The sequence below is a fragment of the Suncus etruscus genome, chromosome 3 (genome assembly GCF_024139225.1).
Source record: "Suncus etruscus isolate mSunEtr1 chromosome 3, mSunEtr1.pri.cur, whole genome shotgun sequence".
NCBI classification, from domain to species: domain Eukaryota; kingdom Metazoa; phylum Chordata; class Mammalia; order Eulipotyphla; family Soricidae; genus Suncus; species Suncus etruscus.
In genome coordinates, this window is record NC_064850.1 from 74115434 (window position 1) to 74259612 (window position 144179).

The window sequence follows — 144179 nt, forward strand, 5'->3', positions numbered from 1 at the left end:
ATAACTATATTAGGAGTTATTATATATATAATATAATTATTAGGAATATAAATTAATGTTTGGCATTCCCAAGTCTTTTTTATCTTCCCCCCATTAACTTCATTAATTACATGGAGTAAGACTATTATTGACCTTGCAAAACAGAATGAACTTGCCTTCCCTAAGGTATTTTGCAATTATAGGGTTATTAGTTGAAACTTATTTATCTCTTAATGACATTTGCCACTATAAGCAAACTAAATTGTATGCCTCCATTGAGAGAAAAAAATCAATCTCTACTGCTTGGCCTAAAGCAGGTAAGTATTATAATAAACTATAATCTAAGCTGTAACCTATATCTACAGATAGCATTATAGAAACATTTAGGTAAAAGATAAAATCAAAGAGGGATAACTGAATATAAGTCATAGGACCAATACCCATTTTACCTTATATTTCTTGGTTTCAATGTTGCATGTTGAACAATAAATTACTTTAAAAACTCTTTAAATATTCCTCACTTGTGATTTATATGAACTCAAAATTTGTGGGGGGATCACACCCAACAATGCTCAGGGATTACTCCTGGCTCTGTGCTCAGAAATCGCTACTGGCAGGCTTAGGGGACCATATGGGATGCTGGGATTCGAACCACCGTCCTTCTGCAGGAAAGGCAAATACCCTACCTCCATGCTATCTCTCCAGCCCCTATCAACTCTACTTTATATCAGTGATTAAGTGGCTTAATTATTATGAAGTATAGTGGGCATTAGATATAAAAGGAAAGAGTGTGTAGGGAGGTATAGATGTAGCTTTACCTTCTAAGTTGAACTACAAATATGTGACATGCAACAAGAATAAATTCCTATCAACATTTACAGATGTAATTTTATGTACAGAACTCTTTAGTTGGCATAAATGAAAACTTAAATGTGTATAAGGTGCTTTCAGGGCAAATTGAGTCCATCTTTGAATTTGTCCTCTGTAGTGCCTCCATTCTCCTTCAAAATATTTCACATGTATTCAAAGTTTTTAAGCTTCCATTTTCATTGTTGCAGCTGCTCCAAAAAGAGAAATTTTTTCCCTAACAATTCCTTAAAAGTTCCATTTGTTTTCATCTTATCACACAAGTGTCCAACAATCACCGTTTAATAGAAAGGAAACTTTATGATGAGTTTGTAGCCAATTGTTAATATCTGAATGCTACAACATAATCAATTCTATGTTATTTGATCAGCCTTACTACACTAAGTCAAAGTTTCTAAAGCATATTATTTAGGAAAAGAGTCCGCCATTACTGCCTCCCAATTCTTAAACAACTCATGGCAATAGTTATGTATAGGTGAAGGGGGATAGGTAGAGATTTTTCCGTAAAGGCAGGAGGTATGCTACTGAAAGAAGAGGAAGGAATATACAGAGAAGAAACTACCATGAAAACCAGATGACTTACCAGAAACTCATGTACGAACTTCCCTTGCTCTAAGATAGATAGTTTATGATACAACTCAGTAAAGTGGGGTTAAACAAATCTTTTTAAATTTATTTATTTGCTTTTTTGGGGGGGGGGTTTGGGGGGGTCACACCCAACAGTGCTCAGGGATTGCTCCTGCTCCACACTCAGAAATAGCTCCTAGCAGGCTTGAGGGACCATATGGGATGCCAGGATTCGAACCAATGATCTTCTGCAGTAAAGGCAAACGCCTTACCTCCATACTATCTCTCCGCCCCCTTATTTTTTTATTTTAAGCACCATGGTTACAAAATTCTTCATGGTTGAGATTCAGTTATACAATGTACAACGTACATCACCAATCACCAGTGCCCAATTTCCACCATCAAAGTCACCAGTTTCCCTTCCAACCTCACACTGACTTCCTCTGAGGCACTTTATTTCTGTCTCTCTCACTGTCTCTCCTTCTCTCTCAATTCCACCTACTCACCCACATTCTAGACACTGTGCACTCTGCTTTACATTATTGTTACTAAGGGGTATCAAGCCTATCACTTTAACCCCTTTTCAACACCCTATTCAGGTTCAGGTGTTCCCGATAATCTGGTTCAACATTGAGAGATTATAGGAGTCTAAGAATTCATTCATTTCTTCTAGGTATCCTTGTTTTGTGATATAAAGATTTTGAAAGTAATTTCTAATTACTCTTGAATTTCTATAATATATAGTGATATCCCCACTTTAATTTTTCATTCAGTTGATTAAGTTTCTTTGTCAATCTTATTAGAGGCTTATTGACCTTGTTTATTTTTTCAAAGAACTAATTCTTGCTTTCATTGATTTTTTTTTAACTTTGGAGGGTTATACAATTTATTATTTTCTCTTCTAACATTTACTATTTTCTCCCTTCTGCCTATGTTTGGCTCACTTTGTTGGTCATTTTTCAATGATTTTATTTTTGCCATTAAGTTATTTACAGGTCCTTTCTTAATGCTTGGAGAGCTATAAAATTTCCTCTTGATACAGCTTTAGCTATGTCCCACAAATTTTGATCATTTGTGTCATCATTCTCAGTTGATTCCAAGAAACTTTTGATTTGATCTCTGAATAACCATTGTTCAGTAGTGAGCTGTTTAATTTCCAGGTGTTAAAATTTATTTCTACATGTCTGTTTGTAATTCACTAATATTTTTAGTGTGTCATAAACTGAGAAGATAATTGATACAGTTTCTACCTTCTTGATTTTATGTGGGTATGTTTTATGACCTACTCTGTTATCTCTTTTGAAGAATTTCCTATGTGCATAGGAAAATAATGTGTTTGGCTCTATGGGGATAAAACATCCCTATATATCCTACTACATATATATGTATATATACATACATACATACTTACATACATACATACATACATACATACTAGTCACTTTGTTACATTTCTTCCTTCAAAGCCAGTATCTTTGTGAAGTTTAAGTCTGGTTGATCTATCAAGATGTGGTAGGGCAATATTGAAGTCATACACTACAACTGTGTTTCTATTGATATTTTTTTCAAGTTTCTAAGCAGTTATTTTAAGTTGTTTTTTTGTTCCCTCTTTAATTGCTGCATATTAGTTTAGGATTGTAATTTATTCCTGATATTAACACCCCTTGTTTATTAAGATATGTCTGTCTGTCTCTCTTATAACCATTTTAAGCCTATCTCTGTGTCTTGTGAGAATAGTATGGCCCATCTTAGCCTTTTTAAGGAAGTAATTTTGCTTGAAGGAATTTTCCTCCAACCTTTGACTTGAGTCTGCATTTGCTCTGAATATTCAACTTGTTCATGGAGATAACAAAATGTTAGATTCAATTTTCATTTTGCAACCCTGTATCTTGTAACTGGTGCATTTAGTCCATTAACACAGAGGGAAATTATTGTCATGGGATTTTGTGTTCTTTTTGTTTAATTTTAGTATGTTTGGGGATCTTTCTTGCCTTAAGTTCTTTTTATGTTGGTTTATTAAGATATGTCTGTCTCTCTTATAACCATTTTAAGCCCAAAACTTTTGTATGGATGTGATATGTAATTCATATTTCATCTCAATGATTCATTACTCAGCACCTGTTACTCTACTGGTGAGGCCTTCCAGTGAGTTTTTCATTTTGTCTACCAAGATTTTCAGTCATGTTAGTTCTGTTTAAAATTTTCTCATTTATACTCTTATATCCTCTTGAGTGCTATTGATTTTGTTTGTTCCATGATTTCTTTAAGTTTTTTAAACATCCTCCACATTTCCTCTCTAATGTCCTTATAATAAAGACTACATAGGTGACTGGTACTAGTTGGTTCTTCTGAACTACCATCTTCATTAACTGAGCATGATGATGTTCTCATTGTTTTCTCATAGTGACCTTTGCAATATGGTGATGATTTTATATATTGTGCTGGGGTTCATTTTTCTATATTAAATGTCCCACCACTTCTGTGTTATGGGCCAAGCTACTCTTTGACCTCACAGCTTTTTGAAAAAAAGTTTTAGTCAATAAATAAATTGCCTTGAATCGTGGGGAAAGATTTTTTTAACCTCTAAAAGTTCTTGGGTATTAAAAAGATATTAAAATGTTAGTAGATTAACTGGACAAAAGAAAGTGGTAATTTTGTGCCTATAGTGTCTATGATTAATTCTTAAGAAACTGAGAAGTTAACTTTCCAAATTATCCAAAAGATCATGTTATGCCCCACCTTAGATACTAAAGTGTAAATACCTGACATACTAGGTTTTATGGTACAACAACTGGATCACTATATCCTCTGATATTATTATTACAAAACCTCCAAACTATCCATATAAGCTCATGATACCCTACATAGGTACAGCAGAAAGGTCAGAGACCAAGTAAAGGCTTCAAGCATAGTCATAAAAGCTGGGATAGGGACATGATAATTGGTGGCAATGGTTATTTCACCAGCTATTGATAAAAGAAAAACAAGAATGATTACCAGAGTACAGAGCAGTAAAGATAAAGTATAATGAATCTATGTAAGCCTATAACTATTTCACTACCTACCTTTCTTACTGCCTGAGAGTAAGTTAGAAAGTTGACAGAGGGGTCAGAGCAATAGCACAGTGGTAGTGTATTTACCTTGCACATGGCTGACCTAGGAAGAACCTGGGTTCAATCCCCGGCATCACATATGGTCCCCTGAGCCAGGAGCAATTTCTGAGAGCAGAGCCATTAGTAACCTCTGAGCATGACTGGGTGTGCCCCCCCCCCCAAATAAGTTGACAGAGAATATCTCTCATGGAGAAAAAAAGAACATCACACTATCATTCAACTTGTTGAATACCTAGATGATTTTGATGGGTTTTTTTTTAATGAAGCATACAGCCACTGTCCCTTCCAGAGAATTCCTTTCTTCATCCACAAAATCTTTTGGACAGTGTAGTACCAGATGTCCAGTGAGTTGTCACAAAAGCTACAATATACATTCTCAAATAAAAGCAAGTCAAGTCCTTTATGATTCATCAACTAGAGCTAGAAGCTGGATTTCAGAAAAAGGAGGAATTTTCTGGAAAATTAGATTTATTTAATAATGTTCTGAAATCATTTTGAGTTTTGAGTGTATAAGTGTGTTTGGAAAAAATGCAGAGACAACAGAGCAGGCTTATAAAAAGCAGAAAGGACTGGAGAAATGGGAAGAGGTACAGTTCTAAAAGCGTTTTTCTTAAAGAAAATCATGGAGTTACATTGAAGAAACTATCAGAAGTAGAAAGCAAGAGAACAGTGAAGGTGTTTTAAAGACCAGAAAGGTGAAAAGAGAGAGTGAACAGGATGGTAGAGGAAAATTAAAGCAAAACTTAATAACAGCTGGAATACTAATAGTGCAAGATTGGGGAAAATACCAAAAGCTCCAATGGGAAAAAGTATAAACAAAAAGAAATAATTTTATTTGTTTTCAAAATATTCTTTTTAAATAAAATATTTTATACTAAGAGTATCATGCATCTTATGAATTAATATACAGATATCACACTCCCATAAGACTTTAAAACCATTTATTATCATGAACTAACTGTCAAGGTCACCTTTCTTAAGCAGTTGTGAAGATGGTTGGTTTGGTGTTTTGGATATTGGGTTTAGCCTTCACTGTTAAGGTTTAAATTTTAAATTAACCATAAAAATAGCCATCTTTTTCAGGGAAACATACATTGAAGCCACAGAATTTACTTTTAAAGATACCTTTTAACAGTTTGTTTGAGTGCTTACAAAGCATTATCAGTTCCTGTTAGCAAACTGCTTTAGAAAAGACCCTTTCCTATTTATCTTTCCCAAAAGTATTTTTTGAAAATGTAACCATCTATTAATGTGTATGTGCTCACTTCACTTATTCTATGTTTAATCAATGTCAAGTGCAAGATCTATGTTAAAGATTTTAGAGAATCTGCAATGATGTTTGGATGACATTGATCACCTATCCCCACAAATTCTCCATAGTCAATTACTAGCTTATACAGTGTTCATGAAAGCAAATCTTCCATATAAACAGTAATATATCTGTAAATACATGAGATAAGCATAAATTTCATAATAATAGAGAAATAATATATAAACATAAGTAAGGTTTGCGTCAAATCAGCAGAAAAACTAAGAATTTTCAGTTTATTTTAAAAGCATTGTGGAATAATGAGGAGTGATATGATGAGCACTGTAGGAGAGAAATCTTCAAATAACCAAGCTATTCTGGGACAAGCATCAATTTCACTGAGAAACAGAATATAATGGAAGTCATGATTACCTAAAAGATATGTTTCAAATCTACTCTACTGGTCTCCAGTTGGGCTCCCTCTGAAATAACAGAAAGTAAAATTATTTGGTAAGTCAATAACTAAAATTAAATTTGAATGATTTTTATGTGTGGTATTCAAGTTCACCCACAATCTCTACATTCCAAAATTGCCATAAAAATAGGAAGATAAAATACACTCCTGTTAGGCGTTAAAGTCATTTGTGTTTAAGAGAACATTTCAAATAGGTACATTCTGTTTTATCCTGTGTTTCTTTTTAGTTTTCCTGAGGAATAAACAGTTTGTTTTTATCTATAACTGATTTACTAAAATTTTGCAATGCATACTTGTGAGGTTTATTTAATACAGTTTGGTTTGGTTGCCCCTGAGTACATATTCTTTGCAAAAAATAATTCCTATAAAACATAAAATAGGCCCAGGTGAGAAAGGAGAGCCAAGACAGTAACCAAGAGCTGCTGAACCTGCACAAGAACAATAAGGCTGCAGGAGGCAGACCTGGAGGCTTTTGGACCTGGAAGTATTGTCTGCAGCATCCAGGTGAGAAATGGAAACCCAGGTGGGGAAACAAGAGTGGAGAGTGGCTGAATTTGCACAGGACAACAAGGCTGCTGGAGGCAGACTCTAAGCTTTTGAACCCAAAGGCTTTGAACCTAGAGGCTTTGGAACTCAAAAGTCACTTCAGCAGCCCCCAGGTGAGAGATGGAAGCCTAAACGGGGAACCAAGAGTGACTGAACCTGCGCAATAACAACAAGGCTGCAAAAGGCAGACCCACAGACATTTGGACCTAGAGGCTTTTGGACCCAGAAATCACGTGAGTAGTGCTTGGCGAGAAATAGATCCAAGTCAAAGACAGTGGATCTTTGCTCTGTGGCTGTGCATTCCTCCCAGTCAAGTAACACCTGCTCTGCACATAGAAAACATCACACTACAACCGTGACTATGGGGAAACAATGCATGGCTCCACCATGCTTAGAGATCAAAGATGATAGCACTGATAACCTGAAAACTACCAACCACTTATTTACTCTCTCAGATAAGGACTTTAGAGTAGAAATATGGAAGATGTTCATAGAACTCAAGGAAAGCATGGAACGAATGGAAGATGCCACAAATAATAATCACGAGGTCCTGGGATTAGAAGTAAGAAAACTTCAAATTGAAATAGTATGGATGAAAAACTTGGTAGGCTAAATGAAAACCTCACTAGAAAGCCTCTCAAACAAAGTAACAGCAGAGGAAGACAGAATCAGTGACATGGAAGGTGATATGCATAAAAACTCTATACAACAGAAGAGGCTGATAAAGAGTTTCAAAATAGATGATTAGACAATAGAAAAAGTCCTCAAAATGGGAAAAGATAAAAATAGAAGTCTTTGATAAATTCAATAGAAAAAAAACATAAAATATATACCCAAAACAATTACAATAATTGAGATATCAGTACATTAAATGTTTTTCAATACTTATTGCTAAAGAAAAACTGTAAACTATCAACAATAACTTTACAACTTTAAAGTGCAGAAAACCATAGCTTAATAAGTAATCAGGCTAAATCACAAAGCTAAAATCCTTCAAAACTGGATCCGTCCTTTCTCCTCATCTGTATGTCCAAACAAAGCTTCAGCTGTAATCTGATGTGAGGGTCTCAGCACAGACATTGTTATCATCACTGAGTTCACAGATATCATCTTCACTGCTGTCGGTCTCATACAAAGTGTAGAATATTGTGAGTTAAAATGTTCAGTGGTGTGGCCAGAGTGGTGTTCTGCCTTGTGTGTGCTAGGCTAGGACAAACTGCAGTTCAATCCCCAGGCATCCCATATGATCTCCCAAGCCAGGAGCTATTTTTGAGCACATACCAGGGAGTAACCCCTGAGCATCACCAGGTGTGGCTAAAAAACAAAACAAAACAAAATTTTCAGTGGCATACAGTTCATTTCAGGTACTGAACTACCTACCTCTTTAGCTCAACCACAACTTGTGGACTGAGCTGAAGCACTGCCCACTCCAGCAGACTGCAGAAGATGACTGGAGACTATGTACATTTGATTGGTGCGTGTGCACCAATAAGTCAAATAATCTGTATGACCCACATATAAGCCGAGTTAGGATTTTTCAGCACAAATTTTGTGCCAGAAAACTTGGCTTATACTTAAGTATATATGGTATATACTTTAAGATAAGACAGACCACAAGACATACCAAACACCAAAAGATAACACTAACTCCCATGCCAATCATCTCTCAATGTCAATTAACTAACTGTCCTATTAAGAGACACAGAGTGATAAATGGAGCTAAAAGTTGAATCTAATGTTTTGCTGCCTACAAGAAACACATCCAAATAGTCAGAATAAACATAGCCTGAATTTCAAAGATTGGAGGACAGTCATTCAAGCAAACAACTCATGTAAAATAAAAATAAAAGTCTGGAGTAGCTATACTAATTTCAGATGACACAGACTTTAAATTTGAATAAATTATAAGGGACAAAGATGGACATTTTCAAATAATTAAGGGCTTTGTAAAACAGGAAGCAATAACACTCCTCAACATATATGTACTCAATGAATAAACAGCAAAATATTTAAAACAACTATGAAAAAACTTAAAGGAATATATCAATAACTCCCACAATAGTGGGAGACTTTAACATCGCTTTGTCAGTCATTGATAGTTCAACCAAGGTGAAATTTAACAAGTATATACTAGCACTTAATGGAGAAATGGAAGAAATTGTCCTAGTTTATATATATATATATAGCATTACACCCCCAGAAATATGGATACACATTCTTTTTCAACAGACACTCCCACAAAGCTTCTAGAAACAATAGAATCATATAAAAAAATGGCAGACTACAAAATTAATGCACAAAATCAATGACCTTCTTAAACAAAAAAAATAGTGATAGAGAAGAAATAGATATTTAAATAACAATCCCAATTCCAATAACACCGCAAAATTCAAATACCTTGGAGTCAACCTAACTAAAGAAGTGAAGGAAATATACAAAGGAAACTAGAAAACACTGCTTCAGGAAATAAAGATCCAGGAAATGTAGACATATATGCTGTTCATGGATTGGAGGGTTAACATAATTAAAATGTCATACTCTTCAAATCATTGTACAGACTTAATACAAACCCTCTAAAAGTACCCATGACATTCTTCAAATAAGTAGATCTAACACTCCAAAATAGACCACATGCTAGCTTATAAAACATAACTACCTAAAATAAAAATGATAGAAATTTTACAGAATCATGATGAACTGACATTAGAAGTAAATAATAAGCAAATATAGAGGGAAAATCTCTGGAAATTAAACAGACAGTACTAAACAACCAGTAGGTCAGAGAAGAAAACAAAAAGGAAATCAAAAGATTCCAGGGAAAAAATGGGAATGAAGACACAAATTAACAAAATCTGTGGGACACAGCAAAATCTATACTAAGAGGAAAATTTATAGCTTTGCATGCATTCATCAGGAAGGAAGAAGGGGATTACTTAAATAAACTTAAAAATTGAAAAGTGAACAACAAAATGAACAAAAATGGAGATATGGTAGGAAATAATGAAGCTTCAAGCAGAAATCAATGAATGGGAAATTCATAAAACAACCTGAAAGATCAATGAAAGCAAGAGTTGGTTCTTTGAAAAAAAAATAAACAAAATCAATAAACCATTAGCAAAACTAAAAGAAAGGAAGAGTGAAAATTTAACTAAACAAATCAAAATAAATATGGGTATTTTACTACAAATATTACAAAATTCAAAAGGTAATAGGAGTCTATTTTGAGAAACTCTATGCAACAAAAATGGGAACCTGGGAGAAATGGATAGATTGTTGGAATTTTATAATCTCTCAAGGTCGAATCCAGATGATTTAGCATATCTAAACAGACCCATCAGTATTGAAGAAATTAAAATGGTCTTTTAAAAGTCTTCCCCAAAACAAAAGCTCAAGCCCAGATGGATTCACTATGAATTGTTTCAAACTTTCCAAGAGGATATACTGCCTATATTTTTCAGGCTTTTCCAGGAAATGAAGAAACATAAAAATTCTCAAATAGTTTTTATAATGCTAACATCACCCTGATAGCAAAACCAGACAGAGATGTCACCAAAAATAGAACTACAAAACAATATCCCTGATGAACACTGATGCAAAGATCCTTAACAAAATCCTAGCTAATAGGATCCAATGCCTCATCACAAAAGTCATATATCATGACCAAGTAGGATTCATTCCAGAGATGTAAGTATGGTTCAACATATGCAACAGAAGAAAAATGAAAAGTAATATGATCATATCAATAAATGCAAAAAAAGCATTTGATAAGGTCAACACCCACTCATAATAAAAATCTCAACAAGATGGGAATAGAAGAAACTTTGTTCAACTTAGTCAAGGCCATTTATTACAAGCCCATGGCAAATATTTACTCAATGGGAAAATCTGATATCCTTTCTCTTAAGAACTGGCAAAGGTAAGGCTGCCCTTTCTCCCCATTCCTATTCAATATGGTACTAGAAGCACTTGCAAAAGCAATTAGTCAAGAAAAAGGTATCAGGGACTAGAGTGGTGGCACAGAGCAGCAAGGCATCTGCCTTGCCAGCGCTAGCTATTCCTCAGCATCCCATATGGTCTCCCAAGCCAGGAGCAATTTCTGAGCATATAGCCAAGAGTAACCCCTGAGTGTCACCAGGTGTGGCCCCCCAAAAGCAAAACAAAAAAAAATATCAAGGGAATCCATATAGGAAAGAAAGAATTCAAGCTCTTACTTTTTCAGATGACATGATACTAAGAAAATCCAAAAGACTCTCCCACAAAGCTTCTAGAAACAATAGCAGTGACAATTGAGATCAAGCAGAACTTCTGGAACCATAATGAAAGACTCTATCCTAGGCTTCGGCCTATGCTCTGAGCAAAAACTAAGACTACTTATTATAGAAGATTGATTGCAATAACAAGGATGGAACAGAACTTCTAAAACCATAAAGAAAGACTCTATTGGGGCCGGGAAGGTGGCGCTAGAGGTAAGGTGTCTGCCTTGCAAGCGCTAGCGTAGGATGGACCGCGGTTCGATCCCCCGGCGTCCCATATGGTCCCCCCAAGCCAGGGGCTATTTCTGAGCACATAGCCAGGAGTAACCCCTGAGCGTCAAACGGGTGTGCCCAAAAACCAAAAAAAAAAAAAAAGAAAAAAAAAGAAAGACTCTATCTTAAACATTGTCCTAAGACTTTTGCAAATACCAAGATCTCTAGCTACCGAGGCCTGATTTTATAGTCTACAACTGAGTGGAAAGATTTCTAGCACCATAATAAAGACTTGGGGTGTGAAAAAGAGCATATATAGAGCCAGTGTTTCCATGACAGTATGCTTCAAGGGCGGAGAAACCCTGAATCTCTTAGGTCAAGGGAATTTCCTTTCTTATTTTCCCAATACTTACTGTGTGTATACAAATAACAACAAAAAAGCAAAGAACAAAACCTTGCCACACCAGCACTCCTTCCTTTGTTTTTTTTCTTTTTATTTCTTTTTTTTTCTTTCTTCTTTTTTCTCCTTTTCTTTCTTTTTAACTCTTATGGTTATTATTTGTGATTTTTTTGTTGCTGGGTGCTTTTTCTTGTAGTTACTCTCTTTTGTTAAATTTGTTGTTTTTCTTTTTTTTTTTTTCTTTTTTTTTTTTGTCTTCATCCAAAAGAACCACACAACTTGAACCATCTTGTTCTGCCTCATGAATTAAGGGGGGGGGGAATAAAAATCAATGGCACCAGGACAAAACAGCCATATGAATATTGAGTGGAAATAAAATATGATCAGACTTAAACACCAAATCCAAAGTCAACAACAGAATCGTTACCCTATCTACAACAAGAAATACACAGAAGGGAATAGTTACACTAGCACTTCAGGTGGCAAAGAAGTAAGATATGGAATACATGCTGAAAACAAGGTGGAGGGAGGACAATCCTGGTGGTGGAAATGGCTCTGATTCATTGTCACTATGTACCTTAAATATTACCATGAAAGATTTGTTATTCACTTTTGTCACAATAAAAATCATTTAAAGGGACCGGGAAGGTGGTGCTAGAGGTAAGGTGTCTGCCTTGCAAGCACTAGCATAGGACGGACCGTGGTTTGATCCCCTGACGTCCCATATGTTCCCCCCAAGCCAGGAGTGATTTCTGAGTGCATAGCCAGGAGTAACCCCTGAGCGTCAAACAGGTGTGCCCCCCCCAAAAAAAACAAAAAAAATCATTTAAAAATAAAATAAATATAAAAATAAAATTAAAAAAGACTATTATATTGAGTGAAATAAGTCAGAATGATAGAGACAAGCACAGACTAGTCTTACTAATATGTGGGATTTAAGAAAAATAAGACACTATAATAACAACATTTAGAGACAACAGAGATGAGGGCTGGAAGGACCAGCCCATGATAACAAACTTATCACTAAGTGTGGCAAGTGCAGTTAGTAAAATAGCTATACTTACAACTACCACAACAACAATAGAGAGAGAAATACAATACCTGTCTTGATTATAGGTGGAGGGATAGGAAATGGGGGGACAATAGTGTCAGGAAAGTTGCACTGGTGAGAATGGAGGTGTGCATTTTATGACTGAAAAACAATTACAAGCATGTTTGTTACCTTTGTGATTAAATAAATTATTTTTTAAAAAATATATAAAATAGGTGATAATATGACCATAAATAGAGTTGTTGTAGATATTTTATATCCCATATTGAAGTATTTAAAAATAATAATTTATCTAAGATTTTTCATTCAGGAAATAAATATAATATAGCAATTCTACATTTTGATAATTATATACAGCGAGATACTGGTGAAGGAAACAATTTCATTCTGTCATAAAATGTGTGATCTCAAGAAATATTTTCTGTATAACAAATTTAATGAGCATAGGTCCATGAATAGCAATATAAATAGAAAGAGATTTAGAGTATCCCTAATGTGTTGAGAACTCCTTAGTAGCAGCTGGATTTTCACCCTTACTAGTAGTGGTCCCATGGGCCTAAGCTCTGTAGACATAAAGGCAGATGACTGATGAAACACTCCCCTACTACTATAGTTCAGGCATCTGAGGTCAAGCAGGGGAAAAGCCTGTGGTTCAGGCCTGCATTGATACTCCAACTGAAATGACCATAATGGAAACCTTCTACTGCCTTAAATAACTATTGAGCTCTTAAATATGTTCAGCATTTATTTTTCTTTTCCTGGACTTATGACAATTGTTTGGTTTTTGAGGCTGGCTGGCTGCCATTTTCTTTGGCAAAACACTGCTTAGAGAAAGCTCAACATTAAATTTTTTCTGGGTGGGCCCAGGACTGTTGCCTATACAGGCCAAGACTTTTCCAAGATAAAGGGCATTTTGAAGTCCTGTGAGGACTTTAATTGTGAGCTGAAAGGAAATGGCCAAGTCTTAGTAGTGAAACTTGCAGCTGGCCCACTGAATGACAAGGAACCAAAAAAAAATTAGAAATAAAGTCCTTAAGCAATTAGGGAATGTGATCTGTCAAATCTTACACAAACTTATCACCAGTAGGCTTAATATTAAAACTGAATATTTTTTAATCACTTGTTTAGATTAAAAAGGGAGCAGGGCATGATAAAATAAAATGGCACAATTCGGAACAGTGAAGTGGTAGGTTACCTGAAATCTCATGAGTTTGAAGGAGATACTGACCCTTTTTCACCTTGTCTTCATATTTTAATTTCCCAGACAGAAGTCTTTAGTAATGATTTCCAAGACCACTTAGAAACCCCTTTTAGCCTCCCCACCAGTTCTATTTTATCAGTACTAAATGAACTCTGCTCCTCACAGCTGGTCTCCAGCCATGCCCTTCATATTCACACACACTTTTATCAGGGTATGTTCAAATCTAGGATCAAGCTGGACTTTTCCTTGGAGTGAGAGTGTATCAGAGACAAATGACATTTACTTAGTGGGTCATGGGGAACCATGAACTTTGTACACTTTTGAAGGGAGGTCAACAGGGACCTATATCTCAAGTAGATGGCCTTCTTTGAGTATCATCAGTTTATTCTAAAGATAAAGAGCTTTAATTATCTCAAATCTCTGTAGGTTTAGTTGTTGTAATTTTCCCAAAGGCATTAATCTCCTCTATTATATTTCTGAGTAGGTAAACTCAGTGCCCACCCACTCTTATTAAAAGCTGGTCATGGAATATTTGTCCTAAATCCTAAGTGTACATTTGCCAGTTTGATCTCAGCATTTTCTTACATGTCTTTTTGCCCCTAAGAACAGTCACTATTCTCTGAGCAGTAGTTGGAATAACAAAGGAATAGTAGGAATACTACTGGAAATTAACATTAAATTTGTTTAGTGATTTAAATAACGGAGAACTCACATATGAAAAGAACCAAGAAAAGCATTGTGCTTAGTAAGCACTCAAGCAGTACTATCTGCTAGATATGGTGTAGATAGTGTGAAGAAGGGTATCTATACTAAAAAGCAAGTAAATGACATGTGTTTTTAAAAAGAAATGAGATTGATGGTCTCGGCAAATTTTCTAGGCATTTTGGAAAGCTGCTGGAGCTATGACCCTGAATCAAAGGCTTTATAAGAAAATGTGAATTACTTCTTTCTGTCAAGAAGGTGACAAAAGGTCACCAACCAGATCACTGTACAAGTAAAGTTTGCAGACAGATTAAATGAGCCAGAAAGGAAGGACCAAGACAGCCCAAGAGATTTAGGCAGAAGAAATGAGGCCATGTCCTAGATTCAGTCAGAGAGGTAATACACAGTGAATGAAAACAAAAAAGACTAAGACAGTGAGTAACCTTGGATAAGTCTGAATATCTTCTGATTTCTACCATACAGAGGAGTAGAATGAGCACTGTTCAATAATGCAGGTCAATAATATTTTACACAATCATGATGGTTTATTTATAAAAAAAAAGTGTTTCTATGAGTATAGCCATGAAACAAAGACTACAATTTTACTGTTCTATGAGGTATTACCTGATTATGGCAGACCTTAGTATTATATGGATAATAGGTGAGGATTTCTATAATCAGTTAATAATTAGTACCTTTGCCTTAATCATTACAAAATTAGAATATATTAAATTTTAGTAATAAGAAAATAAATATAAATGATAATGAGATATAATTTTATTTATAAATTTCTAAATATATAAATGACTCTTTAGATTTTAATATCAGTAAGAGCATTAGAAAACAGGAACTCTTAAAATGTATGGCAGGAATATAAATTAGCATAACCTTTTAGTAGGGCACTTTAGCAATGTACATTATAATCAGAAAAGTGCATACCATTGACCTATAATTTAAACTTTAAGATTAGCAAGAAATACTTGAAGAGGTATACTTATATTGATTCACATAAAATATATACAAAGGTGTCCATCACACCACAAATTTTTTAAATAATTTTATTTTGACCAAAGTGGATTAAAAATCTTTCACAGTAATATTTTAGGTACATAGTGACATTGAATCAGGGGCATTCCCAATACCAATGTTGTCCTCCCTTCATGCCTGTTCCCAGCATGCATCCCATTACTTCTTCCTTTTCCCTCTGGGCTGCTAGTATAAATGGTCCCCTCTGTGTCCAGCTTGTTGATGATTGGATATTGATTCAATTGTCGTTGGCTTTGGATTTGGTGTTTAAGTCTGATCATTTTTTATTTCTACTCAATGTTTATATGACTGTTTACACTCCACAAAATTTTAATTGTAAAGTAAATAAATGCTCACACAAAATACATTTACTAGCTAAGTCAATATTGGCATATCCATACCTTGCAACATACACCATATCATAAATTATTGAAGGAGATCTCACCAAGTGTTAAAAGGAAAGACAATGAAAATACAAATGAAAAATGGAAAACATCGTGAAGACATATATTCTCCCTTTATTTTAAAAGAAAAATATAGATGTAAAAAAAAGAGAGAAAGAAGATGTGGAGAGAGAATATAGAATTTGGTCTACATAGAAAACCTTTGGATGAAAACATCAGATTTTTTAAATCTTATCCTGGGACAGGAGAGATAGCACAGCGGTAGGGCGTTTGCCTTGCACACAGCTAACCCAGAACAGGCATCCCATATACTTCCCCAAGCCTGCCATGAGAGATTTCTTGAGAACCGCCAGGTATGAACAACACCCCCCCAAAGAAATATTTTACTGCCAGTGTTTTATATTTTTTCAGTCTTTTATAATATTGATGTGACAATTTTCTTAACATATGATACTGCATACTTACTCTTTTTGGAAAAGCCTATCTATTTCCAGACTCTTACATACCTGCTTAACTTCTTGAAGTCCCTGCTCCACTATACTTTTTCTTAGCAAAATAATCTCACCACACTAAATCAAAGTATCTTTTCTTCAGTTTCTACCCCTCCTATTTCATTCTTCTCTGACATTTATCGATAACTTTACAATTCAATAACATATATTTATGTTTGCTTAAATTGTCCTACTTGCTGAGAGGTCTGTCTGAGGTCAGTTACATTTCTGTGTGACTATTACACAGCCTTGGGGCTTTAAAGTTCCCACATTGCATGTACAAATCCCTATAGAGTTGCAAACCATGGTACCTCAAATAAAATTTTAAAGTAATTATTACAGAAAAATTAAAGATAATGGAGTCCATACAGTGACATAAGGCATAAGTGTTACTTATTGGGAATTGCCAATCCCCAGTAGCTAATTAGGAATTCATAGCCAAAGCTTGGTCAATGAAGATTCCATGAAGAGGGTAGTTAAATAATGAAAATTACCACTCTCCAGAGGTGTCACCACAAATTCAGCTATTATATACCACTACAACAGTCAAGGCTTTGCTGTTTATAGAATGCTAGAAATGGATTTCAGTTGTTTTTAGACTAACAATATAAGTTGCCAAATTATGCTATTTATATGAATAAGAAAAAATACATTCAAATCAACTTCTTGACAAAAAAGAGAAGTTCAAGTATTAGTGCAGTTGATCTGTAAAAACATGTCAAGATCAATATACAAGCTTGAAACCTCATACTGGTTACCATAATTTGTTGATATTTTCTAGATGATAGGCCTTAATAAGACCAGTTCTATTTAAAAAGAACCTTTCATATGAGAAATCTTCTTTGACCTCATTAAAGAGTCTACATACAACAACTTGGGGGTTGAAGCTAAAGAAGAATCAAGTAATGTTTCTGTCTTTAAACATTTTTAAAATTTTGTTCAAGATGAAAATAGTATATATAGTATTAATATGAAAAATAATGAACAATTTTATCTAAATGTGTCTTTGGGCACTCTTAATTTTTTTTACAAAGGGCTTTATTTACCCTTGCTAGTATTTCTCTGCATCATCTTTTCTTCATTTTATTTTCCCCACTGGGTGTGAATTTCTTTTTTTTATTTTTAATTAAATCTCTATTTAAAAACCTTAATTAAAATATGATTGTAGTTGGGTTTCAGTCATAAAAACAACACCCCCTTCACCAGTGCAACATTCTCATCACCAATGTCCCAAATTTCCCTCCTCCCCACCCCAACCCTGCCTGTACTCTAGACAGGCTTTCTACTTCCCTTATTCAATCACATTCTTAGGATAGTTTTCAATATAGTTATTTCTCTAACTGCACTCATCACTCTGTGGTGAGCTTCATGTTCTGACCTGGACCTTCCAGCCTTCTTCTCTTTTGTCTCTGAGAATTATGGCAAAAATGTCTTTCATTTTTCTTAAAATCCATAGATGAGTGAGACTATTCTCCATCTATCTCTCTTCCTCTGGCTTATTTCACTCAGCATAATAGATTCCATGTACAACAATATATAGGAAAAATGCATGACTTCATTTCTCCTGACGGCTGCATAATACTCCATTGTGTATGTTTCTTTAGCCATTCATTGTTGAAAGGCATCTCGGTTGTTTCCAGAGTCTGGCTATTGTAAATAAAGCTGCAATGAATATAGGTGTGAGGAAGAAATTTTTGAATTTTATTTTTACGTTCCTAGGGTATATCCCTAGGAGTGGTACAGCTAGAATGTATGGGAGCTCAATTTCAAGGTTTTGGAGGAATCACCATATCACTTTCTATAAAGGTTGGACTAGACAGCATTCCCACCAGCAATGAATAAGAATTCCTTTCTGTCCATATCTCTGCCAGCCCTGCTTGTTCTCATTCTTTGTGATGTGCGCCAATCTCTGTGGTGTGAGATGGTACCTCATAGTTGTTTTGATTTGCATCTCGCTGATGATTAGTGATGTGGAGCATTTTTTCATGTGCCTTTTGGACATTTGTATTTCTTCTTTGAAAAAGTGTCTGTTCATTTCTTCTCCCCATTTTTTGATGGGATTAGATGTTTTTTTTTTTCTTGTAAAATTCTGACAGTGCCTTGTATATTTTGAATATTAGCCCCTTATCTCATGGGTGTTGGGTGAATAGTTTCTCCCACTCAGTGGGTGGCTCTTGTATCCTGGACACTATTTCCTTTTATGTGTAGAAGCTTCTCAGCTTAAAATATTCCCATCAGTTTATCTCTGCTTCTACTTGTTTGGAGAGTGCTGTTTCCTCTTTAAAGATGCCTTTACTCTCAATGTCATGGAGTGTTTTACCTACATGTTGTTCTATATACTTTATGGTTTCAGGTCTGATATCAAGGTCTTTAATCCATTTGGATGTTATCTTCATGACTGGTGTTAGTTGGGGGGGGTCTAAGTTTGCTTTTTTGCAAGTGGCAAACCAGTTGTGCCAACACCACATTTGAAGAGGCTTCCCTTGCTCCATTTAGAATTTCTTGCTCCTTTATCAAAAACCAGGTCATTGTATGTCTGGGGAACATTCTCTGAGTACTCAAGCCTATTCTACTGATCTGAGGATCTGTCTTTATTCCAATACCATGCTTTTTTTTGATAACTATTATTTTGTAATAGTTTAAAGTTGGGGAAAGTAATGCCTCCCATATTTCTTTTCCCAAGGATTACTGTAGCTATTCGAGAGTGTTTAATATTCTAAATGAATTTTAGAAGTGTTTGATCCACTTCTTTAAAAAATGTCATGGCTATCTTTAGAGGGATCACTTTAAATCTGTACAATGCTTTGGAAGTATTGACATTTTAATTAAGTTAATCCTGCCAATTCATGAGTAGGGTATGTGTTTTCATTTTCTAGTGTCCTCTCTTATTTCTTGGAGCAGGGTGTTAAAGTTTTCTTTGTATAGATCCTTCACATCTTTAGTCAAGTTGACTTCAAGATATTTGAGTTTGTGTGACACTAATGTGAATGAGGTTGTTTTCATTTTTCTCTTTTGTTTTTTGTTTTGTTTTGTTTTTTGTTTTTTTATTTGTTTGTTGTTGTTGTTTTTGGTCACACCAGGAAGCTCTCAGCAGTTACTCCTGGCTCAAGGCTCAGAAATTGCTCCTGGCAGGCTCGGGGCACTATATGGGATGCCTGGATTTGAACCAATGACCTTCTGCATGAAAGGCAAATGCCTTACCTCCATGCTATTTCTCTGGCCCAGGAGTTGTTTTTTTAATGTCCATTTCTTCCTCATCATTATTGGTGTATAAAAAGGCCATTGATTTTTGTGTCTTAATTTTGTAGTTTTCACATTGCTATATCAATCTATTGTTTCTAGAAGCGTTTTGGTAGTCTTTAGGATTTTTATAATATAGTATCATCATCTGCATACAGTGAGAGCTTGACTTCTTCCTTTCCTATGTGGATGACCTTGATACCTTTTTCTTGCCTAATTGTTATAGCACATACTGTCATTACTATGTTGTATAGGAGTAGTGATTGCGGACAGCCTTGTCTTGTACCAGAATTTAAAGGAAAGGCTTTTAGTTTTTCTCCAATGAGGATATTATGTGCCATTGGCTTGTGGTAGATGGACTTAACTATATTGAAAAAGGTTTCTTTGATTCCCATATTGCTGAGAGTTTTTATCAAGAATGGGTGTTGGACCTCATCAAATGCTTTCTCTGCGTCTATTGATATGATCATGTAGTTTTTATTTTTTTGCTGTTGTTATGTTGTGTATTATGTTGATAGATTTACAGATGTTAAACCATCCTTGCATTACTGGGATGAAACCTATTTGATCATAGTGAATGATCTTCTTGATGGGGCATTGAATCCTACTTGCCAGGTTTTCGTTGAGGATCTTTGCATCTGTGTTCATCAGGGATATTGGTCTGTAATTTTCTTTTTAGGCAGCATCTGTCTGGTTTTGGTATCGATGTGATGTTGGCTTTATAAAAGCTATTTGGAAGTGTTCTCAATTTTTCAAGCTGCTTTTGCCTTGCATGTAGAAGGATGGTGGTTTGAATCCTGGTATCCCATATGGTTCTCCGAGCCTGCCAGGAGCATTTTCTGAGTGCAGAGTCAGGAATAACCCCTGAGCACTGCCAGGTGTCACCCCCACCCCAAAAAAAAAAACAGTGTACATTAATCTCTTCACTTTTTTAATGGGGCTATCTTATTTTGGAAAGACTTGGGGAATTTAAGCCACAGCTAGCAACACTCAAGGTTTACTTCTGGCTCTGTACTCAGACAGCTATAACTCTTGCTGAATATTTTCTTATACACTGACGATTTCCCCCTTTTTTTTTATCTTTTCTTATCTTTGTTAACTGTTCAATAGGGAATTTGGTGAAAGAGTCCCTCAGTTTAATGCTTATGTTTGAACCAAGTCATGGGTATTGTTGGACGTGTTCTTACACCCCCATATACTCTGATAATGCCATATAGCTTTATTTCTTGTTTGCTTAGGCACATTAAAACAGGAAAATACTATACATACAAATAAGTTCTTATCTAATAGAGATGGGAACACACAAATCTTGTAGTGCAATGGGACCTTACACCCTGAACATTGACATAATGACCTGGCACAGGCCTCAGAAAAATGGGCATTCTCCATTCACCCCTGATCTAGGGAAGACATCTACGAAACATCCAAGGTTGTCTATAACATCACCTGGAGGCAATCTTTTACCAGGGAAGACCCTACCGCTGCTCTGACATCGACCTACTCAAAAGAGACTTCCCTTAACACTGAGAAGACCTAACAACAACAATGACCTGCTTACTGGAATGCACTTTCTGTACTGCCCCTTAATTGTGAGGTGAAACTAGAGGATACTCCACACCAGCCTGACTTCAATGTAGGATATGCAGATTCCAGGATCTTTAATACAGAAACCTGATGCCAACAATAGAGGCTGAGTAAAAAATAAAACTGTATTGGCACTACAGACAATGACTTGGATTGAACAAACTAGTTTGCCTGGAGCCTAGAGTTGGTCTTATGCCAGGAAACTTCAGAGGTAGGGTCTCCTTGTATTTAGACCAAGGCTTTTCCTTTCTATGGCCCCCATATTTTGGTGGGCCTATGCAAACAATATTTGCCACTCTAACACCGTTTTTACTATGCTCCTTTGACTCTAACCCTTAAAAAAAACTTCTTAAACTTTTGATGTTAACTTAAACCAATATGCATGTGCATGAAAATATAAAAAAATACTATGCCTTTAATGTTTAAGGAGTCACATAAATATCATGGCTTTAGATTGCTTTGTGTACTGCTAAGAAATGTTATAATGTACTACAATCTGGAGACTTGTGGACAAAGTAATTGTATATGGGTTCTGCCTTATTTTTCTTAATGTTTTTTGACTGTAAGTTCAATATTTAGGCGTTATCAAGGGGATTTCTTCTGAGAACTCTGTTTATAGGTGATTGTCCTTCCACTGTAACTTTACATTGTCCTCTTTGCATCATTGTTCTCATAATTAAAAATAAAAAAATTAAAAAAAAGAAATTACTCATGGAAGGCTCTAGGGAGCATATAGGATGCTGCAGATCTAATTCTGGGTCTGCCACATGCAAGGCACATGCCCTACCCACTATAATATTGCTCTGGTCTCAGATGGCACTGTCTTCTTATTGTATTATGATTTGTTATATGTTAATAAGGCTTATTTATTTTTCTATGTTTATAATATATTCTATACTCTTGGAATATAACCTCTCAGAACTGTCATGAAATATGAACTTCTAGTCTAGAATATCTTTTGATTCTATTGATTTATTTTGCAGTAAAGATGTTTCCTGAGTTGATGTAATTACTTTTGTATACTTTTGTTTCTGTTTTGCTGGCAATGGCATTACGTAATTGAAGATACATCCATATGTTCCCCTTATTTTATGTTCCCTTTATTGATGTGGTATAAAATGCTAATTTCTTAGCATATATTGAATCATATTTTTATCTCTCCAATGAATCAAACTTGATTATGGTGATAGTATCTAATCTTTTTGATATGCTATTGGATATGGTTCATGAAGATTTTGTTGAAGATTACTGTGTTACTTTTCATCAGGAAAGTTGTTCTGAAAAGGTTGAATAGACCTCATCAGTTAACATATCTGGACTGAGCTTTTGCTCTTGGGAAGATTCTTAACTACAATTTTTGTTTCCTTGCCTGTAATTGAATTGTTCATGTATTTTTGTTTTTATCACTTGTTTTGAGAAGTTACTGATTTGACAGTTGTTCATAGTAACATCCCATAATGTCTTGGTTTTTTGTTTGTTTGTTCTTGAGTTACTTCCAGCTGTGCTCAGAAATTACGGCTGGCTCTGTGCTCAAGTAAAACTCCTGGCAGATTCAAGTGACCATGTGAGGTGCTGGGTCTCAAATTCAGGTCTGTGAGTGAAAATCAAGTGCCCTATCCACTGTGCTATTTCTCTGGCTCCAATATCTTGAATTTCTGAGAGCCTTGTTGTAATTTCTCTTCTTTCATCTCCCATCTGATTTATTTGATCATTTCTTCTTTCATTCCTTTTCAGTCTAGCTGAAGTTCTGTCTATTTGGTTCTTTAAAAAAAAAACTTATGTTTCATTTATTTTGTATTGCTTTTTTGATATCTATATAGACATATATATATATAATTTTTCTCCAGTTTTTATTATTTCTTCTTTCAGTTTTGGGTTTTTATTTATTTTCTTTTTGCAAGTATTTAAGATGTGTTTCAGTTGTTGATTTAAGGTTTTTCTTTCTTGATGTAGATATGTATAGCTCTGAATTTATCCTTTAACTCATCTTTTGTTGTGTCTCATAGATTCTATCTAGTATTTTGCTTCATTATTTCTTTTCAAGAAATATTTTATTTGTTCCTTTTTTTTGGTCTTAGTTTGCTTTGGGTTTATTTTGAGCTTCACCTTGAAGTGTTCAGGGGTGCTCCTGAACAAGAAAATACTTGTAATGATGCTTGGAGGACCATATGGGATGTTGGGATAGCATACAGATTAGCCATGTGCAAGATAAATGCCTTACCTCTGTACTATCTCTCTGGACCCATGATTTCTTTTTTGATTCTGTTATTTAGCTAAATTTTGTTCAGCTTCCAAGTGAAGAGTTTTTCTTCCTTTTTTTTCTGAGGGGTTGAATAATACTTGGGTGTTACTCAGGGCTCCATACTCAGGTATCAGTCCTGGAAGTACTCAGGAACTATGGGGATTAATTCTGATCAATTATATGCAATGCAAGCACCTTATCTGCTGTATTATATTTTTGCCACCAGTACCCATCTTTCTTTAATATTTACTTTTTATCTTTATGCCATTGTGGTCTGAGAAGGTGCTTGGTATGATTTCTTTGTTTTTAAATATTGTATATTATATGCTCCAGAATGTGATATATGCTGCAAAATATTCCTTACACACTAGAGAAGAACGTGTATTTAGATTTTTGAGGATGGAGGGTCATTAATATGTCAATCAAAAGTCTTTTCAATTCTCACTTAGGGTTCTTGTACATTTAATATTACTATATTTGGTTGATTTGTCTAATAGAAAAAGTGTAGTTCTGAAGTCTCAACTATTATTGTGTTTCATTTTTATCTTTATGTTTCTTAGATATGTCAGCAGCTTTATTCACCTTGTTGTCAGTTAATTTGATGTATGCATATTGCAAAGTTAGTATTTCTTCTATTCTTAGGCAATAAGGAAGAAAATATAAATTAATAGAATGACATAAACTAAAAATGTTTCTACATTGTGAAAGATACATGCTCTGAAATTAAAAATTACCCAATTAAGCAGAAGAAAATATTTTAACTGTTTACCTCAGATTTAGGGTTAGTATTCAAAATACATAAAACATGTAGAAAGAGTAACATAAAATATACAAATATGCTATCAAAAATTGGGAGAGGAAGCTAGATAATCACTTAATGAATGAAAAAGTGCTCATCAAGTGAATCCAAATCAATATGACAATTATGTATAATATCATACCAGTGTAAATGGTGCATATAAAAGAAACTGGGAATACAGAGAGGAGGAACTCTTATTCGGTTCTGGTGGGAATATTATCTAGTTCAGTTCCTGTGGAAAACAGTATAAAACGTTCTCAGATAAATAAGAATATGGCTGCCATCTAATACAGCAGTTACCCTTTTGCTCTCTACCTCCAATACACAAAATAATTTATTCAAATGACATGTGGATATCATGATTAATTGCAGTACTTAGCACAATATATAGGATAGAAAATCAATTTTTCAGTCAAATGACAGATGAAAGGATATTAAGATGTGCTCTAAATATGGAATAGCATATGATACAACTGCAAGGTATGATGAAATCATGTGATTTGCTACATCTTAAATGGAATTGATCATATCATGTAAATTAAATCAGAAGAGGAAAAAATGATCTCACTTATTTGTGGTTTATAGGAAAATAGGACAAGAGAAGGCAAGGAATCAAAAGGGGAATATCTGAGTTACTCTGGACACTATATTAATGAAAGCAAAGAAACAGGAAAGTTAAGAAATGGAGTAATAAAGTAAGAATAGTTGGACTTCAGGTGATAGAGTTAAGGGATAGGGATAAAAGGTGTGATTTTTCAATATATCTAAACCAACGAGACAAAAATACTATAATCAGTAAATCCAAACTGAAAATCAGTGGTTAAAATATGTATTTCAAGGAAACATTTTGAGATAGAGAAGGGTCCCTGACTGATCAAAGTTAATTATGTGAATTAATATAACTTAAATGTAAGATATCAAAAAGTATACTTTTCACAATATCTATGAAAAATGTAGTATTGCATAGTTTATTCAACAAATATTTATAAAGAATATTATAATATAATTATAAAAATATATAAATATATATTTATAAGAAAAAAACAAGTCCCAGACAATAAAATATGATTTGAAATTATGATGGTTCCAATTACTATATTGCTATAAGAAAATCAATTGAAATCACAATGTCTTATTTTATTTTCCCTGACCATTGCTTTTTTTTGTCTCCTATTCCATATTTGCTTTAACCAGGAATTTCTTGACAGTATCTTTCTACTTGGTTAAGGTTAAGAGAAGAGAAATGGGTAATTCTTTCTATTTCCACCTGCTTCTGCACTGTGTTCTACCTACATGTTATTTCACAGTGACTTCTATGTAGGTCCTTCTTCACAGTGCCAGTGATCACTAGACTCTATCTAGTAATACTCTTCTCAAACTCTGTTTTTCAAGGTTAGAGTGAAAGCTTGTGCCAGACCTGCTATATTTTTCTGGGTACTTTAACATTAATCATTCAGTATCATAGGCCTTTCCCTCATGTTTGGAAGTAGTTCGATCTTCCAAGTTTCTTGTTTTAACCATTTGTGAGTACATTTTCATTCCCACTAGGACCCTTTCTTTAAAAATTTGACCAAAGAATAGTGTCATAGAATGGATAAAATAAATAAAAAAATATTGACAAATCAGGCTTAGAGAAAGTACTAAGTAAACATTTGTCATAGGAGAGAATCTTTAGAGTACAATTTATGTGCCCTCTCAACCTGGTCCATTTCAGTGTTGACTTTACATATTTACTGGCCTTTTCTTACATCCAGTTGTAAAGTTTTATGGATAACTATGATCATTTAGTATAGGTTGAATTATAATCACGAATAGGCCACTTACAAGCAAAGAAATTGAAACAGTAGTTAAGAATCTTCCCAAGAACAAAAGTCCTGCTTTAGTTGGGTTTTAGCAAAACTTCAGAGAAGACTTAGTACCATTGATCCCTGATACTTAAATTCTTTAATTTAAATAAATGTAATCCTTCTTAATGCATCTAAGGAGCTAATATTACACGTAAACCAAAGTTAATAGAGATGCAACATAAAAGAAAATTTCTGGCCAATTACCTTAATATTGATGCAAAAATCCTCAAGAAAATCTTAGCAAACAAAATACAACAGCATATCAAAAGTTCATACCATGTGATAAAATGAGATTTACCCCAAGGATGCAAGAATGGTTCAATATATGCAAATAAATTAAAATAATATTACATCAGTGAAATAAAATAATAAAAATCATATTGGTCAATGCAGAAAAACTTCTGACAATATGCAAAAACTTCTGATAAAAAATCTTCATCAAAATAATGGAAGAAGAAACCTTCTTTAATTTACTAACTGCTATCTTTAAAATTGTACAAAAGCCAAGATTACTAATTACAGAATACTGAATTTGACAACTGAAAATGAGCAGAACTCTTCCTGGGACCAATAAATAAGACCCTACTTTAGGCTGCAGCAAAGATTTGTACATAAACCAAGATCTCTAATTCCAGAGGTCTGACTTTGACAACTGTGACAGAACAGAACTTCTGGAACCATAAGGAAAAACTCTATACTAGGTTTCATTTTAGGATCTGTGCAAAAACTAAGACTACTAATTACAGAATATTGACTACAGCAACTGTGATGAAGCAGAACTACTAGAACCATAAAGACTCTATCCTAGACTTCATCCTAGGATCTATGCAAATATAAATATTACTAATGACAGGACTGATTTAGTCAGCCACAACTGAGCAGAATGTTTCCTAACACCATAAAAAAAAGACCTTGGGGTTCAATAATGAGCATGTTAGGAGCCTGTAGTTGTTACCATGACAGTATGGTTCAGGAGTGGAGAAACCCTGACTCTCTTAAGTTAAGGGCCATTACCACCACCAGTTTTGTCTTCCCTCCATTACTATTTCCAGCATGCATCTAATACCTCTATGCATCTGATGCCCCCCTGGACTGCAGTGTAATAGGTCCCCTTTGTGTATAACTTGTTGCAGATTGAGGGTCTTGATTCTGTTGTAGTTGACTTTGGGTTTGGTGTTTAGGTCTGATCATTTTTTATTTCCACTCAAATTCCAAGCGACTGTTTACTCCTGTTATCATACACTTTTCCCCCTCAATGTGAAAAAAAAATTATAAAAAAATGTCCATTGCCAATATTATTCTATTTTGTTTGTTTGTTTGTTTGTTTTTGGGGCCATATCCAGTGACTCTCAGGGGTTATTCCTGGCTATGTGCTTAGAAATCGCTTCTGACTTGGGGGATCATATGGAGCACTGGGGGATTTAACTGCAGTCCTTCCTAGGCTAGCGCGGGCAAGGCAGATGCCTTACTGCTATGCCAGCACTATGACCCCATAGCCAATATTATTCTTAATTATGAAAAACTGAAAGAAATTTTCTTTGAGATAAGGCACAAGGCAAGGATGTTTATTTTCTTCACTCTTATTCAACATAGTATTAGCAGTCCTTGCATCAGAAATCAAGCAGGAAATGAAACCAAAATTACCCAAATTGAAAAGAGAAAGCCAAATTTTCTGTACTTTCAGATGACATCATGATATGCACTGAAGATTCTAAAGAGTCTACAAAAACTCATAGAAAAAATAATCAATGGCTGAGTACAAAATCAATATAGAAAAATCAGCTGTATTTCTATTTACAAATAATTAGTCAGAGGAGAAAGAGGTCAGAGAGTTGACCCCATTTAAAATCATCTCCAAAAAAAGTAAATATGGAAGTTGACTTTACAAAAGAAGTCACAGATCTATTTATCAAAACTTCAAAATAATTAAGAAAGAAATTCAAGAAGACCTTAGTAAATAAAAAAACAGTTTATGCTTGTGGATTGGAAGAATTAAAATAGTTAAAATAATCATTCTCCCTAAACTATTGTGTAGAGTCAATGCAATTTCTATTCAAATTTAGACATATTTAAGAGCTTAGACAAATCCATTATAAAATTGTGTGGAGCCATAAAAGCCCCCCAAAAACCAAAACCATACAGAAAAATTAAAAAAAAACTTGGAAGCATTTTAGTACCTAATGTGAAGTTGTGAAGATAAAAAAAAGGTAGTATTGTAATAAAGATTTTCTGACCAATTGGTTAAAACAGTATATATAAAGACAAACAGCCATGATTTTTACAAAGGAGCTGACATCATTAAATGGAATAAAGACATAATCTTCAATTAATTGTGTTGAGAAAATTGGATAACTATGTGTAAGATTTAAAGCAGGATCCAAAAATTCTACTTTTGGGTATTTATCCCCCGGACAAAAACACATTTAGTCAAAAGGACATATGTACACCGTTATTTATTGTAGCACTCAGTTCACTAGCTAATATATAGAATCAATCTAGATGTCAAACAACAGATGAGTGTATCTTATGATGATGTAGTATACATAAACAATGGAATATTACACAACTGTAATGAATAATTAAATCATACAATTCACTGCAACATGAATAGAACTGAAAATATTGTGTTAAAAAACAGAACATGAAAATATACAATATGATAACACTCATATGTGGTATTTAGAATAATTGCATAAGGTGATGCAATAGTTTAAAGATGAGATTCATAGATCAGTAACAGTGAAAATGAATTAGAGCCACTCCCACCACCAGTGTAGACTTCCCTCCACCATAGTTCCCAGTATGCATCTCGTATCTCCACACTTAGCCCCTAGACTGCTAGTGTAACGGGTCCATTTTGTGTATAGCTTGTTATAGTTGGATCTCTTGATTCTACTGTCATTGTTTGGGTATTTAGGGCTAATCTTTTTTTTATTATTTCCATTCTATGTTCCTGGGATCATTTGGCCTCTGGGTCCCATCTACCTTTTTTTCTTTTCTCAGTCTGTAGGGAGACATATAAATGGGAGGCAGAACCAGATAATTCATGTTCTATGCTTCTGTTAAAAAAATACATGCCTCTATCTAGAAGCTATAAGTATAAATAAGATTGAGAGAAAGAAAAAGAAAACAAAAAATGGGAGCAGATGTGGCAATCATTTTATTGTTTGTTTCTTTTTTCTTCTCTTTTTGCTTAGGTGCAGTAAAGGTTAGGAAAATTAGAAAAATTTCTTGGCCTAAGAGATACAAGGTGCCTCTACCCTTGAAACATACTGTCATGAGACCGACTTCAGCTTCTGAGCATGTAAATTGTCAAACCCCGAGGTCTTTCTTTACGGTGCCAAGAAAAGATCTGTTCAGTCGCAGTTTTCAGAGTATTTTTTTTTCTGAAATTAGAGATCTTGGTTTGTTCACAGATCTTGGGGCAAAGCCTAGGTCCCAGGAAGAGTTCTGCACATTCGAGGCTATTATAATTGGTCTTCGTTAATTAGTGATCTTGGATTTTGCACAGATCCTATGATGAAGGGTCTTCTGATTTCTTCTCACCGTCAGGTGGCAAGATAAGGCAACCTGCCCTTTAATCAATTTGTTGCTGCTTCCTTGTTTTCTGGGTGTCATACAAATCTAGCCTGGCATAGTTGGTGCCAGAGTGGTATTAAGGCCTTCCCCGGGGGGAGTTTGATTTCTGCTGCTGGTGCAGGGAACTGTGCCAGTTCTAAAGTTGCAATCCTGGGATCAGGGTTGGGTAGTCGATGTCAGATCACATAAGGTCTAAGTCAGGTCCCCATGATGATTGTTTAGTGTGGAAGGCGCCTCTACATTATAAAATTCATGAATTCTTACCCCTATTAGATAAGAGCTTTCTATACATAAGATTTCCCCCATTTTAATGTGTCTATGCAGAAAGAAATAAAAAAAATAAAAAGAGAAATAAATAAACAAACAAAAACTATGCCAGATACCCTTGGTGCCTTTAGGGGTAATAATAACAAGCTTTCCAATCTCTGGTGGTCTGATTTTGACCTGAGTTCTTATCCCAAGCAAGAATTTCTATTAGAATTTTCTGCTAAGCAGAACCAAAACAGCCCCCCTTGCAAAAACAAAAAAGAAAGAAAAAAGGGGGAAAAAGAAAAGAAAAGAAAGGAAAAAAGGGACTAGGGGCTACCTCTATATGTGGAAATAAACACTAAGAATTATAACTATTAAGGAAGTGAACATACAAAGATAATATTTATATATTTATATAATATATATTTTCATTGAGGGTTTTTTTGAGATAGTCTGATGGGTAATAAGGTCTAGGGCACTCATGGTGATCTTGTGGAATCTGAGAACTGGTTTGGAGCAGTCAGGGTTCTCAAGTAGTGACCTCAATCTGGGGGTCCCTCTGGAGCTGAATCCAGTTATAGGGAATAATCCACATTAAGGATTATTTGAGATTTGGGAGGAAAAGGGCCGAATAGAATTAGTCAGTGGAAGCAGAGGTTGCCGATTCTTGCTGGTGCGACAGATGGGGAGGCTGAGATATCCTTTCACTTTGGAAGCATGTGACAGCTTACTGGGGTGCGAGGAAGGTCCCAGTTCCTGAGGAGTTAAGGGATGAAGACAAAAATGGTTAAATAGGGAGATATAATGGATCAGGATAGAGGGCATGAGAGGTTAGAGGGAGTTTGGGAGGGTGGTGATTTGGGGTGATTGTAAGAGGGATAGTATATAGCACCCGGCACTGGTACCCAGGGTGAATGCATTCCCCTGAGGCCACTCCACGGTCCTCCGCACTCACCAGCCTGCTTCCTGTACCCAGAGTGAGTGCAGGGCCCTGAAACCGCTCCACCTGGGTGCACAGAGACCCCCACCCCCGCATCTGCCACCCAGCGCCAGTACCCAGGTTGAGTGCATTCCCCTGTGGCCACTCCATGTGGGCACACAGAGTCCTCTGCGCCCACCAGCCTGTGTGTCTGTCTTCAGAGTGAATGTAGGGCCCTGTGGCCACTCCACCTGGGCGCACAGAGACCCCCGTGTCTATCACCCCGCGAGCTGGTACCCAGGGTGAGTGCATTCCCCTGGGGCCACTCCACGTGGGTACACAGAAACCCCCTGGCCCGCAGCCTCACTCTCCTGTCCCCAGAGATCACCCCACCCAACCTGACTTAGACACAGGAGTGCAGTTCCCTGGCATGTAGCTGGTCAGAGACGCCTGCGCCAGACCCACTCTACACAGCTGGGACAGACTGGGACCAATAGACTGGGTGAGCTTGGGCCTGCCACCTGGACTTTTGGGTAACCTAGAGCAGCCTACCCCATGGAGCCCTGGAGTGGACCTGGGATTCCCCAAGGGCTGAGGGCAGCTACCAGGTGGGTTTGGCTGTGGAAATTTCTTCTGCTGAGGGAGCGGAGCTCGAATGACTCCCAATTAGGGGAGGGAGGACAGAGAGCTAGGCTCTAAAGCACTCACAACCATTGTGGCCAGGAGCTGAACTGCACTGGCTGACAGGAATAAGGAGAAGGAAATTGACCAGACCCACTGAAGGAAGGCTGACTTCCAGGTAGCGAGGGGGGGGGGGGGGCGAAGGAGTTAGGCTCAACAGCGCCCTCCACCATTGTGGTCAGGAAAGGACCTGCACTAGCTGACAATAAAAGGGAAAAGCAACAGATCAGGCCACATAAAGAGCACAGGAGGAGCCAAATCTCAGTGAGCTCACCTAACAATCCCCTCTAGAACCACACTCAGGGAGAGGACCCATCCCCATACCACAGGGGACCAAAGCAGGCTGAATTTAGAAGGCACAGCACTCCAAACCACACCAATAAAAGCAAAGAAATATGGGTAAATCAAGGAAACCCTAATATCTGGAGATATGGAGACAAACTCTAGCAAGTTTCCAAATCCAACAAAATGCACAGATCCATGGGAAGGAGACCTAAAAGCAGCCATGAAGAAGAAAATGCAAAAATTAATAAAAGAAATGAAAGAAACACTAGCTACTCAGTATAAGAAGTCTGTGGATGAACAAATCAGCCAAATTAAAGAAGAAATGTTAAAGAACATGAGAGATTCCATATAAAAATAATTGAGGAATTAAAAGACAAAGTAACAAGCCTTATGAGTAGAAACACAGAGTTGGAGAAGCACATTGAAGAACTCGAAGGAAAACTGCAAACAAAAAATGACCAAGAAACCAACAAAGAAATAAAAGGCAAAGCACTGGAAGGAAAAGTCCAGTATCTAATGAACAAGGAGAAAAGAAACAATCTAAGAATTGTGGGTATACTAGAAGGAGAGGAAATAGGAAAAGGGGAAGAACAAGTAGTCAAGGAAATGATAGCAGAGAACTTTCCCACCCTCTGTAAAGAAACTTCAGTGCAAATCCAAGAAGTAAAGGGAGTCCCTAATAAAATAGACCCTAATAAACCAACACCAAGACATATAGTAATCAAATGGCAAAAAACAAAGAGAAAGATAAACTCCTTAAAGCAATAAGAGATAAAAAAAAAACTCAAGTACAAAGGAAGGGACATAAGAATCAAACCAGATCTCCCACTTGAAATAATTCAAGCAAGAAGACAGTGGAAAGACATATTCAAATGACTGAATGAAAGAAATTTCCAACCTAGGGTCCAATACCCAGCAAAACCATCATTCATATGGGAGGGAAGACTAAAAACATTCTCAAACAAGAACGGACTTGAACTATTTGTGCAAACAAAGCCGATCCTACACAACCTACTCAGAGATGAATTACACAATCCAAACCCCCAATTGTAACAAAAACCACCCTACACAACACAACTGCACAACAATCCTCTCTCTCAATAATCTCCCTAAATGTTAATGGACTAAACTCTCCAATTAAAAGACACATAGTAGAGAACTGGATTAGGAAAAATAAACAGGACTTCTGCTGTCTGCAAGAAACACACCTACAACTACAGGATAAGCACAGGCTTAGAATAAATGGATAGAAAGTAATTATTTAGGCCAATGGAAAACAAAAAAGAGCAGGGACAGCCATTCTAATATCAGACCAAATTGCATTCAACCTCAAGAAAGTGATCAGAGACAAAGAGGGTCACTACTTATTGATCAGGAGAACATTAGATCAAGAAGTACTACCCTGGTCAATATCTATGCACCTAATATAGAGCCAGCAAAATATGTGAGACATCTGCTTGCAAACCTGGAGAAACACACGAAGGGAAATGTGATAATAGTAGGGGACCTCAATACTCCACTGTCACCACTGGACAGATCCACCAAACAGAAAAATAGCAAAGAAATAAGAGCTCTAAATGAAAAATTAGAAGATCTAGGGCTAATAGACTTATATAGGACCCTCCATCCCCAGAAAGCAGAATACACATTCTTCTCAAGCCCACATGGAACTTCTCCAGAATAGACCATGTCTTAGGATACAAATCCAACCTATATAATACCACAAATGTAAAAATCATTAGAAGTACCCTATCAGACCACTATGCAGCAGAGGTCAAAATTGACTTCAAGAAGAAGCAATGGAGAAAAACTAATACCTGGAGATTAAACAACATGCTGTTCTACAATAGCTGGATCAAAGAACAACTCAAGGAAGAAATAAAAAGATTCCTTGAGACAAATGATGATGAAGAGACAGCATGTCAAAATTTGTGGACAGAGCAAAAGCAGTAATTAGGGGTAAATTCATAGCAATACAGGCCTATGTCAAGAAACAGGAAAATGACAAAATCAACAGTTTAAAGGATCACCTCAAGGAATTGGAACAACAGCAGCAGACAATCCAACCACAACAAGAAGGCAAGAAATAATAAAAACCAGAGCAGAAATAAACAATATAGAAACTAAGAAAACAATACCAAAAAAATCAATGAGACCAGGTGTTGGCTTTTCGAAAAAATAAACAAGATAGACAAACCACTAGCAAAACTCACCAAAAAAAGAGGGAAAACACCCAAATCAGTAGAATCACAAATAAAAGGGGAGAGATTACAACAGAACCCCAAGAAATACAACATATCATGAGATCATATTATGAACAACTATACTCAGCTAGGCTAGAGAACCCAGTAGAAATCAACAGATCCTTGGAAAAATACCATCTTCCAAGAAAAAAAAGAACTAGAAAGCCTAAACAGACCAATCACCACAGAGGAAATTGAAGATGTAATTTAAAAACTCCCTAAGAACAAAAGTCCAGGCCCAGGTTAATTCTATCAAACATTCCAAGTCTTGGAACCAACCTCGATGTCCAACAACAGATGAATGATCATTAAGATGTGGTATCTATACACAATGGAATACTACATGGCAGTCAGAAATGATACAATCACAGACTTTGCAGCAACGTGTATGGACCTAGAGCATGTTAAGTTAAACGAAGTAAGTCAGAAGACAAAACATAAACACAGAATGATAGCACTATTCTGAAGCACCTAGAACATACACCTTATAGACAACTAATACTCAACAACCAAATAACAGGGATTAACAGGGTAGAAACTCAAAACACTGTAATAGTCAACATATACTTGGGAGCAGTGCCCAAAATACATGAAAAAGGAACAACACAAACTCTTTTTTTTTTTTTTTTTTTTTTTTTGGTTTTTGGGCCACACCCGGCGGTGCTCAGGGGTTACTCCTGGCTGTCTGCTCAGAAATAGCTCCTGGCAGGCACGGGGGACCATATGGGACACCGGGATTCGAACCAACTACCTTTGGTCCTGGATCGGCTGCTTGCAAGGCAAATGCCACTGTGCTATCTCTCCGGGCCCACAACACAAACTCTTGACTACACATTATACCACAAAGAAACACCAGAAACAGCAGCATTGAGAGAACAGGTATATAATCAGCCTTCTACAAACAAAGGCCCATAATAGTCCCTTAGAGATTGTATACAGGATCACAGGTAAAGAATACCACGGAAAATCACTGACTCCAATGGAAACACCCCATAGCACTTCTTTTAATGCCTTTATCTTACTATATTTAAAATAACCTCTCAGCTTTTCTGTCCACAGGCTTTCTTGGATACAAAGGGTGGACAAACTAAGATGGCAGCCCGGGGCTCAGTCACAGGAGATTCCATACCCAGCTTGCACAAGATGGTCCCGAGAAAACTGTTTAACATACACTTTATCTCTAGGTTATACCTTCTTTTAGGAATTGAAGCACGTGACCAGTCAGACCACCGAAGCAGCAACTGTAACCTACAGACTTAAACTTCAGTCCCTACTCATCGAATACATTCAAGCAAACTAGCATTCCCTTGCTATTTTCTCCTATCTTCTCACTACTTTCTTTTTTATTTCTGTTTCCTTTACTTTTCTCTTCTCCCTTTCTTTCTAATATATTTTCTCTTTTCTTCCTTCCTACCCCTTCCATATACTTTCCGCTTTCCCCCCTTTGGAAATCCAACTATCCCTTTAACCCTCAATCCCATCCAGATCTCCCACCATATTAAAACTATTCACCCTCAGTCCTTAATCCATTAGGCATCAAGACTGACCTCCTACCCCAAAGAAACAGTACCCAGCACCCAAGCGACGGGACACCCAGTCAAACCCACACCTCATCCCCTGAAAGAAAAGGCAGCCAACTCCCCTGTGAACTCATGCTGCACATCCCTCCCTACCAACTCCCCCTAGCGTGGACTGTTACTTGAAAACCGGACTTAGCTCCAAAAGTATCCCCAATGCAAGAACTCTTCCAAGATCTCCCTGCCACAAATCTTTTGCCAATCTCAAGAAGGTCCGGGAGTGTGATGGAAAGGTGCCTGGGAACCCACACACCACAAGAAAAACCCAAAAGACAATGGGAAAACCTGTACTTCCAACATAAGTATAAGACCTGTATTACACCACCTCTTTACCTGCTTTTCCCCAAAAGGAGGGTAGTCATTTGCATCACTTTGTTCCTTTAAATACTTTGTTAATTCATTTTTTAAAAATGTTTTTTCTACATATACATATGTGAGCACATATATTTTTATTCCTATTTTTATCTTTTTTGGGTGTGTGACCTGTTTCTGTTTTCTTCTCTGTCCACCCCCAAATGCACCGACAATATAATGTAGCACCATTTCTCCCTGCAAAGGCACACTAAAAAAAGGGGAAATCTTACATATAAAAAAGAGCTCTTATCTACTAGGTATAGGAACTCATACTTGTTTACAATACAGGGATATCTCCTACCTTGAAAATATGTCATGCGGACCCAACTTAGACCTCAGGTAATTAGACACCATCTGTCCAGCCTTGAACCCTGGATCCCAGACATAGAAACAACACAGTTTTTCACAACAGCTACAGGAAACAAATTCCTATCTGAGATAGCCTTAATACTGCTGGGTCATGGGCCCAGGTAGAGATAGCACAGTGGTGTTTGCCTTGCAAGCAGCCGATCCAGGACCAAAGGTGGTTGGTTCGAATCCCGGTGTCCCATATGGTCCCCTGTGCCTGCCAGGAGCTATTTCTGAGCAGACAGCCAGGAGTAACCCCTGAGCACCGTCAGGTGTGGCCCAAAAACCAAAAAAAAAAAATACTGCTGGGTCACCAACAAGTGCCAGCTCTAATATGATATTCTGACAATGAGAAAATGGGAACAACTTGACCTAAGAGCAGGTTATCCTACCTTACCAGCTAACGATAAGACAAAATCAGAAGACTTGTCAACCTTTGGTAGGTCCAAAAGCCAAGATCACAATTTACAGATGGCTGGCTGCTAGAACCATGACCAGACTGTATATATCTTGAGACCAATAAAAAAGCCCTAGTCTAGGATTTAAACTATGACCTTCACAACAACCATGATCCCCAGTTCCAAAGGTCTGGCAGAGACAATTGCAACAGAATGGGGCTTCTGGAAACACAATGAAAGATGCTATTCTAGGTGCCATCCTAGGATCAGTGCAAAGACCAAGACCACCAACCACAGAAGATGGATTAAGATGACACTGAGGGAATAGAACTTCTAGAACCACAAAGAAAGACTTCATCATAAGTCTCACTCCTGGACCTGTGAAGATACTGAAATCTCTAAATACAGAGGTCTGATTTTATCACCCAGGATGGAGCAGAAGTCTTCCAAACACCACGAAAGAACCACCAGGAGAGTAAATGAACCTGAACAGAGTCTATAGTTAATCCCATGACAATATACTCCAAGGGTGGAGAAACCCCATATCTCTTAGGCCAAGTGAATTCCTTTTCAAATGACCCCAATATTTACTGTGCCAGTGCAGGAGGGGGGGGAAGCAAAAAGCACAAAATATTTTTTATTTTTTATATATTATTTTTTATCTTTATTTACTATTTTTTTATTTTTATTTACCTATCTACTTTTTGTCGATTTCTTTGTTTTGTTGTGGTTATTGAAGTTGTTCTCCCCATTTATACTTTTTTTTTCTCTTCTTTTCTTTCTTTATGTGCTCTGCCATGTCTTATCTCAAGACCATGGGTTTTTTTTGTGTGTGTGTGTGGTGCTTATCATTATTGTTGGAGTCCTCACTGGATATTTGACACTTCTTTTTGTACTGCTAGGGTGTTTCACACCTTCTTTTTCTCCTTCATCTCTCAAACTGATGATGAGAGCCTCTAGAAGGATTCCGCCCATTTTTGGCACATTAGACTTTTACCCCAGTTTATTACTTTTCTCTTCTTCAAACAAAACTATCTAGTCCTGCCTCCCAGTTAGAGGGGGAAATAAGGGAGGCACCAAGACCAAACAAGTGCAAGACTACTAAGTAGTAAGCTAGGTACAGAGGGGACCACATATTCTAGCAGCCCCGGGGGTGAGGGAGGAGGATATGGGAGGTAGGATGAAAACGGATGTGTAGGGAGGACAAATCAGTGATGGGAATCCCCCCTGATTTTATGTAAATATGTACCTAAAATTTTATTGTCAACAATATATAAGCCACTATGACCAAAATAAAATTAAATTAAAAAGAAAGAGGGATAGTATATAACGGGGGCTATATACAACATAGGCAAGGATTTTGTACCATCCAGGTTGGACATAGAAGAGTCTACCACTACACACCCACATATAGACATTAGAGATCAATTCATAGGTTGCAATTAGATGTCTGATCCTTGTAAAATGTCTCAGAGCATCTAAAATATAAGTTAAATTACATAAAGTTAAAAAAATTTAAAAAGGGACTGGCACATCAGAGGGAAAAGGTTTTCCAATTTCTAGGCCCTTGAGGTAATGTTGAGATAAACTTTTCTAACTGATGCTTTTGGGGTTAGGGTGTACATGGAGCATTTTAGGGTAGGCATAATTTTTACATCTATAGAACAAAGCAGTATGGTAATGAGAGCTATAATAGGGGTCTTCTCCATGTCCTGTGCATTGAGGTTCCTTTCCTAAAAGGAAACTTTCAGCATGGGCAATATGGTATAATAGTAACATAACTTGAGTTGAAAATGAAGAAAGAAACAAAAATAAATAAAAATTTAATAGTAATTTTCAGAAACATACTCAATGAACAGGGTCTTTGAACTAAACTCTATGGTGTACATTTGCCTATTTCAGTGGTCACTATGGACCGAAGCATTGTCTTATTAGTAGATATAATTAAAAGGGAAGTAAATAAATTGAAATATTTGTCAAGACACTGTCATATTGAGCACTGTATTTGGAGTCTAATATGATAGGCCACTAAATTGCAAAGTTAGTGTGTCCAACCTAAATCTATAAGGACTACTGTGGATAGAGAGTTTGAAGAGTTATTTTATACATAAAACATAATCACTAAGATGTACTGATAGTGAGCACTGCAGTGGAATTTTCCTGCTTCCAAGCATATTCTGCACCTGTTTATGTGGTTAAAAACACTAGAACATTATTATAGGCCTTTGTAGTGAGAAGTTGATTGGACACCTATTAAATCTAAACCACTGATTTTGTTTATGCAGGTTTCTTTGTAGTATAAAAGAGAGTCAAGGCTTTATGTCTTTCCTCTTCCAGTTGATTTATTTTCTTCTCCTCACTATAATCTGGCAACTATAATGTTCAGAGTATCTACCATTCAGACCACTGTGTTTTTTGTGGATTTATTCTAAATACCACAGATAAGTGATATCATTGTGCATTTATCATTTTTCTTCTGGCTTACTATGTTTAACATAATATTTTCTAGTTCCACCCATGTTGCTGCAAGTTTCATGATTGAATCCTTTCTATGTAGTACTCCACTGTGTACATGTACCACATCTTCATGGTTTACTAAACTGTTGTTGGGCATTTAGGTTGATTCCAAGTCTTAGCAATTTACTGAATGCTGTTATGAATAGTGGTGCATGTGCATACTTTTGGATGAATCTCTGTAACACAAAAAAAGCAGTAATTAGAAGGAAACTCATACCAATACAGGCCTATTTCAGGGAAGAGGAAAATGACAAAAATCAACAGCTTAAAAGGAGACCTTAAATATCTGGGAAACCAAAAGCAAAGGAACCCAAACATGGTAAAAGAAAAGAAACAATAAAAATCAGAGAAAAAATAAAAAACATAGAAACGAACAAAAAATACAAGAATCAATGAGACCAAGAGCTGTTTTATTTAAAGAATAAACAAGATAGACAAACCACTGGCAAGAATCACAAGGAGAAAAGAGGAAAACACTAAAATAAATCAGACCACAAATGAAAGGGGAGAGATTACAATAGAACCTCAAGAAAAACAAAACATCATAAGGGCCTATTATGAACACCTGTGCTCAGTTAAGCTGGAGAACACAGAAGAAATGGACAGATTTCTGGAAAAATATTATCTCCTGAGACCCAATAAGGAGGAAGTAGAAACCCTTAAACAGGCAATCACATGTAAATAAATTGAAAGGGTAAACAAACTCCCCAAGATAAGAGTCCTGGACCAGACAGTTTGGCAGGTTAATTCTATATAACATTCATAGAAGAATTACTAACATTAATCCTTAGACTCTTCAAAGAACTTGAAATGGAACAAACACAGTGTCTTCAACAAATGGTGTTGGAACAACTGGATAACCTTAAAGATTAATCAATATCTCACACCACACAGAGTCAACTAAAATGGATTAAAGACCTTGAAATCATACCCCAAACTATAAAGTTCATTGAGAAAACATAGGCAGAACACTTCAATATTTATACTTCAAAAATGTATTTGATGATAGGATGCCAATGGCAAGAGCCGTAACATCAAACATAAATAAATGGGTCTACATCAAACTAAAAATTTTCTGTTTTGCAAAAGAAACATGGGCTAAAATTAAAAGACAACTGGTTGAGAAAAAACATTTGCACTCAACACATCATATAAAGTTTTGACATTTAGGATGTACAAAATACTCACAAATGTTAGCTCCAGCAAAACTCAAAAAAAAAAAAAACCCCTTCAAAATATGGAGAGAAGAAATGAACAGACATTTCTCTGAGGAAGACCAATAGATGGCCAACAGAAATATGAAAACATGTTCATTCTCACTTATCGTTAGGGAAATCCAAATCAAGACAACAATGCAGTAGCATCTTACACCAGTGAGGATAGCGTATATCAAAAACAATGGGAACAATCTGCTGGCATGGATGTGGTAAGGTGTTAATTTATCAGGGTCTATTTTATTCAGAATTCTTTTTGCCTCTTGGATTGGTAAGGGTGTCTCTTTCCAGAGAGTCTCTTTCCTTTTCTCTTTTTCCTCCCCATCTGGTATAAGTTGTACTTTATTTCTTTTGTCTTTATTAAGTACCTTACATTTTTTCAATGTTTTAGCTCTTGTTTCTTTATTAACTTATTTAATTTTTATGGCTTGCATTTTGTATTCAAGTTCATCCATGAGATTCTCTATGTGTGTAATTCTGCTACTGTGGCTTGCTAGAATGTTTTTCAATTCCCATAGTTCCATTTGTATGAATTTTCTCATCTTGTAATAGAGCCCTTCTTTGAGTTGGATGAATTTTTTTGCCTGTGGATTTCTTAATTTCTTTAGTTAGTGATTCTTTAAATTCAATTGCTAAGACATTAAATAATGATTCTAGGTCCTCATCTATGAAATTCTTGCATTTTGGAAAACTTGGGAATCTCTTAGGATTTCTTTCCATATTCTCTTTCTTTCCATATTCTCAGCTGCTGGTGTCTTACTTAGTTTCCCCATTGTTCTTTGCATAGGGTAATATGGGGTGCCAGAGTGAAGGGGGCTTCTTACTAGCAGAGGCTGGGAGCATGGTGGGGTATGGGCCATTTATATACAGTCCAGCTTTAACACCTGTTTTTAGGTTCCTTACATCCCAGTACCACTAAAAATAGAGTCCACAAAGTTAGGATGATGAGGACTATGGAAGGTCATGCCCTGCTTACCCTACCCTGAAAGAAGGGGGTTTCTGAATGGTATTAGTTAGGGGTATAAAATGACATTTTAAAGACTCCTGGATGCAATAAATATTTTAACAAGTTATCCCCTACGTTTGACTGTTTCAGATACACATTGAATAAATGAATTTATTAACTTTGCAAACTATTGAAAACTTATTAAAATTTTATTTATTCTATGTACATGTATTTTAGTATATTGCCTCATTATTACTTGGACTTTTAAGAACAATTGAGATGAAAATATTTTTCTATTTTCAAAAAATTTCAAGCATATCCATGTTCTAAAAAATGAACATATGTGTTTAAATTAAAGTGGAATATTGGGAGAGTCCATAAAAACACATAAGCTAACAATCATTGTAAGTCTATCTCATTATGTTTGCCAAACTTTGAAATCTGGGCATACTTCCCACTTCTGTGCCCGCTGGAAATCCTGCAAGCCGTTGATTTGTAAAACAATGCCAAGTCATCCAAAAATAGAGGGATAAGATTAGGTTCCATATAACACAAATACACTGTTCCTATCCATATGATCTAACTGCAGTCTTTTTGTGCACCTAGTATTTGATTAATGCTGAATTTCAAATATGGAGTGGGAGGGAACTAAAAGTAACACAAAAAATAAAGAAGCTATTGGAAGGAGGAATAGGAAATCCAAGATTTCTTAATTAATCATTAGCAGAAACAAGACATTCACTACACTGAAGCTAACTTCCCCCATTCAGATGTCTATTTTCAAACAATTATCTGTTGATGAACCTGGGATAAATACAAATGATCTATAAGACATCCTTATGGTTGTTTTAAAGATGCAGTTCCTCTTAATATAAAAGATAAATGAAAATGAAGACACTGTATTCCTTCCATTACAATTCTATGGCATTAAACATAAAGCATGCTTGATTTCCCTTTACTTTTAATAAAGGGAATGCAGTTGAAAAACTATAGAAACATATTTACCCATGTTTTAATTCTGATGTACTGAGCTGTGATAGGCTACTAGCTTTAGGTCACTTGGCTGTAACTAATAAGGGTTAATGTTATTGCAACAAAGCATCACCTCATAGTTTGTGGCATAAAACAACATGCACTTTATTATGTTCATTTTCTGTGGATCAGAAATATGATAATATAATGAGCTTAAAAATTTTTTGTATTGGGCTGGAGAGATAGCATGGAGGTAGGGCATTTGCCTTGCATTCAGAAGGATGGTGGTTCGAATCCCCGCATCCCATATGGTCCCCTAAGCCTGTCAGGGGCGATTTCTGAGCAGAGAGCCAGGAGTAACCCCTGAGAGCAGCTGGTTGTGACCCCAAAACAAAAAAAAAATTTGTAGTGTTAGGAATAGAGCATAGGGCATCACACATGAAAGGATTCTAGGCAAGTACACTAATGCTTAGCTACATTCCAAGACCCAGGATAAGATAATTTCTCTGTTTCATTGTGTTTGGGGTTTTAAAGTAGCAAGACAAGTGGTTCATGTCACTAAAACAGTTGGGGCTTCAGTTAAAGATGTTTCTTCACTTACTTGTTTGCTGACTAAAAAGAGATGATTCAAAGGCTGGGATGTTAACAAGTACTGTCAACAGGAATGTCTATATGTAGACTTTTCTGTGAAACTATCTTTTATATCACAAAAAAACAAAAGTAAATTTTCTTTTAACCAGATAATTTAGGTTCTAATGACTAATTCTAATATAAGACAATTTATTAATTTGTCTTGCAAGGCACATGGTGCCATTTTTGTTGTACACTAATGATTGATGCCATAGTAGCCAAATTAGATAAGAAGTTAACATAATTAGGCACAAAATCTTATAAACCTATCTAAAAGTTTCACACATAAACACTCCAACAAAAGTGAATATTTAGCATTTTTATATATGACTTAAATGTTTTACATATATAATATGTTATTTAAATACTTCTACTCTGTATAAAAGTCATAATGAAGAAAACATTCTCCATTTAAGATGTAAAGTACTTAAAGTTCAAGATTTTTGAAAATTATCTGAATGCACTGATTCTGCACTTGATTTAAATCATGTTATTTTTTTCACTCTTCCTTATTATTACTGTATACTTTTTTTTATACAAGAAAAGTTCTTCTATAATGAAAAAGTCTTTTATTCCATATTTTTGGAAAATACAAGTACTTAACCTGTGTTTTATTTCATTTGGAAACTCCAAACTCATGAACTAGCCAAAACTAAGCTATTTAAATGCATTTAAATACTTATAAATAATTGAATATAAATTTTTTTGCTGCTAAAACCAATTACCAGATATTCTATTGTTTAAAACACAAGTTACAGTTCTGGAAGTAAAAAGCCCACAATGTGTCTGTCCAGACTTAAATAAAAGTATTGACAGATTGATCTCCTTTTGAAACTCTGGGGAAGTATCCCTTTCCTGGCCGTTCCTGGCTCCTACAAAATGCACATTCTTCCTTGGATCCTGGCCTCTTATTCCATTGTCAGACAAATGACAACATAATTTCAATTTATGCTCTTTCATATCTCCTCTTCTTCTGACTCTCTTGTCTTCTCTTTCATTTCTAAGTACTCCTGTGATTACATTTGGTCCATATGGATAATACAGAATATTTTCCCCATCTCAAAAATAAGATTAATAACATACTAAAAAACATTTTTCATGTTCTATCATGTTCATAGACACTGGAATTTTGATATCTTTGGCATGGACTTGGTTTTTTTTAACCTTTTATAATACTAATAATAATAATAATAATAATAAAATAATAATAGTACAAAATACAAATACTACAATGAAAATGTACTTTAAGTGCATATATCATTCATATTCTCCAATTAAACAACCATTACATTCTCTCATTCGCTCACATGAATGTATTATGTTTACCAATTATCATGCCATCAATTATAACATTTACTTTCTTACATCAAAATTAACTAAGCAAGTCTACTAAAAACATTCTCTTGGCAGTACAAGAGGCTGCAATCTCACCGAGATAACTCTTTAAGCACCACAGAAGGGAACAATGGCTTGTTCTGTGTCTAATGCAGAACTCCCAGTTATTACCCCTAAAATCTCTTGATAGGCAGGCACCCCTATGAGCCCAAACAAATTTATCAATGCAGAGTTCAAACCAGATTTTCAAAGGCACATTAACACCTTCTTCTGCACTGCAGAACATGTCTGATTATCTCCAAGAGGTGGTAAGAAAATGTGAGATTTCAAGCAAAGTGTCATGACAGGTAACTTTGTGCCCCCTTTCCACACTCACCATCATCTTTTGTCAGGTGTTGTTTATAATCTCCCCCCAGCTCCAATAAGAATACTCCAATAAGGTGGTTAAAAAGTCATAAAGTTAAATTTGAAAGTCCTAATTTTTATGCATTCTCATTTGTCAAGTCTAGTATATAACCATAGGCCATGTTTGGAATTTATTAACTTGTTAAAACTTATGCTATAAGGTCTCCAGCCATTGTATGGTGACTGTTTGCTTAATTGTCCATATCTAAAGAGTGTCTCTGGCTGATTTGTGATTCTTTCAGCTTTCTAGTCCTGTGCAGCCCTCTGTTCAGCAACAGCACAGGTCATTGAGTAACTACTGAATGTGTCCTCTAGAAAAAAAAAAAAGGACTTACCAGTGTGAGATAGGTGAATCTTATATTCACAGAATGTGTGTCTGCTATTACAAAACCAAGAATCTACTATGGGTGGGCAGTGAAGGATGCAGAAAAACGAGTGAATTCCAGAGAGAAGCAGAGTAATTTTATTCCAATTATACTCTTAGTGCCATGATGTCACAGCATAAATTTGTACTTTTGCATGCAGCTCATGCTGGTGTGATGACAGCTCCTAAAATATTGAGTGATTGTGGGCCCGTCAGCATAAAATTATTCTAACATGGTGCCTTTATTAGTGCTTCAATAAATGGCATTCTTCTTGTCTTCGAGGTGGCATTTGCAAATGAGCTAATTTCTCTGCAGTAAAATAATTGTGTTGCATTTATTTGGGGGGGTACAGTACTGTTACATAAAGGGGGCTCTCTTTTTCATCAAAGCCACATATGCTGTAGTGGAGTATAAAAAAGAATTAACTAAATGACTAGATAATTATTTAAATGAATGTACTGCTTTAAATAAAAAGCTATAAAGGGAATAAGCACCTTAAAAAATTCCTTGCTATTACACAAAGATGTGGTGATTAGTCAAGAGTATCCATGCTCTAACAGGATGACTTTACTGATTATAACAAATATTTTAAGGGATACATTGTGGGTCTGATTTTATGCTACACTGGTTTCTTTCTTCTGAAACAGAGGAGTGAAGTGTATGAAGTAGAGTAGCTAATATTTGAATGCATTTTCTGTGAAATTTTCTGTTTATGTTCTTTTACCTACACCATCAACACAAAGAGGACTTATTACATCACTTAAAAACACATAAAAAACACAACCCATGATAAGTAAGTATTGAACTTCACAGTCAAAAATTCATACACTAATTTAGGAAGCTAGCCATAGTTTAGTAGACTGTGCATTACAGTGAGATTAGCATATGTGCCCAAAGCTTTTGGTGAGTCAACAAAAATTCTGGGTTTTAATTTCTATCTATTAAAACTGCAGAAAATAACAGAATATAAAAGACAAAAAAATTAGACGCAGTAGGGAATAAAACATATCAAGGGTAAGAAAAATAAAACAGGGCCCAGAGAGATGGCACAGTGATCCTGGGCCAAAGGTGGTTGGTTCAAATCCCGGTGTCCCATATGGTTCCCCAATGCCTGCCAGGAACTATTTCTGAGCAGACTGCCAGGAGTAACCCCTGAGCACCACCGGGTATGACCCAAAAACTAAAAAAAAAAAAAAAAGAAAAAGAAAAAGAAAACAAATATCAAGAATAAATAAAGTAATAAATAATAAACTAAAAAAATTAAAAATAAAAGTAGGGTCTGGTGCAGTGGTACTAGAGGTAAGTGCAAGTGCTAGCCTAGGACAGACCATGGTTCGAAGCCCCAGCGTCCCATATAGTCTCCCCAAGTCAGAAGCGATATCAGAGCTCATAGCCAGGAATAACCCATGAGCAGGGGTGGCGAACAAGTTAAACACAAAGAGCCAAAATTTTAAACTCTGAGAGTCAGAGAGCCACACCACGCAGTGACCTGCCAAAACAGACAAACAGTCACACAAAAGCATATAATTTTAACAATAATATATTAAACACATATTGCATTTTGCCATTTTGAGTGAGGGTAAAAATCCTGTTTGCACCCCTGCTCCTGAGCATCAAATGAGTGTGGCCTCTTCAAAAGAAAAGGTAATAAAGAATAAAAATAATAATTAAAAATAATAAAAATTGTTCAACAAAAAATGTGCTTGCACCTGGCTTGAGTTCTATCTACCTCAGCATCCCATATGGTCCCACAAGCCCACCAAGAGTAAGCCTGGCTGTAGAGCCATGAGTGAATCTTTAGCAACATGTTATATGACCCCCAAACCAAACCAACCAACCAACCAAAAACAATCCATAAATTGGGCTTTCAATTGGTATGGCTTTTGGTATAGTTTGTTCTTTCTTTGTAAAGAAACAAACAAAAGTCAATAAACAAAAATTAAGGATAAAAACAATAAAAACTAATGTGTATTTAGCTTTTATTTTAAGAAAAAACAACAAATCACAGTTAATATTTGGAATTAACTACATAGTTATATCATTGAACTTGTCAGGAGATCTAAAGCCAGAAAGTATTTTAAAATAGTTGCTTGAAGGCTAGATTCATATAACCGGCATTAGGTTGGTAAATTTGCATTAATCTGTTCTTTTACTGACTTATAACACTTTGTTCAAAATTCCTTATAGCTTTCCTGAGAACTAGAGAGCTCTAAAAAACACTTTCCTTACTACATGAATTTGGAGACACATGGAAGCAGACTTAGACCAAAAATGTCAGTTTTGCAATGATATTGAGAATATGACTTACTATAAGGTTTCAGCGGGTTTCCTAATACTTCACCCTGTATTATCACAAGTTTACAGCAAAAAACCACAGGCTTCCATAATGGGAACTTTGAGGGCAGAGAGATTGTCAAGCAGATAGATATGAAAAGAGAACTGAACATAGTTCCATCACCAAATTCATCAAACAATTAAAAAAGGGTGGAGAAAACAAAGGATTTGACCATCAATTTGACCGATTTTTTTTCCTCCCTGGGGAGTAGAGTCTCGTACAAATTTTCTTATAAAAACCTCTTTTTATCAAAATCATAAATATTCTTATCACATAAAGGTTCTCATTTTATAAATATGGAAATTGAAATCCACAAAAGTTCATTTTGTTCTAGTTATGTAAGCAGGAAATAGAACTGAAATAGTCTAATATATATTTAATTTTAAAAACAATGATATTTTATACTAAAGTGTTGTATATATTTAAAAGCAGAAATTTTTATTTTTAGGAAAGTGGAATAAGAAGGCAATTTTCTTGACAAGAAGAAGGTATTTAACTTCAATATCTATGATTAAGATACTTGAAACTTAAACAATAGGTAAAGTCGATAGTATGTTAGGAGTAGGTCTTTGCAGATAGTACTGGCAACTTATATTACCACTTTAAACTTTTATATATATATATATATATATATATATATATATATATATATATATAAAATATATATAGTGATACTCAACCTAGACTAATGTTGGCTTCCCTGGAAATATTTACTAAAGACTGAACAGGGACCCCTACAGCAAAGAATCACCAAATGTATATCCGTAGACCTGAACGTGAAGAACATGGATGCAGAAAGAAAAATATCCACTACAAGATACAGTTTGGAAAAACAGGAAGATCTTTGAGCCTGATTGAACAGACTCAGATTAAACTTCACAATTAGAGAAGTTTTGATATTGGACTCTAACACTGCAAACGTCTTTATTTAAGATTAATGTATGACTGGTAATAAATGCAAACAATAGTTTATTTTATAATTTATTATCATTGATGTTTAGAATACTGTTCATGATAGGATTTAATGCATACAGATTTCAAATACCACATTTGACACCAGCATGTCCACTTTCTTCCACCATAGTATCATTGTTCCTTCCTCGTCTGCTCTCTTAATCCCCATGCTTAGAAAGCTCATTTCTATTGACAAGTTTTTATATTCTATTGTCTTCGCCATTTGTTATTTCCTTACTATGTTTCTGTATATCACATATATCAAAGAGATCATTCTGAGACTTTTCCTCTCCTTCTAAATTTATTTAGCAGGATATATTTTATTATATATAATATATTGTATTATATATGTATATATAAAACAACTTTATTCAGCTGTTTCCAGATTTTGGCTGTTATGAATAGTGGTGTAATAAAACACAAGACTACAACTATCTTTTCATAATAGTACTTTTAGGCCCTAGTATAGATGCTGAAAAGTGGAATTAGTAAGTCATAGCAAAGCTCTAATTTTTATTAGTCTGGGGAGGCCACACCTGTTAGTTTTCAATGATAACTTCTTATTCTTATTCTGTGATAAAAGAACACTTCTGGTGGATCACATATGGTTACAGGACTGAATGCAAATGGGCTACACAGTGACTAAGACTTTTTTACATCATGTATATGGTTTTTGTTATTATTTTTGTAAATGTCTCACTGGTGTCAAGTGAAATTCTATTGTTTTTATTTTAATTTCCTTATGATTAAATGATCGAGAGCATTTTTTTTTCAGATATTTGTTGGCCATATGTATATTTTCTTTAAGTATTTTTTTTAATCTTATCTCATTTTTGAAAATATATTTGGTGTCAATTGCTATTGTTATTGATGTTGCTGAGTGGATATTATTTTTAAGGTAAAAAAAGTTGATACACAAAAATTTCTGTGAAAAAGTAAGTCAGAAATATTCACAGTAGTTCTATCCAGAGGAATGCTCTCCTGTCTTATATTCTTTGACACACTGAGATGACAGTGAGAGATATGGACATTTTCTACAGTATTTTTCTCAGGATTAATTTTCAATTCAACAGCAAAACAATAATACCACTCCATCTCAATAAAAGTAGTCTAAGGAGCCTAAATGAGAGTATTTGCCTTGCAAGTATCTAACCTGGGTTTGATCCCAAGCAATCCATATAAGCCCCTAGCCCACCTAAAGTGATTTCTGAGCAAAGAGCCAGGAGTAAACCCTGAGCATCATCAGGTGTGGTCCAAAAATAAATTTCTTTCTCATTCAATGCCTCTTCTGCTAACCATCTGTCACTGTGTCACCATGAACATGAACATGAACATGGTGAATACCATGAACTGTAGACTGATAGTAGGCTGTAGGCAGCATCCATCACCCCTGAAAAGGCAGCAAGTCCCCCATGGGATACGATGCTTTGAAATTTGTCAGATCTGAGTTTGCCATTTTATATACTTCTGAATTCTAGAAATCTGTATTTAAAACTTCTTGAGCCCAAATGTTCTCATCCATTTTTATAGTATCAATATATCTAAATCTTAATTGTATAGGAATTTGATTGCCTAGTTTGGGACTCTTGCACAAAGCAGAGACTCAGAAATCATTAATATAACTTATATTGCCCTGGAAAGACACATAACAACAACTGATTAAGATCTTTATTAAAATAATTTTTATTATTTAGGGTTTTTTGTTTTTGGTGAGGTGGGAGGGCGTTTGGGCCACATGTCTTGCTGCTCAAAGATTATTCCTGGCTTTATACTCAGGGATTACTCCTGGCAGTGTTCTGTGAACTATAGAGAGTGCTGTGGATTGAACATAGTTCTGCCAAGATGAGTACCCTACCCATTGTACTAAAGCTTCAGCCTAAAATAACAATAGAATGGCCTTACATCCTCTCTGGAATAAAAAAAGGTGTAAATAAATAAGTGAAATGAGAATATCCCTAAGAAAATATCAGACATGAAAATACAAAACATTGTAGACTTCTGTTAGTGGATTTTCGCTATGGTCCATGAGACATGAGAGCAACATTTCAAATAGCCTTGATAGAAACCATAATATGATCTTCAAAATTGAAATTCAGTGTAATGTTTTTCTAAGTTGAATTTCTAGATGAAAGCGGTATATTTTTAAAATAAAAATAATTTTAGTAGATTCTAGATTGATAATGTCTCATTCTATGTCGCTAATACATGGTACCCTGATAGCATGAGTTTTCTGAATCATCATATTTAACAACGTTTCTCAAGGGTGATTTTAATACCAGAAAGGTAGAGACATAAGCCAAAATTATCTTTATACTTCAGGTATAGCACAACCTATCAAACATGGTTAAATTACACCATTTTTCTTCCCTGTGCTTCATTTTTCTTTATTGTTAGTAGAGAGTAAAATCTCATGAAGATGTCATAAGGATTAATGACAGGTCCCTTTCTGAATGATGGAAAAGTTATATATCTTATTTGATATATATTTGACATATCTCACTGTGGACTGGCCCTTAGCCATAGCAAGGTTCTGGATTTTCCTGGGCCTCATTGTTTTCATATTATTTTAAATTTTTTAGATGATTAGAAATTACTATATTTAAACCCCATGGTTTACAAGGTTGTTCATAATGCAGTTTTTTTTTTTGTCCACAGTTAGAAAGTTGTTCAGTATTGAGTTTCAATATTACCATGTACAACACCCTTCATCAGTTCAGATTTCCTGCCAGTAATGTATCCAGTTTCAGTTTTATTCTGGTCTACCCCTTTGCCCTCAATGCCTGCCTTTGTGGAAACTATTTTTCTTTCTTCTTGGTTTCTCTCCCTATTTCCTTCTTTTTTAAAAAAAATAGACACTGTGGTTTACAATATTGCTACTGTAAGGGTATCATGTATGTCAAGTTATCTCCTTTCAGAACCCAGTTCTTGTACAAAGTGATCATTTCCAACTTCATAGTCATAATGGTCCCTTCTCTATCCTAACTGCACTTGTCTGCAATTTGTGGCAAGCTTCCTACCAGGGACTGTTTTCCTGGTCCTTGTCTCTATTGTCTCTGGATATTATTGCTTTACTATTTTTTATATCCCACAAATGAATGTGATAATTCTATTTTTCTCTCGTTCGCTCTGACTCATTGCACTTTGCATAATACTCTCCAAATCCATCCATGTAGAGGCAAATTTTATGACTTCATTCTTCCTAACACCTGCATAGTATTCTATTATGTATATGTATCACAGTTTCTTTAGTCACTCTTCTGTTCTCAAGGACTTGAGTTGTTTCCAAATTCTGGCTATATTTAATAGTACCATGATAAATATAGAAATTCAGAGGGCCTTTTTTGCATTGTGTTTTTGGGTAGTTAGGATATATGCCCAGGAATGGTAATGCTGGGTCATATGGAAGCTCAATTTCTAGTTTTTTTTTAGGAACATCTATATTGCTTTCTGAAAACAATGATTAACTGATAAGTCTATATTCCCACAAGCTGTAATGAGAGTCCCTTTTTGCCCCTATCTGCACCAGCACTGTTTATTCTTGTAATTTTTGAAGTGTGCCAGTCTTTGTGAGAGGACATCTCATTTTTGTTTTGATTTCATCTCCATGATGATTATTATAAGGAGCATTTTTATGTACCTTTTGTCTATCCATATTGTTCTTTGAGGAAGTTTTTATTCATCTTGACTTACCATTTTTGGATGGCTTAGATGATTTTTTATTAAGCTCTGCCTGTACATTATTTTTTTTTACTCCCTTATCAGATGGGTATTGAGTGAATAGTTTGCCCCATTACAAGGGCAGTCTTTGTATCCTAGTCTCTTTTTTTCTTTGAAATGCAGAAGCTTCTTAGTTTTATGTAATCCAATTTGTTTATCTTTGCTTCCACTTGCTTGATATATTGAGAAAAATCCTAAAGAGTATACCAAAAAAAGTTTCTATAAATAATAGATTTGATAAGTAAAGTGACAGTTACAAAAGTAATATGCAAAAATCCATGATTTTCCTATATCAATAATGAAAGAAAAGAAATAAACATTTTTTTAAAAAACTATCTCATTCATAATTGCGTCTCAGAAAATTAAGTACCTTGGAGTCAACTAAAATACTGAAAGACTGAAAGAAAACTATAAAACTGTATTAGGAAATAAAAGAGAACACAGAAAATTAAAATACATCTCCTACTCTTAGATTGAGAGTATTAGCAACATTAAAATAACAGTACTCCCCAAAGCATTGTATAGAACTAATGCAACACCTTTAAAGAAACCCAAGACATCTTTCAAAAATATATCAAACACCTCTATAATTCATATAAAACAAAAATATCTTTACTAATAGCTAAAGGAATCCTTGGAAAAAAGATAGGATGCATCACTTTCTCTAACTTTAAACTATACTATAAATCAGTAGTCACTAAAACAGCATGGTATTTAAAATAAAAAGACACTCATGTCAATGGAGTAGACATGAATATTCTAAAACTGAACCTCAGGTATTGGATAAACTAATCTTTAATAAATGGTCATAAATTATTAAGTGGAACAAGGAAAGCCTCTTCAAAAAGTGATGTTGGTAAAACTGTCAGCTACATGCAAGAATTAAACTGATATCTCTAATACCATGTACAAAGATCAAATCAAAATGGATTAAAGGCTGTAAAATCATATATGAAACCATAAAGTCCACAAAGAAAAATGTCAGGACACTCCATAATATCATTCTTACTTGGAATAAAGAAGTTGACACGGCCCGGAGAGATAGCACAGCGGCGTTTGCCTTGCAAGCAGCCGATCCAGGACCAAAGGTGGTTGGTTTGAATCCCGGTGTCCCATATGGTCCCCCATGCCTGCCAGGAGCTATTTCTGAGCAGGCAGACAGCCAGGAGTAACCCCTGAGCCATGCCGGGTGTGGCCCAAACACCAAAAAAAAAAAAAAAAAAAGTTGACACAAAGATCTCCGTTCAAAGTGTTCTTATATATATAAATATATATATATAATACAACAATCTCTGGAAGCTATAATAAACACAATTTAGCCTTACAGAATTAGAATCCATATAGAGTTCTTTGAATAAACCATATGCAATATAAAATTTCATTAATTGGTTAAGAACTATAAAAAAACTAGGAAAAATTATATTAAAAAACTAGGAAAAACATGTCACTAGAGAAAAGTTTAACTGTCTCACTTTTCACATTACTCTTCAATCTTCCTATGATTCCCTGGATATCATTTACCTGATATTCTCCATTACAACTCCAAAAATAAGTAAGCAGGTAGAGAAATGGGTTTTTATTTTTTCTTTTCTGTAGTCAAAGTCACTAAAGTGTTTACAATATTAATATACATGTTCAACATGTATGCACTGTAAAATGCAGCACAGAGGAATTACCAGCACTGGCATAAGAACCTGGCTTCATAATTTTAATCCAGTTTGCCATTGACAGATTTGGAGTCTGTGTGAAATGTAATTTGTAGTCATTATGATATTTCAGTCTTCTCCTTATCTGAAATGTATGCATAAAGAGTATCCCATTTAGTTGTAATTAACTACAACTAAACCCTGTGATAAGATCTTGGTTCATGTTGGGCTTTACACAGATCTTGGTCAACTGCACCAATATACAAAAATTTATTTTTATTTTTCTATATTACTTTTATTTCCTGTACTTCCTATATTTCTGTGGGAAAGGTTATTTTGGGGACACAACAGGTGGTGTCCAGGAGTTATACCTGGCTCTGAGCTCAAGAATCACTCCTGGCAGAGTGCAGCAATCAATATGGAATGCTGGAGAATCCAGCCTGGGTTGGCCACATGCAAGGCAAGAAGAAGCCCTACCCACTGTACTCTTGCTCTAGCCTCTCTAGATATTTTGAATAATGGAGTAAGACAAGTTCAGCTGATTTGTTTTATGATATTTTCTTTGATCAAGGCACCTGACTTAACTGGCATCTTTAAGTAAACTCTATGTAATTTTGCTATTAATTTTATATTCAGAAAAAATTAATATATGTCACAAATATTAAGAATTCATAAGATATCACTGTATCTTTACTTAACAAATACACCCTTATGATAAAAATATAACAAGAATTCCTATATTCCAGATAAGAAAAAACAGTTATAAATTACTTACGTAAAATTATAGTTACAGTGGAGAGTGGAAATTTGAAATTAAGTAACTTAGATTCTCAATCAGTATGCTTCAATACTTTAAAAGTATACTACCTACTATTATTTAAATACTGCACTTGCCTACCTTTCTCTGAGGTAGCCCAATACAGCATTTTTTCTGGGCTATAGTTTTGTTAAATATTTGTATTAGTGTTATTTTTCTTAAATTTATCTTAAATAATATATCTCTTTAGAAATCAAAACTATTTTTAAGCTTTCTTCACTGTAAGGTCAGCTAATAACTTGTGCATTTATTAATAAATAAATTTCTAAAAATCATAATGACAGAATGTATTACCAATCATCTCTAACCTTTCATGGAAAAAAATCCACTTCTTTCAACTGTCCCTTGTGAATTCTGCATCATTTTTGTGCTACCATTTTTAAAAGTTGTTTATTTTAGATTATGAAACATATGTGAAAATTCACATCAATAAATTATCCTCAAAGCTAATGTAAAAATTAGAACATGCATTTAATCTTTAACATCACATAGAAAGAGAAAAAAAGAGTCAAATGATGCTGAAATGGCACATGGGTCCTTTAAAGTTATAACAGAGAGGTTTCTTGTCTTCTTATTCATACTCTGTCATAGGAAAACAGCTTAAAAAACAGACAAGATAGCTCTCAGGCTTCTTTCTAACACAGGTGGATAAAACCTCCATCAAAGATGGCTGCAAATAAAAAACTGAGAGAGGGAGATGGATGTTAGTAGTACCTCTGTAATTTGCGCACACTTCCATAACCCTAAACCAGCTGTGAAGAGGAGGTCTTGACTCTGAGACTTAAGATAAAGCCTCTGATCCATGGATCTCAACTGCGTCCAGGTAGCCTTTTCTGTAAGCATCGTTCCTCTGGACACATGGAACAATTATACCTTGAAGTCCCAAATGATCTAACCACAGGCTGACTATGCTGTGTTATCTTCTTTGGGAGGCAGTAAAGCTGATTGAAATACAACCGTAAGACAAATTTTGCAGGTTCAGATTCTTGTATTCTACAGAAGCTGACAAGCTTTTTATACCTCTATTTCTTCACTGTTAGAAGCAGAAAAATAATGATTTCTAAATCCTAGGGTTATTGTAAGGATCATTCCAGTTAATGTGTGTAAAGTGCTATGTGAAGAGCCCAGAGTGTGGTAAGCACCAGTTAAGTGAGATCTATTTCTGTCTAATTAGTCTGTACATTCCTTCACTTGTACTTATTTTAATCCTATGCAATAGCACAGTCATAGCAGAACAATTTACATAAAGTAGATGCTCAAAAATATTCAGAAGACACACTGGCATATTTTTTAGGCATCATTCTTAGACTGGTGATTTGCAAATAACTATCAGAGATTTGAGGGTCAAAAGCATTATCATAACTAGGGTAGATTTCTTTAAAAAATATAGATTCCTACTTATTTCCCCAGAGAGTCACAACTGAATGCATGGGAGAAGAAATATCCTAAAATGAAAACAACTGACAGACAAGCAAGCAGCCTGTGTTCTTCCATTATCAGTCCAGTTGCCTCTTTCAGGAATCTCAGCATTTGGGTATAATGATATATAGTCTTGTAGCCTAATTGTAAAAAGTGATGTCAATGGGAACTGGGAATGAAAATGGAGGTGATAAGTGGGGGGGAGGAAGACAGAAATATATATTCTATCCATGATGCCAAAAGCACAACTTACACTGGTGACTGTAATCCTCAGCATTAGTTTATCTTTTGTTTAAAATTATTCCTAACCACCGTATTTGGTGTGGTTAACAAGATGAAAGTAGAAGCCTACTCCCAGAAAAACTCTAACTACATGACAAAAACAGATCAGAAATTCTAGACACAGTCCCCAAATATACCTGGCTGAGTATTCTTTCCAACACTGACTATGACTTCATTATATTCATTCCCATAAGATAAAGGATCTTTGAACTGACAAAATAAAACTGAATACTGTCTTTACCTTTTATCTGGGCATGAATATTTCAAAAAATGTTTCATGCCCATGTCTGATAGAATATTTCTCAATACTCACACCTGACAAGCTATTCCTTTGCAAGAGGAAACAACTGAGAGGGAAAAAAGTACAAAGCATATAAAAAAGGTATAGTCGTTTTTAAAGATCACCATGAGAACTCAGAGTAAATGTCTTACTATAAAACAATAAATGTACTCAGGACAAGAAATGCCTTAGAATTTTTATTATATTTGATATTAAGAGTCAAGGGACCTATTTCTATGAAACCATATTAGACATGAATGTAAGAGACAAAAATAACAAACATAATAGAATTAATGGAAGCTGCCTAAAAATTTGATGTTTATTTATTTATTGTGGATGTGATTGGGCCACACCAGGAGGTATTCATGGGTTACTCCTGGCTCTTCAATCAGAAATTAACCCTGGAAGGCTTGGGGGACCATATATATGGGATTCTGGGGACCAAACCCAGCCACATGCAAGTCAAATGCTCTACCTTCTGTGCTATTGCTCTGACCCCATTATGATGTTTTTCTGATCTTTAAGACACTGCAGGCCAATTCTCAATGAGCCATTAGAGGGTTCATTTTTTTAAATTACTTTATTTAAACACCATGGCTACAACGTTGTGCATAATATAGTCTAATATTTTTGCATAGTTACAAAGTTGTTCATGGTTGAATTTTAAAATCATCATTGTAAAAATAACTCTTCACCAGTGCACATTTCCCATCACCATTGTCTCTAGTTTCTTTACCGTCTGCACATCCTCTGCCTCCCTCTGTGGCATACATTTTTCTTCTCTCTCCATCTCTATCTCCATCTTTTTCGATCTCCACCTTTCTCTTCTTTTTTCCTTTTAGACACATTGCTTTGCAATATTGCATATATTGCATATATATATTGCATATATATATTGCTTTGCAATATTGCATATAACTTTATTTCCTTTAAGCACCCAGTTCTTGTACAAAGTGATCATTTCCAACTATCAATGTTATAGTGGTTTCTTCTGTGCCCTAACTGCATTGCCGTACTACTTGTGGCAAGCTTCTATTATGGACAGGTCCTTCTGCTCCTTGTCTTTATCATCTCCAGCTATTATCATATCATCTAATTATTATATTTCACAAAAGAATGTGATTATTCTATGTCTATCCCTCACTCTCTGACTCATTTTATGCAGCAATTCTCTATATCCATCCATGTATATGCAAAGTTCATGACTTCATTTTTCCTAAAAGCTTCATAGTATTTCATCGTGTAGAAACCACAGTTTCTTTAGCCACTATTTTTTTCTCAAAAACTTGGATTATTCTCAAATTTTTTATGTTTGAAGAAAGAATATGTACCTTCATATATAAACAACACCTCAGGAACTTTACAGTCTTAAAACCAACTTTAAAAGAAGTATGGAAGAAGGTACTTGATTTCAAGACAAACCCCACAAACAACTAATATAAAGAAGGCACTATAATCACTCTCAATATTAATGGACTAAATGCACCAGTAGAGACCCAGAATGTGAAATAGATCAAAAAATTAAATCCAGCATTCTGTTGCTGCATGAAACACATTTGAATAATCAGAGCAAACATAGATGCAAATTCAAAGGTTGTAAGACAATTCTTCAAGCAAACAACTCCTTAAAAAAGGATAGAGATGTGGATGAGTAATAGAACTGCAGGAGGGCATTTTCGTTTTGTACATGTGACCTGAATTTGATCCCTGGCATCAAATATGGCCTCCAAATCATTGCCAGAAATGACTCTCGAGCCAAGAGTAATCCCTGAGATTCACCTATTGTGACCTAAAAATCCATAAAACAAAACAAAACAAAGAAGGTTGGGTGACCATACTAATATTAGACAACAGACTTCAGGCTTAAAAAGCTGAGACAGAGAAATTAATTTATGAACAGTTCAGGGATGTGTAAATCAGGAAAAAATCAATAAAATATATTTATCGATATATATTCATAAATATATATACATATACACACACATATATAATATAGCTATTTACACCCAATAGGTCAAAAAATCCTTAAAAAACTATTATGGGGTTGAAGCAATAGCACAGTGGTAGGGCATTTGTCTTGCATGCTACTGACCCAGGACAGACTTCAGTTCAGTCCCTGGTGTCCCATATGGTCTCACAAGCAAGAAAAGATATGAGCTCATAGCCAGGATTAATTCCTGAGCATCACCAAGTGTAGCCCAAAAACAAACAAACAAACAAAAAAATCCTACTGATACCATGACTTGAAAAAAGAAATATAAACAACTTTTAATAGATCAACCAGGACAAAAACAAAATAAACCTCCATATATACCTCCATAAAATCAAAAGATAGACATTGTATCTTCTTATTCCAGAATGCACTGAAAATTAAAGTGATTCACAAACAAAAACACAAAAATAACACTCTGATAGTAAACAGCTTAGGACTAAACAATGAGTGAGTCAGAGGAAATCATGATTCCTAGAAAAAAAATGAGAAAGAGGACACAAACTGAAAATTTGTCGAATACAGCAAAAGCAATATTAAGAGAAAAATTAATAGCTTTTCAAGCATTTATGAGGAAGAAGAAAGGGCAAACTAAATAACTTTAAGAGCACAATTTAAGAAACTGGAACATGACCAAAAACTGAGCTTAAAGCTGGCAAGAGGACAAAATAATAAAATTTAAAACAAATTATTGAACTCCAAATCAAAAAAGTATTCAAAAGATCAATAAAAGCAAGAATTGATTTTTTGGAAAAGAAACAAGTCTGAGGAAGGAAAGATAGTACAGCGGTAGGATGTTTGCCTTACATATGGCTGTCCTAGGACTGACCTCAGTTAGATCCCCAGCATCCCATATGGTCCCCCAAAGCCAGGAGCATTTTCTGAGATCATAGCCAGGAGTGACCCCTGAGTGTCACTGGGTGTGGCCCAACCACCCCAAAAAAACAACAAAAAAATTAAAAAACAGCATAATAAACATAACAAGTTTCAACAATAAAAGGGAACATTAATAAAATTAATTAGAAATGAAAGGGGAAATGTCCCAATAGATAGTACAGAAATTCAAAGGATAATTAAAGATTCTTTTAAAACTTTTATACCAATAAATGAGAAAACCTAGAAAAAACATTAAATTTTTGACTTCTATAACTTCCAAATGTTGAACCAAGATGATAAGGAATATTTAAACAGACCTATCACTACTGAGAAAATTCAAGTAGTAATCAAAAGACTTCCCAAAAACAAAAGCCCAGGCCAAATAAATTCCTAGTAAATTCTTTTAAACATTTAAAGAAGACCTACTGAAAATCCTTTTCCGGTTCTTCCAGGAAAAGTATTATAGGCCAGTCAGTATCCTTGATGAACACAGATACAGACATAAAAATCCTAAACAAAATACTAGCAAATAGAATTCAAAAATTTATCAGGTAAATCACATATGCCATGACCAAGTAGAATTCATTCCAGAGACACAGGATGGTTTAACAAACTCAAGCCAATCAATGTATTAACACCAGATTAATAAAAGAAAAAATAAAAATTAGTGATAAAATAACTAGATGCAGAGAAATCATTTGATATTATACAGCACCCTTTCATGATTAAAAATAAACTCTCATTAAAATGGAATTGAAAATTTTTTCTTCAATATAGTCAAAGCCATTTACCACACAACCATGACAAACAATATATTCAATGAGAAAAAAAAGCAAAAGCCTTTACTCAAAGGACTGGCTCAAGAAAAGAGTGCCCACTTTCTCCACTTCTATTCAATATAGTATTGGAAGTACTTACCCTAAGAAATGAGGGCCAGAGAGATAGCACAGCCAGTAGGGCATTTGCCTTGCACATGGCCAACCTGAAATAAGCCCCGGTTTGATCCCCAGCATCCCATATGGTCCTTTGAGCCTGACAGGAGAACTTCCTGAGTGGAGATCCAGAAGTAACCCTTGAGCACAGCCAGGTGTGGCCCACCCATCCCCAAAGAAAGAATAAGTTAAGAAAAATAAATTAGTCATCCACATATAAAGAAAGAAGTGAAGCTCTCATTGTTTGCAGATGACAAGTTACTATATTGATAAAAACCCTAAAGATTCTATAAAATAATTTCTAGAAACAAAGATTTACATAATAAAGTTGCTAGCTACAAAATTAACATACAAAAGTTTATGGCTTTTTTGTGTATAAATAATAAAAGAGAAGAGAGAAAGATTTTTTAAAAAATAACATTTATTATTATGCCTTAGAAAATCAAATACTTTAGGGATACTAAAAAGGTCAAAGACATATACAATAAAAACTACAGGGGCCGGGCGGTGGCGCTGGAGGTAAGGTGCCTGCCTTGCCTGCGCTAGCCTAGGACGGACCTCGGTTCGATCCCCCGGCGTCCCATATGGTCCCCCAAGCCAGGAGCGACTTCTGAGCGCATAGCCAGGAGTAACCCCTGAGCGTCACCGGGTGTGGCCCAAAAACCAAAAAAAAAAAAAAAAAAAAAAAAAAAAAAAAAAAAAAAAAAAATAAAAACTACAAATTATGGTTTCAAGAAAAAGGACACAAGGAAATGGAAGCACTGTTCATGAATTGGGAGGATTGAAATTATTAAAATGCAATACTTTCCAAAGCATTGTATATATTTGATGCAATCACTATGAGAATATAATCATGACATTTTTTTAAAAAATATAGATGAAACACTTCTGAAGTTCATATGGAGCAATAAACATCATGAATAGCTAAAGAAATTCTTGGGAAGAATAAGATGGGATGCATCATTTTCCCCAACTTTAAACTATATAAAGCAGTGTTCATTAAAGCAGAATTATATTGCAATAAAGACAAGCCATCAGATTAATAGAATAGATTTTAATATCCTGAGACTGACCCTCAGGTATATGATTAATTTTTGGTAAAGGGGTAATAAATATTAAGTGGATCAAAGAAAGCTTCTTCCACAGTGGTCGGGGCCGGGCGGTGGCGCTAGAGTTAAGGTGCCTGCCTTGCCTGCGCTAGCCTTGGACGGACCACAGTTCGATCCCCCGGCGTCCCATATGGTCCCCTAAGCCAGGGGCGACTTCTGAGCGCATAGCCAGGAGTAACCCCTGAGCGTCACCGGTTGTGGCCCAAAAACCAAAAATAAAAAGTAAAAATAAAAATAAAAAAACTGGTCAACTACATTGCTGAAAAAGTGAACTTCTCTTTAATGTCATGCCAAAAGTCAAATCAAAAGACCTTGATATTAGACCTCAAATCATAAGGTACATAGAGGAAAAGATAAAACATTCCATGGTATTGAAACTAAAGACATCTTTATAATGAAACATCACTAACTGAGTACATGAAAACTAAGATAAACAAATGGCATTGATTGTTCTTGTTTTTGTGATTTGTGCCATTCTCTGGCTCCACATCAACAGGGAGATGCAAATCAAAAGAACAATGAGATGTACTCTTATACAACAGAGATCGGCACACATCAAAAAGTAAAAGAAAAGAAAAAGTGCTAGTGTGGAGGACAACAGAAAGGGACTCTTATTCACTGCTGGTGTGAATGTTGACAAGTTAAGACTTTTTGGAAAACAATATTGATATTCCTCAAAAAATGAGAAATTGAGCTTCCCTATGACTCAGTAATACCACTTCTAGGAATATACCCTAAGGCCCCCAAAACACATGAGAAATACAGAAAAGCCTTCTTCATTCCTATATTCATTTCAACACTATTTGTAATAGCCAAGGTCTGTAAACAATAAAAGTTTTTGAGAACAGATGAGTGCTACATTTATACAGTGGAATATTACATCTACATCTACATACTTCACAGCTGTTAGGAAAATTGAAGTCAGAAAATTTTCTTATACATGGATAAATATGGGGAGTGTTATGTGTCAGACTGAGAGGAATAGACCTAGAATTATCACACTCATTGATGGGATATAAACATAGTATAGCATTAATATATAAAATAAGTGACTAGCACTATTCCATAGTTGGAAGCTTTCCATAACAGTGTAAGATTGCAGTTAGAGTAAAGTATGAATCCCAGTGACATTGATAGTTGGAAATGATCACTCAGGACAAGAACTGGGTGTTGAGAGGAGATAAAGGGATATGTATGAAACCCCTTCAATAACAATATTGCAAGCCAGAGTGTCAAGCTACTTAAGTAAAAATTCAATTGCCTCTCACAGATTTTGGCACTGATAACCAGAGTTTTATCAAAGTTTCATTCCTTTGAACTTAGATATCATGTTAAGAAAAATGAAAAGAGAAAAAAGCTATAAGTTTGAAAGGAAAAAAATAAAATTTTCCACCCCAGGGAAAGAACTAGAAGGTATCGTGTAAAGTGAAGTTAATCAGAAGAAAGGGGATAGATGCAAAATACTTTTTCATAGCTCAGACTTAAAAGATACAGAATAAGTGAGCAACAAATTACCATAAGCAAAAGAACTAAAAAGTTTGTACACAGAATTAAATTTGCAAGATGGAAAGAGAGTGTATTTGAACATAGGAGACCTTTGAAATCTTGATAGAGGGAAGTAATGCATTGGCATGATGTGTGCATGAAAATATTATTAGCAATACTGCACCTTGATAAAGAATGTTTAATACATAACATAAACATATTTCTCATTGTCATATAGTGAAATAAAGAATAGCCCAATGTAGTACATATAAACTTCTCTGAATGAAACAAACTAGACAGGAAAACAAAGGAAAGAGAACAGTGCATACCAAAAGGTGAGCATCACACTTTTTAATTATTTCTCCACAAAAACGGTTCATGGAGTTTTCAAAAAGAAAGAAACACCACACGTTTAGGCAATTTTTCCAAGACCTCAGAATTAGTCCCTACTCAGGGATGCAATCAATGTCTATGAGCAAATAAACAAACTACATAAGCAGGTCCTTGCTAACTGAGAGAACTTCCACAAATTCTGTGAGAGGGCTGCTCTTGCTCTACAGAGTCTCATTTAAAGCTGCATATAATCATTTTTCTAATGCTCCCTGAGTCCTTCCTGGCCTACTTGGCTGCCCTTCACTGTAAATGTCTGGCACTAGTGCTCATCTGTGCTCCAAAGCCTTCATGATTCACTTCTTCTCTTTTCATTGCTCTCTGAGCCTTGTCCCCAGGGAACTCTGCTCAGAACGGACAGGGCTTTCTTGCTCATCATCTTGAAACATCGTTATGTATCAGCAGGCAGGTTTCACCTTTGAAGGGCAACACTGACCTGATCTAGAGAAAAAATAAAAATGTGCTCCATGCATTTCATCCCTTTCTTCATGAGAGAGCAGTGACATTTGCCACGTATGCTTTTTGCATCTAAAATGATTTTCTACTTAGCCTTATTCAGTTTTACCCACAGAGAAAGGACAATAGGCTATGAAACAGACCTGAGCTCTACTACAAAATCCAACTCCCAGTCTTCCTACTTTGAGAAAAACACAGACTCTTAGGCTCTGGTAAAATGGGGGATTATGTGCCTCATAAGGTACACATTCAAAGCAATAATGTTTATAGCACAATCCAGAGATTTGTTGGCATTTCATATACAAATATATTGTATATAAAAATAACCATACTTGAGCAAACCTGGAGATCAATTTTGCTACTACTGAGAAATATTCTCAGTTTGACAACTTCAAATGAATAAATAACATCATCCCTACCTAATTGTACCAGGAGTAGTATGTAGGCTGCAGTTGGACAAATTTGACAATCATATTCTCTCTGCCAGGAATTAAAAAGGATGGAGAAACCAATTTATTTCTTTGGTGGAATCTGATTTGAAAGATCATAGATACTTGATGTTATAATCATGTACATACAAAAGATTGTGTCGAAAGTTAAATGGGAATAAAGAAAAGAGATAAAAGCAGAAATCAGAAGCTTCAAACAAAATGAACATTATCTATAAGGAGAGAAGAAATCATGGGATCTATCTTATGACCTGTTTCTGTGTAACAAATCTATTTTAAGCTTTTTTAATAGCATTTCTAGTGCAATTAAACACAGTCCAAATGAAATGTTTAAACAAAGTTAGAATGACACAAGAGGGAAAGAGAAATAGACTGAGAAATGTATATCCATTTAATATAGATTCAGTCTTTCAACCCCTACTAGTCTTCTGCTCTTCCAATCTTGCAGACTGATATCACTTTGTCAGGACATAGAGATATGTCAATGTTTGTTGCCCTTGGAGAAGAAATAAAATTGAATGGTGAGGAAAAGTAGGCTATTTTTAAGACTCTTCTCTCCCCCCTCCAAAAAAAAAGCAAAAATATAACCTTCAGTAAATACCCACAGGCATTGAGCTCTAAATGCATCACATATTTCCTCTTCCTCATAGTCATCACTCTCTGAAGAGTAAAGCTTGAACTCAATGCCTCAGCCTTTCATGCAGAGGCAGACAAGTCTCAAGGGGTTGAGGGAAATACATCAATCAAATCATTCTTTGGCAAACGTGAGAAATGTTCTGATGTTGGTGTGACTGGTGGTCTGTTATTATCATAAGTAGTAATAATATGCTTATACAGACATTGTTAGATGAGGGAAATTTTGTAAAATAATGTAACTATATTATTATATTTTATAATAAGGAAAGGAATGTGTGGGGAATCAATTTTTAGAAGTAGTAGTAGATTAGATATTTTCCGTATGGGATACGAGGAAAAAATTACTAAAAATTGGTAAACAAGCATGAGAGGTGAAGTGAAGGTCTTAGGTATTATGTAAAGTTTCTGCATTTCCTAGCATAATTAGCATGAGCAAGTTTATTTTCTTCATTTCCTCACTCCCTGGACATACTTAGCTGCAATTGTCTTTAGTTGTCCACCAGTGTCTCCTTCACTGCATTTCAGACAGTGGAAAGGCAAGAAATTTAAGGGTTCAGATGCTACACTTAAAATCACACTGCAGAGAAAAGGTTAATGTGTTCTTTACTAAGCCTGACCTGTGTTCTTGTTAGAACCGAAGTGTTTTTTTTTAAATAGGAGACCAAGCGACAGAACATCAAATAAAGAAATTGCTTTATCTGCATCCCTACCACCCAATATGTTCCCCGGACCCCACCAGGATTGATTCTTAGCACAGGGCCAGGCTTAGATCTTGAGTACAGTCAGTTGTGACACAAAACAAACATAAAAAGGATTGTTTGGGGATTGAAAGAATGACTAATAAAAGTCTTCTACAATTCTGCTTGTTCTCATTGAAATCTAATAATACCTCTGATCCATCTTTCTCTGCACAACCTAACAATAATGCTAAAAAAAAAAAAGTGTATTCTAGGTTAAACTAACTGCTTTTAAAATAAACTAGTCCCATTTTCTACCCATAATTTTAAATACTTTGTACAAAATCATGCAAAATTTGATCATATGCATGTACTACTGATGGTCCAACTGTAACCATAATTCCATGATTTCATGATTTCTTCCCTAGTTTTCTCCTGTCATCATTTTCACTCTTTTACTCATGCATCTCCAGGTATAAAGATATCCCTGAAATTTCCAAAAACATGAAATTTTCATCTTTGGGGGCTGGCTATGCCACTGCCTGCAATGTTCTTTCTTGTGATCTCTGGAAAAGCTGACTCATACTTGTCATTCAAATTCCAGACAAAAAGCCATTGGTCTTACCATTGTCCTGTTTTTGGCCCATCACCAAACCACCATTTCATTAAAGTCTAGAACTTTATAACCCAGAATCCGTTTTCTTTAAGCTTCCAGATTAAGGTTTGCTAGGAGAATTTAAATTTAAATAAGACTTAAAAAGCAAGATCTCTTAGAAGTTTTTGACTCTTATGAGTCAAAGTGAGTAATTTTCACTGATTCAAATCTAGTCCCACTAGAGTCTTGTGTTTTTGAAGCACTTCTTGAAATTACTTCTGTAACCCCTCTGTTTTAAGGGGAATATATGTGTTTCTGTGATTCTGTAGGTGAAGCATTTCAGATCTGACTCATCAGTGCCCCATATTCATTGAACATCTTATTCCTGCAGTGCCAATAACTGTATTTTCCTGCCTGAAAACTAGGTTGAGATACACTCTATCTGAGTACTATCAAGTAACTCTCTGCCATCATTCTCTTCAGTTTTCTACTTAGCACAGCTTATTGGTATTTTTTGTTTATGTATTTGTTATCCATTTGCCTCCACTGCTACCCCATGATTCCACTACAAAAACACACATGGAAATATTAGTTATATTTCTATTGTTTTACTTCCAGAAATGACTTGTAATAAAGTTCTACCTTTGAGTAGAGATGTTATAAGAACTTGTAAGAAATAAAATACTAAGAAAGTACTAAGAAGAATATTGTTACCTGTGAATTCCACCAAATATATTCATATGTTGAGTTTTAATCCATATGCTTTTCACTTCCTTGACAAAGAAAATATAGATGTACTTATTGAGGACCTATACAGGAACTATCTAGGAACTTTACATAAATAATCTTATCTATAAAATTAAAATTTTTTATGCCACAAGTGTCTAAATGAATGGAAGATTCAATAAGCTTCTCAAACATTTCTCAGACCAGATGTCTCTAATTTGAATGTTAAGATTTTACTTGGCCTTGATTCTTTTCTATCTAGCCAGAATACAACAACAGGCTCCGAGAAGGAACTAAAGTGAACTATTTAAGAATATCTTGGTGAAAGTAGAAGATCACAGTTTGATATATATGATAAGAAAGCAACTTTGGTTTTTTTCTTTCTTTCTTTATTACTTGATTGATTGGTTTGGGGGCCCCACCCAGAGACGCACAGGGGTTTACACTCAGAAATCTTCCCTGGCAGACTGGGGGACCATATGAGATGTCGGGAATCAACCATATGGGGTGCCGGGAATCTAACCCGTCCCTCCCAACATGTAAAGCAAATGTCCTACAGCTGTGCTATCTCTCTGGCCCCAAGAAAGTAACTTTGAATCCGATTCTTAAAGCCTGAGTTTGTGTCTATGCAAATACATTATCTTAAAGCCAGAGAGTTTTGTTGACTTTTCACTAAAATAAGATAGAAACAATAGCAAAATTTTAACAATTTTGAAGGATATTTTAAGGATTTCATGTAACATATTTCCCCAGGTTTGCAAAAGCACTTTTAACATATTTTCCTTTTGTCTATATAACAATTCTATGATAGTGGATTGATTTATTCTATATGAAAACTAAGATTCAAAAGAAGAAAATAGGGGCCAGAGCAGTGGCTCAAGTGGTAAGCCATTTTCCTTGCACATGCTAACCTAGGACAGACTGCAGTTTGATCCCAGGAGTCTCATTTGGTCCCCCAAGCCAGGAGCGATTTCTGAGCTCATAGCCAGGAGTAACCCCTGAACATCACCGGATGTGGCCCAAAAAACAAACAAACAAACAAAAAGAAAAGCTATTGAGAGCAATTTATTGGAAAGAACTAAAACAAAACAAACAAACAAACAAAAAACCCAACAACAAAAAACAATCCATATGGCCTTATTTCCAGTACCAGGTTTTTCATTCATAAAACAAAATCTTGGACTTTACTGGGCTAGCATCCATTTCTTTCCTCTTATAAAGACCCTTCCCAAAATACCAAAGTGCAAAAGAATTATGTGTGTGTGCATGTGTGTGCGTGTAAGTGTGTGTGTGTGTGTGTGTGTGTGTGTGTGTGTGTGTGTTGGGGGCCATAATAGCTTTTCGATGTAAAACTTGAAGTAATTATATTATATGGCCTATCTGTGGCACTAATGTAAATTATTTTTCTTTGATCCTTTCCTATTCTGTTAATAGCATACCCTCAAGAGTAATCAAGTTCTTCAGCCAACTAAGCTTTTGCATTACTAAAAAGTATTACTCAGGAACAGCATGCAACCATTAAAGCTTTTCCCCCTTCCTGTGAAAAATGTAACACTGACTAAAAAGTAAAGCCTTTCTTAGAACTAATTTAGAGTTTTTTGAAGTATTTTTCTTTCTCTTATGTGCATACTAACATTTTAATGACTTAAAAAAATTAAAAATAGTATTTAATTAATAGTCAGTATTAGTTTGTATCTTATAGTTCAGAACATAGATATAGAGAATGGTATATAATACATATATTTAATATTTAATAGTCTCAGTAAAATGTATTAAAGTAAAATAAAATCTATAAAGTTTGAGTAAGAGAAGCTAAGTACTTATTTTATATAATTGTTCTGTTTATGTTCTATATTTTAATCAATCTTATAAAGACTACAGAAACAAGTATTAAAATAGCTGGTTACTTAAGATTTCTATTTCCTTTTAGTATTTTTCCAGGTTAACAAATCTAAGTCAAGAAATGAAGTAGGCATGGAGTTGAGCATAGAGTTGGTAGAGCATTTGCTAACCCAACAACCCAACATATGGTCTCCTGAGCACTGTCAGGAGTGATTTTGACTTCAGAGCCATCAGTAACTTTTTAAACATTACTAGGTATGGCCCCAAAACAAAACTAAAGAAAAAATATGTAGAGTAGGAAATAGGACTGCCATACCAAGATCAATTTAAATTACATTCAAGAGAAGCCCCAGAAAAACTGGCAAAGAATTTGTTTGTTCAAGCTGTATATAAAATATACATCATCAATAAAAATGAGATATTCTGAGATATTCCTTCATATGCCTCTTGCAATTTTCTATTCAATTTTTCCTATATCCTCATTTCTCTATCCTCCAACACTTGGGACTTCAACTTGTACCCAGTCTTATCCTTTGAACTTACAAATTATAACAGTCTTCTTTATTTGGTTGCTTTATTTTTATTTATTTCATTTTCTCTCATATCCATTTTCTTTTGCCCACTGCTCTATTCTGTTGGCTCTATTTCCTTCACAGTTGGCTTTTACTTAGGTCCAGTAAAAGAGATGTTGACATTAGTGGTGGACATGAGAGTGGAGTATTTTATACCTGAAACTATTATTAAGAGTGCTTTAAATAACAATGCTTAAATAAAAATTTAAGAACAAATGATAGATAGAATAGAGTGGGAAATTAAAGAGAATATAGTTAGATAAATCAGATAGCCCCCCTCTCTCTGACTCAGTCTTTTTCTTATCTCTCTGTCTCCTTATCTCTTTCTCAACCTCCCTCTCACCATCTCTCTTATTTCTGTAAGAAATTGTTATTTAGGGACCAGAGAGATAGCATGGAGGTAGGGCATTTGCCTTGCATGCAGAAGGACAGTGGTTTAAGTCCTGGCATCTCCTATGGTCCCCCGAGCCTGCCAGGAGCAATTTCCGAGCCTAGTGCCAGGAATAATCCCTGAGTGCTGCCGGATGTGACCAAAGGGGGGGGGGGGAATCGAAAAAAAATTGTTATTTATCTTCCTTTGTCCTTTCCTCCCACCTTTTCTTTCCCATTGCCAGTCTTTCTTTTTCATTCCTCCCCACTTAGAATAGTCCTTTCAAATTAATAGCTTGGTTTTTTTTTCTTCAAAGTTTTAAATGTCACTAAAGAGTTCAGTTTCTACAATATTCTTATTATTTATATATGTGTGTATATTTATAACCGCAGTATCACTATCATAAATTAGGTGACTTGCTTGATTTATATAAAAATTGGTGGACTATTTTTCATTGATTAGTATATATTTATTGAAGAGGACTATCCAAGCATTGATCAGATGGCCTCTGCAGTCACTCCCCACAATACTTGGCCAAACGGGGTCAGAAGATTAAATTGGGAGTCAAGAATGTGATGCCTTTCACTGCTGGAAACCACAACCACTACCCCCAGAAGCATTCATGGTCTCCATGACTGTACCCCCAGTGCTCAGGAAGGTCATAAGGGTTGAGAATAAAACCAGGTTTCTATAAATGGGAAGCACATGCCCCACTCCTATGTTATCTCTATAGCGCTGATAAAAATGTCTTCATATAAACAGCACACTACCTTAAGAGTAATAAATCTGATAATTATTGATATTTGATAATGTAGTTTGTAACTTTGTTTGCTTCTTCAAGGTCAGAGGTTTACTTACCCCTTAGTATTTGTATTTTAGAATCACCATGTCACTTTCCAGGACAAACAAATGAGAGGAAGAGATGATAAACAGTAAATAAATGTGGAATTTTACTAAATAAGTACATACATATGGGAAGAATTAGTATATTTTAATATTGAAACTCAGAATATGTGGTCACATTATTTTTGGTTTTGGGGGTCACATCTGGCAGTACTCAAGGGTTACTCCTGGCTCTGTACTCAGAAATTTCTTTTGGCAGGCATGGGGGGACATACAGGATGCCAGAGATCAACCTGGGTCCGTCTAATGCAAGGCAAATGCCCTACCCACTGTACTACCACTCCGGCCCTATGTGCTCACATTGTGTACTTCTTTTATATTATTATCTTCTTTCAAGTTTTATTGTATTAATTCTCAGAATATGTTATTTAGTGCTGTTATATATTTTTAAATTATATTTTATTGTAGATAGAAAATCTGCATTTTTGTATTACATTTTATTAAGTTTTTTTCTAAATTGATTTTTAGTTTTATGCAAAATACTTTTTGTTTTTTATTCATATTTATGTCATCATTGGTAATGAAAAGTTTATTTCATTATTTTAAATCCTAATGTATGTGTTATCTCTTCTTTTTGCCTGCCTTCAGAGTTATGTTCTTGTGTGGTTCCTGATTGATATAGGGGGTGAATGCTTTCAACAGAGTCCCATTAAATGTGACGTTGGCTACAGATATTATATAGAATACCTAAAATATTCATTTGGGCTTCTATAACAAAGCAATAAAATTAGGAACAATCCTTGAGCATCACCAGGTGTGGCCCAGAAAAAAAGGGAGGTGGGATTCAATTTCCACACCTAGAAATGAAAGTCCAAGTTCTGAGATACTGGTGGACTTCTGTTTTGGTGAAAATCTCTCTCTTTTTCTTCACATTGTAGAAAAGAGCAAGAAAATGTTCTTGAGTATTTTGGAAAAGGAGGGGAGTCTCCCAAAAAGTCTCAGAAGTCCACTTCTTGAGTTCCTTCATCAACCACGTGTATGGCTTTAACACTAAGGCCCAACAGTGCTGGGGACCACCAGGACTACATCAAATGGTGTTTCAGAGTCCAAGTTGTCCAAGATTGAATCAGGAGCTTTGTTCAGGCAAGGCATTGAAAATGAGTTCTGAGTATAACTCCAGTCTTTGTATATCTTTAGAAAAGTAATTCCCAAAGTCCTTTTTTCTAATGCCAATAGGTCTGGCAATTATAGTTCAATATATATAAAATGGCGTGGGTAGGTGGATATAATCTATGACAGTACCTTTCATTGAGATTGTAACAAACTCAGTTGTTTGCTAGCTCATTATTATCTATCACAAATGTTTTTTATTCTGTTTTATCAAACATTTGTCTGCCACTGCTGAGATAAATATATAATTTTTGCTTTTTGTTCTTATATTTGGTGGTTTGAGGTCACATACTACCAGATCAGCATTCAAGGGACAGCTGTCATTTCTGCTAGTGCTTGTCGGACCATGAAGTGCCAGGGATCAAACCTGGAATTCCAGCATGTAAAGCATGTGCTTCAGCCCTTTGAAATTTCCCTTACCATCATGGGATTTTATTGGGGGGGTGATAATTCATTTGATTTCAGTGACTTTCAAATGCTAAGTCAGTCCTGTGAGTTTGGAATAAACAAATTGGTTTCTTTTATTGACTTCTTTCTTTACTGTTTAATATTTTTTAGGATATTTTTCACTTAAACCCAATATTCTAGTTCTTGTTTTTTATGTATTTTGATATATCTGTTCAGTTATCACATCATATGTTCACCACATGAAAAGGAGAATACTTCATCTTTTTCTATTATTAGAAAAACATGTCTATTAATAAAAATATATTAATAACTTGCTTCATTTAGCCATATTATAATTTTTATCTTTTTGATGAATAAAAGGCTCAAATTTAGTCTTTTTTTGTTACTGTCAATGTTGTTTGTTTTTATTAATTTTACTCTATAGTCATTTTCTTCCTTTAACAACTTTCAGTTAGATGTTTGTATTCTTAGAATCCACACTTAAATCATTGACATTCTAACATATGTTTTCATCCTGCATACATAGAAAACAATGTTTCCCTCTACAAATTCTTCAATTGCATTCCTCAAGTTTTGATATGATAATCATTTTAAAACATTGTCAAACTCATTACTCTTATGAGGATTTTTTAATATTGCTTTCTCATTTGCTGTTATTTTTATGCGTGTGATGACCAGAAGTCACGTATATGCTTAGTTGTTTTCTGGTGCCCTATAAAGGAGGGATGCATATTTGGTAGTAGTGCATATATACTTATCTTCATGTTCAGCTACCATCCATTTCTTATTATGATACTCACTTGCATATGGTGACAATACTTACCAGGAGTCATTAAGGTGTTCACATGCATGTTCTGGTGGTCATTGTTCTGTCTGCTATGCTGCACATCTTGAATTTCTGTACTCACATCTGGCTAAGATGTTCTGAAGATTACACATTTTATTGTTGCATCATTGAGCATTCCATACAGCAGAACTACCAGGGTTTTATTTGATGTACATGGGTATCACTTAATCAAATTAGTAGCCTTAGGGTTGTAAGACAAGTGGTTTACCAAAAAGCTATCCTCAGGGCCCTATGATAGCATTTTGTACTTTGTGGTTTTCAAAGGAAAATTGCTTAATTTCCAAATATTGGGGGGTTAATTATAAACTTTTGATGATTATTTTTGTTATTTCTATTACAATTTGAATTTATATTCATTATTTTAATTATTCCAGACTTAGAACATGTCAATGTAAGGAGTTTAATTTACACTGGAAAAGAATTTATGTTCTGTTGCAGATTGTACTATATTTATGTGAACATCATACTGTATATTTAGTTTCTATTCATACTGGCACTGTTTTTTACTGTGTCAATTAAAATATTTTACTGAGGGTATTTTTGACTATTTTAAAGTTCAATCAATTTTGTTTCATTTTTAGAAAATTCTTTTGGTTACAAAATTAGAAGTACTATAACTTCCTGGCATATTGACCTATTTTTATGGTGAAGAAATTCCCCTTACACTAATAATATTTGGTTTTGTAAAATATACTTTACAAATCCTTAGCTGTGGTAGCATCAGCCCACCACCAATTTCTTTGGTTAATGTTTGCATGTTATGCTTCCTGCAATTATACTTTACTTTTTAGTGTAATATTTTGAAGTCATATATCTTGTAAATATAAATTTAATCATATCCAATAATTCTGAACTTTAATTGGATTATGTGTTTCATTTCTATTTAGCATTATTGTTGGCATACAATGTTTAAACAGATTTTTCTTGTTTATATAATATTCTCTGCATCTTCATTTTCCTTCTTGCTTTATCTGGATTATCAAGCAGCTATTATACTTAATTTTCCCCTTTGTTAACTCTTTGTATGTTTTCTTCTATGATTCTTCTAATGATTATGTCAAGTTTCTCTTTTTTTTGTCTAATATCTCATTAAACAAATCTATTAACTTGTTTATTTCAGTTTATAATTTTTCAATTATAGAATTCCTTCTTTATTCTTATAAATTCTACTTTTCAGGTACAATTCTTTAACCACTTCTTTCTAAAGATATTAATATTAGTATTATTAGTTCCTATATATTTTGAAGTTTTTGTTTTCTACTTGATTTTAATGTCACAAAAAGTAAATTTTTGAATGTTAGGTATAATGTAAAAAATGTAAAATTTTTAAATGATATGTTCCTTTAGAGATATTATTATTATTATATTATTTGCCAGCTGCATGCAGTGATGATCAGAGTTTTCTCTGGCTCTGTGCTCAGGGATCAGTTCTGCCAGAATTTATAGAACCATAAATAGTGGTACCGGGGACCAAACCCAATTCATCTATGTTCAAGTAAAGTACCCTACTGTATTTTCTCATTTATCAGAGATATTATATTTTATTTTATTTTTTGAGTAAAATACTGATAATATTTATACAGAGTATTGGATTAATTTAAAGTTTCATGGCTGATTTAGGGTGAACTAATTTATTTTTGGTTTATTCTTATTCCCAGAGTTTAGCTTTTCAGGAGACTCAATTTAAAGAACATATATAGTAGTCCCTCATTTCCAAGATCTATGAACTCAAATCTTTGTCTTTTAAGCACCAAGAAGCTATCGAAAGTTCTGTACCACACTGGTCGACTTTTTGGCTTATTTAGCCCTACATTTGGAACTCCTATTTGCTTTTTGTCATGAAATTAACAATAATAATCTGAAATTATTCTGGATTTACAAACAATTTTGATAATTAAGATATTTTTTATTAGTAACTGTTTTCTATACTTTTCAAACAAATTGGGGAGATAGTTCAGGAAGTAAGATACTTGGCTTGCTTGTAGCTTACACAGTTAGACCACTGGCACAGTATATGACCTACTGAGCACCAACAAGAGTGAACCCTGAGCACAGAGCCAAGAGTAAACCCTAAGAACTGCTGCAAAACAGAGAGAAAAGCTAATTAAAATTTATTTTCTTACCAAAGCAAAGCAAACAAGTCTTATGAAGGACAGATTATTTTTCTCAAAATATTAAATAAAGTACTCTTGAGCTTTGCATGGAGGGTGTTGGTAATATTCTCTGTGTAAAAGATGTTTTCTCCAACTCCTTCTTGTGCACTTTTCTAATCTAAGGTCTATAATATAGAGTTTAGAAACTTTCCTGAAGATGATAAAAGGCAAAAACTTCTATTTATCCCCCCTTTTTATTCCTTATCCATGTCAATTCTGCTATCTAACATTTATTTAATAATGTCACCCTAGTCCAATTGTATGTCTTTCATAATAAAATATTTCTAATACCACTGTCTTTAGTATCATTGACATTGTCGACAATGAAATTATTAATACCAACTTTCTACTAGTTAGCAATAATGCAAAAGGCAAAAGAAGGTAAGTTGCGAGAAACATTGTTATGCTGGAAAGAAAGATTACTAAATATTTTATATTACTAAATTTTTATATACATAACTTAATTTTTGTATACATTTTATGTTTGGGAGATAAGGCTAATGATATTTTTGCAAAACAACTGTAAAAGATGGGCCTGGAGATAATATAGCAGGAACTGTCTTTGTTGAGCCAAATTAAATCTCTGGCACAACATGTGTTTCCAAAGCATGTCAAGAATGATTTCTTAATGAAGAGACATAAGTAAGAATACCAGGTATGCTCCCTCAAAAAAAAAAAAAAAACAGAAACAGAAACACACACAAAAATCTCAACATGATACAGATAAAATTAAATATATTATTATATTAACTATATACCTATTATATATCTATTAAAGTTTCTAAGTGTTAGCATCTTCGGAGAGAGTGAAACTTCAAGAAAGTTAGAGATTATTTACACATTAGGCTATCCTTAAGAAAGAATTGTTGATAAACTTTCATTTCTTAACCATTGACATTTATAGAAAACCATATTGTATTGTAATGTTCTATAGTTCTAAAATGAAACTATGGCTATTACATAACTCTCTCTATATCACTATCCTCAAGGAAATATCTAACTTATAGTCAAATTAAAAAACAGCCATGGCAACAAACTGTGTGCTTTATAGTATCAATAATTTAGCTCTCCCTTTTATAGGATACTGATTTTTTGTCATGTTAATTTCACTTTGCTAAATTATAGTATGTATCAAATCTTCAAATAAAGAAAAGGCAATCATTTTAATGTTTTTACATCAGAATTTTGAATTTCAAGTTTAATATTCCTAAATATATATTCACTAATAATGATTGACTTCATGTCTCATAAATATTAGTAAGCCCCAGACCATAACATTCAAGTAATGATTTTGATAGAATTTCTAGTAAGTGTCATAATTCTATAACTAATTTAACTTATTTATTCTATAAATAAGTGAAAAGATGCAATGATAAAATTATTTTTTCTTTCAAAAAACATGATTAAGGGACCAGAATGGTGCCACAAGCAATAAGGAAGTAAGGCTTCTGCTTTTCATGCACTAGCCTAGGACAGACAGAAGTTTGATCCCCCAGCATCCCATATGGTCCCCCAAGCCAGGAGCAATTTCTGAGCGCATAGCCAGTAACCCCTAAGCATCACCAGGTGTGACCCCAAACCTCCCCAAAAAATCATGATTAATATATCAATAATAAAATAAATAGTGTCTTATATGCAAAAACAGATTCATTTTTGTAATGTATTTGCATTTTACATTATATTTGTCTGATTATGACACTCAAATTTGCATTGATTAATATTTTGATTTATTAAATAGAAGATGACAACCTAAGGCAGAAAAATGATAAATAAAAAGGACTTTATACAGAGCGTTAGTTTTATATCAGCACTTGTTAAGCAGAAAACATCTCAGATTTAATCCAGCCCAATACTGTGACCTGCCATTTCTGGTGTGAACATGTAGTGGTGTCATGTCCAGTAAGATAGCAATCTCTGTTCTGCCCCGACAGGCTCAAAACCTGAACAACAGTTTACTTTCACTCCTCATCCAACAGGATCATGCAGAATTCTTAACATTTTATGCAAAATTTTGGGGGAATTTGTGTATCCTTCCGTCTCAGAACTTATTAAACTCTACCAAGTGTAGACTGATCATCCTTGGTCCTAACTGGAAGCTATCTTCCTTGGCTGATTGTAGCTGGACTCAGCTTTGTCCAGCAAGTATTCCAACAGTCTCACAGTCTCAGAGACATACTGAGATAAAGTCATAATCTCTCTTGAATCCCAATAGTATCCAACCTCAGAATCCAACTAGTACACTATTTGATAGGTTTTTAGTGTAGCCAGTGAAGAACAAAGGAAGATTTAGATAAAATGAGTGAACTGGAATTAATCCTTAGTATAAATCCTGGGATATCAATGCCAAACCACAAATAATTAAAATGAGTTCAGATGGGTGGGATCATTAATATAGTGCATATAGGGGCCGGAGGTATAGCATGGAGGTAGAGCATTTACCTTACATGCAGAAGGACGATGGTTTGAATCCTAGCATCCCATATGGTCCCCTGAGCCTGCAGGAGCAATTTTTGAGCTTAGAGCCAGGAGTAACCCCTGAGTGCTGCCTGGTGTGACCCAAAAACAAAAACAAACAAACAAACAAAGAAAAACAAATAGAGTGCATATAGAAAACATAAATTCAATCTCCAGAACACCATATGATCCTCTGAGCTCCTCCCAGAGTGATTCTTGTGCACTGCTTAGTATACCAAAAAAAAATTTCCCCAAAAAACAACAACCAAAAAATAAAGGTTCAGCTCTGTACTATTGGCATTTCCCAGAAAAGAGAAGGTACAGTTGTCTCTTTCCACATCTAGAGTAGCCATTATGAAGAAATTGTTTAGGAACTGAAATCCTAGGAACCACAACAGCAGGTAGCAGATACTCTGGAGGTTTATGCAGATGTCCTGTAACTGGTGCTGCAAATGCAAAAGTTCCCCTTTTTGATTTGCTGAACAGCTATTATTGGATATAAATGATAACAATCTCCAGTCAATGCCCAGATAAGCTGGATATAATATCACTTACTAGACACCAGCAACTATGAAAACTGGGCCAGAGCTCAAGTCAGATAAACTTTGATGCTATAGCAACTACAGAATCATGGTTGCTGCAAATTTGCTGTTGCCATCCAGGTGCCCACAGGACACAGGAACAGTCTTGCATTTAACAAATCCACACAAAGTATATTTGGATTCCCAAAATCAGTAATATCAGCAAAAGTCTAATATTATAAACAAGAATATAAGATCACATATCGCTTATCATACCCCTAGAATTAAATTTCCTCCTTTAACTCCACAAATTACTAGCAGTAAATTAAAAGCAAAGGAATTCAACAGTATCAATGGTTCAAGTTATCATGCTATATAAAGATGACTTCAAAGTAACAATCCTCCCATTTTTATTAATATTAAGGAATTTACTGGAAGAAAGATTCATTAGATTCAAATAAATATTAATGGAAAAGTAGCATACCCATTCAAATAGAAATGAGGAGCTAAGGAATACAGAAGTAGGATTTAACAGCAATGTATTGTCCCTACATTAAGGACAAGATACACCACATCAGCAATAAAGAAGAGATAATAGACAATTTATCTCACTGAGTGAATTTTAATACACTTAATATATTTATTGTACACTATAAATAGAGAAATATTCTAAATCATAAGAATTCCAGAGATAGAAATGAAAGAAAGAGGAAGAATGACTAATGGAAGAGAATAACAAGCAGAATATTACTATTCTGAGTGGAAAACTTGTGCACTGATTCAGAAGGCCCAAGGAATTACAGATAAGATAAGCTCAAACAGAATAATATTAAAATATATTGTAATCAAATTGAAGAGAGAGAAAAGCAAAGCCTACAATTCAGAAGAAACTATATATCAACACATCAAATGAAACTTGAGCAAATATAGCAACACATCAAATTGCCCAAATAAAACTCCAAAAGCTAGTTTATAAAGTGGAAGAAGTTACTTTTTCAAAATAACCATCCTACTCAAAGCATTATAATCTCCAAGGAAATTCTAATGATAAAATTCAGGGACGTAAAACAAGCTACTTTAACTTCTCAATGAGCCAAAGCCATTTTGTGAAAAATGGTGGGATTATATTATAGTCTCTGAGTTTTAAAATTATGCTATAAAGTTATACATATTTCTAAATATGTAAGAAATATTTGGAAAGATTACTTTCCTTTCTCCTATTTACAAGGTCATAAATACATTTCTTTTATTAATGTCTAAAATAATAAAGTTCAAGTTAAAATTATGGTAATAAAAATGTGTAGTACAAACAAGTAAAATAGAATTACAAGGTCACAGATAGACACTGATATTTATGGACATTTAATCTATGATAAAGAAGATAAATATAACAAGTCAAATGAGTATACTTTTTTAATAAATAATACTGGAGTTTATCTCTTGCATGAGACAACCCTGACCAATCAGTTGGATATGTTGGTAGATGGATTAAAGTTTTGCTCAACTTTACACCAATTGTGTGGTTTCTTCTTTCAGCTCTGGACCATAACATCTGGGGGCTCATCCGGGATCAAACAGTGGTGATTCAGTAGCCAACAAAGCTGCTTATGTCCCACGAACATACATCAGGATGCCCTTGAGGTAGGTAAGGCCTAAGGGAATGGACCTTGGAAGGACTTAGTGGAAGAACTCAGACATGATATTACTCTCCAGGATGAAGGCTGCTGGATGCCCTAACCTCCCAGGGGATATCATCATGAGCAGTATTGGTTCAAGTCCTACTAAGTGTCTTGTGAGTTCACTTTCCACTCAGGATGTGCTACATCACTGCAGGGTATGATAATGTGGATTTGAGTCCTACCTAGAACCCTGTGGGTTCAAGCCCCACTGGGGTTCCAGCATTCTAGTTCTTTGTATTTGTGTCCATCATGTTGTGCTTTATATGTACCCTTGTCTTGTCTGGTCAGAACATGGAGATAAATTCTAGAGATAATGTCACTCCTTGAGATTGGTGGAATTTAATTTGAGTACATAAAAAATTGTGTGTTGCAATTAGCCTTGTGTGTGTCTTTGTATAGCTTCATTTGCAAGTCTGATATCATTGCCCTACTGGATAAAGGCCAGGGAGTAGTAGGGGAGAGTCTTAAACTCCAAACAATTCTCAAATGACCTTCAGGACTTAAATTTGTCCTGGAGAAAGTCTAACTTTTTGATTGATCTCAGGGTATTTCCTGCAATTATTAGAAGGGAGGGGGCAGAGGAAGACCAATTGAGATTATCTGTGTGTGTGTGTGTGTGTGTGTGTGTGTGTGTGTGTGTGTGTGTGTGTGTGTGTGTGTGTGTGTGTGTATGGAGAGAAGAGGGTGTAATCAAGAAATTCAAGGAAGGAAGTTCTCAGGATCTTAGTGCCAGGCACAAGCCTGGCCACTTCCAAATGTTGAAATTGGTTGGAGAGAACAAAAGAACAGTGGTCATTTTAAAACCCAATTCAAGAGGGCTAGAGTATGTGATTTTTGAAAACATAATGACTTGATCCATATTAGTGATTATGATTGGAATTTGTTATCTGAACAAGGAAACTTCCCTGGCCCCTTCCCACTAGAGAACTTATTGTCTGTAATCCCAGAACAAGTTCCACCAGTGCAGGTTAAAGTGAAGTGATCCAGGTGGGCCTTTTGCACATCAAAAAAGGAATTTGGCAGAGAGGAATATAGGAGAACACCTTTGTTTTGGGGAGAAAGTTGAGAGAACTCCTCTGTATTTTTTATCACCAGGTGTAATCTTACAGTAAGAATGAAGATTTGGATGAAAAAACATTGAAATTATTATGATTTTCTTTCTAGACAATATTGTTAATTTTGTGAGTGTGTGATATTATTAACTCAATTTCAGGTCAATTTTGTCACATCAAACTTAATGTTGGGCTTAAAGTCGCTTTAATTGTTAAAATCTCAATGGTAAAAGGAAAGGAAAGGAAAGAAAAGGAAAGGAAAGAAGAAGAAAGAAAGAAAGAAATAGAAAGAAAGAAGAAAGAATAGAAAGAAAGAAAGAAAAGAAAGAAAGAAAGAAAGAAAGAAAAGAAAGAAAAAAAAAGAAAGAAAGAAAGAAAGAAGAAGAAAGAAAGAAAGAAAGAAAAGAAGAAAGAAAAAGAAAGAAAGAAAGAAGAAAAAGAAAGAAAGAAAGAAGAAAGAAAGAAAGAAAGAAAGAAAGAAAGAAAGAAAGAAAGAAAGAAAGAAAGAAAGAAAGAAAGAAAGAAAGAAAGAAAGAAAGAAAGAAAGAAAGAAAGAAAGAAAGAAAGAAAGAAAGAAAGAAAGAAAGAAAGAAAGAAAGAAAGAAAAGAAAAGAAAGAAAAAAAAAAAAAAAAAAAAAAAAGAAAGAAAGAAAATTGTGTTCAAATGTGAAGGAGGGCTTCAAAGTAAAAACAAACAAGCCACTAATTGATACTGAGAGGTTACAAAGAATCTCCCAAACTATCCTGCTCTGCACTTCTCTTTGTATGTAAGCATTAACCTGGGCACTCTGTCACTGGAAAGACTTGTATTATTGATAGTCCTTTCATATTCTTATGAAGACCTTTTCCTGAGCCCTCAACCCTTCTTTAGGTGGGTCCACTGTTTCTGCATCTTGGTGGTGTTTCATTTTCTTCCTTCCAAAAAGTTTAGGATTTGCATTTCAAAAGAATGTGATCTTCATGTCTTGAACTATATATGGGTTGGTCAATTTCTTCATATGTTTTTTTATTTGCCATTGTATTGCTAAAATAAATGTTAATGAATGTGCTCAAAAATTGAATGGAAACACATAAAAATAGTTTCATCATTGAGAAGTGCAACAATATCAGCCAAACTTTAAAAAGGCAGTCCTAGACTCCCTTTGGAAGCCAATGCAGATGAGAATTGCAGTTGGGAGTTGCAGCAAACATGCTGATTCCCTTTCCTCGGTGCTCTAGGGGAAATCACTAATAAATCTCTCTAAAAACATCAAGTCTTATTTTTTATTCTTTCTGTACACGATTTTGAAATCAATTTGTTGTCAGGAAAAAGAGGTAGTATTTATTTCCCATTTTCCTGAAAAATGACAACTGCCTAAAGATTCCTAATGGTATTGGTCCTTTCTATTTTTAATCAGAAAGTTTTCCGAGTGCCATTTTATGCTCATGGATGAAAAATAAAGACAAATTGACCCCTTTAGGTCAGTCAGTCACTGTCAAGAGCATCATCACTTCTCATCCTTACAAAGAAGACAACATCAATGAATATCTTTATGAATGCTATAATTGGTATCTGGAATAAGTTCAAAATACCTATTGTCTTTGAAATGGTGGAGTATGGTTGAATTCAGAGGTTCTTGTGGTCTGCAAGATGCTTGTGCAATTTAAATATAAAAACTGTCAGTTTAATAACTTATGAAAAGCTACCTTCTACTAATCCAAGGAAACATGACCAAATGCCCGAGGGGATAAAAATCCACAATATGTTTCAGTAGCTAACCACTTGCTGAAACATTAACATTCTTGGACAGGGTTTTCACAGAGTTTCTGAAGTAACTTAGGAGCTATCAGAATTCAATTCTTAACAGACTCCAACACAGTAGGGGGAAAATTGTCAGTCACCAGCCTCCAGTATTTATGAATTATTAATGTTGGCTTTCTGGGTATTTTTTTCAAGTTTTGCTTTTGTGTGTGTGTTCAGCTGAGTAATTCAATAGACTGATGGAGACATGAATAGATATGCTAAGTAGCACTAGGGTTAACCTTTAAAGTTCGTTAAAGCTGTCAACTTTCAATGAAATATTTTCAAGTTCTTCTTTTTTTTATTCCTGTGAACTGGAATAAACATTATTTGTACACTAGGATCAGAGGTGCTTGGGAAAAAAGGAAATTCCACCCTGGAATCATTTTTCTAATCAAGATAACATTCATGGATTCATCAAGAGGAGCATCTTTTAAAATAGTTCTCATATTAACCATTCCATCAGAATATATTCACAGTAACTTTTATTGCAGTGTTTTCAATTAAATATTTTATGTCCTTATTATTACAAAAATGCCTCCCCTAATGGAATAAGATTAGTTCATGGAAAGGATAGCGTTTGGGGGATGAAAATGGAAGCAGGAGAGAATGCTACATTATTGTGTGGGTTACAAAAAAAGAGAAAAAAAGTACAGCTCACATCTGTGATAAAGTTGGAATATAGAGCTGACAACCTTTTGTCAAAACAGTAATTCTGTTTGGAGAAACAGAGAAATGAGGAGGTCCATAGTTTAACCAACTAGAGAGTTTTCATGATTTTTAATGATTTTGTTTCTATCTTTCCTAAACAAACTTTGATAATAATAAAATCTCCTTACTCTAAAATTTGCTATTGTTATTCTTTACTTATAAGAGTTCCTATTTTTTTTTGCCAAGGCTTGATTAACAGATGTCATTGGCTTTGTCACCTGTCAAAGCTCTTCTAGTGTCCTTTCTAATGAAAGAGTGTTTCTAAGTTTGTCTTTTATCTCGATATAGTTCAGAACAAGAACTAAGGAAATGTAAAATGATAAAAAGAAGACATATGCCTTTACACATTATTTAACTGTCCACCAGCTTGCACTAATTTCATTATAAAGATTACAGAATAAAAAAACTCCTAAATCCATCATGTGTAATAATAAATCTTGTACTTAATTTATTACATTAAACTTACACTATGGAGATCCCTATTTTTCCTCCATCTTTTCCCTTACTATATATTTTTTAATTTTTATTGTGACCAAAGTGCATTACAAATCTTTCACTGCATCATTTATGGTACATAGTGACAATGAATGAGGGGCATTCCCACCACCAGTGCTGTCCTCCCTCCGCCCCTATTCCTAGGATGCATCCCACATCTCCCTCCTCTACCCCCCAGTATGCCAGTGCAACTGGTCTCCACTTTACAGTTTGTTGTAGATTGAACATCCATTCCACCGTCATTGGAGATAAAAAGAATAAGAAAAAGGAGAGAAAAAATTTGGTGACAACTACCAAAAAAACAAAGGATAAAAGAAAAAAAAAAAGAAAAAAGAAAAATGGAAGAAAAAAAATGGACCTGGCAAATAAAAATAAAAAATATATCTCTAAATAATAACCACACGTGTGAAAGAGAAAGAGAAAAGTGGAAGACCAAAGAGAAGGAAAATAAAGTAAAAAACTAACAAATCAAAACAAAACAAGAAAACGTATGGGTGCTAGAGTGGTAGGATTTGGCGGTCCCCCCACTTTTTTTTTTTTTTTGCATAGGCACAGTAAGCATTGGGGAAGAAAGGAAATTCCCGTGGCCTAAGAGATTCAGGGTTTCTCCATCCTTGAAGCATACCATCACGGGATTAACCCCTGGCTCCATATATACTCATTACCCCAACCCAAAGGTTTTTTTTGTGATGCCAGGAAAGTTTCCTCTCTGTTGTGTGTGAGAAAATCAAGCCACTGTAGCTAGCGATCTTGATATTTGCGCAGGTTATAGGTCAGGGTCTAGGATAGAGTCTCTAGGTTCTAGAGGTTACTATCCATCGTTGTTGTGGTGTTCAGTCTTCTGTAACACTTGCTCCCTGTTTTCGTTCAGTCCCTAAGCCGAAGCCTAGGATATTATGGATCCAAAGGTTCTGATCAGTCTCTGTTGTCCAAGTTGGACCTCTGCAATAAGACATCTTGTTGTTGTTGTTGTTGTTTTATGTGTCCTGGACTAAAGCCTAGGGTGGGGTTTTCCTTATTAGTCCCAAGGTAGGCTCTGTTGAGTCACAGTTGTCAAAGTCAGTTTTCTGTTGTTGGTGCTCTTATTTTTCACAGTTCAAAGGACGATAGCTCTTCTGATTTCCATTTAGTGTTAGGTGATGTGATAGGACAGCCTGGTCTTAGGTCAAGTTTTCCTTTCCTCGTTGTCATATCAAAACTGGCACAAGTTGGTGCCAGAGTAGTGTTATAAATCTCCCAATGGAGCTTAATTCCTGGTGGTGTTTCCCGAAGCTGTATCATTTCTACGTTGGGGATCTGGGGTTTCGGATTGGACTAACACTGTCTAATCTCCTGGGGACTGGTTACATCCACATGACACATGTTCAGGATGGGAGGCACCCTTCTGCTATAAAAAGTGAGTTCTTATCCCTAGAAGATAAGATCTTGTTTCTGTGTCTATGGTTTCCCCTTTTTTTTACTGTGCCCATATAAAAACGTATAGTGTCATACTGTGTTGCTGGTGCTATTCTGGGCAAGGATGACAGGCTGCACACACAGTCTCTGTCATTTGGTTTTGTTCTGAGCTTTTATCCCAGTCCAGGCATTTTGTACCAAGCAGCACCTAAAATGGTAAGGATAGAGTAAAAATGTATATATTAAAATTGAAAAAATAAAAAAAAACTGAGTTTAAAAGAAAAGGTATTCGAATAAAACAAGTGGTGAAGGAGGCTACTTGTATATTTAGGAATACACATCTTAACATGTATTGTTATACAGGTATTGAGCTTCCAATAGGCAATATAAGACTCCCAATTAAGTCTTTTGATATATTCTTGTGGGGAGTAAAAGCCAAGGTACTTTTCGATTCACAGGCCTTGGAATTGAGTTTGAGAGATGCCTTGATGCATTACAAGACCATATTGTGTCTTTGAGCTGGGAGTTTTGCTGAGGCTGATTCCTGTATCGTGCAACAGTCCACAATTTAGTGGGGGTAAGAGGGGCCATCAAGCATGAGTCAGCAGGCATGCTGGTTGTAGTTCTTTGCCGATGCATGAGAATGGGGACCCAGAGGGTGTCTTTCACTGAGAAGCTGGAAGGTGGTCTGTTGGGGCAGGAGGTTAATCTTGGTGCCTACTGAGTTAGGAACTGGGGGTAAAGAGGGTTAAATTAGGGGAAGATAAAGGATCAGGATTGAAAATGAGGAAGTCAAGAAAGATAATTTTTATTAGACTTCTTAAAAGCAAAAACAAATAAATAAAAAAGCAGATTATTTGGATTACCTGCCATTATACTAACACTTAGAAACACTTTACTTCGACATAGATATTCCTTCTTAGCTCAAAGACATCCAGGTCATCATACAAACCACATCTAATTTTCAAAGAAATTTATGTCTACCAGTAGATGCCCCAAATATAGAGTACTCAAATATGGGCCAAATATCAGCTGGTTTTTGTAAATAATTTTCTTTAGACTGATACCAACACTGAGGAATAGTTTTGTGTTCTTGGAGTTTTATTTACTTTCCACAAGGCTATTTTCTTTTTTTCTCTTTATTTTTCTCTTTATTTCTGATATTTGTCTTTTATTATCATTTATAACATAGCAGTATATTGGAGACAGTTTTTAATTATTAATATGCTTTGCTTGTTTTGTATTTCCAAATACATGTCCTAGAGCATCCATCTGCTCAGAGAGATGTGTTGAGGAGAAAAAAATCAAAATAAAGACTGATGTAATATTCAGCATCTGACATATGAAATAGGATTTAGCTGAAAGTCAATAAGCTTAACAGTCATGCATATTTTAGAAAGAAAGGATATAGCCCAAATGCTTTTATTTCCTCCCTTAATACATCAACAACAAGTCCTAAAGGATCCATTCTCATTGATATATTAGAGTTGAGAAAATCCTGTTCCACCTATGAAAGTGATGACAGGAAATCTCTTGCTCAATAATAGAAGACTAAAAATATAGGTAAAATAAAATAAAAATTCCTTTTATTTCTGGCTTAAGGTATTATAGGAAGCAGAAGAAAAAGAAATAAATGGTATTCAAATTTTTAATTTTGTGTCACCTAATTTCCCCTTCTCAGACTTTTGCTAAGAGATAATTTATTCTATGTGAAACAGTAAAACTGGGTGAAAAGGAATACATGATCTAGCTTTCCAATGAAACTTAAGGAAGACATGCAGATGACCCAAACAACCATTCACCTGGTGATATTAGCAGGCTATGTGGTTAGACAGTTACTGGGCTAGAACTTCTGAAGAACTTTTAAGTCTGTTGTATGTGGGTATATGAGCTAAGAATGTGTCAGACTGATGTGGGGCCTACTACCTGAGAGCAAGTTAGCAATAGAAAGTGGAACTGTATAGCCTAGGCTAGGTGGAAAACATAGAGACAACAGGTATAACTTCATTAATCACCATAATGAGAAAAATACAGTAATCCCTCAGCCTATCCACACACGACCAAGTATAACTATTCTTAGAAAAACATCATTTTAAATTTTAGGAAGTCATAAAAGAGATATGTTATAAGCCATTTTCCCTAAAAGAATAAAAAAATACTTCCCAAAGGAGCAATTTTCATTGTTTATATTAGGGCAAATTTATTTTAAATGGTTAATTTTTCACACTTTCATTAACCTCTTTCAAAAAGAGTTTGATAATTAGCTCCTCAGCTGATTCTTTAGAACCTAAGTTTAAGAACCACAAGCCAACTTTCTACTCATCTTTATTACAAGTCATTTTCACAAAAATAACTAATCTAATCTCTGGGTTAACTGATCAGTAGAAAAAATTCTCTTGGTAGTTAAATTAGTCAGAAATTTCCTTCTCTAAAAATTCAGCCTTCTCAGGGCTGAAGCGGTGGCGCAGCAGTAAGGCGTATGTCTTGCACGCAGCTGACCTAGGACAGACCACAGTTCAATGCCCTGGCATCCCATATAAGGCCCATATAAGGAGCAATCCCTAAGCATCACAGAGTGTGGCCCAAACACACACACACACACACACACACACACACACACACACACACACACACACACAAGAAATATTTTTCTGTCCTCTTACCAAAAAGCTTATGAAATGTTTTCATGATTCATCTTATTTATTTGTTTGTTTGTTTGTTTTTTATTTAATTTTGTTTTTGGACAACATCCAGTGGCACTCCAGGATTACTCCTGGCTCTGTGTTCAGAAATAACTCCTGACAGATTCTTGGAACCATATGGGATGTTGGGGATTGAACCTGAGTCAGCCATAAGCAAGCTAATCGCCTTCCCCATTGTGCTATAGATCTGGCCCCTCATTATCAATTTTTATGTAGACACATATATGAACTTATTAGAGTTCTTTCAGAATATCCTTTGTTCTCACTAAATGACACCTAAAATACAGCTTATTGACCTCAAGTTAATATTGATTCAATACTATGTATTAGAGTGTTACACTTACATATGGAGCATGGTTCAGAAGTGGGGTTTAGAATAATTGGTAGAACTGGGAAAAGAAATAAATGGATCTTTGATAAGACTGTTCTGTAAATGTTTCACCTTGATTTTTGTGAAATGGTGGAGATAAAGATCTTACTTCGAGAGGTTGATCATTGTGAGGCTAGTTTATGGCACTTGCTAAATATAGATGAATATATATGAAGATAATAAAGAATGATTTTCTATAAAATGAAGTCAAATAATGAGTTATAACAATGCTATATTTGTTTACTAGGCGGTCATAATAAAATATCACATATAGGTCTCTTGAGCAACTAAAATTTCCTTATAATTATGAAATGGGAATTTCAGATACAATATTTCAACAGGGTTAGTTTCTTCGGAGGCCTCTCTCTTGGACTCGCAGATGAACATCTTCTAGCATCTTCACATGTTCTTCCCTCTGTGTGTTTCTGTTTCCTAATCTCTTATAAGGATGCTAGTCTGATGGATTAGGACCCATCCATTTGACTTTATTTGACCTCAATATCTCTTTAATGGCCTATATCCAAATACAATTAGAAACTAAAATACTGGGGGCAGGGGGTTAAGACTGTCAACATACATCTGGTTTTCACCCCTTCCAACACTGTTACTTAAGATCATTTGTAGGAAAATCTGTGCTGGAATAACAAAGCAGTGCATGTATGAGTGGCCCAAAATTCAAAGAAGCTAAAGCAAAAGATACAGAAGGTTGCAGACCAGAATGAGTATGAATGCCACTCATAACAGCAAAGTGGGTTGACGCATCAATGACAGATGCATTTGCTCCTGGAGTGCTACACCAATCTTCCAAAGACAACAGCACATCTTTCACTAAGCTTTCAGGTTTTATCTACCTGTACATTTTATGAGTTTTATTTTATTTTATATTTTGATCCAGGGTTTATTTCTGCTTTGTGCTCAGAGATCACCCCTGGTCGTCATTAAATCATATGAGTGTCAGAGATCAAATCTGGGTCAGCTGTATGCAAGACATAAGTCTAACCCATTCCACTATTTTTCCTGCCAGTGTTGATTTTATTGTTACTAACAACAATACCAACCCCAAATCTCAAATCTAATCTATTTTCATACTAACATTTTGGTAGAATCTTATGATATATAATATAAATATCTGGTTACAGGGAACCATTTAAATAGATTTTGATTAATCTATATAATGTAATGTAATTTTGCCTTTACAAATGATTTTGCAGAGCCATCTTTAATTATTCATTATTGTAATTTTTTTCATTTTTGATATTTGGGCCACACCCAATGATACTGAGTCAAGGCTTACTCCAGGGGTGTTAATGAAAGAACATGGGCCAACTTTATGCATGCCAAATGACCTATGACAGTACTATTTCTCTATCTTCCTCAACATAGTAAATTAAAAAAACAAAAATTACATAAAGTCATCACATTTTGTCATCTATACCATGAACATATGATACAACTGTCCTCATGTTGATAAGTAGAGTTTAAAGGCTTTGTTGTACTTATTGCTTACAATCAAGATTTCTTCAAAGTGCACGCACGCACACACACACACATACACACACACACACACACACACACACACACCATGTATGATGTGAACTATTTCAGAAATTTAAATTATCTTTTACCTTTCATTTTATTTGGCTTCATGAACTTCAAAAGATGCAAGATGCTTAAAGTTGATCTGAATTATTTTTATAATTTGGAGCATTCAAATATTTGCTTCAAAATGCTTTTAAAACAGATTGTCAAGTGTGAGTAATACTTGATCCCAAGGATCCCAAATCATCAAAGAAATGATAATTTTACCACCTTTTCTTCTGTAACAAAATTCAAGATAAAACCCTCAAAAATCTATAAACACTAATTTACTAGAAATAAGCTGACAAAGGTATGCTTCCACAAAAATGTCCTTATAAAATTTCTTAAGGAGCTGTATGGAAATTAATAAAAAATCATTTTTATTCTCATTTTAAAAGAACACAAATAGAGGGGCCAGAGCGATAGCAAAGCAGTAAGCTGTTTGCCTTGTACGCAGCTGAACCAGAGAACCGCTGGTTTGAATCCCAGCATTCCATACGATCTCCAGTACCTGCCAGGAGTGATTTCTGAGCACAAAGCCAGTAGTAATCCCTGAGCAATGCCATGTGTGACCCAAAAATAAAATAAATAAATAAATAAATAAATACAAATAGAGAAGGAAAAATATTTAGTTTTATCTGGAGAAGTACCATATTTCCTTACTTCCCATGAAACACTCTATTCTATATTATTTTTACATCCACAACTTGGTGCTGGTTCTTCAAATTTTACAAGCCAATAACAAGACCTTTATTTATTTATTTTTGGTTTTGGGTCACTACACCCGGCGCTGCTCATGGGTTACTCCTGTCTCTGCATTCAGAAATTATTCCTGGCAGGCTGGGGCGGGGAGGCGGAAACAAGGGTGGAAGTCATGTGGGATGTCGGAGATCAAACTCAGGTAGGCAGGCCACTTGCAAGACAAACACCCTACCTGCTCTGCTATTACTCTGGCTCCTGATAAAAATCTTACTAATTAAATAATAATAAGGAAGAGGGATGCAACAAAAGTCTATAGTCATGGGATACTGATTTATATAATCTTTAGTAATTATTGTATGAAGTCTTTCTGTCTTTCTATTTCTTTGATCTTTTTCTTTCTTTCTTTCTTTCTTTCTTTCTTTCTTTCTTTCTCTTTCTTTCTTTCTTTCTTTCTTTCTTTCTTTCTTTTTCTTTCTTCTTTCTTTTTCTTTCTTTCTTTCTTTCTTTCTTTCTTTCTTTCTTTCTTTCTTTCTTTCTTTCTTTCTTTCATCTTTTCCTTTGAACCCTTACTAGCAAGAACCATGCTCATAATTCCCTATTGCAAAAGCTAATTCTGTAATCAATGAAAATTATTGATGAAAAACTCCTGGACTACACATTTGTTTCATTTTTCTATATACCACTGTTTTTTCCTTATTATTCCTAACTATCTCACACAAATTTCAACAATACACTCTTTTTTTTTTTTTTTGGTTTTTGGGCCACACCCTGTGACGCTCAGGGGTTACTCCTGGCTATGCGCTCAGAAGTTGCTCCTGGCTTCTTGGGGGACCATATGGGACGCTGGGGGATCGAACCGCGGTCTGTGCGCAGGCAAGGCAGGCACCTTAGCTCCAGCGCCACCGCCCGGCCCCAACAATACACTCTTGTTTTATGACAAAATTCAGAAAATTTTGTAATCTCAAATCATCCTCATTTCATGTTTAAGTTACCTTTAAATTTCAATTAGGTTATTGTTGCTATATTATCTTTTTTCTTGTTTATTTTTGCTTCTATAAATACTGCATTTTATTTTTAATTCATATTTATAATATTACTGCTCTGTATTTATGTAAAAACCAAGATGCCTCTTATGTTGACATGTTTAAGAAACCTATTCACTAATGAAATACTGAGTAATGAAGTGAATTATTCAATCAAATCATTAAATAAATAGCCCTACGTTTATGTATGCATGACTGAATACAGTTTACATATTAAAACTGTAATTTTTCTCCCTAGGCTATGAACTTGGGGTTTTATTTTTAGTTCACACAGTATATATAAGTTGCTACATACCATAGTAATCAAGGATGGACAGGGTTTATCAAGAAATAATAAAACTGTCAACTCAAACTAACAACTGAACACATGGTAGCAAGTAAGACATGAGAATTTTATGAGAAAGGTCAGGAGATTCAAGTCAGGGAAAGGAAGATAGCCATCTAACTAAGCATACTTCACAAGTTAATTAGGCCTCTAGAAATTGTTCCAGATGGTAGAAATATCATGGGAGACGATAAATGCCAGTGATGGAGGTGTCAGAATTGACAGAGCAAAGCCAAGTTTAAAATTGAGATCATGGAAGAATTAGAAAATTGAGGATAGAAAAAGTAAAGATCTGGAAACATTAGTGATAAGAAGAAATAAGAGCAACAAAAAGTCAAAAGTGAGAGCCAATGAATGGCAGGGAAGACTGAGAATTCCAGAAAGCATAGAGTCACCTGAAAAGGTCCACCAGAATCACACAGTACTTGATTCTCTAACATTTCTTTCTAGCCAGCCAGTCAGATACAGACGATAACTAAGCCTCAAAACCAAAAATGATTATGTTAAGAGTAAAACTTCCTGCATAACTGAAAGATGTTATGAAATAAATAATATAGTCCCTAAGTGTTTGAATAGGCGAACTCAAAATTACTGTCTATATTTAAGAATTTGGGGGGGGGACAAAACAAAAAAAGAATTTCATAAGGTCCAATTATTTATTTATGTGTCAACAAGAATATTTATCAATGTATTTGTATATATGTATATAATTTAAAATATATTTTATAGGTGCATATTATGCAAACTCCATATTAAAATAGTACAAAGCCAATACTATCCAAATTGGTGTTTCTCAACACGGGGGATATTTAACCCTCTCCCCATACATAATTCTGGAGTACTAGAAAAAGTCATAATGGTGGTATTTAAGCCTTGGTGCTTCCTATTTGTTCATCATTAAAAAATAAGTCAATTTTCTATTGGTTATTGAGTAATTTTTTTTCCTGAAAAGTAGATAATAGTTTTGGGTTTTCTTGTTTTGTTTTATTTTGGTTTTGGTTTTGGTTTTTGGGCTACACCCATTGACGCTCAGGGTTTACTCCTGATTATGTGTTCAGAAATCTCTCCTAGCTTGGGGAACCATATGGGACACCGGGAGATCAAACCACAATCCATTCTAAGTTAGTGGATGCAAAGCAAATGCCCTACCACTTGTGCCACCACTTGGGCACAATAGTTTTATTTTTATTTATTTATTTGGTTTTTGGACTGCACTCAGGGTAACTCCTGGCTATGCTCTCAGAAATTGCTCCTGGTTTGGGGAACCATATGGAACTCTGTGCATTGAATTGAGGTCAGTCCTGGGTCAGCCACATGCAAAGCAAATGCCCTACCACTTAGCTATAGCTCTGCCCCAAAGTGGATAATAGTTTTAGAACATTTAAAAATTATTTGAAAATATATATATTACAAACATTTCTTTCAAAATTCTGTGTCTTGGCTCCATGCTGAGAAACAGGCTAAGAACTTGAATGTGAAAAATGAACCACTTGCTTTGAGTAAAAAATTTAAGGAAAGGTGCCCAAAATTCTGGTGACTGACAAATCATCAAATGTTCTATGAAAAAATTAGCAGAATTTTAAATTTTACCCTCCCTCTGATTTTTCTGGATCCTGATTAGTTGCAACATCCAAAGATTCCATTATTTATTATGTGTCAGAAATATGCCAGTGTCCTTGTTTGGATACTTTGGGTCTCAGAGATAAAGTGCTCTTGCTCCTGACATTATTAAAGTTTCCCAATGTAACAAGGCTTGAGTCAAATTTTCTACCAACTGTCATCACTCCAAAGGAACCAAATCTCTGTATTAACTCTCCCTATGGCATCGATATCTACTGTAGTTCCTGGTACAATGCACACACCTAATAAGCACTGTTGAATGAACAAGTTATCCTTCCTGATTGCATTACACTCAAAGGTGAATAAAATAAAAAGAAACTACAATAGATGCAAAAAATTAATGGTGTAAGAGTAAATAAATCAATTAGTGAGTTGCCAAAATAGCAATTAAAAAATCTGGATTCTGAAAGTCCAAAATAGCTTTTTAAAATATCAGCAAACACATTTTTAAAGAGTAGAATTCCTTTGCATAAGTTTCATTGCACAGTGGACTATGAAAGCAGTGGAAAACCAAATTAATTGGAATTTATTTATATACATTTAAAGGGGAAAGAGTTTTAGGTAGAAGGCTCAAGTGTTTTTCAAAGTTCTCTTAAGATGTGGCTAACAAGCATTTCGGTAATGAATGACCTGCTGGGCATTAAAAAATCTGGAGGATTTTACAGTAATGCTGATGAGATGATACTGCTATTGAAAATTCTATTACTAGTAAGGTCCAACTATACTTCTTTTTCTTATGTGTTTTTTTAATATAATTTTTATTTTGATCATAGTGGCTTATATATTGTTGACAATAATATTTTAGGTACATATTTACATAGAATCGGGGGGGATTCCCATCACCAAATTGTCCTCCCTAGACCTCCGTTTTTGTCCTACCTCCCATATCCTCTTCTCTCACCCCCAGGGCTGCTAGAATATGTGGTCCCCTCTGTATCTAGCCTACTACTTAGTAGTCTTGCACCTGTTTGGTCTTGGTGCCTCCCTTATTTCCCCCTCTAACTAGGAGGCAGGACTATCTAGTTCAAGTTGCGTGGTTTTGTTTGAAGAAGAGAAAAGTAATAAACTGGGGTAAAAGTCTAATATGCCGAAAATGGACGAAATCCTTCTAGAGGCTCTCATCATCGATTTGAGAGACGAAGGAGAAAAAGAAGGTGAAACACTCCACCAGTACAGGAAGAAGTGTCAAATATCCAGTGAGGACTCCAACAATAATGATAAGCACAACAAAACAAACAAACAAACAAACAAACAAAAAAAGCCATGGTCTTGAAATAAGAAACATGGCATAGCACATAAAAAAAGAAAAGAAAAGAAGAGAACAAATAAGTATAACTGGGGACAACTTCAATAACCACACCCAAACAGAGAAATCGACCAAAAATAGATAGGTAAATAAAAATAATAATAATAATAAATGAAGATAAAAAGATAATATATAAAAAATAAACAATGTTTTGTGCTTTTATTTCCCTACTGCCCTGGCACAGTAAATATTGGGGTCATTTGAAAAGGAATTCACTTGGCCTAAGATATATGGGGTTTCTCCGTCCTTGGAGTATATTGTCATGGGATTAACTATAGACTCTGTTCAGGATCATTTACTCTCCCGTTGGTGCTTTTGTGGTGTTTGGAAGACTTCTGCTCTGTCCTGGGTGATACAATCAGACCTCTGTGTCTAGAGATCTCAGTATCTGCACAGATCCAGGGGTGGGACTTATGATGAAGTCAGTCTTTCTTACATGTTTTAAAGTCAAATGTTCTGTTTGTGTTTGTCAGCCTAGAGTCCCACTTGAGACAGAGAAAAGTCATAGAAAATACGACAACTGAAAATGCAGTTAGCTTTTTGACATCCTCACTGGTTCATAAATGTTTCCATGTGACTTTTATAAATTGCTTCCTTGACTATTAATACATTTTCTCCTTATTCTGCTCTTCATTGTTCCTTCCACTTTTCTACACACTTAGATTCATCAATGTTATATTTATCTCTAGTAATTCCATACTGAATTCTTTTTTTGTTTGTAGGCTTTCCAAAGTGGTGCTCCAGGTGACTAGGATGATATCCAGCACAACAGACCAGATCTTGAACAAGGCCCCATGACGCAATACTATTTGTGTCCTCCTCCAGTACTGGAAACTACCAGGGCCACCTAAACAGTACTCAGGAACTTCTAGGAAGTACATTTCATTGCTTCCAGAAGATTTTGTGGTTCCAGGTCAGGTGCATGCTAGTAACTTCTGTATTCTCTCTGAGGTTCCCTATGTTGAATTTGTACTGAAGTCTTTTTGCTTGGACCTTCTCCTAAAGTTGTGCTTCTCAAATAGTGGGGCTCGCCCCCCATGGGGGATGTGAGGCTCTGTAAATGGGGGGCACGTTTGACCTCGGCAAACACTGTCATAGCAAGTTAAGCCCCGTGTTTATGTCTCTGTGTGTCTCTGGAGCTGAGAGTTTTTGTGTCCTGCTTCAAACCTGGCTTCGAAAAGCTATGCATTGCCAAACATGCTCATTGTAGCCATTAATCCATGCATAACCTCTGATTAAAAAATCAGCTCAACAGAACCCTTAGATCCATAATATCCCATACTTCGGCTTGGGGACTAAATGAAAACAGGGAGCATCAGATACAGAAGACTGTACACAACAATGGTGGAACAGGACGTTTAGAACCATAAAGACTCCAACCTAGACCCTGTCCTAGAACCTGTACAAATACCAAGAACGCTGGATACAGTGGCCTCATTGTTTCACCCACAACTGAGAGGAAAGTTTCCTGGCACCACATACAAAGCCCTTGGGATGAGGTAATGAACACCTATGTAGACAGGGGTTGATCCCATGATGGTATGCTTCAAGGATGGAGAGCCCTGAATATCCTAGGCCAGGGGAATTCCCATTCTCCCTCAATGCTTACTGTGCCTATACAAAAAAAAAGTGGAGTGAACGCCAAACCCTACCACTGCAGCACCCCTTCTTTTTCTTGTTTTGTTTTGATTTGTTTGTTTTTTACTTTATTTTCCTTCTTTCCTCCACTTTTTTTTAATATAAATTTTTATTTTGATCATAATGGCTTACATATTGTTGACAATAATATTTTAGGTACATATTTACATAAAATCAGGGGGGATTCCCATCGCCAAATTGTCATCCCTACGCCTCCGTTTCTATCCTACCTCCCTTTTCCTTTTCCCTCACCCCAGGGCGGCTAGAATATGTGGTCCCCTCTGTATCTAACCCACTACTTAGTAGTCTTGCACCTGTTTGGTCCTGATGCCTCCCTTATTTCCCCCTCTATCTGGAGTCAGGACTAGCTAGTTCAAGTTGCGTGGTTTTGTTTGAAGGAGAAAAAAGCAATAAACTGGGGTAAGAGTCTAATACCCCGAAAATGGGCGGAGTCCTTCTAAAGGCTTTCCTCCACTTTTCTCTTCCCTTTTCACTCCTGTGATTATTTGGTGATTTTTTTTCTTTTCTCATGAGCTGGGTGCATTTTTTTTTCTTTTTCTCTTTTTTTGGTAGTTGCGGCCAACTTTTTCTCTCTTCCTTTTTTTTTCTCTTTTCTTCTTTCTTTTTTCTTTTTTCTTCTTATCCTTTTTATCGCAAACAACAACAGAATAGACAATCTACAACAAGCTATAAAGTGGAGACCAGTTGCACTAGTATGCTGGGGGGTAAGGGAGGGAGATATGAGATGCATGCTGGAAACGGGGTGGAGGGAGGACAGCACTGGGGTGGGAGTGCCCCTCATTCATTGTCACTATAATAAATAATGCTGTGAAAAAAAATAAAAGCTTCTTGTTATGAAAAAAATCAGCTCAAATTATTTTATATATTTTTGTTTTGCAGGTTATTTTTTTAATAAAGATACTATTTACAGTCACGTGGGGGGTGCAAAAATGTTTTCCTCCTTAGGGGGCATGACAGAAAATAACTGAGAAGCACTGCCCTAGAGTATGATACTGCTGCAGTGAGCCCTAGGCACTTAGTTATACCTCCATCAATTATTCACTTGATGCTTACATTAAGTCCTGAAAATAAGTATCTTCATTCATATTTCTTTCAAATACACATATTTGAGTGATCCTTATGAGCAAAAGATATGGAAAAAGCTGACTAACCAAGCCTAAACCTCATACTCTTATTTAGAGTGAGGAGTTAGAGTGCAGGTTTTGTAACTTTCTGACTTTCTGACTGCCCCAGTCGTTGAAGACTGAAAATCAAAGGGACAGTTTTATGTCAGAGGGAAATCAAAAGATTGTTAGCAGACCAAAGAATATGGTCCTGGGAAATTTAAGACAAGTAAATAGAACAGAAGTCCTTGTTGCAAATGGAAAGAGAAGGTGGCAGCCTAAAGTCAAAATTATCTCTAGAGTAATAGAGACAGAACAAAACCATACAGATTGGTCTATATCAGGTATTAGATATAAAGATGCATAATAAGGGAGTAACGGGTGGTCAAAGTTAACAGTATATGAGAGATTATCACCATGGAGAATGAGGAATGATAAAGTAAAGGGTGGTTGAGGCACTGAGACAGTAGCAGAAAGAAAAGGACACTGATGGATAGTGTGGTGTTGGAACACTGAATATTTGAAACCCTACCATTTATAGTATAATTAAGGTGCCTTAAATTCTTTTAAATATACAGTAAAAATGAATTTTATTTTAATTGCATCAGAATAGTTATGCAATAACTTCAGGAAAAATTCTGCCTTTCTTCTAACTTTTTAACTTCCATTCTAATATATATATAATATGTATAATATATTATAATCTATAATGTAACATATTATAATACATGAAAATATAATATATATATATTAGAATGGATATATCTTTGGATATGTATATATAAATATATAGATAAAATGATCCCTGTTTTTAGAGATACCATGCAATAAAATAGCAGAGATTATTAAGTTGAGTCTTCGTACATCAAAAAGACTTGATGGGAATGGGGTGGAGGGTAGCCAATGAGGCACTTGCCTTTCATGTGGTTGATTAAGATTTAATTCCCCAGCAACCCATATTGTTTCCTGAGTACCACTAGAAGTTATTTGAGTACATACCTGGGGGGTAAGATCTGAGACCATTAGCTATAGCAGAAACCAAAACAAACCAAAGCAAAACAAAACAATGATCAAATTAATCTTAAAAAAAATTTGGGAGGGGCAGAGAAATAGCATGGAGATAAGGCATTTGTCTTTCATTCAGAAATTCATTGGTTCAAATCCCGGCATCCCATATGGTCCCCTGAGCCTGCCAGGAGCAATTTCTGAGCATGGAGCCAGGAGTAACCCCTGAGCACTGACGGGTGTGACCCCAAAAAAGAAGAAAAAAAAAGTTTGGGAATCAAAGAGCTAAAGAAGGTAAAGGAATTTTCTGGCATGCAATCAACCCCAGTTTGATCCCCATTACTGCAATTGGAAAGATGAAAATAATAAAAATAATTACAGCAAAAGCAAATGATACAGAATGATCCAACAAAAACAATGATCAAATAAATGATACAGAATAATCATATAAAAAACAAATGATGCAGAAATCAAAAAATAAACAAGATAATAATTAAACCAGGAAATGGTTAGTTTTAAATTATAGTAAAAATTAAGAAATTCTTAGCTAAAAGCATGGTTTAAAAATATTGAAACCCAAATAAATTGAATCAAAAATATAAGGGGAGAGATTAGAGAAACATCTCAGAATTTACTAAATCTCATATTTACTATGAGCAAATTTATGCCAATAAGGTTAAACATTTAGAGGAAATAGGTAAATTCTTTTTTGTTTGTTTGTTTTTTGTTTTTTGGCCACACCTGGTGACGCTCAGGGGTTACTCCTGGCTCCATGCTCAGAAATCGCTCCTGGCAGGCTCAGGGGACCATATGGGATGTGGTGGGGATCAAACTGTGTTCAGCGTCCGTCCTAGGTCAGCCGCATGCAAGACAATCGCCCTACTACTGCACTACCCCTCCACCCCAGAAATGGGTAAATTCTTGGAATCATAAAATTTCCAAGATGGAAACAGGAGGAATTAGAAAAGTTGACAGAACAATCATAATTAAAGGGAATTTAAACTAATAAAAAAAATCTCCCTAAAATAAAAGCCAAGTATAAACTACTTCATTAGAGAGTTCTACATAAATTTAAAGTAGATTTACTATATATAAACTCTTCAAGATGTTTGAAAATATCAAAGAAACAGGAATCCTTCCTAGTTACTTCTAGGAAGTCAATGTTATCCTAATAAAAGAAAGCTAAATTACTACTTTAAAAAAAGGTAGACAAACAGATATATTTGATGAACATCAACAGATACCAAAAAAAAAAAAATCATACTGAGGGGCAGGAGCATTAGCACAGTGATAAGGTGTTTGCCTTGCACTCAGCCGATCTCAGAAGAATCTTGGTTCAATCCCCAGCATTCCATATGGTCCCCCGTGCCAGGAGCGATTTCTGAGCCTATAGCCAGGAGTAACCCCTGAGCATAATAATGTGTGGCCCAAAACACAAAAGCAAACAAACAAACGAAAAAAAAAAACCTTAATGAGCTTGCACTCCAGTGATATGGTACAATAGGTAAGCAAAGCATTGCTTTGCATTGTCTGACTACAGTTGGTCTCTCAAAATCCCATATGATTCCCAATGCACTGCTGGAAGTGATGCAAATGTCAAAATCAAACAAGCTCACAAAGTCTTAATACTACACACACAAATCATAGACACACACTATAATCAAATTTGTTTTAGTTCAAGGATGTAAGTGTAGCTCAATATATGGAAATATATTAATTTCATATGCTATACAATTAAAGAGAAAATAAATATTTTGCATATAACAAAATGAAGATTGTTCTGGGAAATAGAATGCTCTATATTTATCTACAAGTCTACTTTTTTCCATTTCTCTTTTCAGAGCTAGTATAGTCTTGTAAGATTTCAACCTGGTTGACTTATCAAGGAGTAACAGGTTGATGTTGAGGTCTACCACTATCATTGTGTTGTTATTGATGTCTTCTTTCAAATTTGTCAACAATTGTATTAAATATATTGCTGGTCACTCATTGGGTGCATATATGTTTATGAGTGTGATTTCTTTTTGTTGTACATATCCCATAATTATTACAAAATATCCATATTTGTCCCGCATGACATTTCTAAGTCTAAAGTTTGCAACATCTGATATTAATATGGCCATTCTAGCATTTTTAAAGAAGTGGTTTTCTTAAATAATTGTCCTCCAATATTTGATTACTGTTTCTTCTGATTGTTCAGATGTGTTTCTTATAGGCAGCAAAATATTTTATTCATATTTTGTATTCATTTTTACCATTCTGTGTCTCTTAATTGGTGATTTAGTCCATTAATGTTAAGAGCAATATTAGTCATGGGATGTAATATCATAATGTCATCTTTGTATAGGAGTTTACTCTGTTTTATCTTAAAATAGACCTTTCAGGTTAAGGCTGGTTATTTTTGGGGGTATTTTTATTTGTTTGTTTGGTTGGTTGGTTTTGGTTTTTGGGCCACACCCAATGGTACTCAGAAGTTACTCCTGGCTCTCTGCCCATAAATTTCTCCTGGTAGGCACGGGGGACATATGGGATGCCAGAATTAGAACCACCATTGGTCCTGGGTCAGCTACTTGCAAGGCAAATGCCCTACCACTATGGTTTTTTGTGACAAGTCTTCTGTCAATCTTTAGGATGCTCCTTTGAATGTAATTTTTCTTTTTAATCTAGTTGCTTTTAGTATTCTATTCTTATCTGTGAGATTCATAATTGTGACTAGTATGTGTTTTGAGGTGCATTTTTTTTTGGTTTTTGGGTTGTGCCCAGCAGCGCTCAGAGGGTTCCTCCTGGCTCTACGCTCAGAAATTTCTCCTGACAGGCTCGGGACCATATGGGATGCTGGGATTTGAACCATTGAGGTGCAATTTTAAGGATCTCTTTTAGCTGGTACACTTCGGGAATTCAGAATTTGGTTGCATGCACTCTAGCTCTGGGAGTTTCACTGCAATGATTTCCTTGACTATTGATTCTTCCTGGAGATTTTCTTCTTGGTTCCCTGGGACTCAAATGATTCTTACGTTGTTTCTCTTGAGTTTATCAAAGACATCTATTTTCATCAGTTCATATCCTTTGAGGATATTTTCATTGTCTTATCATTTGTTTTAAGGCTACTTTTTATTCTTTTTTGTTGTATAAAGTTGTTATGTGTCTCATCTTCCAGATCACTGATTCTATTCTTAGCTACTATTACTATGTTGGAGAGGCTTTCCAGTGAGGTTTTCATTTCACACACCTAGTTTTTTTTTGTTCTGTTATTTCAGTTTGGAGTTTTCTGATGTCTATTTTTATATTCTTTTAATTCTTATTTATGGTCTGTTCAGCTCGAAATATACTTTCTTTGAGTTCTATGAACATCCTCCATATTTCTTCTCTAAACTCCTTATCTGACTTACTAGGTGGTTGTCACTTTTCAATTTATCACATGTACATTTTCAATCTCTATGCATAGTGTTGGCCTGCTTTGTTTCCCATATTGTCACATCTGTAGTGTGATGTTTTCTTTTTGTTGTGCTAGGATTTATTGACTAGGAGATATACAAAGTCGTAGAGAGATACAGAGCACCTGTGCTCATCTGGTTCCACAATTCTTGGGCAGTAAAAATTTACCTCTGATTTCATAGCATCCAAAAAAACCTTTGAGAGGGCTTGGACACAATAAAGGAAGCCACAGGTTCAGGCAGCAGTGGCCTGAGAGGTGGAAGGCTGTGATCTGGATACATCCTTCTTGGGCAGTGCCAGACCAAATGTACATGGGTTATTCTCCAGGAATGAACATGCTGGCCCATAGAACATACCTTCATAAATTCTACAGAGCAATAATCCTGTTGAAAACAGATGCAAATATTCTCAACAAAATCCTAGCAAATAGGATCCAATGCCTCATCAAGGTCATACAACATGACCAAATAGGTTTCATTCCAGAAATGCAAGGATGGTTTAACAAATGTAAATCAATCAACATATTACACCACTTAAAGGAAAAATAAAATCCATATGATCATATCAATAAATGCAAAGAAAGCCTTTGATAAGGTCCAACACACATTCATGATAAAAAGCTCTCAAAAAGATGGGAATGGAAGGAACTATTATCAATATGGTCAAGAGCATCCACCACAAGCCAATGGCAAATATTAATATCAATGGAGATAAACTGAAAGCCTTTTGTCTAGAATATGGTAGAAGACAAAATTGTCCCCTCTCACCATTCCTATTTAACATAGTACTGGAGGTACTTGCCATAGCAATTAGGCAAAAATAAAATATAAAAGACATCCAGATAGGAAAGGAAGAAGTCAAGCTTTCACTGTGTGAAGATGACATGCTACTATATTTAGAAAACCCTGAATCCTCTAATAAAAAGCTTCTAGAAACAGTAGAATCATAGAAAAGTGGGGCTACAAAATTAACATGCAAAAATCAATGGCATTTTTATACACAATGATCGAGCAGAAATAGACATTATAAAAACAATCCCATTCACATTAGTGCCACACAAACTCAAATCAACTTACCTAAAGAGGTGAGGACCTATACGAAGAAAACTACAAAACACTGCTTTAGGAACTATAAGAAGACACAAGGAAATGGAGACATATACCCTGCTCATGGATTGGAAGGATTAACATCATTAAAATAGCAATACTCTTCAAAGCATAATATAGATTTAATGCAATTCCTATAAGGATACCCATTACATTCTTCAAAGAAGTGTATCTAACACTAGTGAAATTCATTTGGAACAATAAACACCCATGAATAGCTAAAACAACCCATAGGATAAAGAACTTGGGTGGCATCATTATCCCCAACTTTAAATTGTACTACAAAGCAATAATTATTAAAACAGCAAGTTACTGGAATAACTGGAAAAGACCCTCCAACCAATGGAATAGACTTGAGTATTAACAGAATGTTCCTCAGACATACAATCAATTTATCTTTAATAAAGAGGTAAGTAACACAAAAAGGAGCAAGGAAAACCTCTTCAACAAGTGGTACTAGAACAACTGGTCAGCCGCATGAAAAAAATTGAACTCAGAATTTCGTCTAACACCATGCAAAAAGGTCAATTCCAAGTGGATTAAAGACATTGTCATCAGGCCCAGAACCATAAGGTATATAGAAGATCATATAGGTAATAAACTTCAAGAAATTGTGACCAACGGCATCTTCAAGGAGAAAACAGCACTATCCAAACAAGTGGAAGAGGAGATAAACAGATGGGACTATATTAACCTGAGAGGCTTCTTCACCTCAAAGAAAATTTTGACTATTCTACAAAGGCACTGAAGGATGGGAGAAATTATTCACCCAATCTCCATCAAATAAGGGACTAATGTATAAGATATACAAGGTACGACAGAACTTAAGAAAAAAAATCTAATGCCATCAAAAAACGAAAATAAATAGACAATTGCTCAAATAACTCAAATGGCCAAAAAACACATGAAAAAAAGTGCTCTGCATCACTAATCAAAAGCAAGATGCAAATCAAAATAACAATGAGGTACCATCTCATACCACAGAGAAAAGCACACATCACAAAGAACAAGAACAATCAGTGCTGATGGGGATGTGAGGAGAAAGGAACACTCACTCACTGCTGGTAGGAATGCTGTCTTGTCCAGCCTTTATGGAAAACAATATGGAGATTTCTAAAAAAAAAAAAAAGGAACTTGAGCTCTCATATGATCCGACTACACCACTCCTAGGTAATATACCTTAGGAACACAAAAATACAATACAAAAATGCCTTCTTCACATTTATATTTATTGAAGCACTATTTACAATAGCCAGAATCTGGAAACAACCCAGATGCCCAACAACAGATGAAACTGTTATAAATATACACAATGAAATACTATGCAGCCTTCAGGAAAAATGAAGTCATGTAATTTTTCTATACATGGATGGACATGGAAGCTATTATGCTGAATGAAATAGGGTCAGAGGGTGAGAGATATAAATAGAATAGTCTCACTCAACTATGGGATTTAAGAAAAATAAAAGACACAATTATAATATCCAGCAACAATAGAGATGAGTGCTGGAAAGATCTGTCCACAATATGAAGCTACCACAAAGAGTGGTGAGTTCAGTTAGAGAAGTAACTACACTGACAACTATCATGACAATGTTAGTGAGTGAGAGAAATAGAATGCCTGTCTCGAATACAGGCACTAGGTGTGTGAGGAGGGAGATGGATGGCATTGGTGGTGGGAATGTTGCACTGCTGAATGGAGTGTTCTTTTTTATAACTGAAACCCAACTACAAGCATGTTTGTAATCATGGTGCTTAGATATTACTTTTAAAAATAAAGCATTTAAAACAAAACAAAAATAAATTTTGTAATAAAATAAATAATTTGTAATATCAATAGATGCAGAATGTTCTTAACAAGATTCAACATCATGACAAAAATTCTTAAAATATGGGGAAGAAAAATGTAATAAGAAGTAGCCACTGGGCCCAGAGAGATAACACAGCGGCGTTTGCCTTGCAAGCAGCTGATCCAGGACCAAAGGTGGTTGGTTCAAATCTCAGTGTCCCATATGATCCCCCGTGCCTGCCAGGAGCTATTTCTGAGCAGACAGCCAGGAGTAACCCCTGAGCCATGCCGGGTGTGACCCAAAAACAAAACAAAAAAAAAAAAGTAGCCTCTGCCAACATCATACCCAATGGGGACTGAGGATATACATCTGATACGAGGTAAAAATCATGGCCGTCCTCTCTCTCAAATAATATTTAATATAGTTTTGAAGTCCTTTAACTGTTTGTAGGCAAGAAAAGGAAGTTAAAGGGAACCAATTTGAAAAATAATTTGAACTCTCACTGGTTGCAGGTAATAATACTTATGTAAAGGAGGAAGGAAGACATCAATGACTCCCCTAAACTTCTTTAAACCAATTTTGAACTCAAATAAAGTAGCAGGTTAAAGGTTTAATAATTTGTACACAAATATTTGTTGTTATTCTATATGAAAATGATGAACTACACCAGAAAGAAAGATTGCCATTTAAAAGATAACCAAATTTAAAAGTTTCCAAAACAAAAACACATAACTTGAACTATCTAGTCCCGCCTCCCAACTAGAGCGGGAAATAAGGGAGGTACCAAGACCAAACAGGTGTAGGACCAATAAGTAGTTAGCTAGGCACAGAGGGGACCACTTATTCTGGCAGCCCCGGGGGTGAGGGAAGAGGGTATGGGAGGTAGGACAGGAACAGAGGTGGAGGGAGGATAATTAGGTGATCGCAATTCCCCTGATTTATGTTAATATGTACCTAAAATATTATTGTCAATGATATGTAGGCCACTATGATTAAAATAAAAATTATAATTAAAAAAGTCATACCTAGAAATCAACTTAACAAAATTTTTGAGAGACTTACAAGGCAGAAACTATAAGTCATTATTGAAAGAAATAGATAAAACACCAAAAAATAAAAAAATATTATATATATGGATTAGAAAAATTAACATTATCAAAATAACTATCCTATTTAAAGCAGATTTAAAGCAGTTCTTATCAAAACTAAAATTTTCAAAGTCATACAATTAATATTGATAAATATTATGAAGTATAAAAGTTCCCAAATAATCATATGTATATTTTTAACTTAAATATTTATTTCAGGCTGATTCCTGCCGTGTGTTTGGGCACCAGAGAGCCATCTTTATAAAGGACTGCTACCCTGCTCTTTGCCTTCTTTCTGCGGGAGGCAGCCCAGAAAACACCAAGGAACATAATCTCTCCAGGACCCAAACCCTGTAAGATGTTCCCACCCAACAAACATGGGGCCTGATTCCTGCCATGTGTTTGGGCATCAGAGAGGACTTCTCACTGCCTACTTTTTGGGTGGAACCAGAGGAGCCCGGCAACTCCTCTTAGCTCCGCAGCTGTGCATGTATTTTTCTTTTCACAGCACATGGTAAAAACCACACTACAAGCATCACAATGGGAAAACAATGCGGGACAACCTTATGTATAGAGAATGAAGATGGCAGCTCTGATGGCCTGAAGAGTACCAAATAGCTAGGTATCCTCTTAGATAAGATGTTTAGAGAAGAATTGCGGAGGATGTTCATTAAGCTCAAAGAAAGCATGATACACTTGAATGGAACGAGTCTCCACTAGAGTAATGGCGGCTGCAAACAGGATCAGTGTGCTGGAGGATGAGATGCAGAACTCCATACAGCAGAAGAGATTGGAAGAGAACCTTAAAGAAAATGATCAGACAATCGATAGACTGTGATATGTGATATGTGATAAAAATGGATAGAATGTGAACCGATGAAAATAGAAGTCTTTGGTAAACTCCACAGAAACAACATAGGAATCAATGAAGTCCCAGAGACCCAGGAAGAGAATAATAATAAGAGGAGTTGAAGGAAGAGGAAGAAGAGGAAGAGGAGGAAGTTAAGAGGAAGAAGAATAAGGCGAAGAAGAGTAAGAAGAATAAGGCAAAGAGAAAGAAGGGGACAAAGAAGAGGAAGAAGAAAAAGAAGAGGAAGAAGAAGGCGAAGAATAATAAGAAGGGGAAGAAGAGAAAGAAGAAAAAGAGGAGGAAGAAGAGGAGGGGAAAGAAAAAGAAAAGAAGAAAAAGACAAGAAGAGTACAGACTTTATAAACAAAGGTTTTATTTAAAAAGGTATTTATCTCAAAACTAGTCACATTCCTAGTTATTGGAAATTAAGAAATTAACTATAAGTTTGAGACAGGACAGCATTATTCCATCCATACAAATGAGCAAAAGTAAACAAAAAAGTGACTGCACACAAAAATAGGTATAAAGGCACACTTGACTGGCTAGATTAGTACAGGAGTCATATGATGTGCCACCTTGATACTGTTAAATGCATATACAATAAAATTACTTAATTGAGCTTATGACTATTTTTATCATAATTTCCAGCTGCTAACAGATCACATCAACCACACATGCACAAATTCTGTTTCTCAGTTTCTGTTTCTTTTGAAACAAGTTCTTTGAAAGTTTTATCAATTAAGATAAACCTTCTACACCATTTATACAACTGTCAGTTTCAACATTATCTTTTTCATACTCTTTAAGCATAGAGCAATAAGTACTGGAAAGCACAGAGATTAATTTAGGTAACAATTACCATAATTCACAATTGCATTAGCACCTATTTGGGTTCATTGTTCTGTGGAAGTTTTAATGATACATTGCTGAGTGAATAAAAGCAGAAGATAATTGGAAATAAAATTGTTTCTGTGTATGCTGACAGGACTGCTGAGTGTAATTATACATTTCAGAGGCAACCTGTTTGGAGTTTACTCCATAATTTTATGTAAATGTTAAATAACTTCATGCGTTCTTCCCCCTGGGTTAAATGCTAATCTATGTTATTTCAACAAGGGGAGTGCTGTAGGATTATTAAAGGACTTGCTCTGCCAGTGAAGCCAATTCCTAAAAAACAATTTAACACACTTCAAAACAATAGAGGTGTCCTTAGTTTTTTATTTTATTGTATTTTACAACACATTAGAGGACTGTATAATTTTAGCTATGATAACAGTTTTTTTTTTGTTTTTTGTTTTTTTTTTTAGTTGGTTGGTTGGTTGGTTGGTTGGCTTGGTTTTGGTTGGTTTGATTTGGTTTGATTTTGGGACCACACCTGGTGGAACTCAGGAGTTATCCCTAGCTCTGAGCTCAGGAACCGCTCATAGCAAACTCAGAAGGACCATCTGGGATGCTGGAAATGGATCACTGGTCGGCCACATGCAAGGCAAAGACAAAGGGCTTAACCACTGTGCTGTTACTCTGGTTCCTGAAAGCAGTTTTTTTTATTCTTCACAATTCTAGCAAAGACCCCAGAAGTGTGAAATCATTTTCTTAAATATAATCAAGTTCATTCACAATGCTGATTGCACCTACATTTTCACCTCAAAGCAACAACAAACAAAAAAACCCACATAAGCATAAATACTACTACAAGACTAGTTGCAACTCAAGATAAAAGTTATAGAGATTGTTATGGATATCATAGTCATAGACAGTTATAGATAGGCATAGTCATATAGTCATAGTTATAGAGATAGTCATGGTTATAGAAATATTCTCCATTAATAGATCTAAAAAGGATTCCTCAAAGCCAAATCATTTCCAATTTTTAGAGATGATAGAGTAACATCAGCACAGAGTAGTTGTTCTGGAGGAATGTTAATTAAACATTCTTGTCCAAATACATGTTCTCCCAAGTGAGCATAGAACCAGGACAGACACAGGTAAAGGTGAAAGAGCACATTAAAAAAAAAAAATTGGTTGGGGTGGAGTAATAGCAAAGTGGGTAGGGCATATGGTCCCCTGAGCCTGCCAGGAGCGATTCTGAGTGCAGAGCCAGAAGTAATTTCTTTCTGAGAGCCGCTGAGTGTGGCCCACAAACAAATCAAACATACAAAAAAACATATCTCTTATGAAGGTTGAACAAATACTTTCTCCTGTCAGTTTATTATCAAATCCCAAATTGAGATAACAAAACATACTTTAATAATAATAATTGACTTGGATATGTATTCATAAGAGTAAATTCATTTGTTTAGACCTGCCCTGTGAAGAAAATATAGGATTTGAGCTTTGTAGGGGGAGTAATAGATGACAGGAATTTTGGTCACATCCAGCTCTACTCCTGATAGTGCTTTGGATCCAACTTCTCTGCCAGGGATCTAACTGGACTTGGCCACATTCAAGGCAACACCTTAAGTCCTGTATTTACTCTCTATCACTCCAGACTGAAATTTAACCCGTTAAGGAGCACTAAGATCACATTGTCAGAAGTCCCATTTAACAGAATAACAAACTCAGCTGAAACCACAAAGCCAGACCAAGGCAAAGCCAGCCCTTTACACCAGAATCATTCCCTCCCACACTCCTCCCTCATAGACAACCCAAGGAGACTAGGCTAGACCATTTTTCTTTCATTTTTTTCCCAACACAGAGAATAATTAAGGCTAAAGGAATGCTAGTTTTTGAATGAAACAAGTTAGGATTAGTCTCAACCCTATTACTTACATTCTGGGCAATGTGGGTCCATTGCTGATTTATATGACCCTGACCCATTTCAGCACTTTAGCAAAGGTTTGTGAACAGCCATAGTCTTTGTTCTTGTGATGTAGCAGTAGGCACCTGGAGAGCCTAAACTGAGCTGAATATGTGGGTACAAAAAATTCAAATTAAAAATAAAATCTTAAGGCCAGAGAGAGCACAGTGGTGTTTGCTTTGCAGCAGCCGAACCATGACCTAAGGTGGTTGGTTCGAATCCTGGTGTCCCATATGGTCCCCTGTGCCTGCCAGGAGCTATTTCTGAGCAGACAGCCAGGAGTAACCCCTGAGTACTGCTGGGTGTGGCCCAAAAACCAAAAAATAAAATAAAATCTTACCTTTATTTACTAAGATTCTCCTAGGACTAACTGATCTTATGACAGTGTGAGCTGGGAATTGATTACTGAAGATCTATTATAAAGCTTAATATTTAGTTAAGTTTATAAAAATAATTTTTAAAAGATATTGTTAATAATTTTACTGGTAGCTGTCTAGTATTAAATGCATATATAACTATTATTTTACATTATAATAATCTATGATATTTTGTCTACACAAGTTTTAATTCCACAAGCAATCTTTGTTTTCATAATAATTATAATCATCTCAATTATCTGTCTTTAATATGTAAATACCTAGTGTTTCAGTATCAGTCTTTTTAAGTGAAAAATTTTGCCTGTTAACTCCCATTTTGAGAAGTATCCCTCAGAATATTATCACAAATGTTGTCATCAAAATCATAGCTATAAATTGATCTTAACTTAATTCCTAAAGGAGATTTTAATATTATTTATAGCTGTTTGAACTCCAAAGGTTATTTCCTAAATAACTTGTAAGTTCCCATCTTATATTTTACTTTCTTTTATGAGATGCTATTTTTCCAATTTGCTCCTTTCTATTCCAAATGGCTTATGCCTCCTGTTCTACTAGTGCAAAAACATGTTTAATAGACAGTTATTCCATCTCAAGTTTTGCCAACTTTATCCCAGTTTCACAAACACATATACAGAGATGTCACATGTAGTGATAACATGGCCTAGAGTAAGATAAAACATAAGCCAATAGTGGATACATTTTAAAACAAGGCACTATTTTGGTGATTCAGATAGCAGATGTCAACTCGGAATATATAGTGACACATATCAGAAGGCAAATGCTGTTGAGAATTTAGGAACTACAAATAACTATTGAATCACTTCCCAAACAAGTCTTCAAGCTAAGGAAAAATTTAAAAATAGAAATACATTTAGCGCTTTGGTTTTTCTCCAAAGCTAGGGACACTGATTGTATTCTTTTATTTCTTGAACATTTTAACCAATATGCATTAAACTATACATTTTATTGCTGCCGGGCCAAAAGTGTCCTTCCTGTCAATCTCTGTCTGTAAAATAAAAATATTCACGAATAAGTGAGACTACCCACATGCCATTTTTCTAACCCCTTAGTTGGACTGGTCTGATAAAGCAGGGTAGCAGTGGAGAAATAATACACCAAGCAGTTATGATAAGATTTATCTGAGTAAGTCAGCTTTTACTTCTTTTATTGTCTCTCTACCATGTGCTCTCTTTGCCATGTTCTGCCTATGCACCCATTCCAAGCCAGGACTCCCTTTTTATTCCAACCAATTCCCAAAACTAGAAGGGAAGATATCTAGTAATTCAGGTGGGCTTTTACATATCGAAAGAAGAGGTTACTGAGAAAAAGAAGTTGTGAACTCTTTTATTTGGTGTTGATAGCTAAATATCATCTTATTTTTTATATATTTTATTTAAACACCTTGATTACATACATGATTGTGTTTGGGAGTCAGTCATGTAAACACTACCCCTCACTAGTGCAACATTCCCATCACCAATGTCCCAAATCTCCCTCCTCCCACCCAACCCCCGCCTGTACTCTAGACAGGCTTTCTATAACCCTCAAATGTTCTCATTATTAGGATAGTTCAAAATGTAGCTATTTCTCTAACTAAACCCATCCCTGTGTGTGGTGAGCTTCATGATCCGTCTTCTTACTGTTTCATTTTTGGAGTGCTTAAATGTTTGCAAATTATACTTAAAATTATTTTAATATATCTGGCTCTTCCATTAAAAGCAAAGAGCAAGAGCTGTCTCTGTCTTGTTTATTATTATACATACAGGTCTAATAAATTATCTGGTATACAATAGGAATTGGTGATATTTTTGCTAGAATTGAATTTAATTTGTTTAAATATAAGTGCACATGTAGTTACAAAATAGTTTCTTGGAATCCCATATGCAGATATGTAGAATTAACTTTTTAGTGAAAGAAGGGTTTTGAGTGACCAAATAACTGATATATAGAACAGTATTTTGGAAAAAAATAAAGGAGTATAATAGTATCGGCTTCTAAGAAAAATTAGTAATGAAAATTAAAAACTAAGGACTTAGAATTCCCATATCAAGTTTTGTATAAGTGATCATAATGCTTCTGTGGCTTTCCCCAAGTTATCTCCCATCCAGTAGATATAGATAGGGTAAAATGTTCTAAAAGATTATTATAAAAATTTTTTTTTGGTGTTTGGACCACACCCTGTGACTCTCAGGGGTTATTTCTGGCTAAGTGCTCAGAAATTGTCCTTGGCTTGGGGGACCATATGGGACACCAGGGCATCTAACCACTGTCAGTCCTAGGTCAGCTGAGTGCAAGGCAAATGCCTGACTACTGTACCACCACCACCTCGGCCCCTGATTTTAAAATTTAAATTAGACCATGCCACAAACACAGTCACCATGTTCAAACCAGGACAGCCAATAGACTCACTTTTCCTCGAAAGAAAATAAACCAAGTAGTGAATGATAATGGGTACAAGGGCTACACAACAGAAAGCTGGCCATCTAGAGAAGAGAGGGCTAGCTAAGCCCCACCATGTGAAAACTACACCTACTTTATTCATCACCCAGAATCACCATTTTCCTGATAGTCCTGCCTGAGGAATCACCCCTTTATGATTTCTTTCAGAGACACCAATCTAACCAAAATCAAATATGCTGGTATTTGGGCTGATATTACCAAGGCTTTCTGGAGCTAGTGCAGGAACCCTTCCCATTATTTTCTTCTTCTGGGAAGCTTGGTAGCTGAGAACATGTCCCTAAAAGCCTTCATATCAGTAATAGTTTACTGAATCCCTGGACAAGTTCATTTGTTTGATGCTGTCAGCCCTATAGGAGCACACAAATTTAACAGAATGAACAGCTAATAAGAGCTCACTAAATATTCTGCCATTGTATTATTAATGAATTTATTGTGGATACAATAATTTTCACAAATGTGCTTACTATTATGATTTTTCTTTTTAATTTCTTTCTTTTCTTTAACTTTTTTCTCTTCCATTTTCTTTTTTCTTTCTTTTAAAAATAACTTTGCTCTCAGTTATCTAGAAACAAATGTATAATGGTCAACTTGTCAACTTAATGTTGCATTTTCTTTAAATAAAGTAAAAATAATTTTAATTAAGAAAACTGGTTCTGAAAAATAAGTCTAAACTCAAATCTTTCTTGAGGCTAAGTTACTAGGAAACTTGAATTTATAGGGATCCTAAATAGTTTCTTATGTTAAAGACTATGAATTGGTTAAGAAAGAACATCATGAATGTGTGGGAGAAGGGCTCTTATTTCAATGCTAGTGTGAATGTCAACTGACTCAGTCTTTTGTGAAAACAGTATGAACATTCTTCCAAAAACTGGGAATTGACCTTCTATATAACCCGGAAATTCCAGTCATTGAAACATACTCCAAGGGGCCTAAATCACAATGCATAAAATACATCCTCATTCTTATGTTCACTGCAGCACCATTCACAATAGACATAATCTGGGAACAACTTAAGTGTCCAAGATAAAGAAATCATGATACATAGACACAATGGAGTATTGTTCAGTCTTAAGAATGATAAAGTCATGAAATTTGCTGCTACAAGGATGGATATGAAGAGTATTATACTGAGTGTTTAATCAAAGGGGAAGGGCAGATACAGAAAGTGGGGCATAAAAAACATAGTAGAAGAATAAAACACTCTCAGAGGTTATAAAAATGAAGAGCATCAGTAGGATGCTTACCACTGGGAGAGGGGAGAATAGGCCAAGGAAGCAACCACTTGGTAATGCTGGAGGAAAATAGACACTATGGAGAACAGGATACTACAATGAGATAAAAGGATATGTAAGCTACCCTATCAGTAACATTACTGTAAAACAATATACCTAAAAATAAAAAGTGAGTGTCACAAAAGCAGGAGGGAAACTAGGGGCATTGGTGAAGGCAAGTAGGTACTGGTGAATGGATTGTTTTCCTGAAACTCAATCATGAATTACTTTGTAATTCACAGTGATTCAATGGAAAAATAAATATCACCTTAAAAATTGGACATGAACAAATGAACAAATTATGGAAAAGCCAGAGGCCATGAATCCCTAAGGTTTCTTGCTAACTAAGGTTAGTATTTTCTTGAATATATGTTCTACAGTAGCTTTTCCAAGAAATTTTCCTTCTAAAGAACTGTTAATTACACCTCTTTTTGCTTCAGTAATAGCCATACTTGGTCCCACCAGGCCCAAGTGTGAGCTATAAATTATTATAAACCATTAAAATGTATGGCCAGAACAAATCATGCCATTTGGATATATTTATTTGACAGAAATATGAAGAACATATATATAAATGGATTCAAACTGTGTTTAATGGAATATAAGGAATATAATAATGGAAAAATTGAAATTAATATGTTGTAAACTCTAAATTAAAATCCTGAATTCAATATGCCAGCTTTAGTGCCTCTAATAGTGGCTAATAAGCTGAAAGCTAAATAAAGACAAATATGACAAAAATATATTAGAGTATAGTACCCAAGACTTAAGAAAACTGGAGTGCAAAAGTTACTTGTCACTAATAATTTCTCACTATCTTGTAGTAATACCAAATAGGGTTTAGAAGTTCTATAACCAAGGTAGTAAGAAATAGTATGCTGGAGTTAGTTTTATTTTTTGTGAACTTGTAATGACAGTGAGAACTGCTAATGTAAAACTGGACTTCCTGAAATCAGTGTAGATGATGGAAACCAGAGTGGGAAAGGAATAGCTAAATATGCAAGCTAAAACAGCAAACTATGCAATAATCAAATTGCTTTACTCACAGAGATTTACCCACATGTCATTAGTTCATATGTCGTTTATCTTTTATTTTTGTTTGACCAAATAGAAAAATTCTTGGTGTGGTAAATAGAATTCTAAAATCCATCAAAGTAGATGTTTGCGACTACCCAACATATTTTTATACTTATCTTCTTATACTTTTCTTTTTTTCAGTCTTCAATTTCTGAGTCTGAATGAGATGCATCATGCAAAAAAAGTATTAAGAAATAATTAAAAACTTACATCAAATAGCAAGAAAAATGAATGACCTCATACCTTTTGTTAGACTTTCAAACTTCTAAATAAGATCTGTCTTCTCTGTATATCCATCATTCTTTTTTCTTAAATTTTGTAAATTAATTCTATGGAACAAGATCCTTTGTGTCTTTGCATATCAGACTGTATTCCTAAAACAAAATTTATTTATATACTCACTTATTTATATACTAAAATTACCAAATTCCACAAATTTAATTTAATAGAAATTTTTCTACATAACTTACTCTGTGTTTTAATTTCAATCATCTTATAAATAAAGTTCCTCCTTTAATCCATCATTTTCCATGCAGAAAAATATCCACTAATAGACAAAATATTATGTTAGATAGTGTCTGCATTCTCCTTTAAAATGTAAAATTATGCAGACAGAAACTCATTTTGTCTATTATGATATTTATTTATATATATATTTAGACCATTTTATACCTTTTCTCCTTTAAACTTTCTCTTTCTAGAGTTTTTGGATGCTCAAATCTTCCTAGGTATTTTTAGATATGGTAGTCATAAATCTTTAAGTTCATTTGGTTCCAAATTAGGACTTCCAAAAGTCAGACAATGGTGCAAGAACATTTGAAGGGCCTGAATGAACATCACTTTCCACTAAATCATATAAAGTCTTAGCACCACAAAGATCACACAGGGTTAAGTTGATTGCCTTGTATGTGACCAATTCTGGTTTGATTTTGAGCACATAAGGCCCCTAAGAATTTATGGAAATATCCGGAATAGAATAGAATATCACAAGCATTACTGGGTATGATTCAGATTTCCCAAAAAAGAGAATAGGAGGTTTGAAGGTATAAATTATTTAGGGAAGGAGGCAGAGTGATAATACAACATTTGCCTTATTTACAAAGAGAGCATTTGCCTTACATGTGACTAACATGGGTTTAATCTCTGACACCAAATATGGCATCCAGAAACTTCCAGGAGTGATTCCTAAATGCAGAGCCAGGAGTAACCCCTGAGCATTCCCAGGTGTTCCCCCCAAAATTGAAAAAAAAGTTAATTTTGCCACAGAAAAATCAATTAAATAAAAAATAAAAAGATTGAGCCTATCAACACTAGAAAGGCTTCAACAAGCAAAAAGAAAAGAAATGAGCAGGGGTTGAATTTTTATCAAAATAAATAAAAAAGAAGGAACTATTATACTCTTGAGCAGAACATGAGGATAATAATAAAGTCTAAATTACCACATCCTGCCAAATGAAAAGACATGCTTGATAAAAACTGATTTTTTATTTGCTTTATTTGTACTGACATTACAGAACAGCTGTAGTGTGAATACATCTATAAAAGTTTTCTTAAATGCATAAGTGAATTGCAACCCTTTTATGACAAATGAATCCAATATATTAATAAAGAAAAATATAATGTACATGTGGGCATATAGTGGTATATACATATGTATATAATATATGTATATGTGAATATTATGTGTATGTATACAGAATTCTTATATATTTTTATATAATTATTTTACACCTGTGTTTCAAATTAATATGTCCTTAGCTGTGTAGGTTGAAGAAAAGTATGAGAACTGAACTGCTTTACATGAAAATAGACTTGGGCCTGAAAGATAGGACAATGGATAAGTTACTAGCCTTGCATGCAACCATTCCCAAGCTTCAACACAAGTAATCTTGGAGTATAGCCAGGTGTGGATTTAAAAAAAAATACCATAGTATTGTGAAAGAATAAAGAACTAGAAGGAACTTGAGTAGATCTCTGGATATAAGGGTTAGAGTGGAAAATTATCGAGTAGAACGGAGGCTGGGTCCTGGAGCTGTGGCACAAGTGGTAGGGCATTTGCCTTGCACACACTAACCTAGGACAGATGGCAGTTAGATCCCCTGGATTCCCATATGGTCCCCCAAGCCAGGAGCGATTTCTGAGTGCATAGCCAGGAGTAACCCCTGAGTGTCACCGGTGTGACCCAAAAAAGCAAAAAAAAAAAAAAGTAGAATGGTACAAATAATGAATATTTCATTCATAATCGACTTGGAAAATCAAGTACCTTGGAATCAATTTAACAAAAGAGATAAAGAGATGAAACTCTTATAGAAAAAAACTATAAAATATTATTAAAACAAATAAATGATAAAAGGGAACGGAAAATACCCCCTATTCTTGGATGGATTAACATTGTATAAAATGGCAATCTTGTCAAAACCACCATACAGATTCAATGCAATCCTTTTATAGAAATAGATAAACTGCAATTTAAATTTGTATAGATTAATAAAACTAAAACCATCCATCTCACCCAAAATGCCACACAATATTTAGAAGAAAGGAGATGGGAGTTTTCTTTTCCCTAACCTCAAACTATAAAATGGAGCCATATGCAAACTTGATCCCAGCATCATAGATGGTTTCCTGACCCCTCCAGAAGTGATCTCTAAGCACAAAGCCAGAAAGCCTGAGCATAGTTAGACATGAAAAAAAAAAAACAAATAAAAATTATTTTTTTATCTAGAGTTTTTTTTGTTTTGTTTTATTTTGTTTATATTATATGGTGGAAGATCCAATTAAGGGAAAACATTCAACAGTTGTAGTTCCCCAAGAATAAGTAAAACTTTCAGGAAACTAAATAAACATTATTAAAGAAATAATTTCAAGAGATTATCAATCCATAAATTAAATAAAAATCAAGAAAAAATATCAAAAATAATATCAAAGAACTCTAAGAAATACTCAAGAAGAGATTAAAACAACTAAGTGAAAATTGAAAAAAGGAAAGAAACTTTCCCTTGTATGTGGCTGATCCCTGTTAGAATTCCCAGTATTAAATATGGTTCTCCTAAGCAATATTAGAAGAGATCTCTGAGTACAGAGCCATTAAGAAGTCCTGAGTGTGTTGACAGTCATATGATGTCTACATGTCCCTGCTACCTGCTACGTGCTTCTTCCCCTTGAGATGTGTTTCCTACTTTTACTCCGGGATATGGGACACATTCTCTCTCTCTCTCTCTCTCTCTCTCTCTCTCTCTCTCTCTCTCTCTCTCTCTCTCTCTCTCTCTCTCTCTCTCTCTCTCTCTCTCTCTCTCAACCACACCATTGAAGAAAGCTGCGCACATATGTTGCCTAGATAGAGTGCTAAGAGATGTAGTCTGTAGCCTACACGTCTTCTCCTGAGGTGTGTGTTTTCATGCTAGGATGTGCACTGGGGTTCTCTCTCCTCCTTTGAAGAAGTCTGAGTTCTCTCTCGATTACTCTTTCTTATTCTTTCCTTCCCTTTCCTCTGATTTTTTAAATTAAAACCTGTATTCATTGCAAAATAGGGGAAAAAATACAATGAACAAAGGAATACAATGCACAAAGGAATGTGGACTTGACTGCTATCCTGTCCCCTTCTAGTTTTTCTCTACCTCTACTGTTCCCTGTCTCCTACAATTACCTGAGGAAACTTCCTAATGAAATTGACCTTTCATGAACTTTCCACCAAAAATAGATAATAAACAGGGCTGAAGGCAGGACAAATAGAGGAGCTGAACTGCCTGTATTGCAGGTGCCTGTGAAGGTCACTCCCATTGTCCATTGAGTTTTCCCACATCCTGCCTTTATTCTTACCTCTACCTTTTAATTTGGCCTCCAAATCCTCATACAAAATTTCCACTGTCCCTCTCCTCATTCCTAGAAGCTATCCTTATCATTGGAACTCAGATTTTAATCATCGTTTGCCTACCCCCCAAGGAATAAGGAATATGACCTTCTTTTTCTGGCCCCCAAAGGCAACTCAGACTGGATTCTACTACCCAAGCTAATATCACTTACTATTCAGCGGCCATAGAAATAGCAATGTATAGGGTATTTGCCTCGTATATGTCCAATCCAGGCTTGATCCTTGGCACACTACATAGACCCTTGAGCTTACCAGTGACCTGAGCACAGGGCCAGGAGTAAGACTTGAACACATATATATATATAGCTCACAATAAAATTTTTCAAAAGTGAGATATCATTTGCTTGAAGTAAAACTTCAACTTGTAAAGCATATGTGACAAAAATATTGATGCAAGTACTTTAACATAAGTATGCTATAATGTTCCACTGTTAAGTTAGTTCTCAGTTTTTACCTCTATTTGACTTACCTCTACTTGAATGCAAACTTTCATTTATAGCACACACTTTGGCATCAATCATTGTTCATTCAAAGCTAACATATCTTTCATTTAAATTTACCTCTGTTCTCTTTTCATTATCTACAGATAATTAAAGTAGTATTTTTCTAACAACTTATCATTTTTATGATAATTAAAAACTTTAATTTATTAATGTAAATTAATTTATTTTCTATAAAAATTGACAAGCTGAGAATTATTTTTGAAAAGGAGAACCTGTATATTTTAATAGCTATAAATATTTAAAATATATCATAATAGGGCATGCATAAGATGATTGCCATTTGTAAATTATGATTGCTATTCACTTGATGACAACTCATATGTTAAACAACATATTAAAATTTAAATGTGTTTTATTGGGTATTTACTTAACAATATTATTGCATATATAAACACAAATTATATTTCTCAAATTTAGAAGTATCCAGTTATAAGAATTACCCAGACAACTTAAAAATGCTCATATTAAGTTTTCAAATTCATTTTTTATTTCTTTTTTTTATTTTTTTACTTTTTAAATTTTTATTGTGATCGTAATGGCTTACAAATTTTCAAATTCTTAAAATAAAACCAGTATTTTAAGTCTCACAAAGAGAACTAATTAATCTCTGAGAACATGTCTGTGGTTGAAATTCATGCCAGACTAAAAAATATATTTTTTTAATGTACCACTACAGTGGATTATAAAAAAACTGTAGAAAAGTGTTTTACAAAATTATAATTTAAATAATTGAAAATAAGGTAACAAACGTGGTTATTTGTTTAGTATTAATATTTTATGGTAATAAATCATGTAGTTAAAATATAATGTCCTAGTGTCATCTCCACCATTCTCTTTCCCCAACCATCTATCTATAGTAGGCTTTGTACTGAAAAACAGTCTTATTTTGTGTTGTATTTTTAAAAATTTCTTTAATTTATAAAATTGTATGAGTCATCATGATATACAGCTACAAAGATGTTCATGTTCATGCATATTTCTTTATATCCTTATATGATAAAGATAATTTTGTCATCTCTTCTTCTGATTGATTTCACTCAGTATAATACTCTCTAAATTCATCCACACAGCCTCAGACTGAATGATTTTGACTTTTAATATAACCAAGTAGAATTCCATTACCATAATTCTTTATATAATCATCTATTTTGGATACTTCATTTGTTTCCAGATTTTAGCAATTGTGAGTAATGTAACAATGAACATAAGAGTGTATATGTCTTTTATGAATAGAGTTTTTGGACCCTTGTGATAATAGCCAAGAAGTTGAATTTCCGGGTCATATGATAACTCAATTCCTAGTTTTTAAAAAATCTTCCAAATTGTTTTCCAGGAAAATTGGTCAATAAGCACTGTCATCAGCTGTTAAATGACAGCTCGATATTATCCTCAAACAAAGGCATTTCTCCAACTTCCTTTCACATATTCCTTTGATATGTAAAAGTCCACCTGGATCTCACTCAACCTTCCCCCACCTAATTGAATCTGTACTGGAAGAATAAAGAAAGGTCAATTTTGGCTTGGCAGGCAGAGAGAGACCACATGGCAAGAAGCCACTAACTCCATGATTCTGGCTTGGTTTATTAATTCTTCAGAGCTACCCTTCTTCAGACCATCCACCAACTGTTGGAAATATGGTGCATGGGGTGATTTCACAAGCAGCAATAAATGAAGGTTCTTTTTTTTTTTCACATTTACACCAACACTATTTGTTTTTGTTCTTTGTGTTGTACAATATCTCATTGTTCTGTGATTGCATTTCCCTCATAGTAAGGGATTAAGAATATTTTTTACGGGCCCGGAGAGATAGCACAGTGGCGTTTGCCTTGCAAGCAGCCAATCCAAGACCAAAGGTGGTTGGTTTGAATCCCGGTGTCCCATATGGTCCCCCGTGCCTGCCAGGAGCTATTTCTGAGCAGACAGCCAGGAGTAACCCCTGAGCATCGCCGGGTGTGGCCCAAAAAACAAACAAACAAACAAAAAGGATATTTTTTATATAACTTTTGTATTCTGTTTGAAGCCATCCCTCTACGTATAGGCATAAAGGTGCCTGCTCTCACAACTATGGTTTAAATATAGTATCGGAAACCTTTGCCATAGCAATTAGGCAAGATAGTGAAGTCATGCATATTGAAAAGAAGTAAGATTCTCACCATTTGCATATGGCCTGATATTTTGTTTAGAAAATCCTAAAAAGTCTTTAAAAATAATAAAACTTTCAGAAACAATATACTTAGTCAAGTGGCAGGCTACAAAATATGAAGGTAGAAATCCATGGCTTTCCTATATGCAAATATTAAAATAGAATAATAATAAAATAACAAAATAAAATGTTTTTTTTAAAATACTATCATAATAGTGCCCCAGAAAATCAAGTATATGGGAATAAGTTTGCTTAACAAAAGAAGTGAAAAGCATACAAATAAAACTTTTAAATGCAACTAGAAAGAAAAGAGGGAAAATGATATGAGAAAATAGAAACACATCCTCTTTGGATTAGAAGGATTAATATTATTAAAATGACAGTCATCGAAAGCATTATGCAGTTTTAATAAAGTCTCTATGTGAATACTCATTATATTTCTTAAAAAAATACTGTTGAAAATTATATAGACTAATCTCACACACACAACACACAACACACACACACACACCCCTACATACAATCCAAATCTATAGTAATTTATTACTATTGACCAAGAAAATGGAAACAAATGAAACTACATCAAGTTGAAAAACGTCTGTACTTCAAAAGAGAAAGTAAGTCAAGGGGCCGGCGAGGTGGCGCTAGAGGTAAGGTGTCTGCCTTGCAAGCACTAGCCAAGGAAGGACCACAATTTGATTCCCCCGCGTCCCATATGGTCCCCCCAAGCCAGGGGCAATTTCTGAGCACTTAGCCAGAAGTAACCCCTGAGCATCAAACGGGTGTGGCCCAAAAAAACAAAAAAGAAAGAAAAAAGAAGTCAAATAAAAAGTTACCCCACAGACTGGGGAAGAAAATATTTCTCATCACTTAACTAAAAAAAGTGTTAACAGCAAAGATATATAAAGCACTTGTAAAACTAAATCAACCCAAGCCTAACCCTAGATTTAAAAAAAAAAAATCATTGCTTTATTTCTAAGTCACTTTTGGAACACTGAGATCCTTCTGCACATTGAAGGATTTCCTTCTATAGTTATTCTATGATACAACTTTCATTAAAAACTTTCCAATCTATTTATCCCATCAATAACATCTAAAAACTTTTTCCCTATAATTTTATGATCCTTAGTAAAACTCATTAAACATGACTTTCAGAATGGTCTTTAATAATTTATTTAATCAATCTCATTGAGAAACTTAACAGACACTATGAAAATCCATAAATTGTTAATCAACACTAGATTATTTTTACCAGATTCAACTCTCTCATGCATATAATTTTAAGCAAACCAAAAATTACTTTCTGTAGTCATTAATTTTGTAGGGACAAAAGTTAAATTTTTTACAATACTTAAATGCAAGAAATGTTATTAATTGAGTCATGAATTTTAAAAATACTTCATATTTACTTTCAATAATGCATTTAAACTAGGCAACGTGAGTACCATGTAATCTGATTATTTCTAGGTTAATGGATTAATGCATGGGGTAGAAGCATTTAAAAACTTAAATAAATGCTTCAGTGATACAGGTGTTAATTTAATCATCAAATAATACATTTATTTAGCAATCTGAAGAACTTTTGATATCAAAAATTAACTTTATATTAAAAAGAATTAATTCACAAAGAAATCGTGTACAAAAAAATGTTTAAACAAAATAACTTTGGAAGTTTTACTTATTAAATGTTCCATATATTTTATAGTAAATAAAAATCTAATATATTAGTGTTCTCCTTTTACAAAGTTGGTAAACTAAATTCAATATATTAAATTATTAATTTACAAGGAGTTTTTAAATTTTTATAACTGGCCAGTTAGCTCACTTTGTTAGACCGTAGTGCTAAAAATAAATTTTCTTAAGTTCTAGTACATTTGACCAACATTTCTGTTTAAAATAGATTATATAGCCACAGTCTCAAGAAACTGAGGCAGAAAAAAGACAGGTAAAATGGTCCTCTTTGTGACTCAGAAGAGACATTTTCACCCCAGGTCAGTGTGCCCTAAAAGGAGCTTGTCTATGTATTTCTTCTAATCATTGAGCCACACCACTACATAAAATATACTTCCCATCTTTTCCCTAAAAATTGCTTTTGCTATGCATGGCGGTTTATTGCCCAATATGAATTTCAGAAGTATTTTATCTATATATTTTTTAAATCCTGGTTATCCTTATAGAAACTGCATTATATCCATACAAAGTATTTCCATATAAATTATGTGAATTCTCCCAATTCATGAGCAAAAAATATATTTTTCATTTCCTTGTATCCTCTTTTATTTCTTGAAGCAGTGTTTTACAGTTTTCTTTATATAGGCCTTTCACCTCTTTAAGTTGATTCCAAGGTACTTGATTTTCTGAGGTACAATTGTGAATGGGATTGATTTTTTTTTATATCTTTTTCTTCTCTTTCACTATTTGTATATAGAAAGCCATAGATTTTTGTGTATTAATTTTGTAGCCTGCCACAATATAAGCCTATTGTTTCTAGAAGTTTATTTGTTGGTTCTTTAGGATTTCCTAATAATACTATCAGGTCATTTGAAGACAATGAGAACTTGACTTCTTCCTTCTCAATATGGGTGGACTTGATATATTTTTATTACCTAATATTGTGGCAAATATATCTAGTACTACATTGAATAGAAGTGGGCTAGTGGTAGATGAATTGACTATGTTGAGGAAAATTCTTTTCTTTTTTTTCAATTTTTGAGAGTTTTTATTGTGAGTGGGTACTGGATCTTATCAAATGCTTTCTCTGTATCTATTGACATTATCATATGATTTTTATTGTTCCTCTATGTTCTATGGTATATTATGTTGTCTGATTTGCATATTTAATCATCCTTGCATCCCCGGGATAAATCTTACTTAATCATGGTATGTGATCTTTTTATGAATTCTATATGTGAATATTTTCTTTTTTGTTTTTTTGAGCCAAACCTGTCTGATGCTCAGCGGTTACTCCTGGCTAAGCGCTCAGAAATTGCCCCTGGCTTGGGTGGACCATATGGGACGCCAGGGGATCAAACCGTGATCCTTTCCTTGGCTAGCGCTTGTAAGGCAGACACCTTACCTCTAGTGCCACCTCACTGGACCCTTATATGTAAATATTTTGTTGAAGATAGTTATATCTGACTCCATAAAAATATTGTCCTATTATTCTCTCGTTCTCTCTACCACTCCCTCCCTCTCTGATTTCTCTCTCCCTCTCCTCTATTCTCTCTCTTTCCCTCCATATCTTTTTGTCATTTAGCTGTCTGCTTTTGGTTTAGAGGTGATGTTAGCTTCATCGAAACTAGGAGTGTTTGTGTTTCTTCAATTTCCTTAAAAAAGCCTGAAAAGATTGGCAAATAAAACCTTCTTTAAAGGTTTGAAAGAATTCACTGATATATCTAGGCTTAGCATTTGTTTGGAGGAACCTTTTGATTACCACTTCAATTTTCTCACTAGTAATAATAGGTCTATAGAGATAATCTAAGTCATCTTGGTTTAACATTGGATATTATATGAGTCAAGAATTTATTAATTTCTTCTAGGTTATCTTATTTTGTGACATAACAGCCCTGTTTATCCTTTGAATTTCTGTAATGTCATTCCTCCTTTGATTTCAAACTTGGTTTATTAGCATTTTCTTGTTCTTTCCTTTGTGAGTCTTGATAATGGTTCATTAGTTTTGTTTATTTTTTCAAAAAATTAATTCTTTCGTTGATCTTTTCTACTGTAATTTTGAGTTGTTTACAATTCATTAATTTCTCTCTGAGTTTGACTATTTTCTTCCTCCTAACTGATTTTGGTTTATTTTTGGTCATTCTCCAATTTCTTAAGCTATGTCATTAAGTTATATATTTAGTCCCTTTCTTTCTTCCTAATGAATGCTTGAAAAGCTGTAAGTTTACCTCTTATACATATTTTGCTGTACCTCACAATTCTGGTGGTTCTTGTCCTGATTCTCATTTATCTCTGGCAATCTTTTTCATTCCTCTCTAACCCTTGGTTTTTCAGTAATTAGCTTCTTAAATCCCATGTGTTAAGGCTATTTCTCTGTTTCTGTTTGTATTTCACTTCTATTAACAGTGTATAAAGTCTAAAATTAAAGTTGATACAATTTATTTCTTCCTGTTTTTGTAGAGATATATTTTGTGGCTAGCAGGTAATCAAAGATTTCTATGTGAAAACTGGATAAGAATGTATATTCAGCTTTTTGAATGCCCCCTACCACACAGCCCCTTTCTCATTTTTTTCAAAGCCAATATATTCTTATTGTGTTGTAATCAAGAGGTGAGCAATATAGAAGTATCCACTTACTATTGGTGCCTTTTTTCAAGTACTTATATTAGCGGTTGTTTTAAGTATTTTGGTGGCTCCTCATTGGAAGCATATATGTTTAGGAGAGTAATTTCTTCCTGATGTACATTTTTCACTTGATTATTAGAAAATGAACATCTCTGTTTCATATAACCTTTTTAAGCCTGAAGTCTTTGATATTACTCTGGCCACCCCAACCTTTTTAAGGAAGTTGTTTGCTTGAAGGTTTGTCTTCCAACATTTGACTTTAAGTCTGTTTTGATCTGACTGCTCCTTTTGTTTCTTTCAGGATATTGTTATTTCATAAAAAGTTAAATAATTCCTGTTTTGTAATTCACATCCAGGCTCTGGAGAATTGGAGAACTCTGTATATGTTTATTAGTTTTTCCTATTCCAACTCTTTATTTAAGCGTGTTGTTTCTCATTAATTTTATGACTCATTGATGTGTTCAATAATGATAATAGACTGTTCAGGTATCCTCCTGGTGTGGTATTGTAATAAATGTATCTTCTCATATATGTTTATACTTTCTTTAAGAATATTGTTGCTCCTTATTTTATTGAATAGTTGTTGAAAAGCTACGCTCTTTTGTTTTATTGATTTCCTTAACCTTTATATATTATCCAACAGTACTGTATTTCCCCTTGTTATTCAAAAACTTTTTTTCTTAATATATGTATCTTTAGCCTTTCTTTGTTGGATATCTTTAATAGTATAATTGTTTTTTCATTTCTCCTTTGAGTCCTTTAAGTACTAAAAGTTCAAGTATGACTTTTGTAAACAGCAGATTAATCTTAGTTCATGAACAATCTAGCCACTCAATGTTTTCAAATTGGAGGAGTTCAATCTACTGACATTTAGAAAAGTTATTGATATAAAGAAATCTGTTGCCATTTTCTGTAAGGATTAGGGGTGCTTTGGTGGTGCCTTTTGTCTTATTTCTTTAGCTTTCTCTAATGTCTTCACTTGCACTAATAGTAAAGTTAAAGTGAGCTTTAACTTGCCTCTTATTAGTTTCTTTGAAGTATTTATGTTTTGTTTTTGTTGGTTTGTTTTGCTTTCTCTTTACTACTTTTAAGAGTCTCTAAATCTTATCATTTTCATTACAAAAGTTTTTAATGTTCTAGTGTCTTTCTCCAAAATTCTTTGAGCATGCTTGATCTGTGCTTACCTACCTTATCAAACATGACATATTCCCATTTATTTTAAGTGTTTCATAGTTTTTGAAGTTAACATGTTTACAGTAAAGTTAATAATTTACCATACCTCAGTTCCACCAAAGTTTGATTATCAAACTTAAATTTTTATTACAGAACTTCAAAGATTTTTAATAATTTAATTCACATGAGACCAGAGTGATAGCATAGCTGTAGGGCGTTTGCCTTGAACGTGCCAACTTGGGACAGATCTAGATTCAATCTCTGGCATCTTAGATGATTCCCCAAGCCTGCCAGGAGATATTTCTGAGTTCAGATTCAGGAGTAACCCCTGAGTCTCATTGGGTGTGGCTCCCCCACAAAAAATAACAATTTAGTTTAAAATGTACTTCTGAAAAAGTGCTTTAACTATACTATGTTTTGAAGATTTTTTTAAAAGTCTACCTCAGAACATCTTGAGGGTCTGAGCAAAATGTTTTTTGGGGAAAGGAATAGAATGAATCCCTTGAGTTACAAAGAATTTAGATGATACCTGTTTATAGTTCTCATCACATAGTTGGTGTCCAATAAATATTTCCATGATCAGAGTGTTCTATAATTTCATGAAAAGATCCACTATTTTTACACTCACTACAGTGAGATGTAAAGGTTATAGTCGTGCCACATCTTTATAGATTCTTGTAATATTCCTATTTAAAAATAAAATTATTACTATTAAAGCAAGCTGGAGGTGAGGTAGCATCTCACTGAGTCTTTCATTTGTATTCCCAAACATATGTTGTGTCACTTTTTATGTATTTTAAACCATTTGTATTTCTTCTTAAGAAAGATGCTATTCAAATCCTCCCTGTTTTTGTTTTTGTTTTGCTATTGAGCCACACCCGGTGATGCTCAGAGGTTATTCCTGGCTATGCACTCAAAATTACTCCTGGCTTGGGGAGCATATGGGATGCCAGGAGATTGAATGGAGGTCCATTCTAGGTTAGCAAGTTTTGGGCAAATGCTCCACTGCTTCAGCTCCAAATCCTCCCATTTTTAAATTGTGTTTTTTTCTTTAGAATTAATTTGTAAGAACTCTTTAATATTCCATCAACTAGCCACCTATCAGGTGTAAGATCTACAAGTATTTTCTTCCATTCACGCACTTTCTTTTGATACCATAGTTTGATGTAGAAAAGTTTAATTTTATTAAAATCCAATTGATAGCATTTTCCTTTGGTTTTCATGTACCATTTAGAGTCATTTTACTTTATAGTTCTTGCTCTCACACTATCCAGTTGCCTCTAAATAAATCATTTACTCAAAGTCCCTGCCACAGCATCTAACACATCATACAATTTCAATAAATTATAGTTCCTTATTTCTGTGCTTATAAGATAAGTTTGGATGGGATAAAAGACTAAACTCAAAGAAAATAAAAGAAATGTTCAAATCCTAAAATAAAAACAGAGGTAATACCTTAGTAAAATCAATTGCATGTCAGCTAGGCTACTTGCCAACTTCAGTTGTTGCCAAGTTTTCTAGGCAAGAACCCTGGCAAAATCAAGTGACTAATAAAATAAGTCAACTTGAGATATAGGCTGAAACATTCTGGTGGAGATAGATAGATAGATAGATAGATAGATAGATAGATAGATAGATAGATAGATAGATAGATAGATAGATAGATAGATAGATAGATAGAATGATAGATAGAATGATAGGTAGATAGATAGATAGATAGATAGATAGATAGATAGATAGATAGATAGATAGATAGATAGATAGATAGATAGATAGATAGATAGATAGATAGATAGATAGATAGATAGATAGATAGATAGATAGATAGATAGATAGATAGGTAGGTAGGTAGATAGATAGATAGATAGATAGATAGATAGATAGATAGATAGATAGATAGAGAGTCAATTAAAAATAGAAGGTTCATTCAAAGATCTAAAGAGATCTACTTGTGAATTTAATCTAGACATAAAATTTTTCTGTTATAAACAAAAAGTGATGTAATATTTTTAAGTTGAACAAAGTTATATCATTTTCTTGTTTCAAAATCATCACTGCCTTCCCACTGTACTTAGAACAGAAACATGCATATAACCTTAGTTATAACAATCAGATATACCTATAAAAATTTCCTGTCAGAAGGTTTGAAATCAGGATTGCATAAAATATTCCTGAAATACTATGGGGGCTCTTAGAATTAGACTGCAGCACATAAGTACTAACTACTGAAGTTAGTGATGTTGGTCCATTGTTACCAGTTATACAGAGGTACTACTTAAGTGGCATTTCCGCCTTCAATGGCTCTGGCTGTGTTGTTACTTGAGTCTCTTTAGATTTGCTTTGGATGCATAATTTGCTTAATCTACTTTCCTAGAATGTCTAATCCCCTTTTTGGTTAAAGGTTTAGTCATTTGCCATTACTTATATTGACTAATATTAAAGTTCAGAGAATTCTATGATGTATATGTATCTCACACTAAGCTGGAAAACCAATGGTAATTTTACTCACTTTCTGGAGGTATTGTGACAATATGTAGAGAATTTTTAAGTTGTTAAAAGTGGGGTGGAGGTGGCAGCCACTTGATAACATCCAACTTGGATAAACTCTTATAATGTTAAGGATAGCTCCACAACAAAGATTCTCTGAACCAATTTCAATAAGTACTCATGTTGAGAACCCTGAGGACTCATTAATTTCATAGTTACCTAACTGTTGCTCACAATGACATTGATAAACATTTGCAACAAATATCACTTTGTGAATGAAAACATGCGCACAATACAAACAGCCATACATTCACACATTCTCTCTATGAGAAAAGTACTGGTCAGCTCAAAAATTTAGAGCATAATCTTAAATCACTTATATTTCAGAGTGAAGTGAGGTAAATATGTTCTATTACCTGTGAAAAGACTATTATCCTCTTTCAAATCCCATACATCTGGATAGCACCCAGAACCTGCACTTTAAAGCAAGTTTCTCATTTGTGTCTTTGAATCTTTTTGGATGAAAAGACCAACTGTCCATTTGACCACATTCAGTGGTGAGTTGAGAACCAAATGCTTTTATATGAGTATCTAAATTCCCAGTCAAATTCATGAATTGAAATAATCACCTTCAAGGTAGGAGTTTGAGGAAGAATGGTGTTTGGGAATAAGTTATGAGAGTAAAATCCTCATGACTTGGATTAGTGCTCTTATTAAAAAAATATCTATGGGGTCCGGAGCAATAGCACAGTGGTAGAACATTTTCCTTGCATGCTGCCAACCTGGGATGGACCCAGGTTCAATCTTGGTATCCCATATGTCTCTGAGCCTGCCAGGAGTGATTTCTGATTCAGATTCAGGAATAACCCCTAAGCAGTGCTGGGTGTGAATCAACCCACCCAAAATATCTAAGAAGATAGCTTGTCTCCTTTACTATGAAAAGTGTCACAGAGGAGATAGATATCAATGGTGAAGAAGAGATCTACATTTATTACACATGGACTTTTCATGCCCAAACTGTGAGAAATAATTGTTTGTTTACATAAGCTATCCAGGGTAAGGCAATTTGTTGTAGTAGCCTAAACAAAGTAATACACCAAGTCTCCAAAGCAGGAACTAGGTCATCAGTTGCCTTTTCCACTTTTTTTTTTTTTTTTTTTTGCTTTTTGGGTCACACTCAGCAGCACTCAGGGGTTACTCCTGGCTCTACATTCAGAAATCGCTCCTGGCAGGCTGAGGGGACCACATGGGATGCCGAGATTCGAACCACGCAAGGCCTTACCTCCATGCTATCTCTACAGCCCCAGCCTTTTCCACTTTTCAATGTTCAAGAGTCATCTGAACTCTTTATATTGATAAGAAAGATAGAGGCCATATACTTCTCTGTTGGTTTTAATGCCTCTACCTCTTTACAATGTGGGTTATAGGCAAAGTCAAAATGTCTTGATCTGTTAATCATGAACTGCAGCAACAGAGAAACTCTCCAACATATCCTCAGGTGGACACACGTGTGAGGAATACAAAAGAGACTTATTTTTATTTGGAAACTCAAAAAATTTTTGCTGGTTTGGGGTTAGCAACAGAGATTGACGTCTTAATTGTCATCAGGGATATATCATCTTCTCTGGATTCTTCATCTCTCTATCAGTTCATGCTATCAAAGACCATTACTTTGGCACACCCAACATGTTGACAAAGGCAGAACCTTAAATAAATTTGAAGATTCACGCTTAAAAGAACATATATGGGGCCAGAAAGATAGCATGAAGTTAGGGAGTTTGCCTTGCATGCAGAAGGACGGTGGTTCAAATCCTGGCATCCCATATGGTCCCCTGAGCTTGCCAGGAGCGATTTCTGAGTGTAGATCCAGGAGTCACCCCTGAGCGCTGCCAAGTGTGACCCTCAAAAAAAAGTAACATATAAGCATATGGGAAGATATGAATGCAAGACATTTCTTGAGATTTGGGAGATGTTTGCAGGCATATATAGAGGTGCTTGGGAGCTACTCCTGGTTCAATGTTCTCATATGTCTCCCTGTGGTACTCAAACATCATGCTGCTTCAGGAAATGAATCAGCATCAACTAATACAATAACACAACTTAATTCTTCCACTATCCAGCAATTTTCAGAAAATTTTAAAATATGATACTAATGATTAGTTGTTTAAAATGTTCCACTTGTCCACAGAAATAGCATAAATATGTGAGGAAATACTACTTAGCAAGAGAGACTTCCTCTTAGGTAAAGAGGAAAGATATGATCCAAGGCAAATGTATTGGGTTCATTATGTGTTAGGAACCCAGACACAGATTAATGGACTGTAATAGTCACTAAACTATATGGAAACCACCATATCTGCAAGTTTAGGGAAGTAAGCATATGGCAAACAGAATTCTTTGATTCTCAGCATCCTGGGGGAAAAGTTCCAACAGCAGCACTCTGAGAGAAAGTTTTGGACCTATGTAAGGCACAGGGTAAAGCGTATGGCAGGGTGTTGCAGCCATTATGAATTTTTTTCCAATTGAATTTAAGTGAACATGTTGTATGTTCCAGACAGCTGGTATAGAATAACTGGCATCCTGGAAATATGAACACAAGATAAGTTATTTTTCCCTCATAATTTCTTGTCTCTGTGCTGCTTCCTTCACCAAGTCTTAGCTTTGATCTGTTGCTGGCTCAAGAAAGAAGAAAATGTTACTTCTATTTCTGTAATGCTTCACTAGATATTACATATGAATGCTGGTAGAATGGGTTCAGTGCACTGATAAATCGTCTTATGTGTCAGGTTGACAATGTGACTCAGTAAGAACAGGGAATACACTAGCACTGTGGAGTTCCATAAAGCCACTGTTTGTAGGGTGTAATCACTGACACATCCCTAGGAACATAACTATAATCACAATAGCCATGTAGGACTTAATAACATTAAGCAGGGAAGGTGTTCTAAACTTAGCATCTTTGATTAAAAGAAAAAGGTATTTTCATTTTTATATCACTTTGGGTTTTTTTCAAAGATTTTAGTAGTGACAGAAGTAATTTGTTGTTCAGACTTAGACAATCAATTCTGTATTTCTTCATCAGATAAAGTTTTTATATAGAGGATATAAATGTATTCACAAAGGTTAACTCCACAAAACCTAATGTGGAAAGGAAATGAACAGAAGCTTCTCTGAGGAAGACCAACATATGTTCAAAAGACACAAAAAATGTTTATCAATTACCATTAGGGAAATCTAAAAAGAAAACAATGAGATATCACCTTACACCAGTGAGGATGGCACATATAAAAATAATGAGAAAAATTGTTTGTTGACGCGAGGGTGTGGTGAGAAAGAAACTCTCATATACTGTTGGTGGGAATGCTGCCTGGTCCAATCCCTATGCAAAACAGTATGGAGCATTCTAAGTTAACTTGAAATTGAGCTGCCATAAGACATAGCAATCTCTCATTTGGGTATCTATACCCAGGACAGAAAAACATTCATTCAAAAAGGATGATGTATGCACACCACTATTCACACTAGTCATTGCAGCACTCAGTACAATAGCTAAAACTTGGAATAAACCTAAATGTCCAAAAACAGATATGTGGATCATGAAGATGTGGTACATATATACAATAGAATATTACGTCTATGTTAGGAATGATGCAATCATGCAATTTGCAGCTACCTAGATGGAACTGGGAAATATTTTAAATGAAGTAAGCCAATAAAACAAAGATAAGTGGGGCCAGGCGATGGCGCTAAAGGTAATGTGCCTGCCTTGCCTGCGCTAGCCTTGGACGGACCGCGGTTCGATCCCCCGGTGTCCCATATGGTCCCCCAAGCCAGGAGCAACTTCTGAGCACATAGCCAGGAGTAACCCCTGAGCATTACCGGGTGTGGCCCAAAAACAAAACAAAAAAACAAAACAAACAAACAAAAAAAACCAAAGTAAGTACAGAATATTATCACATATGTGGTATTTGGAATAACTACATGACAAAATGCAATCGTTCAAATGGGAATTATCTCAAACACCCTTTGCCCCAGAATATAGCAAGGAGAAAGAAAGAAGCTGAGTTAAAGAGGAGAAACAAAAATATAAAAGGATGGGGGCCAAGAGCAAAGCAGTCTCAAGTGCCTTGGTTGTGCTAAAAGGACAAAACTAAATATTCAAGCTAAAGGCAACAACAATGGAATCAAGAGATCTAATCTTTTACCATCTAAATTTAAAATGAACTTGTTATACTGTAAAGGCTGGAGACAAGGGGGGGTGGTATGGAATACTTGTGGAACACATGTCGAGGAATATGGACACTAGTAGTGGGATTGGCCCTGATTCATTGTATGTCTGAAACTCAATAATAAAGAACTTTGTAAATCACAATGCTTTCAATAAAATTAAAATATTGTATTTCTTGAATGCCTTCCATTATCTTTAATGTAAAATTATTATAGAGAGTACGTGGAAATATAATTTAATGTAAATCTCAGCTTAATGTTCTGATTGCCCCTTGATAACCTGTTTTTTCATGTCTTCTGTATAACTTCTGAGGTTCAAACAGAACTGCCATAGTTCACTTGTAATTGAAATTTTGTGTTTAACTGCACATATTCTAAAAAGTTCCTACTTTTCAACTTGGATCTTAAGGCTAGTTTTGTTTCTTTTTGAGCCACAGCCAGTAGTGTTGAAAGCTTACTTCTGCTAGGACTCCTGGTACAAAATCCATGTTGGTTGTGAACAACCAACTTTTTACTATACTATTACTCTGCCCCGAAGAGTATCTTTTAGAACAAATATTTACCGTATTTGCCGGCATATAAGACGACTGGGCGTATAAGACGACCCCCTAATTTTGCAGTTAAAATATAGGTTTAGGCCTCTATTCGCTGTATCAGACAGAACGTTCCCGTGCTGCATGTGCTGCATGTGTTTCTGTGCTCATGTACCACAACAAGCAAAGGTAGAAAGGTTATACTGTAATAGACTTACTCTCTGACTCTGGCTTTTTACAGTATAGATTCAGGTCCAGAACATTGTCTAATTTGCCTGCATCAAAAGCCTGCTTGGATTGGCTGAGTTAGAGAGGCGGTCTGAGCAGCCTTGCAGTGATTGGTGCAGGATTGAGTTGGAAAATTCGTTTTGTGGCACTATTCAGACAATTTTCGTTAGCGGCATATTGAAACATTTTTCGGGATATACTCGGCATATAAGACGACCCCCGATTTTTGTTGACTTTTTTTTGTTTCAAACGTCGTTTTAAAAGCCGGAAAATATGGTAATCATTTATACAAATGATTTGTAAGTGAAATACGGTGCTTAAATTTTTATTATGAATGAAATCATATTTCTATTTCTAATTAATTGCATTTATTTTACTTCATATATGTTTCTTCCCTGAGTTTATATATTCTTATTTCACCTCTTACTTATTGATTCATAGAGCACTTTGAATGTAAAATAAAATACATCACTCATCAAGTTAATGCATTCTTTTACACAGGAATGTAATCCAAATACTTGCATGAGTATACAAAAATATAAATATAAAGCTGTTCACAACATATTTTTACAATAGACCCAGATTTAAGTTACATTAATGTTCATATGATGCCTTATATAAATCATGTTATAACTATATACAGAACCCTGCACATTGAAAACGTGATGAGAAAATCTTCATATTAGATTTAATTAGTTCAAAAAATTAAAGAAAAATATTTGTAGCTCCATTACACAAATATAAAATTTCTATAAACATAAAAAAATAAATATTGAAAAATATTCAGAAAAGAAAGCCTTAGTAGTGGTTAGTAGCAATAGTAATAAAAAAGACAGTGAATATGAATAAACATTCAATCTCAAAGGTAAAAACTTTTTTTCTTTCATTTGGTTTGAATAATTTTTGATCATAAAATCATGCAATTTGTTGTATGGCTAGATCCTGAGAGTAACATTCTGAGTTTAGTTAAGAAGAGGATAGATGGGGGGGGGGTGAGAAGAGGATAGATATAGAGTTATCTCTCACATATGTAGGATATAAAGAAATACAGCAAATTGCCAAAAGCAACATAAACTAAAATTGGTCTATACAATAAAATTTACCAAAATGGAGAAATGTATTAGAAATTGAGATGGGAAGAATACTTTTGTAGAGTATTAAGTGTTATAACACTGTATGCTGAAACTCTTAAATATAGTATTGTATAGAATGATGTTTAAAAATATTTAAAAGTTGTTATTAATATTTTAATTTAATGTTTTATTTAATACTTAAATTCAATTGAAATAATATTTAAATTTAATTTAATATTTTATTTAATATTCATCTTGTCCTATTTATTTTTTCCACTTCTGACTTTATATAAACATTATTTTTCTCATTTTCCCAGCTTTCCATAGATATTCCAAGTTGCCTATAACTGCTAAGAGATTCCTATATTAACTATTTTTATTGAATAGGTCTATTTACTTATGAATTCTTCTGGAATCTATTTTGGTCCACCAGAAAGTTTTTTGTTTCATATTCCCTTTTTCTGATCACACATTAAAAATAACTGTGGAAAGAAAGAGCATTTCTTTTTTTTTTAAATAAAAATTTAAATTGAATCACAAAGTTGTTCATGATTGAGTTTCAGAGTTTGTTCTTTTGAATACAATATTTAGCTATTAAATACCCAAAGAATGAAAATTAATTGTAACTTGTTAAGAATATCTTCACACAAATCAATGGTTTATAGTGCAAAACCTGGGTGGTAGAAACTGTACATATTGAAATGCTTTCGCGACTTCAGGAGGTTTTTCTCTAGTTATATTTTCTAAATACCATCCAGTGCACAATGATAGTACAGTGGGCAGAGTACTGCCTCGCATGTGACTGACATAGCACCACATGTGATTCCAAGAACCCCATCAGAAGTAATCCCTAAGCACAGGAAGTAATTCTGAACAACTCCCTCCAACTAATGTCCCAATCTAAGCAAAAACAAAAAAGTTTTTGTCACTCAAAATAATTGCTATTTGTATAATATACATTTCTGCATTCCAGGTGTGCATCCCCAGAAAAATCATAATTTATTACATCCCAGAAACACTTATCACACCCAAAAACCTGTGGACAAGCCACTGCATCATACTGATTAATCTGATTTCACATCACCAGTAAACAGAGTAAATGCCTGTTCAAATGCCAGGAAGAATGAAGGGAACTCAGGGTGTTAAGTGTTTGTTTTCTTTTACTAGAAGTTATGCCTTAAGCTATATTACAGATCTCATAAAAACTTTAGAGACACATGGATACAGATACAAGTTCAACATTTTTTAAGATCTGGAAGAAAGACTCCCTTTCCTGTTTTTTTACTTTCAAGACTTAAAGAAGATATGAATACAAAAGTAGAACTAGAATTATCAACCTACAATTTTTGAGTTGAGCATGGTCTTTGTTATTGCAAAAACTGTCTAAATCCTGATTATGAGTACTTGAGTCTTTTTGAAAAATTAACATACAAAACTCCAGATATATATTGGGTCAAAAATCTCTTTTAAAAATTCTATTATATTTTAATATAAGTTAGATGACTAATTAGTCATATAGAATATTTAAATACAGTGCTACATACCACCACCACCAAAGAGATCATGACCTTCAACCTCTGTCCCTTTGTCACCTTTAGTGGTTATTTTTCCACTCCATACCTGCACCCAGTATTTGGCAATCAGAATTATAATACAAAGTCAAGGTGTTGTTATTGTTACTTATGATATTTTCTTTTCTTGTCTCACTATGTTCCACAAATAAGAAAGATTATTTAGTAAAAGTCTCTCCCTCCCACTTACTTTGCTTAACATGACATCCTCTAGTTTCATCAAGTTGCAGGAAAATGAATGAGTTCACATTTTCTTAGAGTTGTATATTATTCCATTGTGCATATGTACAACGGCTTCCTTATTCCTTGATATTTTGTTGTACACTTAGAGCATTTCCATAAGCTACATTGAATATGGGTATAGATACATTTTTTTTTATTTTGGGTCACACCAGCAGTGCACAGGGGTCACTCTGGGCTCTAGACTCAGAAATTGCTCCTGGCAGGCTTGGGGGAGCATATGGGATGCCTGGATTTGAACCACCATCCTTATGCATACAAGGCAAATGCCTTACCTCCATGCTATCTCTCAGGCCCCATAGATACATCTTTTATAAATTTTTGTTGTGTGTTTTGTGGGTAAGTGTGAAGCAATTAAATCCCTAGATTTAAGAAGTTATATTCTTCTATGAAAAATCTCCAAACAGTTTTCCAGAGAGGCTTAACCAAACAACATTGACCAAGTGAATGAGAGTTTCACCATATCCCTGTTAACGCTAATATTTTGCGGTCTTCTTATATATTTTATTTTTATTTATATGAAATAATAATGTGTTTTAATTTGAATTTATCAGATAGCCAACTATCATGTATACTTTTCCATATGCCTACTAACTATTCATGTGTCTTCTTGGGAGAAATATATGCTTGTCTCCTTTTCCCATTTTTTAATGAAGTTATCTGGATTTTTTGTTGTTAAAGTGTGCAAGTAAAAATACTTTTCTCATCTAGTTCTCTATTTTAGCTTTAGTTTCTTTTTCCATTCAAAAGTTTTAAGTTTTATATAGTTCTAGCTACTTAATTTTGTTTTTATTTTTTTCTATCTAGAGTCAAACTATTAAAGTCAACTCTAAGATACATATTCTTTAGAGTTTTCCTGTTTTCCTCAATATATTTCATGAATTCTGGTCTTATCTTAAGGCCATTAGTCCACTTTGAGTCAATATCTGTAAATGGAATGAATCACTCCTCCAATTCCATTTACTTTGTCTATGGTTTCCAGTTTTTCCAACACTCCTTAATAAAGATGAACTGTTTTCTTGACTCCGTGAACCCAGCATCATTGTTACCGGTTAAATGTTTATAAATATAAGGGTTTAAAATTCTGTCTTAAAGTTCTTTTCTTTTGGTCAGAGAGCAGATCTTCTAGTACCACATAGTTTTGATTACATAGTTGAATTGGAACTCAAATGAAGTACTTCCTGTCTTCTCTGTTAGTCACTTTGGTTATTTGGGCAGTTTTATTATTCCACACAAATTTTATCAGTTTGTTCTAAGTCCTTGAAGAGTCTCATCTGGATTTTAATGGGAGGCATTAAACTTTTATAATGTTTTGGGTAGTACGGTCATTTTGACAAGATTAACTCTTTAATCCTTTAACACAGAATGTGTTTCCATTTCCTGGTGTCTTTTCCTATTTCTTCTAATACTAACTCTTAATTCTCAGTGTATAACTCTTTTCAAATTCTTAGTGTATTCCTCAATATTTAATGTTTTAGGACATATGTTAAGTCATATTAATCTATTTTAGTTCTGTCATGCAACAGATTTTTGTGTGGGTTTTATAGCCTGCCAATATTTCTGCATTGGCTTGTTATTTTTAAGAAGTTTTAGGCCTTTATTGGTATATTATCATTTTATTTGCAAACAGTGAACATTTAACTATTTTCATTTGAATATTTTTTATTATTGTTGCCTAATTTTTGTGACAGAACTTCTATATTTATGTTGAATATAAATGGAAAAAAAATGGGCTTTGCTCTCTTGGGCCTTATTTCAGAGGAAATGCTTCTATTTTTACTATTCAATGTTATGTTGGAATTGGGTTTTCTGTAGTCAAATATTCGAAGATTATTCTTTTCCTTATTTTGTTGAGGAATTTTACCATAAACGGATATTTAATCTTATAAAAATCATTTTTGTATCTATTGAAGTGATCATATAGCTACTATTTTCCCTTTGTTGATCTGATATATTATATTAAATAATTGGCATATATTGAGCCAACCTTAGATCACTAAGATTAGACCCAACTGGCATGTGCATGGTCCTTTTGATAAATTGTTGGATTCGGTTTGATAAAATTTTGTTAAAGACTTTTGCATAAATTTTATTAGGGGAATTGGTCTTTAATTATCTTTTCAATTATAGATCTGTCAGCTTTCAATATTAGGGTAATGTTGATTTCATAGACACTTATAAAGAACACTTGTTTCTTTAACAGTATATAAGAGTTTGAGAATATGTGAACTAAGTCTTTTTTAAGTTTTGGTAGATATTTAATCTAATAATTCATTAATTTATCTATCACAGTGTTGTAGAGTTAATCATAGTAACCTTTAATTTTGCATTTTTTCTTACTTTAAAAAAATTGAAGACACACCAGGCATGTCTCAAAGCTTACTTTTGTCTCTATGCTCAGAGATCACTCTGGGCAATGATCAGGGGTGACCATATGTAGTACTCAAAATCAATTCCAGGTTGGACATATGCAAGGAAAGAGCCTTACTTGCTATATTATCTTACTGATTCATATCTTTGTGTTTCTTAAGTGTTTCTTGTAATTTAGTCTCCATCATCTCTGATCAGATTTATTTGTATTTTTTCTCTTTAGAAGTCTTAAAGATTTTGTTGATCTTGTTTATATTTTAAACAAACTCCCGGTTTCTACTCTAATTTTATTATTTATATCTTTGTACTTATTTTGAGTTAGTATTTTTCTCTAGTGATGAGACAGATAACTGATTTGAGAATTTTCCTTCTTTTCTGATGAAAGATTACGTTATATGTGCTAAGAAAGGTACATAGAGTCTGGGATTAAGATGTGGATCTTTAATTTATTTTGAATTGAATTTTGTTCCCAGTATGAGTTAGGGATCTGAGTTTAGTGTCTTTTCTGTTATTGATCAATTTTTCAACACTCTATTTTTTGAAGAGGCTTTCATTCTTTTACTGCTTTCCTATACTTCATAGTCTTACCTACTCTTAAATCCTTTGTCAAATGTTAGCTATTCAGATATCTGATGGTCAATGTCTGAGCTCTCATTTCTATTTCATTGGTCTGAATCTTTTAATTTTTTCAAAGAATAACTTATTTATTTAAACACAATGGTTACAAACATGTTTGTAATTGGTTTTCAGCCATGAATGCATACCCCCCTTTACCAGTGCAACTTTTTCATCATCATTGTCCCCACATTTTCTTTTTTTTAAAATTTATTTAAACACCTTAATTACATACATGATTGTGTTTGGGTTTCAGTCATGTAAAGAACACCACCCATCACCAGTGCAACATTCCCATCACCAATGTCCCAAGTCTCCCTCCTCCCCACCCGACCCCCGCCTATTCTCTAGACAGGCTCTCCATTTTCCTCATACATTCTCGTTATTAGGACAGTTCAAAATGTAGTTATTTTCCTAACTAAACTCATCACTCTTTGTGGTGAGCTTCCTGAGGTGAGCTGGAACTTCCAGCTTGTTTCTCTTTTGTGTCTGAAAATTATTATTACAAGGGTGTCTTTCATTTTTCTTAAAACCCATAGATGAGTGAGACCATTCTGCGTTTTTCTCTCTCTCTCTGACTTATTTCACTCAGCATAATAAATTCCGTGTACATCCATGTATAGGAAAATTTCATGACTTCATCTCTCCTGACAGCTGCATAATATTCCATTGTGTATATGTACCACAGTTTCTTTAGCCATTTGTCTGTTGAAGGGCATCTTGGTTGTTTCCAGAGTCTTGCTATGGTAAATAGTGCTGCAATGAATATAGGTGTAAGGAAGGGGTTTTTGTATTGTATTTTTGTGTTCCTAGGGTATATTCCTAGGAGTGGTATAGCTGGATCGTATGGGAGCTTGATTTCCAGTTTTTGGAGGAATCTCCATATCGCTTTCCATAAAGGTTGAACTAGACAGCATTCCCACCAGCAGTGAATAAGAGTTCCTTTCTCTCCACATCCCCGCCAACACTGTTTATTCTCATTCTTTGTGATGTGTGCCATTCTCTGGGGTGTGAGGTGGTATCTCATCGTTGTTTTGATTTGCATCTCCCTGATGATTAGTGATGTGGAACATTTTTTATGTGTCTTTTGGCCATGTGTATTTCTTCTTTGTCAAAGTGTCTGTTCATTTCTTCTCCCCATTTTTTGATGGGGTTAGATGTTTTTTTCTTGTAAAGTTCTGTCAGTGCCTTGTATATTTTGGAGATTAGCCCCTTATCTGATGGGTATTGGGTGAATAGTTTCTCCCACTCAGTGGGTGGCTCTTGTATCCTGGGCACTATTTCCTTTGAGGTGCAGAAGCTTCTCAGCTTAATATATTCCCATCTGTTAATCTCTGCTTTCACTTGCTTGGAGAGTGCAGTTTCCTCCTTGATATGCCTGTAATGTCCTGGAGTATTTTGCCTATGTGCTGTTCTATATATCTTATGGTTTTGGGGCTGATATCGAGGTCTTTAATCCATTTGGATTTTACCTTTGTACATGATGTTAGCTGGGGGTCTAAGTTCAATTTTTTGCAAGTGGCTATCCAATTGTGCCAACACCAGTTGTTGAAGAGGCTTTCCCTGCTCCATTTAGGATTTCCTGCTCCTTTATCAAAAATTAGGTGGTTGTATGTCTGGGGAACATTTTCTGAGTATTCAAGCCTATTCCACTGATCTGAGGACCTGTCCTTATTCCTATACCATGCTGTTTTGATAACTATTGCTTTGTAGTAAAGTTTAAAGTTGGGGAAAGTAATTCCTCCCATATTCTTTTTCCCAATGATTGCTTTAGCTATTCGAGGGTGTTTATTGTTCCAAATGAATTTCAAAAGTGTCTGATCCACTTCTTTGGAAAATGTCATGGGTATCTTTAGAGGGATGGCATTAAATCTGTATAATGCCTTGGTCCCCGCATTTTCTACCTTATCCCCTCCTCCTCCCACCTGTCTTCAAGATAGGCATTGCATTTTTCTCTCTATCATTGTCATGTTTGCTGTTAGTGTGTAGATGTTTCTCTAACTGCACTTTACCACTCTTTGTGATAAGATTGTTATCATGTCTGGTCCTTCCAACCCTCATCTCTATTGTCTATGGATATTATTATTATACTGTCTTTATTTTTCTCAAATCCCATAGATGAAGGAGAATATTCCATAATTGTCTCTCTCCCTCTGTCTTATTTAGTTCAATATAATAGTCTCCAAATCCATCCATGTATAAGCAAATTTTGTTTAATTTCTTCTAACAGCTGCATAGTATTCCATTGTATAAAAATACCACAGTTTTTTTAGCCATTTATCTGTTGTTGACCATCTGAGTTGTTTCCAAATTCTGGCTATTGTAAATAGTGCTGCTATGAACATAAGAGTCAGATGGCATTATTGTATTGTGTTTTTGTGTTCCTAAGGTATATCCCAAGGAGTGATATGCTGGATCAGTGGGAGCTTAGTTTTTTGAGGAATCGTTATATTGTTTTCCATAAAGGCTGGACTAGAAGGCATTCCCACCAACAGTGTATGAGAGTTTCTTTCTCCCCACATCCACACCAGCAGTGGCTGTTCTTGTAATTTGTGATGTATGCCAGTCTCTGTGGCATGAGATGGTGTCTCGTTGTTTTGATTTGCATCTGCCTGATCATTAGTGATGTGGAGCATTTTTTCATGTGTCTTTTGGCCATTGGTATTTCTTCTTTGAGGAATTGTGTGTTCATTTCTTCTTCCAATTTTTGATAGGGTTATATGTTTTTTATTTTATTAAGTTCTGTCAGTACCTTGTATATCTTAGATATTAGCCCTTTATCTGATGGATGTTGTGTGAATAGTTTTTCCCATTCTATGGATGGCCTTTGTATTCTAGTCACTGTTTCCTTTGAATTGCAGAACTTCTCAGTTAATGTAATCTTATTTGTTTATCTCTGTTTTCATTTGTTTGGACAGTGGTGTTTCCTCCTAGAAGATGCCCTTAGTTTCAATTTCACAAAGTGTTTTGCCTATGTTTTCTTCTATATACATTTTGGTTTCAGGTGTAATATCAAGGTCTTTAATTCATTTTGATTTGACCTTTGTTTATGGTGTTGGATAGAGGTCCAAGTTTGCATTTATACATTTTTTTATATATTGATGACCAGTTGTCCCAATACTACTTGTGGAAGAGGCTTTCCTTGATCCATTTTGCATTTCTTGCCCCTTAATCAAAGAGTAATTGATTGCAAGTCTATGGGTCATTCTCTGAATATTCAAGTCTATTCCATTGGTTGGAGAGTCTGTCTTTATTCCAGTACTATGTTGTTTTATGATTATGCTGTTAAATGATTATTTCTTTGTATTACAATTTAAAATTGGGGAAAGTGATGCATCCCATCCTCTTTACCTAAGGGTTGATTTAGTTATTCTTGGCTGTTTATTGTTTCATATGAATTTCAGGTTTATTTGATCCACTTCTTTGAAGAATGTCATGGTTATCCTTAGAGGATTTGCATTAAATTTGTACAATGCTTTGAGAAGTATTGCTATTTTAATTATGTTAATTAATTGCTATTTTAATAATGTTAATTCTCCCAATCCATGAACTGGGTATATGTCTCCATTTCCTTGTGTCATCTTTTGAGTCTTTTAATTTTAAATCCACACTGTCTTAATAGCTAAAGCCTTATAATGTAATTTAAACTTAGGTAAATAGAAGCTTCTCAGATTCTTTTTTCTAGGATTTATATAGTTATCATGTGTGTAGAGTGGATATACTCTATTCCAAGTTAATCATTTGGTCTATAGCATTTTAAACATTGAACTAGTTTGTGGAGTCCTTTGGGTAGCACTGCCTTTTTTTTTTCCAGATCACACCCGTTTGATGCTCAGGAGTTACTCCTGGCTAAGTG